Raw genomic sequence first — 144,179 nt, 5'->3', positions numbered from 1 at the left:
TTGCTTGTGTGCCTTGGGACATTGTCCTGCTGAATAACAGGATTCCTGTAGATATTAGAATTCATCGCCCCATCAATAATGGCAAGACACCCAGTTCTTGAAGTAACAAAGCAGCCCCAGACTATCACGCTACCACCACCATGTTTGGTCTGGTATGAAGTTTTTATTGTGGAATGCTGTGTTAGCTTTATGCCAGATGTAGTGGGAGCCATGTCTTGCATAAAGTTCCACTTTTGACTCAGTCCACACAATTTTATCCCCAAAATCTTGGGGGTCACTCGTTGATGAGTCCTTGTAGGAATTTTGGTAGGCTGGCCACTCCTTGGAAGGTTCACTACTGCTCCAAGTTTTTTCCATTTCTACATAATGGCTCTCACTGTGGTTCACTGGAGTCCCAGAGCCTTAGAAATGGTTTTATAATCTTTTCCAGACTGATAGATGTCAATGACTTTGTTTCTCATATTAATTTCTTTAGATTATGGCATCATGTGCTGCTTTTTCAGACCGTTTAGCCTACTTCACTTTGCAAGACATGTTCTATTTAATTAATGATTGGATTCAACAGGACTGGCAATAAACATGCCTGGGCGTGTCTAGGGAGACTTTACCCAGGGCTGGCCCAAGACATAGTGCCGCCTGGGGCAAAGTTTGAAATGGCGCAGCCCCCCCCCCCCCGCCGACGCTGCTTCACTGCTGAGCGCCGAAAATGACGTCATATTCCGGCACTCAGCATTACAAGCCGGCACCAAGAGCGAGCTAGAGGGCTAGCAGAGGAGAGAGGGGGGCGCCAAGCGGGTACTGAAAACTTGATAAACGAAAACCACTCGGCGCCCCTCTCTCTCTTCCTTGGGGCAGCAAAGTGCCACCTCTTCAAAAGTGCCGCCTGGGGCAATTGCCCCACTCTGCTCCATGGCAGGGCCAGCCCTGACTGAACCCAATTATAAATTAAATTAATTGGTTGATTTAGTAACTAAGGGGCAATACTTTTTTTTTTAACCCTTTGATGACAATTGCCGGTCCGGGCACGTCACGGAAATTCAAGTCGATAACGACAAATGACGTGCCAGGACCGGCACGTCATTAACCCCTTAAGGACCGGGGTCATTTTTCGTTTTGTACCCTGTGGGACCGAGGCTGTTTTAATACTTTTGTGGTGCTTGTGTTCAGCTGTAATTTTCTCCTCACCCATTTAGTGTACCCACATAAGTTATATATTGTTTTTTTCAGGACAAGATGGGCTTTCTTCAGATACCATTATTTTGATCGTATCATCTTATTTACTATAAAAAATAAATAAAAAAAACATGGTGAAAAATTGAAAAAAAACACATTTTATGACTTTTATTTGAAAAATCTTTTACTCACCTAAAAAAGCAAGTAAAAAAACTAGCTAAATAGATTCTACTACTTGTCCTGAGTTTAGAAATACCCAATGTTTTTATGTTTTTTTGCTGTTTTTTGTAAGTTATAGGGCAATAAGTACAAGCAGCGTTTTATGATTTCCAAATCTTTTTTAACAAATCTGGTCAGTCTGCCTCCATTTCCTCTTTGGAACTAGACACCCCAGGGTATTCCAAATGCTGTTATTTTAACCCTTTCCATGCACCAATTATACAACTACACTTTGTAATAGTAATTTTTTTTTTTTTTTTTTCACACAAATTGTACTTTAGTTATAGATATACAGGTCCTGGTATATGCCACTGTCAAACAACACCCCAATGTGTGTTCCGGAACATCTCCTGAGTGCAGTGATACCCGACATGAATGGATTTGTCGTGTTGTTTGAGATTTAAAATGCCACATTTGGGAAGTGCGCTTTTTTTGTCCATTTTGGAAAGTCTGTACCTATGCCTTATCTTTGAGCTCAGCCACTCCAATTTACCCCATCAGCCATTTTTTTTATATTAGACACCCCTTGGGTATTTGAAGTGCTTTTATTTTAACTCTTTGTTGAGATTTTTGAGAAATTTTAGCACTTGCTCAAAATAATAAACTTTATTTTTTTATTTTATTTTTTTAATACTTTTTTTTTGTTTTTTTTTTTACACATTTTGCTGGTACTGGATGGTTCATCTAGTGACATCACTGCATAATTATTTTTAAATGTTAGCACTTTTAATTTTTTCCATATTTTTTTTTTCCATATTTTTTTTTTTTTTTATATTTTACTAATCACATTGTGATTAGAAAGCTGGGCTCCATTGACTTGCATGGTTGAATGCAGTACCTGTATTCAACCTGCAAGTGGAGCCAGAGTTCTCTAGACCATCTAGCGAACTTTAAAAACTTGTTTGTTTCTTTTACAGGGCGGCCGCCATCTTCCTGATGGCGAAGAACACCGGCAGCTGCAGCTGTGACCGCTCTCCGGAGCGGTCACAGCCCACCCAGAGGTAAGTGTTTGGTGTCGCTGGATGCCTCCTGATCGAGGCATTCCAGCGACACCATTTAAGTTTAGGAGGCGATCGTTGATCGCCTCCTAAACGCTTTTAAAACGGGCGTCCGCCTGGGGAGGGGCCAGACATGGCCCCCGATGCCGATCTCGGCCTTGCTGAATGCCTCGACATCGAGGCATTACAGTAAAAGCCGTTTAAGCGAAGAAAGTGATCGTTGATCACTTTCTAAGCTTATTTTACTTTTTGACGGTTCAGGACCGTCAAAGGTCATTTAGTGACCTTCATGTCATGACGGTCCTGAACCGGTAAAGGTCGCGAAGGGGTTAAACGGGTGCAGAAAGCGATCTATTTACGCTTTCTGCACCGAAACGGCGTTGCTGTAATGCCTCGACCTCGAGGCATTCAGCAACACCATTATCGGCAGAAAGGGGCCATCTCTGGCCCCTCCTCGGGGCGTCAACATCCGCCATACTTTGTATGGCGGCGGACGCCCGTTTTAAAAGCGTTTAACTTAAATGGTGTCGCTGGAATGCCTCGATCAGGAGGCATCCAGCGACACCAAACACTTACCTGGGGATGGACTGTGACCGCTCCGGAGAGCGGTCACAGCCGCAGCTGCCGGTGATCTTCGCCATCAGCAAGATGGCAGCGGCCCGGGAAAAAAAATAATAAAGATCAAAAGGTTCGCTAGACGGTCTCCTGACCCTCTAGAGAACTCTGGCTCCACTTGCAGGTTGAATATAGGTACTGCATTCAACAATGCAAGTCAATGGAGCTCAGCTTTCTAATCACAGTGTGATTAGAAAAAATAAATTAAAAATAAAATAAAATTAATAATAATTAGAAAAAAAATAGTAAAAAAACAGTAAAATGTAAAAATAATTTCCCACTGATGTCACTATCAGGGGAACCTTCAAGTTGAAAAAAAATGTTAAAAAAATAAAAAAAAGGCAAAAAAATATATATATATATAAAAAATATATTTTTGTGAGCAAGTCCTAAAATTAGCATATTAGCTTAAATTCTCGCATGGAAAGAGTTAAAATACTGGCATATTAAATGCCCATTGGGTGTCTACTTTAAAAAAATTTATGATTTGATGGGGTAAATTGAATTGGCCGGGTTCAACAAGGTCCCAATTAACACGGGGGAAAGGATGGCCACACATCTAATTTCCAATTAGAAAAATGCACACGTACCAAATGTGGCCTTTTAGTTCCCCCAAAAAATGACAAACCCATGCATGTGGGGTATCACTGTACTCAGGAGATGTTGCTGAACACATATTGGGGTGTCGTGTGACAGTGGCATATACCAGGAGCTGTAAATTCATAAATTCATAAAGTAGGTGTGTGTGGGAAAAATACACACACAAAAATACTACTGCAAACTTTGAAAAAATGCTGGTGGTAAAATGTGTGCATGCAAAGAGTTAAAATACCAGCATTTAAAATACCCTGGGGTGTCTAGTTTTCAAAAATATATGGTTTTGTTGGGCACACTGAAATGGCCCTGCTCAAAGATAAATAGGGCATGGGCAGTGGATCCCCAAATGCCAAAGTTCAACATTGAAAAATGTGCATGCCCCAAATGTGGCCCTTTTGCCCCCAAACAGCCAGGCAAAATCATTCATGTGAGGTATCGCTGTACTCAGGAGATGTTTGCTAAACACATATTGGGGTGTTTTATGATAGTGACATATACCAGAACCTGTTTATTCATACCTAAAGTAAAATGTGTGTGAAAAAACAAATGCAAAAAAATTACTACCATAAAGTTTGACAAAGGCTGATGGTAGAATAAGTGCTTGGAAAGGGTTAAAATACCAGCATTTGGAATACCCTGGGCTGTCTAGTTTTCAAAAATATATGATTTGATGGGGTAAATTGCATTGGCCGGCTTCAAAGATACCCGAAATGGCACATGGAGGGAAGAATTACCAGATTTGGAAAAAATGGCTTTGAAATAGCAAAACGCTACCTGTACTTATTGCTCCATAACGTGCAGAAAAAAGCAAAAAAACATAAAAACATTGGGTATTTCTAAACTCAGGACAAATAGTAGAATCTATTTAGCAGGATTTTGTATTACCTTTTATAGATGAGTAAAAGATTTTTCAACTAAAAGTTAGAAACAGTCATTTTTTTCTAAATTTTTCACCATATTTTATACTTTTTTTAATAGTAAATAATATGATACAATCAAAACAATGTCACCTAAAGAAAGCCCTTCTTGTCCTGAAAAAAACAATATCTAATGTGTGTGGGTTCAGTAAACGGGAAAGAAGAAAATTACAGCTAAACATGAGCAGCGCAGAAATGTTACAACGGCCATTGTCACGAAGGGTACAAAAAGTTAAATCAGCCTTTGTCACGAAGGGGTTAAATAGGGCCAGGTAGGGTTGCATATATTTTTTCCTTCTACACATGAAAAACTACATTTTATATATACCCTGGTTATCTTTGACTAGTATTAAAATTATTTCTATAACTTGAAACATTTAAGTGTGACAAATATACAAAGAAGACAAGACAAGAAATTGATAAATGTCACCGCATTGTAATTTATATTTAAACATACCCATACTTTTTGATCGAATATAGAACATACAACAGCTATGCACTAAAGAAGAACCATGCCATTTCAAAGCATTAACTGGCAATTATGAGTAAAATCATAATATAACTGAATCAAACAGTGAAAGACATCGATGACATGCAATTAAGGTTTTGTCTTTAGGTTATTCAGATTTAATTGTTTTCAGTTCGGCCATCCACCTAAAGAATAATCTGGGTATCTATGCAAATCTTCTTTATCTCCTTTGATTCCCAGTGAAAATTAAAGTGAAATCATACTCTTGGCCTGATTTGGAAGCACCCAAAGCAACTTGGGCCCTAGGTACGTGCCTAGGTTTCCTTGTGCAAGATATGGCTCTGATAGGCAGTACACAAGCAATACTGTGTTATAGATAATTGGTTTGTCTAATAAATTGTCAAGAGATTATTTCACACACAGCAGGTGAAACATTCCTAATTTTCTTGAATTGTTATAGGACCTGTAAGAAACACAGTATGCATTGAATTACCGGTAGGTGCCCTGGTCATTCAATCATGGTCTACTTTGGTATTTTATACATCATGTCATACCCCTTGATAGTTGGTGGAGCTGATGTTCAATGCTTTAATGTCAAAGTCTTAATATAGCTTGGGGAAGAAAAAGAACCCCTATGCAAAAAGATGATAATAAACCATAGTGTTTCAGCAACATGCAGACAAAGCTTATGCTTGTATGCCGCAAGACACCTGGCATATGTAGATATCCAACACACAGACTTGGTCATCACCATCACCCTAGCCCAATGTATGACGATACCTGTAGTTAATGCTGGCAATAATTAGTAATTTGACCATTCATATAATGTTAACCTTCCTATACATTTGATGTACTTTCCGGTGTATTTTTGATGTAGATGTGAAGACAGTGTTTCCTTGGGTTAACAGTAGGAGCAGTGAAGTGCCAGGTGGTGGTTAGGATTGGTTGGTTCTCAACTTCAGACAATGTTGTGTTTTTTTTTATACTGGTAATGTGACCACACATTTTTAATATACCAGAGACCCCCTGTCAACAACCCTCAGCAATATCACAACAGACCTTAAACATCTGCTGACATTACATTACATGTCCTGGTTTCCAGCAAGAAGATGATGTATTGAAAGGCAGACAATAACAAGCAAAAGCTATCTAGAAAGGAGATGTTATAAACATGTTCAAGCATCTATTTGTTACAGCAGGACAGTGATGATCTCACTACATATTAACCTTAAAATTCAATCCCAAAGCATTCTACATTTGTTTCCTATGCATTTTCCTCTGCTAGGGACATGAAAACGGAGCTTATCAGACTGTATGGACCATTGCTCTTCATCACAGTAGCCCTAAAACCCTACAAGGCGACAATACTATAATAATAATTATTATTATTATTACTATCTTTTATTTTTCATGCACCAACAACTTACACAGATCTGTACAATTTTAACTATAATATACAAATCTATATTTAAAGCACTTGCTAAAAAAAAAACTGGTCAACGAGGCTATTGAATGGTGTTTATTCCACTCTATTATCATAACACTGTGTAGTTGATATGAGTGGTTACTTAGTATTCAGAAATGTCACCTCTTGGCAACGAAGTTGTGAGAAAGGCAATCTTTGGATTGCATTCACAGGAAGTTTTCTATTTATGAAAATGCAAAAGCCAGGGTCTGGTAATAAATCTTTAGCATCTGTGGGTGCCAAAAATGCAGTTTTATTATAATAGAGGGCACGGAATAAAACCACAGCATCACAGAAAAATTATTTCTCAGTTACAATTTTGTGAAATATAAAGATTGCGAGACAATACAAAGCTATGAACCGGCTTAAAATCACTCAAGGGAGCCGGAGGTCTGTTAAAGACCTCCGATACCGCTCCCTCGCGATCCATGCGGCAACTGCTGTTGTGCGCCGGGGTTTGTTGTCAGACCCCGGCGCACAACACTGAAGCCGCGCCCACCGCCGTCCGTGCCCTCTGACCCGGAAGAAGACAGAAGAAGAGGAGCGAAGAAGACAGAAGAAGAGGAAGAAAATGAGCTTACTGCTGTAAGAAGAAAAGAGGAAAGGTAGGAAATCATTCAGTGAGAGTGACAGTGAGAGTGGATTGGTATGTGTGGAATCTGTGGATTGTTATGTGTGGATTGGTATGTGTGGAATCTGTGGATTGTTATGTGTGGATTGGTATGCGTGGAATCTGTGGATTGGTATGTGTGGATTGGTAAGTGTGGAATCTGAGGATTTGTATGTGTGGAATCTGTGGATTGGTATGTGTGGAATCTGTGGATTGGTATGGGTGGATTGGTATGTGTGGAATCTGTGGATTGCTAAGTGTGGATTGATAAATGTGGATTGGTAAATGTGTGAGAGTGATGGGTGTTATGCTGTACCATTTCCAGTGTCTTTTTCATTATATAATTATGCTCTAAAGTACATCATAACTCCCATCACTCTATACTGTTCCATACAGTGGCAGAGCTGGGAGACAGAGGCCTTGCACCCCCACCGCAGGACTCCTGAAAGGTAAGTGAACTTCAAAGGGGGGAGAGGGTAGATAGGGAGAAGGGAGTGAGACGGGGGGATAGGGGGTAGATAGGGAGAAGGGGTAGATAGGGCAGAAGGGGGTGAGAATGGGTAGATAGGGAGAAAGGAGGGTAGCAAGAATATTGAAATAAAGAGTCAGAATGAGAGAGTGAAAATGAATGGATTAATGTGTGGATGAATTGTTTGAATGAGTGAGAGAATTAATGAATTTGTGAGAATGCATCAATGAATATGTGTAAATAATTTGTGTGAAAGAATAAATGATTGTGTGAATGAATTGTGTGAATGAAAGTGAATTAGTGAGTGACTGTTAAAGTGTTTGTGTTAATCATAGGTGTATAGTTGATTTGTCAAAAAGGCAAAGATGGTATAAGCAGGGTGTTTATGGGACAAAAATGGCACAGGTAGCGTGTTTATGGGACAAAGATGGCGTACACTCGGCTGTTTGGGAACAATGCTGACTCATGCTGGGCTGTTTGGGGGCAGAGATGGCACGTCCTATGTGTGTAATTTGGGTGCTGGTCAGGTTCTATGTGGGCAATGTGGACGCTGTTTTTTTTGGAGGGTTATTAAAGAAAGCACTATTATATGTTCAGTAAATGTTATTTAAACGTATTTATTTTACTTATAAGTTATTAATTTATTTTTTCAGATTTCTTGTTGTTTACAGTTAACATACAGTTTACGAATTGGTGCAATAAATATTCTTAACATAATTTTGTAGATGTCTTTACATTTGGTGGGGGGGGGGTGCACCCACACAAATTATATATTTGGATAGAGCTTTTTTTTTTTTTTTTTTAACCATTTTTAGGTGTATATTTCAACATTCAGTATGAATAATACATTAGAATAATGATTTGTTTGGGGGAAAAACAAAAACAAATTGTTTATAATATTTTACAATGAAAATAGTCCCTAAACCAAAATACCAAAACTAGATTAATGAAAGTGTCATGAATTTGAAAAAAAAAAGGCATGTTTTTAATATATTTTTTTTGGAAGCTACAGGACGCAAAATAGAAAATCCCCATGCCCTTTTCCAAACCCCCTTAATGACAAAGCCTGTACATGTACGGGCCCAAAATGCATTGTTTTCAATGGGTTTAGGGACCGCCCATTGTCCTTAAGGGGTTAATTTTATTTTGGAAGGCCTATGTCCTTTTTGTGACTGTTTAGCAGCCAACCAGCTCACAATACCTCAACAAAAGTATATATTTTTGGAGAGGAGAAAAGCCAGGTTATTTCACTAGGATTATTTGGACACTTATCATGCAACCATTTGGTCACCTATACCTGTCAAAAGGAGCTGGACATTGTGCCACCCAGTGTTTCAGTTCTCACAGCGCGAATATTGAGATCTCTAAACTGATGTGATGGTTGTGTGTATAGAGGTGGTAGAGAGGTCACTATGTTTAAAGCAAGTAGACAAACTGGGTCAAACCAATAATAATAAATAAATAATAAACTATGGTAAACGTCAAGAAGTCAAGCATTAAGCCTAACAACTAAGCTCAGGTTACTGTCTCTGTATAGCGTCATCATTTCAAAACGCCTGTATTGTGGTTTGTGGAGACACATTACCGTATTTGCTCGATTATAAGACGAGGTTTTTTTCAGAGCAAATGCTCTGAAAAATACCCCTCGTCTTCTAATCGGGGTCGTCTTCTAATCAGATCTCAAATAGAGGTCTGATTATGAGACTAAGATCCAGATCCCCCGCACCGCTGCAGGGGACCTGGATCCTCCTGTCTCCCCCCCACACACACTTACCGGTGCTTCCTGCTGTATTGCCGGGGCAGCGGGTTCACGTCTACGCGATCCGCGTAGACAACGTCCGCTGCAACCGGAAGGAGGTGTGGCTAGCAGCGGGGGTTGTCTGTGTCCGTCGCGGATACCTTCCCCGATTGACAGAGATCAGAGTTCCCCACACCGGGTGTGTGTGTGTGTGGGGAGACAGGATATGCCACTCTGCCCCATAATATGCCTTTTAACCCCCTAAATGCCAGAGTGGCATATAGGGGTATAAGGCATTTCTGGAGGCAGAGTGCTCTATACAATGCCTTTTAACTCCCTTAATGCCACTCTGCCTCCTGGAATGCCTTATACCTCCCTATATGCCACTCTGCCCCATAATATGCATTTTAACCCCCTAAATGCCAGAATGGGATATAGGGGTATAAGGCATTTCTGGAGGCAGAGTGGCACATAGGGGGTCAAAAGGCATACCATGGGGCACAGTGGCATATAGAGGGTTAAAAGGCATATCATGGGCCACAGTGCCATATTGGTGTGGCAAGCCTGGGGGCAGATGTGCGTAACTGGGGGACAGGTTGGAAAATACAAGGAAATAAAAACAAAAAAAATATTTTTCTCAATCATAGCTTTTATTTAAAAAAAATAGTTTAAATGAATTAACATTTACTGGTAAAACTTTTTTCCTTTAGGGTCATCTTATATTCAGGCTTTTTCTTTTTTTCCTAAGTTAATATTCAGATTTTGGGGGGTCGTTTTATAATCAGGGTCGTCTTATAATCGAGCAAATACGGTACTTCTATTTGCAAGATGCATCCTGCATAATGACCCAATGTGTCTACTGTGTCTATTTCACTATTTAAAGAACTGCATCTGTCACCATCCTGATGTATGGAGAATGACAGTGATACCAGCTGAGGCAGGTTTAAGTTATGGGTGATGGGGGCACTGGCGGCAACAACAGCAGGTATACTTTGAAGTTGCAGTTAGTGTCAGAGGGGATACCGGTAGGGCAGGTTTAAGGTGGTTGATGGGTTGATGGGTTGGAGGGTTGGTGGTGATACTGATGGGTACCAGTTCGATGATGGTGGGAGGTTGCTGTGGCGAAAGAGAAACATAAAGGACATTTTTATTTGGCATGCAAATTTAATAGTGGGCATATACGCTAGTATACATACAATTTTCAGTAACAATTCAATGCATATTGCAATGCTGATTAAGCTATGCTGCAGGCCCACAAACAATCCACCTGTGTAGCAATCCTGTGTTGCTGTAGTAGGCACCTTTGCACCTTTACTAAAAAAACATTTTTTTCATGTTGTTATGACTATAGATTGTCCTGTGAACAACTTCATGTGAAGTTTGTGAATACCTGATATGTTCTTTTAAAACTCATAGAGCATTATAAGACCTTTGAAAATGATGTTTGCTAAGTGGCATTGGCTGCATGACCTTGGTAAGCATGATGTGATTTTAATTAATTTTATTTAAAAGTAATGTAATTGTAAGAAAAATGTAGAGAAAATCCAGACGCTATCTGTTTTTTATGCTGAAACATATCAAATAAGAGCTTCTGTTAAAAAAACGTTTTCCTTTGTTCTGACATTACTCTTTCATATGACAATTTTGGATAGAATCTTATTGGATGCCCTCAACTGCCATTGCTAGAATAAATAACAATCTGTATTAATAAAAAAAAAAAACATTAAACAGAGAAATGTTTTCTTCTCTGCAGGTTATTACTAAAGCTTCATCTTTATTTAAACTTACTGAAACCCAGGTCCCAAGGGCCATAATCATTCAATCATAATCACTCAAGCAACTCTGCCCATATTATTGCCTGTTTTACTACCCTATCCTGTTGTGCGTGTAGAGAGAGGGGATGTACCACATTATGCTTTGTGCAAGGAGCACATATTGCATGCTGTTGTGTGCAGGGAGGGAAGTAGGAAGAAAGAAAGTGGTGTAAGAGAAAAAAAGGGCAAGATAGGGATGAAAGGCTTGGCTCAATGAGCAGGAAAGTTGTAGTAAGTGTCGGTATGGATGTTCACAGAACTGGCTTGGCTCTGGCTCATACTTCTGTCTTTACACTGAGCTAAAACTAACTACATTGTAATCGTGAGGAGGCTGTTACATATTAATACCATGCATAAAGACCGTTTATCCATTTCTATTTTTTTTCTGTACAGTTTATTAGTTATTTTATAACCACAAGTTATTGAATATGGATGGAGACAGCAACTGATTTAACACATGTAACAAATAGGGTTACTCTCACACAGAAAACAAGCCATCAGCGTCTTTTTCAGAATCACAGTAATGGGAAGCAGCAGTACGGAGCAACAGAGGAGAAGAACAAAACAAGATCAGAGGCCACTGCTGGAGGCGGCACATTTTACATTACTATACACATGGATAAAGAGCCTTCCGTACACAGTACGCTGACAAATTTGTTCATGTCACATTTGGAGGACTGAGTAATATTATATACTAATTAACTGTATTTGCTCAATTATAAGACAATCCTGATTATAAGACAATCCTGTAAATGTTGGATCTTAACCCCTTAAGGACAATGGGTGGTCCCTAAACCCATTGAAAACAATGCATTTTGAGCCCGTACTTGTAAGGGGTTTGTCATTAAGGGGTTAATAAAAGAAAAAGGAATAGGTGTGAATATAAGACGACCCTATTGGAAAATAATCAAAACCACTGTTTTTGCTTTTGTTGCTCTCACCCTCTCATTCACATTCTCTCAGGCTCTCTGTCAATGTCTCCCTACCTTCTCCACCAACCGCTTCTGTCTCCTTTTCCTTAGCTTTGCTTTTTCTCTTGCCTCTTTTTGTTTTGCTGCCTTCTTTCTTCTGTCTCTATTCTTTGTTCAGTTCTCCCTGGTACCAGCTCTTTTATCCTGATACTTCTGCAAAAGGGCAGAGCCTCCCCACACAGAACAGGTAAGTGGATGTCTTGGTGGTCTGCACCTTTTGTGGAAGTACTCCAAGAAGCCAGAATGTTGCAGAAAAAGAGAAGTGCTGAAACGCTTTTCTTCCTCCGCAAAGAGGGACAGAAGTGGATGAAGACAGAAGAACAAGAAGAGGCAAGAAAAGAAGCAAGCTATGGAAAAGGAGACAGGGACATAGAAGCGATCGGAGGAGAAGGTAAAGAGACATTGAGTGAGAGTAAATGAGAGCATGAGAGATTATGAGAGAGTGTGAGAGAGCATGAGAGAGAGAGTGAGTGAGGTGGTTGAGTGACAAGCCCCTAGGCCTGGTGGTAGGCTATGTGGTGGATCTGAGGTCTGACTAAAAGACCTTGTCTTATAATCCAGCTGGAACTATGTTGTCTATAGTCATTTAAGTATTGGTAAAATGGAAAGATGATACTCAAACTCCAGTTGTGGTGTGATGTTTTCTGTAGGGTAACCAGTTATCCACTTTAACCTGAAAGGTTTATAGGAAATACATATTTCAGGGCTATAGTAATGCAAAAAAACTGAATGTTGCAGAATCTTGTAATACCTTTTTTATTGGACTAACAGTATTTAAAATAATAGACGAGCTTTCGGGAGTCCTCCCTTTATCAAGTCAAAAGCATTTCTGACCAAGCAAGTGAAAAACACAGTTTAAAACTGACCAGTACATGTTCTGATACAGGGTTAAAACAACACTGTAGAGAATTTGCAGACAAAAAACTAAGAGGGTCGTAAATAGTAAATAGTGGCATATACTGCACAGATAAGGCTAGGGGGGGAGCAGGGGTAAGTTTTGATAGTTGTGATCAGTTCTCCTGTGTTAGGCATACCTGGGCTTGTACAAAAAAAGCTTCACTGAAGTTGTAGATATCTTTTCAACCAAAGAATATAAAATAAAGGGTTTGCAAATTAAACGCCAAAACCTGTTTCAGTTTGTGAGCAAAAACATTTTCTGATTCACACAAAATCCATTCTCAGGTGCCTGCATGATTAATGTGTTCTGGAGGAGGGTGCTAAAGCCAACATCAATTTTAGCAGCATCACACTCCGCCTGAATTAATGTATGCATTGTGATTTGTCATAGGTTTAGATTCCATGCAGTCAAAAAAGTGGGAATTCCCTTCCACTTATCTACAACTCTTAGACGGATTTCTACACAAGCTAGCTCAGACTTTCTTTTGTTTGATTTGTAGGTTTTGGCACAAGTTCACACCATAACAGTTTAGTGTATATCTAACTTGTGTCATGGAACACAATGCTCTGCTATTAAAATACCATTATAATTAAACACACTGAACAAAGTAGAATAGAGTTTCCATATATGCAAAACTTGCAACATTATTATTTTTTTAGTGTTTTTTCAAGTAATAGACCGAAGGAAACTATGGAGAACTGTGCAAATGAGCTGGTTGGGGAGTTCAGTGATATCCCTTTTGAACAGACCCATTGATCAGTGGCTCCTGATCAACCAAAAGGGTGACTGGCATCCTGTCTTGCGCCAAAGGTGCTGCCATTGCCCTTGGTTTGGTCGGCCTAGGCCAGAATACACCACTGACAAGGAGTCATCCATTTAATAGAAAAAAACTCTTACTGGGATACTCTTGCAATGCCAGCTTTGATATTCTCACCATTCTCATGTATTCAACATGCTGCACATACTCAAATGAATTAGATCATTATTAGACTGCCTGCTGTGAAAATGTGAGTGTATCTTATTTAGAGGCTATCAGCCTCTCCTCACCGGCCATATCAACTTTTCAGCCCTCTAGTTCCATACGATGGCTCTCAAATAGGGTTGGACAAATTATATTACATGTTATTCAAAGATTACCAGCAGATTCCTTAGCACTATTACAATAGAGTAAAGTGAATATTAATAATAAAATTAAAATTGTCAGTATATAAAATTGAAATTAATACTTGTGATCTTTACGGTCTATTACACTGACCTTATGGTCCAGTTATTCAAAATGCATGGACTAGAGTGGGAGTGATATGTAGGGGCGAGGCTTGACTAAGACAGTCTTAAGTAGGAGGGAAAGTGGACAGAGAGTGGACATTGCCTAACATCGATCTTTGTTCCCTAAGAAAGTGACACAGAGAAGCAGTGCTTCACCACGAGACTTCAGGTCAAACCCAGAGAATTACCATGTATTATCGTGGGAAAGGAGGCTTGTGTCTCAATTAGGCATCTCAATTATTTTATATCATGTAAGAAATGTATAATAGTGATACAAATAATTCACTCATTTAAACACCTCATAAGCTTAAACAAGCATGCAGCTGGAGCCTGGGGCTTCATGGAAATAGCATCTACTTCATTTTTGTTTTATACCTATTAATACAATAAGGTGACAAAAACTAAACTAGATAAACAAAGCCAAATATAAAAGAAGAATAAAAGTAATACTATATAGTGGGGTGATTGTGACTATATTGATATACTCGCCTTCCACTGAAGGTCATTGTACTGTTGAAATTGATTGAATTTCAATCCGACGTGCAAATCACATGGCATAATTTTCCTCTATTAGGCTATAAATATAATGAACCAAAAAGCACAGTCATTGCTAGATAAAACTGAGATGCTTCTGAGATGCCTCACCTTCAAAATTGTATATTGAAAAACACAGATTAGATCATTGCCATGAAATAAAGCACGAATAGCATATCTATAGCACTAAAAAATCCAATAAACGGTCAGTAAACGGCAGAAATATGTTCATAAATGAAATTATGTAGATAAAATACGATAAGCTTTATGTAAATGCCTTAGTAAAACTAATACCTAGAAGGTCACAAAGTCACTTAACATACTTTGTAAAGCCCCATCCCCATTGGCCATTCTAAATGTTGGGAGATATGATATTAGAAGGGAGTCCATCTTGGCTCCAGTGCGATAAAAATGTTTAAAAATATATATAAAAATCTCTTTTTTAAAGAGAAAGCTTGATTTGGAAAACCAATATTGGGTTTTACTCTGATAATTTTTGTCTTTGTCTCTCCTGTACACGTCACCAATGCCAAGAAAACTGTTCTATGCAAAATTCTATGAAATAATCCCTTTCAGGCTAAAAAATACTTTTGAGAACATAATTTGTTGGCCTATGATGTAAACACTCATCTCATCTTAGATTGTGGATAGCTTTTTAAATGTTTTCATTCCTTCACTGTTTTAGCCTCTTCCTTCACTGGGAGATTGTTCCACTTAGCTACCACCCTCTATATGTCAATGATCTGAGACTGACGTATACCTCAGCTGTATATGTGTTGTAAAGGTCACTGGTTATCCATAGTTGCAATGGGGAGTACTGTCTCTCCTCTATTTCATCTTAACAACAAAAGTTGAGAGGAGAAACACACAACTGTCAGAATGTAGACATCAGCCACTGCTAGAACACTGTAATTATAAAACCTATCCCCAAACTCCAATTCCAAAGAGGGATAAATGTGTTGAGTCATTGTGTGCATTATAACTAAGGTGACCCAGAATAAAAAATGTATCAAACTGTACAGGTGCGAACAATAGCATATATCACACTTACACGTGTGGCGTACAATCATTGTTCCATTATGGTAATGTTAAAAACTGCAAAAGTAATGCTACATAAAATCATTAATAGTTTTTTAGAAGCGAGGAGGTGGATTGAGCGGATGTCATCCTTGTATTGCTAGGTAGAAACGACATTGACATTTTACATAGACTGGGCAAACCTCACATTTCATTGGCGAGCTATATTAAAATAATTGCTATCCATGCAGGTCGGTGTAGGGAAAACTGGAAAGCCGCACAAAAAGGGAATGGCAGAATTGGTATAAACTAAATGTCACTGCGCCAAGTAGAGACTCAATGGCAGACATAGAGGGGTCTATTATTATTATTTATTGTTTTATATAGCGCCATCATATTCAGCAGTGCTGTACAATGGGTATATTCACTAAAGACAGAGTTTGCAGAGTCGAACAGTTTCACTCTCTGATATCATTGTTTATAATTAAAGGGAAGCTCTAAAGAAGGTCTGACTTGGGCCTACATATTGCATAGGTAATATAGGGCATAGGTGATTTAGCTATGCATTATACAGAGCCAGCTCAGCCCTTTGCACAGGAGAAGCTCACTGGGGCTTGCCCTTTGTAAGGCATAGTGATATCTCCAGCAAAGTCCTCTTTATGGAATAGACTCCACGGAATTGCAAAGTAATATGATGATACCAGTGACAGCAGCCCCCATTTAAAACATCAGTTCATTTCTGTACCTCTCTGTATGTTAACTGTACAATCAGGTTTTAGTCCCGGCCTTTTCAACTTATATTGTTTAAAGCACCTTTCCAGACTTGTCACCCCATGAATAGCATTTTTTTTTAATTTAGTAAAAGAAAAATGATTCAATATTTTTGTTGGTTAAGTTAGTTTTTATGACTGTCCTAGGAAGGCCCTTTAAATCCCAGTCCTGCTCCCCTCACCTGCAAGCTGTTGGTATCTAAGGTGCCAGCTGAGTTTGGCTCCTGAGCCTAGATGTCAGGAGGAGATAAGTACTATGGCAACATTTCCACATAGTGGAGTGAAATTCATGATTGCTTTGACTTTGACCCATTGTATGGCGCTGTGGGGAATGATGGTGCTATAAAAATCAATAAATAATAATAATAATATATAAAGATTACAATCAAAGAGACCAAGAGACTGTCCATCAAAAGGACTTGGGAGGATTGCATCTCCCTAGCATTTAATGACACATACTGGACAACAGAATGTAGTGAGCGGAAGACAGATAAAACCCAATGACTTCTACTTTTTGGATACAGTTGCCAAACTCTGTAATTACAAAACATGTTGGTGTGAAGCCCAGACATCAAAGAGCTTGTTCAGCAGTGTTGGTGGATCCAATAATTTGGCATCTAATATGTAAGGTATAAAAAAAAGAAGATTGTAAAAATGTCCCATAAAATAAAACATAATAATAAAGAATGGGAAGTATTTAGTAGTGAGAAAAACCGCTGGCATCCCTAACACATTCCTTGAGTTTTTCTCTTGGTAAGAGATAAAAAGAAGTTACTCTTCTTCTAGATCCGGCTATTGAACTACATGCTAATGAGTCTAAATACTGTTCTATCGGCTAACAGTTTACAGCTAGATATAAAACAGTGGCTGCCAGTTCTCAGTTGAATTGGCAGCAATACATGGCACAATCTTCCGGCCTTTTATATTGTCTTTTCTTGTCCAAAGGAAAAAAAAATCCCTGAAAAAATAAAAATGATGGATGTGTGATTATTTCTCACGTTTACATTGCAGTGGGTCATCGAACAAGTGCAAATAAATACCCAGAAACTTTGGTAAAGGGAATTATTGTATATTCTCAAATTATATACACTTGATAAGATAGATTCCTTATATAGTCCTGTTATAGTCTATCACTGGGATGTCAAAAGAATTTGACAACAGAAAAGAGTGTAGAATTTAGATTTCAAGGTCAGACCTGTGACCTTCCCAGCACAATGACTAATCTTGAATAATGTACCCAGGGATGTAAAATCACAACCACTGTTGTTTGGCATCAGCAAGGCTATGTATAACAAAAGCCTGGCTCCCTGATATCAGCAGTAACCAGCATCTCTAGCTCCTCATTGATAGAAACAATATAACAGCAAACAAATCAATGGATTTGAAAGGCCAAATGGCGGTTGAGGCGCTCCTTTACTATGATCTCAGTGTTGACACTGCACAAGGGATCTCAATGTGATGAAAACCCTGTAAGGTGTTAAGGGCAACTTCTGCGCTCCCTATGTGATCAATGACACCTCTGTCACTGATCACAGATACCAGGAAAGCAGGGCAACAAAGCTGAGCTTCCCGATTACTGTTTTATTGACAGGCAGAGTAAAAAGAGGTAGAAACAAAGTTTCTCACTATGCAAAAAAAAAATAAAAAAATATCATCAAATAATAATAAAAAAACACATTCCAAAGTAAAAACTTCAAGTATTGTATTTGCCTTGTATAGCCAAATACATAAAAAAGTAGAGAAAGGCTTGAATATCTGCTTTCTAATTGTGTTTGATTTACTTAATTATTATAGGTCAAACTGAAAGTTTGTTTTCTTTTTCTTAATTTTATTACCATGTTTTCTATCTATCATCATTATAGTTTCAAAAGAAAATCATATTTATCCAGAAAAAAAACCAGTATATCATTTAAGTTGGTAAACTAAATAAGAGAAAGGAAAAATATGGTTGGAAATAAAAAACGAAAGCAAACTTTGTTCAGTTCTTACGTGTAAAACTATGTAAACCAGCCTTTATCCTTGAGCAGTTAAATGGCAGAGCCATAACTTGGGATCTTGGCCCCTGGGGCACTATTAGATACTGCACCCCGCACTGGTGTCACATTTGCTTCGAGGAGCTGAAGGAAGAACGAGGAAGCACAGGGACATTGCGGACAGGCTGGACAAGCAGCTGCCCCCTTGACCCAAGAGAAGTTACAGCGACATACAGATAAGAGACAGTAGCCAAGAAAAGATCTTCGGTTTCCATTGCATGCCTACTTACAATAATATGGCCATTCATTGCGTGTACATATAAAATGCCATCTCATGCAAGGTTAGGCAATGCAGAGTAACAGTTTCTCCCGCTGAGCTATCATAAAACCCTAGGGCTGCTCTTAGCAGCTAGCAGTCATGTGTGACTAACTGAGGCCAAGGAAACCTCTTCTCCTTCCTGAATGCTGATGCACCTGATTTATCACACATATCCCTGTACAACTAAATCAAAATGAACGTGCCGTGGCCTTGATACTTGATACCGTCACTGGAAGAATATTCTGTGTTTCCTTATTATTAAACGGCATTCGTTTATAATAACATCAAAATATATTAACAATATAACGGCCTATTGCATGCATCAAGTAACGCGCACTGGGCTAAGAATCCATTTTTAGATATCTCTAGCTTCTGAGCATTAATCTATTGCACTTACATTTTCCCGACTACGATGCAAAGTTTGAAATATTTACGATAATCTCCGGGGAAAATGTTTCAGCCCCATACTTATGTATGCAAACGGCTTTAAAATAGGTTTGATGAATTATTCAAATATTCTGTTTTTCTAATAGGTATATGTGGGGCCTACTCCATGAACGCAGGAAACGGTCTCCTGGATAATGCCATCTTCTATGGTCAAGTAAATTGATTCTCGTAAGGCTTCTTGGCGAGTCATACAAAGAATGTATGTTATTTTAGGGAAGAAGTAGGGTATGGAGCGATTCCTATGAAAGGAAAAGTAGCAGGCTTAAAGTGAAAGCACATTTTATAACTTTAGGGAAAAAAACATATTTAAATAATACTACTTTGTTAACATTGTGTATAACTGTATCGGGCTTTGTGGTATGTTATTAAAAGAATAAGAATGCTTTGATATGAGCATAAATGATGGGTTGAAATCTAATCGCTGATGGGTTTTCATTGCAGTTTAGCAAGGACTTGGAAAATCTCATTAGTCAATGCGACGCGGATCTCTTTTGATGGGGCTAATTGATCGAATGGTCTAAAAAAACTCACGGCTTGATTGTCTAGACAGATTAATGTAGGATTTCACAACAGAATAGACCTAAAACGGATTGGGTAGCTATGGCCCTTCGAATGTATTTAACCGCAGTTCACAGAATACTGATGGGAATTGTAGTCCGGAAACAGCTTGTCTCCGATTCCTGTAATAAAGCTGATGTTTAAAGTGAATGAAATAAAATGGGTAAATGTGGACATATGAATGTAAACTTGTATATTATTGTCTGTATACATGATTAATGTTGAGAAAATGGAGCTCAAGTAATCTTCATCGTTGTAGAAAAATAATTTTCAATGTATTTCATTTATCTTATCACAATACCTACTCAATTATAACTATCACTGTAAGTTTGGTTAATGTTTGTAAAGTATAGGAACACCTGCTTCTCCACATCTCATTCCAAAGCCATGGGCATTAACCCTTTGAGTGCTGGTGGTAGTCACACATTTTCCCCCATTGCTATATTTACACTAGAAATTTGTATTTAGTTTACCTAGGGAAACATTTTTTTTTCCGGATAAGCTAGAAAACAAGCTATTCATAGACACCTACCTTAGACCAAACGCTGTATTACATAACAGAATACAGTGGTAAGAACACCAAAAAAAACCAAAACATTTTTTCCCTGTATTTTTCCTCAAGACTTCAAACCAAATAGTAAAAGTGACAGACAGAAAATAATTTTATAAAAGCTCCCACCCCCCTTAGTAAATGTATCCAATAGGCATAGTTGTACATATATGTAGATTGCACATGCATGCAGCCTGCGTACTGTTGGTGACAATACACAACATTATGCAAATTAGGCACACACTAGAAGGGGTTAAATTTGCTAGTTTTGCTAAACAAACAAAATCTTAATAGAAAATACCCATGTTCACGAGCACAGCACCCTTTTTTGCGCCTTTGGTGTACCAGCTTTTATGGGCTACAACTCCCATCACTCTCATCAGTATCATGAGTGCTTTACAGCAAGGGCATTTGTAAGGTCAGCAGGGATCACGGTATTTTTCCAACATACAAACCAACTGATCTCATAATAGATCAGCTGATAGCATGCTGGCCCTTTTAGATTTTGTTTGTTGCACTTGTTGCATGCCCATGGACTGGACTCATTCCCATGGCAGTGATGAGATTTTTTTTACTTAGCGAGAAGCAGCTTTTTATTGCCAGCTTGAGCCCACTTTGTCAGTTACATATCTGCTATTTACGCTACTTGCTTCAGAACTCAATAGTCCTTGTGTGCTTGATTTTATATACCTGTCAATGAGCCATGGAGTGTGTAAAAAGAAGGAATAATTATATATATATATATATATATATATATATACATATATATATATGTATATATATATGCCTTGTTATCATGGGAATTTTTAGGTTTTGGACCTTCTCTGTATTCCCCACCTAGCTTTCACATGAACGGTCTGCCAGATATGCAGGAGGCTGGAGTCATGCTGGATCGTGTTGTGTGCAAGAGGAAGGGAGGGCTACCAGTTCATGCTGTATGGATGGAGGAGAGGGGCTACTGGATGGTATTGTGGTAGAAGGGAATGAGGAGCTTCTGCATAATGGTGTGAGTGGAGGGTGAATAAAAAAAATAAAGAAAGAATAGAGTAAAAGAATGAATAAAGAGCGCAAGAAAGAGAGAGGAAAAAAGAACACGCCATTTAACTGGCATATCAGCTAATAGTAATAATATTAAAAGTTATAAAGTCAGGGGTATCCAATAGGAACCTACCCACCTGTTAATAGAATGATCGAGTTCTCTTAACCTGACATATGCACCATCTTTTCTGTGAGGACTAAGAGTTGTAGTTCTATATAGCCATGTTGAGCTGTTTTTTTTCTGTGACAGAGAAATAAACCTAGGACACGTAGTCCTATTTTTAAAGGTAAAACTCATTAAAACGGCTATAACAGAAAAATAATGCTTACACCATGACATTTACTTAATATAAATAAGATTTTCCAAATTTTTAAGGAATGAGTGATAAACGTCAAATCGTCTGTGCCGGGCTAAAGGAGGCGTTTGAGCAGCTTCTTAAGCATGATTTAATGATATTTGTAAAATAATGAAATCTTGAAGTGTAAGTGTTGTTCTCTTGTATGTCACTGAGCAACACATTGTCAATGAGCTGGCGTAATCGGTGTATTTACATACAGGACTGGCCGAGCCCTCTGTATCAAGATATTCTCTCTTCTCACTCACTGCAGTATTTGCATGTGACTAATTCAGTGGCTTTCTGGCTTGACAGTAAGGTTCCTGAAAGGGTTGGTACATTGCATTCCCAAAAATGTGTATTTGTTCAATCACCCACTACACCAATGTAGATTACTTCAATGTGCTAATATCCCTAATGCATAATGAGCATTACTTCGTTTGATATGATTAATATATGCCAGTGTGGGAAGATTGGTATGACGGCACTGCTAGTGACCCAATTGCATTATGCCCTATGAGATCATACTAGCAAATTGATAAAAGGGCGTGTCTGTGAAGATGATATGAATGAAGGGTGAAAAAAACATGGGCGTGTCCTTGAAAAGGAGGGAAGAGCAGAGTGGCAGAAAGCAGCTGTACAGTCTGCAGTGACCAGCACCTGAATCTCAATAGATAACCTGTGGCACAGCAGCTGCTTTGGACTACAACTCCCACCATCCAGACACAAGCATCTTACACAATGCTTAACACAGTGTCATTGTCACCACCAGCTGACAATATCATTTCTATGCATCACCCACCTGACGGATCCTTGGAGGGTTGGAAGGGGACACCCCATCCCCTGAAGTGGGGGCTGATGTGGGAGAGGCCATGTTCGTGAAGCCGGGGCTCCTGTCCCCTCCCTCCTTTCAGTCTGTCGCTTGTCCTGTCGGCTCTTCTTCACACACAAGCTCCTCCCGCGTATGATATATGAAGCATGTGCCTCCAAGTGTCTGTGCAGCCTGTCCCCCCCTTCCACCGTATGTGTACCTGCCAGAGGTCTGTAGGACTTAGGTACCACAGACTGACAGCAGGAGACTGGGGTGGAGGGACCCGACTGCAATGTGAGGCAGCGTCAGAAGCAATGACCTTCTCTAGTCCCAGTAGAAGTCAGCGACAGCAGTGTGTGTGTGTGACAGCCTGAGACTGCAATGAAGGCAGCGCTGTGTGTGTGTGACAGCCTGAGACTGCAATGAAGGCAGCGCTGTGTGTGTGTGACAGCCTGAGACTGCAATGAAGGCAGCGCTGTGTGTGTGTGTGACAGCCTGAGACTGCAGTGAAGGCAGCACTTTGTGTGTGTGACAGCCTGAGACTGCAGTGAAGGCAGCACTTTGTGTGTGTGACAGCCTGAGACTGCTGTGAGGGCAGCACTGTGTGTGACAGCCTGAGACTGCAGTGAGGGCAGCACTCAGCGCCTGGCAGTCTGCAATGCATGAGAGACACACAGGGTGGGGTAGAGTGCCGCTGCTGCTCCAGCTAGGGCTGCCTTGGATTATTATAGAAGCACTCAGAGGAAAGAGACATGCTCACACTGATTGAGGTGGAGGCTGGGCTGTGATCATGGAGAGTACCCAACTTCCCTATGGCATGCAACAAGCACCGCTGCTGCCCCTGACAAATGTCTATTTATATAGCTAGTGATGACACACGTATACAAACACAAGGAACGCAGCACATGCTCTTGGTGTGTTCAGTAGAAGGTGTGTGTTTTATGTAATTTTTTCCCCTAGTTTGGTCCAAGTTTTTAGGGCAAGAGAAGACGTTTACCTACAACAATTAGGGGAAAGAGAAATACTGTTATAAAAATAATTCTTGGTTTAATGGAGAAATAGGTTTTACATGGCGAGAGAATTCTCACAGTAATTGAGGCTCACACTCCAATGTAGAATGTCGCCAGCCAACAAGAATATTCTGTTTATTTTTTATTTTGTGTTTACGATCTATCAAACAAGCTGAAAGTGTAGTAGTTGATTTGAAAGTTATGTTGCAAACTTTATAAAGTGGACTTATCACCATAGTAACCAACAGAACAGTTCAGACATCAGGACCGTTCGTTCTGTTGATGAAGTGATAAGATAATTTTGCACCAGAATCTATTTTTATAGCCCATGGAGCTTTGCCAATGTATTTTATTCTATAAATTAAAGGAGGATTCCAGACAGAATATTCATTTAATGCATAAGATAGCAAGGTGGGCTTTTCAAATGTTTGTTTGGTCCTCCTTCCTGGGGACATCTTTAACCCAGGGCAATAGGGGAAGTAGCCACAGGCCCAGTCATTTCTGGGGGGCTCATAGCATGTGGTTTGATTTGGCGCTGCCCTAGGCCAGACCCAGGGTAAGGGCCCCCAGATTTCCTCTCCGGGGCCACCTTCTTCAGGCGCACCATGTCTTAAAAGGTCTATTTGTTACATGGAAATAAAGGATTTTATCTGATATCAACAATTCACAAACATCAGAACGGGAAAGGCATGACTTTTATTTTATATACTCTCAGGATTTTAAAGGATAAAAGATATTGAAAGTAAATTTTTCCTCTATCGGTTCGATTAAAAGAAAAACCAACACTAAATTATATTGTAAAAAAAAATAAAACTCTGCATTTTGTGCATTTGAGCTCAGCTGAGCAGGTGCTGGCTGTGGCTTAGGGCAGGCATCGTGACATCACCACAGTGACATCACAAAGGCTAAGCTGGTGACTCTGCAGAGCAGAAGGCCAGACCAGCACTTGGATTTGATCCATTGGAGGAGAAACATGTCTTCGCTGAAGATCCTTTTGCTTTGTTTGCTGGTGGTGACTGAAGTTTGCGCTATGCGCCGCCCTCTCGATCGGCGTAAAGGCCGCACAGAGGAATCAGAAGAGATGGCAAGGTCATCAAACGCCGGGAAGCAGTCCTCTCCCAAGATTGATGTCAAGAACCTGGCCAAATGGGTGACGGTCAGCGCGGCCATACTTATCGTGTGTCTCTGCCTCTGCGCCTGCTTCTTAAGGAACATGTTCTACAAATACAGAGACAAGATCCCTTTTAAGGAAATGATGGACGCCTACGGCAAGGCTGGGGACGAGGAAGATGGAGCTGGCCATGAAGATCCAGACTGACTGTGCTGAGCTTAACAATTTGAAGATCTGACAGGTTAATGTAACCGGCGGTGATGTCTGTTCAATAAATATGTTGCATGTAAAACTCTTCTTTTCTTGTCTTGTTCCTATTTATTTTAAGTTAAGTTTTACTTTATCAGGCTCTGGGAAGTTCTCTCACTTCTCCTCCTCTACTCCTTACAAAGGCTACCTGGACCAATGAACAGCGGTATGTAGCTTAACGATAAATGAGAGATTGTTCCCATTGAGGTGAAAATGAAAAAAGATGAAAAATGTTATATGTAAGAAAAAAGAGAAGAGGAGAAGGTTACCGATATTTGGGGTAGCTGCTCGCTATTTAGTTGGTAAGACCCTTTGATGCTACAGTGCAGACCTACGGGGGAAGCAATCAGTAGCAGGGAAAAGGTAAAAAGCAACTGAATACATACAGGTAACACGCCATCGAGGCAGGAGAGCCCTACCTCCAAACCTCAGTGACCCCGAGCCTTCAAAGAACCCCCATGGAGGAAACGCACGTCCTGGAAGTAGGGTTGCCACCTGGCCGGAATTTCACCGGCACAGTCGGTATCGGTATTTTTTGCAGGGGCAGACCGGTGATTGGCAGGAGGGGGAGAGCCCGGAGCCAGGGCCGTGCCTCAGCGCTCCATCCCAGGTCTTAAAAGGGGTGGGACGAAGAGCTTAGACAGGGTCATTGGGCGGCGCGGTCCGTGCACACCGGCCCCCTTTAATTTCATGAACGCCGGCTACCACCCGCTATCCCCACCAGACACCAGGGAATCAGAAGCAGTGGTAAGGCGGGGGGGGGGGTATAAGGCTTTTCTGTAGGCAGAGTGCCCCATGATATGCCTTTTAACCCCCTTTTATGACACACTGCCTCCAGGAATGCCTTTTAACCCCCTATATGCCACTCTGCCTCTAGAAATGCCTTTTAATCCCCTATTTGCCACTCTGGCTCAGAAAGCTCAATCTGAATAATAAACCGGCCAAAACTTTGGCAGCCAGAGAAGGTAGTGAGATAAAGCTATGATATAATTAATGCTGTGATCATAAGAGACACAGAGAAAAGTACGAAACAAGAATTCCCTGCTTCACAACCCCCAGGTTTTTTAAAAAACACAATATGCACCGGCAATACATATTGCACAATATACGGCGGCTATATTTCGCACAATATACGGCGGCTATATATATATATCGCACAACACACACCGGCAATATATATCGCATAACACACACCGGCAATATATATCGCATAACAACGGCAAGCTTCCTTCTCCGGTTTTTATGCTGTATAAAATGAAAGGGACCGTCTATTAATAGATCAACGCGTATTAAAGTACCCTATAACCCCTTCCAAAAAACAAAAATAAAATGAAAAATAAGTCATAAAGACTTGTACTATCTGTACCCTATTGTAACTGCGTTGGACCCGACGTGCTGCTGGACACCTGCGTTGTTTTGTTTTTTTATAATATAATACTCAGAAAGTACTTTAATATGCATTCTACTTTGGTTAGGCTGACATTAAACTGCTCCTTTAATGTTCAATTCTCTAATTCTTTTTTAAACAAAATTTCCAAATGTTTTACGGATTTTGTTAATTAACAATTATTTTTAATTACAGCAGATCTGTCACTTTTTCCAACTTCTATATTTTACAGTTCTGCTGTGTGTGAAGATGTGGTTTCTCCTACAGCGATAATATTGTTACATGAAGAGCATGCATCACACTTTAATACCCGTGTAAATCTTCATGGAAGCTTGGGAGCAAGTGCAGCAAGAAGAGAATCTGTTCTAGCTCTGGAGCCAGCCTATGCTAATTGATGTTTACTGGCACAAGGCTAAAAATGCTCTGAATACAGATTTTCCTATCTAAAAATAAACTATGCAGCATGTCAAAGAAAGAGAGATCATCAGGATATTTAAAATTCATATATTTTGAAGTGCAATATAAGGTGCATCTCAGCAGTACAAAAACATCAAGTTAATCTGACCATTGTAATACAAATGTTATATATATATATATATATATATATATATATATATATAATGTTAGGTAAAATGACCATGTTAATGTTCTTCAGTAGAAATAAATAAAGCAGAGCTGTAACAGCAACTGAAATGGTCATGTTTATCACAAAAAACTGAAATGTGGTGCCACTAGAACTGGATTACCAGTTAGGCACCCCCTTTCTTAGTCACTGCCCATGTCTGGCAATCCCTATTACAACTTCAGGTTTTTTTCAGAAACTCAGTTGAAACCGACTGAAATAGGGATTTACATTTTGCTTTGAGTTCTGGAGCAAACATATAAACAATGTAAAAAGAGCTTGGCCATTTGCTTACATTGTTTCTACGCACACAACACAAAAATGTGGTTATAGATAGAACAAACAGGGCCTTTGTCTACAATGTTGCTGCTTACCGCTCTCTCTCTCATACTTGTTGTCTTTCCAAGTGTGAAGAGGAGTGCTGAGATATGATGTCATATCCCAGGAAGAACGGATGCCCCACTTGCCCCTGTCTAAGGTCAAAAAAAAAAAAAAGAGGGCCCCAGAAAGGTTTTCAGGATTCTAGAAAATACATTAGTTATATACAGATTTGATGATTATTATTAATATTAATTAGAGGAATCATACAAAAAACAATATAATGAGCAGACCGATTTAAAAAGCAGACAATATTGATTTTTACTGTTAAATATAAAAATTCTTAAGGAGAAAATGTCTAAAAATTCTGCACATTCCATTTAAAAAAATATATTGTTATGTAGATAAAGAATTGATTTCTTTAGTCCCTTATGGATGCTGAGATTTTTAGAATGTAAAGTTGCATTACAAAAGGTGGCCCATACTCATCAGAGCAGCCTGACAAATGAAAGCACCTTTGCTGCCCTTTCCTGGCTTTCTCTATTACTGTACTGTAGTTGAAAATTGCCTTCTAAAGTCACAATAGCCATGGGAAGAGTAGTCTGTCCACACATGTTCCATATTTTGTACTTCTGTTTTGTCACATGACATCTGTAACTTCATTATATACATATACAGCATTACTCCAGAATAGACCACTGCAGTTGATGGGGAAATTCCATTGGTAACAAGTTTTACTGGTTTCTTCTCGTTAGGTCATGATATCCTCCACTCACATATATATAATCGAGATCCTGTAACAAAGAAATCAATAGAGGTTTAATGTACGTATTGGTAAATTTCTAAACATTTTTTGATCCTTGCATTAATTAAGATAACTTATTTTGTCCACACTATTGAAACTGGTCTGGCAAAATACAATTTTGGCTAAAGAATAACAAGCCAACACATAAAAGGACACTGATGACCCAATGATGCTATGTAATAGTTAACATTGCACTTTACCTACAAACAAGAACCTTATGGAATTCACTTAATCTTACTAGTTTATTTGTAATCAACAGAAAACACTATAAAATATCTTCCCAAATTCTTGACTATGTTCACCAGCACAATGCATTTGCCATATCACTGGTATGTCTGGGCACAAAATGAACATACAACTTTGTAGCCAATGATGCTTCCCACTTATATAGATAGAGTAAGGAGGAGGTAAGTTTAGTTTAAATTTGAAGATCATAAAATATAAAAAAAAAACAATTAAAATGTTTAAAAATAGTTTAAATATGATACTCAGAGTATGATAGGCGATAGAGCAGCAGCAGCAGCAGTAGTAGGGCACTGGGCAGGCACTGGCAGAGAGACACATCCAGCCACATGGTATGGGACTGAATTTTTTCAAAAAATTACACAATTTTTATGAATTGATCCCTCAGAGTAAAAAACTAAAGTGATGGGACTGATTTTCCACCATAAAAATAGACAATACGCATGAATTGATCCCTCATGAAGAAGGCTATAGGGCGACAGCAGCAGGGCAGAATAATAATATGTCCTCATTTATTATGTACTTTACAAAATGCAAGGCTTTGCTAGTATTGCTGAAACACAGCTCAGGAGCCCTGTCATAATCAATTATTAACTTAATTTTTTTATTTAAAATGCCTTCTGCTACAGCCCAGTGGGACAATAAAATGAAGTTGTATTGCTTCTACAACCCACCCAAGCCAATTTTCTGTACAAGGAGTATGACGAGCCTCTGTCTAACACTATGACTAGCTCACACTTCTAACTTTCATCTGTTTCTGGATACTAGAGCTCAAAATTGTGTCAGCACACCTATATGTCTATGCGTGTCTCTTACCCTTGGTAAATGCTTATTGGGCAGAGTAAAAAAAACAACTAAAGAAAATACCCCACAGGCTGTTGAAAACATCAATCACAGCCATAATCATCAATAAAACGTCCCTCTACTTCATGATACAATTCTTTCAGCTACTTCTATCTATCAACCGTTTATTCTTTACACTCCTACAAACAATCCCTTCCCATTTTCCCTAATGAAATTGCACCAAAACAATTGGATTACAAGATATACACCTCTCCTGATGGGTTCTATAAAAAAAAATTAAAGTTAAAAATAAGTTAAAAGTGTTTGTCCACAATGCTTTCTAATCCTGTGAATGTAATACTCGGTAATAGATCTTTTATATTATATATACTATATTTTTAATGTCTGTCATTAAGTAGTCATATATTTTTTCATTAGATGCATTACCTGTGAGGAACTGGTTACTTTCATATGTGTAACACAACACTACATTTTGTTTTAAATTCTATTTGTAGTACAATACTTACTGTGTAAGGGTTTTCTTCATTGTTAATTTCATTCTGTGAGGAAAACACAATCATGTCACTAACAGGACAATAAGCAGTTACCTATTCTTTGCTTGTCTTTCCTTACTAGTACTATTTTAAATTTTGTATACATATTACACTATTGGTGTTGTTTTTGTTTTCTCTCCACGTATATGCGCTCCTTGGTCGTCATATCTTACTAGTACCCATACCTGGGAACTTTCCTGGGCAGGCTGCCTTATAGGAAGAATCGATGTGGCTATTCTGAGGGGCATAACTAGAAATGTGCAGGGCATAAGTGGGCACCTAGAGATCACTAACTGGAGCCTTACTGAAGTATCATTTCACCTGGAGACTCTGGGTGAAACCTACTATGGTCCAAACTTTGGTAGAACCACACACATTATCACTCTTGTTAACTGCAATCAGCAAAGATATTTTTGGTGTCCCATAATGGCATTTTGTTGTTTCCATTTATAATTAAAATCACGTCAGCCATTTTCACATATTTTCTCCTCATTAGACATCGTCAATGCACTGTTTCTATCGCCCTTAAAATGTTTCATTATGTTCCCTTCCACTGTCTACTTCCCCCGAAGCGTAAACACTTTTTATTTAAATATATTTCTGCTCATATAGTGCTGTGAAAAAGTATTTACCCTTCACAATTTCTTGCATATTTGTCACACTTAAAGTTTTAGATGATCAAACTTATTTTATTAGACAAAGATAACCTGAGCAAACACAAAATGCAGGTTTTAAATGATGATTTCATGTATAGAAGGGAAAAAAACTATCCAATGCTAGCTGGCGGTTTTGTGAAAAAGTAATTCCCACATTCGTTACTAAATTAACCAATTAACCAAATTTAATTGCTAATTGGGTTCTATTCACTAGACACGTCCAAGCATGATTACTGCCAGCCTTGTTGAATCTAAACATCAGTTAATCTGAAGAAATTCAAGATGAGAAACTAGGTAATTGACATCTTTCAGTCTGGAAAGTGTTACAAAGCCAGTTCTAAGGCTTTGGGACTCCGGCGAACCACAGTAATCTTGATCTAGAAATGGAAAAAAAAGTCTACCTTCCCAGGAGTGGCGGGCGTACAAAAATTCTTCCATGCTCATTGACAACTTGTCAAGGAGGTCAAAAGAGAACCTAGACTAACACGTAAAGAACTGCAGGCATCACTTGTCTCAGTTAAGGTCAGTGCTTACAATTCCACAGTAATAGTTGCAAGGCAAAAAACAACACAAAGGCTCATCTCACATTTGCCAAAAAAAAATAATTGCCAAGATGTTTGGGATAATATTCTGTGGACTGATGAGTCAAAAGTAGAATTTTTCAGAAGACATGAGTGCCGTTACATTTGGCATAAAGCTTGAATTCCACAATAAGAACATCATAAGAACAGTCAGACACGGTGGTGTTAGTGCGATGGTCTGGGGCTACTCTGCTCCTTCATGACCTGGGCGACTTGCTATAATTAGTGGAACCATTCTCTACCAAAATATCCTGAAGGTGAATGTCGAGCCATCAATTCTGCCAAGAAAGGTGGACCAAAATTCCTCCACAGTAATGTAAAAAACTCAATGCCAGTTATTGGAAGGGATCTATTGCAATTGTTGCCAAGGATGGCACAACCAGTTATTAGGCTTAGGGAACAATTACTTTTTCACATGGGTGATAAAGGTTTTGATTAACTCTTTGCCTTCATTAAATGAAATGGTCATTTCAAAGCTACATTTGGTGCTTACTTATGTTGTCATTGTCTTATATTAAAATTAGTTAGATTAATTTGTCATTTGAATGTGACAAAGAAGCAAAAAACAATTTCACATTTTTTTCACTACACTGTAGTTATGGTTTATAATTAGAGGAGGGTACTTACTGCATAAGCATCATTTCCAAGGTTATTCTATGAAAAAACAAACAAAATGAAAGTTTATATTAAATACTATAAACTAATATTAGACATCTGAGGACAAAGTCGAAAGTTGTGAGGATACAATGATACTGGTCAACCTTTCAGTATTTGTGGCTTTCACATTTAGGATTCCACAGAATATTACATTATCACATATGGGTGGGAAAACAGCAAAGGGCAACAACCTTTCAACGCCTGAACATTTTTGTTCATGTTTTCAAATAATTAAGTTTCTATATGTTAAATAATGTAATAATTATGGAAAACAATTTTGCACAGCTACTATGTAACATAGAATGAACTATATGTTGACTATATATTATTTACTATATATATATATGCAAAATGATTGGAAAATGTTGATAAAACAGAGATTTATTGAATTTCTGCAAAGGGTTTGAACATTCAACAGCACTAGAAATGATGTTTCTTCTGACACATTTAGTTACCAAAGGGTTAAATTCAGCAGAGTAAGTGGAATAGTATCTATAAAGAAAACGTAGGTAGGTAATGATAGGGGATTACTCAAGAAGTAAGGGAAGGTGGACCAACAGGCAACTCCTCTTACCTAGATATTTCCCATGAAGTAATGGAGGGTATCTTTGGAAGGTCTTAAGGTTCTTTTACAATGGTGGCATTAACAATATATGTCTGATGCAATATAGGGTGTTCCTAGTGTTCTATTGCCATTGTATAATAATGTATCAAAAATTAACATATCATTATGTTTTTCGCTTTAAATAACTATGGTGTTTATCATCTCCAGAGTCTGGTTACACAGACTACTGGCCAACTCAAAGATCCTATCGATAATATTATTCTCGTTTAGTGATGGAAAGTACTACTTGAACCTCAGGTTCTGTGTTTTCAGCCGATTTAAGATAATATTTTTATTGATGACCTTGATGATTTATCTACATTGATGAGTAAGTTTACAGCAGTTTTACAGAACCTCAGATTATTTAAACTGACCACATGATTATTAAGGAAGTTGCGCGGTGGAAGAGAAGGTAATCGTTGTGCGGGCTGATCATGTTTCCAAGCAGTGTCATCTGATGAAACAAAAAAAACAATGTTTTTAATCTTGCAAAATACAAGACAATTATAAAGACAATTACACGAAGCGGCCATTTTATATGATGTAGGTTTTTGTTTTCGAGCATGCTTCAAATCAGAACAAGCCTAACTTTTCAAGCTTAGGTGATGTTTTTAATTTGTGAAACAAATAGTATTGTGCATATTAAAAGTATTGTAGACAACAGGCAGAAGTCAGTCCCCCCCACCCCCCCAATAAAAAGTTTCAATGTTTTTCAGTATTTTTATCTATGGTCCCCCCTCTTACGTTACTGGCTAGCTCACTAGATCACATTTTAGATTTGATTTCATCCCTTTTCTGTTCATGCTAGTAGCTGCATGTGTAAAGAAATATGAACTTGTACCTTGTTCCTAAGATGAAGTAAGAGAGCAAAAGACGCAGGAACTAACTTTAATTTCAGTGTCTGTTTTTTTGCAGTTTGAGTATATAAATATGTTAAAAGAACATTAATTATGCTTACTATTCATTGTTGGTTTTGCAGTTTTGGGGTTTTCCTTTTCATAAATTGGTTCCGTAGAGGATCCACAACATCTTTTCATCCAAATGACCACACCGGTGATGACCAATCCAAATGCAGCTATTACTCCCACCGCAATGCCAGCCACAACACCCTTATTCATTTCTATGAGAAGAAACAAACGTAAGCCTTTGGAGGTTATGTATAAAGACAAATTCCGGTGCTATGCGGTAAAAGTGTTTGTTTCCGCTGATTCCTTTTGAACACTGCTGTGGGGACATATGTATAAAAAAGCACTTCTGGTACAATGTGGTAGAAGTGGTGCAATCACCATGACAACCCATGCTAATTGTTTCCCCTTTACCACCTTATACCAAAATTACTCTTTATACATGACCCCTACAATGTTAGTCCATGGTGCCTTTCTCATAATGTAGGGCGTGCATAATGGGGCCTTCGGTTTTAGTGGCTCTGGTGCTTCTCTACAGCATTCTCTTTCTTGCTAACACAGGACATGTCATGGCACCTACCTCTTCTATGAGAAATGCCTGACTTTGTCTTTGCTTTAATATATTTCCTATAAATATTCATGTCAGCCTTATAGCATTGCAGCTATTAGCTATCTCACCTTTAGGCTGACTAGGTATTGTCAATCCTGGTGGATAACTATGACTATTATTAGGTGCTGGAGCTGGTGTCATACTAGGCATTGCAAGCATTGTTGTAGAACGTGAATAAGTAATTATAATAACAGCACCTGGTGGGCTGGTTGATGAAATATTTCCATTTCCAGAGGCAGCTGAAAAAGAAGAGACAATGCAATGTAAAACCATCAAAAAGCTTATACACAGCCAAATATAATACACGAAGATAGCTATAAGTTACATGTCAAACCAAACACAAATTTTGCAATTACAAACAAAAACATATATATAGATCTTATAGAATAAAAAGCATATATGAGATTTAATTATCAATCATCCACAATGAGACAATTGCTGCAGCATATAGAATTTGCCTAAACCGGTGAAGTAATTATAGCGATTGCAGGGGTTGCACTGAACCTCCATCATCCATTTGCCTTATGGTCTAGAAGGTGATTACTGATCTCCTGTCTCTTGTTCACTAGTACACTCATAATCGGATTCAAAAAAGAGATCCCCGGGAATACCTGCCCCAGGGCACACCATCTAAGTCATGCAGGAGGTTTTATCAGGTGGTGTCAGGAGGCCTCAAAACCTTTGAGGCATTAGTTATGCCTCTGACCTAGGCATGGAAATACGTTACACGAGTAAACATAAATAACTCTAACTAAAGCGTGATGCAGTAATGATTTAGATACATCCTATCTTTCTGAAACTAATGGATCATGAGGCTTTGAAATACATATTATGTACAAGATGGAAAATGTTTGATAGGATGAGGTGTATTATAACAACCATCAGCCACTATAAAAGGATATAAAATGTCCTAAAAAAAGAGACATAGAAATATGTGAACAGTGCTCTAACTAGTTTGAGTAAGAATCAAGGGGTTCCATATCAGTGTCACAAAACACATGCGCAAATATTCAGCAATGTACTAAAGAATATAAAAAAATTATATACCTCCAGTTAATGCATTGTGCATGCTATGCACACATATTCTCAGTACACACATTATGTATCCTAGGCATTACTGCTTCTTCTGCAGAATGGAAGGAGCATACATCTAACAGGAATAATACTGAAAGATGTGTCACTCCCCCTCTGGCTTATAACCAAGGTCCAGGGTCATTGTCATAGACATTGTCGATGACCATATAACTTTTTCACTTGCCCACAAGACAAAGTTAAACCCACTTCTGAATGTTTAAAAGGTGGCACAGGCAGGCTGTTTAGGGGGCACAGGTGGCACAAGCAGGCTGTTTAGGGACAGAGGTGGCTCAGACCAGCTGTTTTAGGGGGCAGGGTTGGCACAGACAAGCTGCCTGGGGCAAAGATGGCACAGAAATGTTTGGGGGATAGTTGGCACAGACAAGCTGGCACCGTGGGACATGTTGCTTGTGAAGTTGAGGTGCCCTGGGGCAATTTTCTGTGGTTTCTAGTTACACCCCTAGTGTAGTGTGTGAGTACATAAGCTCAACGCAATTTCCAGAGCTGCTTTTTATTCCCGGGCTGCCCCTGCTCATACTCCTAACTCCCATCAGTCTGTGGCTGTTAGAATGATGTCACTTATATTTCTATGCTTGTCCCTTCTCCTTGTAAATGCTGACTGGCCAGAGTTAAAAAAAGAAGGAAAAAACCCCACAGGCTGTTGGACACATCAATCATAGCCATAATCATTAATAAGACCATCCCATCAATTTACTTTGTTTTGACGGGAAGAATTGTATGAATGCATGAAATTGGCAAACGCTGTTAAAAATAAAGTTTGTACTAATCTGAATACCCAAGTCTAATGCCAGCCATTGTGAAAATGGTTTATAAATAGACATGAAGAACCTGCTGGGTAACCTGATTAGTGGAACAGAAAGAATTTAGTGATGCCAACTAAATTGCCAACATGTTTAGTTTTGGTATGTAAAATTATGAAGCACAGAAATATTGGTATGACACATTTGTTGGCAGAAGAACATTGGGAAATAGTGCAGTAACAAACATCCCAAAGCGAATCAAAGAAATCAAAAGCTAGCTTTAAGTAGAATGTAATTAACGTGTAAAAGATCAGCCATAACATTATGACCACCTGCCTAATATTGTACAGGCTGCCAAAACAGCCCTGACCCATTGAGGCATAGATTCCACTAGACCTGTGAAGGTGTGCTGTGGTATCTGGGACCAAGAAGCTAGCAGCAGATCCTTTAAGTCCTGTAAGTTGTGAGGTGCGACCTCCATGGATGCTTCCTGGTGCCATGTGTTCTCCAGGTAAGCGATGCACACACAGTGGCTATGCACATGATATAAAAGATTCATCAAACCAGGCCATCTTGTTCCATTAGCTCAGTGGTCCAGTTCTTATGCTCATGTGCCCATTGTAGGTGCTTTTGGCAGTAGACAGGAGTCAGCATGGGCACCCTGACTGGTCTGTGGCTACGCAGCCCCATACGCAACAAACTGCGATGCACTGTGTGTTCAGACACCTTTCTATGAGAACCAGCATTAACTTGTTCAGCAATTTGAGCTACAGTAGCTCGTCTGTTGGATTTGACCACACAGACCAGCCTCCCCACACATGCATCAATGAGCCTTGGCCACCCATGACTGTGTTGCTGGTTCACCACTTTTCCTTCCTTGGACCTCTTTTGATAGGTAGTGACCACGGCAGACTGGGAACATCCCAGAAGAGCTGCAGTTTTGGAGAGGCTCTGACCCAGTCATCTAGCCATCACAATTTGGCCCTTGGCAAAGTCGCTCAGATCCTTAAGCTTGCCCATTTTCCTGCTTCTAACACATCAACTTTAAGGATGAAATGTTCACTTGCTGCGTAATATATCCTACCCACCATCAGGTGCCATGATAACAAGATTATAGGTGTTATTTACTTCACCTGTCAGTGGTCATAATGTTATGGCTGATTGGTGTATATGGTATTATTTATTTATTTAGTTACTTATAGTCCTATACTGCTTTTTAAATATATCATTGTAAGCACTGTAAGACTTGGGTGACACACCCAAGTCTGGTAGCCCAAAAATGACCTGTTGTGTGCAATAATTTTAGCTAGGGCAATTATGAACATTGTCTTCTATTTAACTATACAGCCAGGAGCAGTGTGTTCTCCCGGTTTAGGTACTCTTTCCAAATCATTTACATTGTTTATGACCTTGTGCGGTAGGGGTTGTAATATACTTCCTTCTAGGAGTAGGGGCAGAGGTCAGAACCTGGACCATCTTTAATCTCATACTCTACTCCACAAAATAGTCCTGGCTGCATTATTCTATAGCTCGGCTCATGCTGCCCTTTTACCATCCTTCCCAACTGTTTGCAGTCTATTCACTAAAGGGAGAATTGCCAGGAGTGTTATGTTTCAGCTCCTTGACTTCACTATACTTCGTGAAGATCCAAATTACCAGCAAGTATCTGCTGCAGGAGGATCATGGCTGACCATGTATAATGTATAATTAAAATATGCAGGGTCATTTAAGCTTTTTGTGTTGACTCTTTATAATGAATAATAAAAGATACCAAATCTCCTGCAAGGTGACAATTCTTCTTCTAGTGGATAAAGCCATGTGAAGCAGTGGAGCTGTGCACTCTCCCAGTTTAGGTACTGTTTCCAAATCATCCACATTGTTTATGATCTTGTGCAGTAGGGGTTGTAACTTGTCTGCACTGGTAGAGAGTAACACCACTGGACACAAGACCACAGCTATCTGTGGCAGGGTTCTGCTGGATGTAGCTAGATATCTTTGCAACCACTATACTTAGGCAACTTAAGTAAAGGTGGCACAAGCAAGAGCATGTACATAGATGAGGGAACAGGGTAATGCTATGCAATGATAAGGGTTTATCATTCTCTTCTTATTGCCCAAGACAGTGAGCGGTTCAGTGGACACAAATACAAAAAAAGAAACACCAATAAATCTAGCAACTGGCACATACAAAGTATTCACATGAAGTAGAATAATTTAAAGCACCATATGATTGGTACTAGTACATGCTCACAGCATGCTGAAGCATACAGAAAATAATAATCTTTCCTAATAGTGATGATGTAAATCTCCTGTCCGCTTTAGCTACTTCTATAAATAAATAAAACAATTAAGAGAGATGTGTTGCCCTACAATCCGTAGCAAAGCCACCAGCACCACACTTCTTTGCTCCAACAGGTGCTCTACAAGCACAATGCTGGCATTTCTAAGGGTCTGCTGAATATTTAGACAGCTCATACACATTATGTCTATATGTCAGTGCAGCAGCGTGACGTATGTTTGGAAAAGAAGGAAATATCAGGTTAAAACAAGTTTAAATGTGAAGTCATTTAAACACCAAGCTTACTGTTACGAGTTTTGACCTGAGTCCGTATATGAAATAGAGACAGTGCTGTTACTTGAAGTGAGGGGCATGATGCTGCCTCATATGGTGGTGCAGGTAGAACAAAGAATTGGAGAATATCTAATTTTGCAATCATGGAATTGGCTTCTTATAATGTCAGTTGAACATTGGTGGCGAGTCCAGCCAAAATATAGGGTGCATTTAAAGGCAGTTAAGGATGTCACAAGTAAAATTCAGCTAGCCATACTTAAGCTATTGTGACTCTAGTTCACCAAAATTTTCCCACTTGCCACCCATATTCAGGGGCACTAATCAATGAGCCCATTGTTTTATCCAAGTTCACTTGCTACCTGCCTAATGAATATCAGATAATTGTTTGTCTGGTTATAGAGAAAACGTACATTATGTGCTTAAGCTAAACTGATCTGTCTGATCAGCCAAGTATATAAATATATAATCACTTTTGTTTCCTCCGGGTGTATTTGTATTAGTTAATGTGGGTGGCCAGTAGGTAAATCTAGTACACGTCGGTGAAGAGGACTTTGGATAAGTTGGGTTAAATACTGTATTTGCTCGATTATAAGACGACCCTGATTATAAGACGACCCCCCAAATCTGAATATTAATTTAGGAAAAAAAGAAAAAGCCTGAATATAAGACGACCCTATAGGAAAAAAGTTTTACCAGTAAATGTTAGTTCATCTAAACAATTTTTTTTTAATAAAAGCTATGATTGAGAAAAATATTTTGGTTTTATTTCCTTCTATTTTCCAACCTGCCCCCCAGTTATGCACATCTGCCCCAGAAATGCCTTATACCCCCTATATGCCACTGTGCCCCATGATATGCCTTTTAACCCTATATGGCACTGTGCCCCATGATATGCCTTTTGACCCCCTATGTGCCACTCTGCCTCCAGAAATGCCTTACACCCCTATATGCCACTCTGGCATTTAGAGGGTTAAAAGACATATTATGGGGAAGAGTGGCATATAGGGAGGTTTAAGGCATTCAGGAGGCAGAGTGGCGTATAGAGGGTTAAAAAGGCATTGCTGGAGGCAGACTGGCATTAAGGGGGTTAAATGGCATTTCACAGAGCACTCTGCCTCCAGAAATGCCTTATGCCCCCCATTTAACACTCCCCCGGCCACCCCCAAACTTACCGGTGCTTTTGGCTTCCCTGTCATGTAGCCGGGGTAGCGTGTAGATCCCACGCACTTTCGCTGCAGCCGGAAGGAGGCGTGGCTAGCAGCGGGGGTTGTCTGCGTCCATCGCGCAGACCTTCCCCAACTGTCAGAGATCAGAGTTCCCCGCACCGGTGCGGGGAACTCTGATCTCTGACAGCCGGGGAAGGTCTGCGCGATGGACGCAGACAACCCCCGCTGCTAGCCACACCTCCTTCCTGCTGCAGCGGAAGTTGTCTACGCGAATCGCGTAGACATCTACACGCTGCCCCAGCTACACACCGGGGACTCAGAAGTACCGGTAAGTGGGGCGGGGGGGGGAAGCAGGAGGATCCAGGTCCCCTGCAGCTGCGGGGGATCTGGATCTTAGTCGTCTCATAGTCAGACCTATTTGAGGTCTGATTATAAGACGACCCCGATTATAAGACGAGGGGTATTTTTCAGAGCATTTGCGCTGAAAAAAACCTCGTCTTATAATCGAGCAAATACGGTACTCCTTAACAGCCAGGTTTTTTTGTTCTTTACCTGCATTACCACCTAAACCCACATTAACCCCTTCGTTCCCCTATAGACGTACTGGGACGTCCCAAAAACGCCCACAAAGAAACCCCTATGGACGTCCCGGTACGTCCAGCCCTTCGTGCCTGGACTCCCCACTGACAGCAGAAGCCGGCTTTGCCGGCTTTCTGCTGTCCGATCGCCTGTAACAGCTTCCGGCATGAAAGCCGGTAAGCTGTTACATTGTAAACTGCCTGATCGCGCGATCGCGCAGTTGCAAACGCGCGATCGGGCATTCCCTTCCGGGTTGCGTCACTGCGGAATCTATATAAATTAGGTATTTCTGAAATCAGGACACCTGAATTGATAAACTTGGAGGGGATTTTCCATCACTTTACCTAATTTTGTGAGGATTCAGAGGGAAAATGTAAAAAAAAATTAGTTTATTTTTCTAATCTTCACTAGTTTTTACTAAATTTCTCATTCTAAATTTTCAGCTAATCATCCAACTATGGTATCAAACGAAAGCTCAATCTCTCCTTGAAAAAACAATATATAGTTTACATGGGTACACTATTCACAGGAAAGGAGAATAATCGCTAAACCGACATACCCCAAAAATGGCAAAATTGCTCTGGGCTTTGAGGTACCAAAAACCCCTGGTATTGAAGGGGTTAAAAGAACAGTTATTCCTTTTGGTGCATGATTGTTTAGAACAGGGGTCTGCAACATCTCCGTCACCACAATTTATGGTGCTTGTCACTCAGCCAGCGCCCTCCAGAGGTAGGCTGAACTGCCTGCTTCTGGAGGAGCAGGGCCAATCGGGGAGATCATTTATCTCATCCTAACTGGCCCAAAATGAAGAGATTTAAGGTCTGTAGGAACAGACCTCTGCTTCAATGATCCTTTGCACTGTGCATGTCATATCCTGGCACACAGCACTGTGAGGAGGCATTGAAGTAAATGTCTCCAGGGACAGACCATACTCTCCCACCATAGGGCCACCACAAATGAAAGCAGGTAGGGAGAAAAAGAGAAGTGAAGAGAGTGAGAGAGAAAACAAAAAGAAGAGTGGGGGAGCAAGAAAAAAGGAAGAGAGTGGGGGGAGAGAGAGAGAGAGAGAGAGAAGGAAGAAATGAAACAGAGAAAATGAAGAGAAAGAAAGAAAGAACGAAAGGGAAGAAAGACATAGAAAGGAAAAATTGTATGTTAAGGTAAGAGTATGTGCAAGGGTAAGTGAGCATGTGTCTATAAGGACAAGTGTGAATATGTGCGTATATTGTTATAAATTAAAAAAACAAATAGTGCCCTTCAATGAGTCCAATAACTTTATAAATGTCTGTGCTTTTCCTTGGTTTGTATCATGATAAAGCTAAGAACCCTATGCCTCCTAATGCCCTACAGAATGCACCCATAAGAAGTATTTCCCTGGGCAGCCAAGCACCACTCCATTCAGTAATTTCCCAAAATATCTAGCAATGTGCCAATGGCATGGGCAAGACCCAACTCGGTTCAAGTGGTGGGTAACCTCTAATTATCCCTTAAGACCTGCTGTGGTTTAATCTATGTCTTCACCATTAGATATATCAATGCAGAGAAAATCGAAATAGGATACTTTTCCAAACAAACATGGACAATGATAAAGTGTGCTACTCACGTTGTACATTGAGCTCAATATTCCAAGTCCGAACACCTCTTGCATCTGTAAGTTCAAGAGTGTAGATTCCACTGTAATTTGCCATGAGGTTTGATATTTGTAGTGTTCCACTTTCCAATAATGTCTCTCTTCCAGTGTACATTGGACCATACACAGCTGGATAGGAGGAATTTGGACTATATGATGCAATATTTATCCGTGGATTTGTTCCATCCCCTCTATACCAGTTAACATTGTAGATGTTATCATTGTAATTAACAAGTAATGAAACTGTTTCTCCAACAGTCGGCACTGATGGTTGTAACGTGATGACAGAATATTGGGACCAGCAAACCTCAACATGTAAGAGGATGAGACCTTGGAAAGGAAATCACAAAATGTATTAAAACCCATGTATGTATTTTATAAATCACATAACTAATTTTATTGATTACAATGGATATCATTAGAGACGTAACTAGTGCCCCAGTGTGAAAATTGCTTGGGGCCCCCAACCTCTGTCTCCCCATCTTGCTGCATCTTCTGTACTCTGCCTTGGGGTAGGAGGAAGTCATGCAGACGCGCACAGTTAAAACTGACTGCTTAACAGAATTGTCTTGTTTTAACATAAGGCCATTGGCACAGTGTACACGTTTGCATGTTATTCTTCTTGCTTGCAAACAGCTATAATTTTTATTGTGTGCTCAAACATATTTTCTGCAGTGTGCTGGATGGTCTGCTTCCACCTTGCAGCGTGTGGGTTCTTTGAAAATTCCACCCTCAGAGGGTTAGAATCTCCTTATGGCAGACTAAGCATGTCTATTCTACAATATAACCCAAAAGCAATAGACTAATAACAGCTCAAACGTGATTACCCAACATAAAAAATAAGAGGGGAATACTTCCCAATAATGTATAGCTGCAACCCAAGAAGGACACTTTCTAACGTCTTAATCACAATCCAACTCTGCAAAGGGGCGAATTGTCCATTGTTTGTTTTTTTTTTGCCTTCTTTGGCAAATGCGTTGACAAAAAGAGAGGACCTGTTTGGCAGCTGCACTTTGGACCTTTTCACTTTTTAATATTATTTATTTATTTATATCATTATTTATTTGTTTTATTTTCCGCACAGGCTATATACACCAGAAGCACTATGGCCAGAGGGTTTTCAGTGCTTTATGTTTTTGCATTTATTTTTGTTTGCTACTATGCTTTTTTTTTCTTACTGTGTCCAATATAACCTGTAAGTGTTTTGGACTGTACTTCTTTTGATTGCTTTGAGCTTACTGTGCTATTGTTGTACCTCTTTTTAGACATTGTGGAAGTAAAGATTGATCTTATGAGATACGCGTGTCTATACCAGCCTGTTTGTGAGTGCAATAGATCTACTATATTTTAATTATTTTCTACTAGACATTCTACACTAGACATTCTATTAGATGTTTTTTTTTCTCCCATTGTATGAGTGCCCATTTGCAGAGTTAATATTCTACAATATAAGAACGAATAAAATAGAAAGGGTAAAAGCGCTAGAAAGATAAAACAATTAGGTGGTAAAATAAGTCTTTAAATCTTGGTTTAAATAGTCTTTTGTAGGTTTTGTAGATATATAGCCTCAGACCACTTGCCAAGGATCCCTCTTCTTGGCTGGATAGTAGAACAGTAGTCACAGGGGGGTAGTGGTTGCGCTTCACACCCTGGGGAAGCCTGCTGTTAGGTGAAACGCGTTGTGTGCTATTTTATATTTTTATATAGGTTTTATTACCAGCTTGAATAAATATTTTTTTTTAAATAAGTAATTCTTGCTCCTGGACTTGTTTTTACTCTTTTATATATTTTATCCGGAAAAACCATCCACTACCACTATATACTTGGTGGGGATCATACCACCTAAGCGCAAAGGAGTGAGCAACTCCAACATTGCTCACCAAGAAGTGAGTATAACTGACACCATATCCTACTTTTAATTGTACCTTTTATATGGAAAGCACTATGCCTTTTCTTCATAATTTCGCATTGTGAGTACCATAATTTGGCTTTTTATTTCATCTGCTTGATAAGACATACTGCAGCATTGTGCTTTTCTTTCTTTTTTATAACTATTATCCGTGTGAAGCGCAGCCACTACTCCCCTGTGACTACTATTCTACAATATAAGCCTGGTTGAGCTGGGCCATCCTAACTGTTGTGTTGCTGTAAGTCCAAATTGTTAGGGATGCACTTCTTATTATGTCTTGTCTGGTTGTGCCAAATCTGCTCCTTTAAACAGCCTGCCATAATTAGGGGCAGCGATGGCACAGGCAGGCTGTTTTAGGGGGAACTGCGGCACAGGAAGCCTGTTTTAGGGGAAGGTGCGGCACGGGAAGGCTGGTTCAGGAGCAGCGGTGGCACAGACAGGCTGCTTCAGGGGCAGAGGTGGCACAGCCAGGCTGCTTCAGGGGCAGAGGTGGCACAGCCAGGCTGCTTCAGGGGCAGAGGTGGCACAGCCAGGCTGCTTCAAGGGTAGCAGTGGCACAGCTAGCCTGCTTCAGGAACAGCAGTGGGACAGGTAGGCTGCTTCAGGGGCAGCGGTGGCACTGGCAGACTGTTTTAAGGGCAGCAGTGGCACAGGCAGGCTATTTTAGGGGCAGCAGTGGCACAGGCAGGCTATTTTAGGGGCAGCTATGGCACAGCCAGGCTGCTTCAAGGGTAGCAGTGGCACAGCTAGCCTGCTTCAGGAGCAGCAGTGGGACAGGTAGGCTGCTTCAGGGGCAGCGGTGGCACTGGCAGACTGTTTTAAGGGCATCAGTGGCACAGGCAGGCTATTTTAGTGGCAGCTATGGCACAGCCAGGCTGCTTCAAGGGTAGCAGTGGCACAGCTAGCCTGCTTCAGGAGCAGCAGTGGCACAGGTAGGCTGCTTCAGGGGCAGCGGTGGCACTGGCAGACTGTTTTAAGGGCAGCAGTGGCACTGGCAGGCTGTTTTAAGGGCAGCTATGGCACAGGCAGGCTGTTTTAGGGGCAGCGGTGGCAAAGGCAGGCTGATTTAGGGGCAGTGGTGGCACAGACAGGCTGTTTTAGTTGCAGAGGTGGCACAGACAGGATGTTTTAGGTGTAGCGGTGGCATGGGGAAGTGTTTTAGGGGCAGAGGCCTACCACATCAAAGTTTTGTGATCCGCCCCAGGTGCCAAGTACTCTAGGTATGCCCCTGATTATTAATAGTACTATTTATCGTTTTATATAGCGCCATCAAATTCTGTAGCGCTGTACAATGAGTAGACAGGACATAACAAGTGGTATAAAGTAACAACTTGACGTACAGAACAACAAGTTTACAATCTAGAGGGAATATTGTATGATGTGTAATTTATTCTGACGTTTCCTTAAAGGTCATTATTTCATACTGGTACAAAAACTGTGTGGTATAATTTTATTCTCAGGGCAGCCTGCCTCGAAGTCTCCCAAAATCTTCTGTACTTCCTATGTTGCAGTTGCTTTTGAAGATTGCAGAGTGTATTTTTATACAATATTCTGAAAATCAGGTAGTCATGTACATTGACAGCTTTACGTGTTTACCACATGGGGTAGATTAAATGGTACATACAGGAAAAACACACATACATGTCTATTAAAAATAGATAATTCCTTTCGCAGTATTAAGGTAAATATACACGCATTAAAATATGTGGGCTTTTCACATCTTACATGAGGTGTCCCAAAGATTAAGGATGACTTTAACAGTTGTTTAAAGTAAGGGTGTCTCATTCATAAGACAATATACATAGTAACATAGTAACTTAGTTCATAAGGTTGAAAAAAGACCAAAGTCCATCAAGTTCAACCTATATACATATTGTGTCCCTACTGTGTTGATCCAGAGGAAGGCAAAACAAACCCTTATAAAGCAGATGCCAATTGCCCCATACCAGGGGGAAAATTCCTTCCCGACTCCAAATATGGCAATCAGAATAAATCCCTGGATCAACGTTCTGTCCCTATTAATCTAATATCCATAACTTGTAATAATATCCATAACTTGTAATGGCAGCTTACTCTAGAAAACCCCTAGTCTTTGTTCTTTCCTTTCTATATTGATCTGACCTTCCCTCTTCTGTTCACTGCTAACCCTCATCACACTTTTTCTTACCTGCAAAGACGTATCGCCTTTTCTGCCAGTCCATATTTGTATCAAATCACTCAGGATATCTTCTCGAAGCTGTACTCTACAAAACGTCTTTTACAGTGGCAAAGATCACCTCCTTGAGATTAAGCAATCTGGGTGACTGCGAGAACTGCAGAAAGAGGAAGAGGTGCACTGGCTATAATTTTTTTTTTATCATTATTCATTACCTGGAATGTTTCCACAGTTCTAATTAACAGCGAAACAATCCAACCAATAATTAAGTATTAGGAAATCTTCAGTGGCCCATCCCAATGATATTTTTAACAAAGCTAGTAAGTACTAATACAAAGATTAGAAAAACCCGAATTCCAAGAGGTGGTTACAAGAAATGATTCACATGATATGAAATTGAAATGAAGCAAATGTTATGATTGCATGCTATATATGTGACTCATGTCACATATATATATATATATATATATATATATATATATATATATATATATATATATATATATAAATAAAGAGGACTAATGTAGAGACAGTGAGCACCATGCAGAATCATAGCGCAGCGAATGTTGTTTCCAGTTGAGAATCACAGCACATCTAAGTACAACAAAGCTCGGCAACAATTAAGATCAAAGTCATAAAAAATTAGGCCCAATTAAGTTAAACTAGGTATAAAACATGTAGTGATGCCCTTTCCTTAATCAACAGCTTAATGAAATGTTTAAATAAAATGGGAGAACCAACAAGTGCACTTAAAATTCATAGTGGAAATTCATAGTGGAAAATCTAATCTATATACAGTATAGTTCTAGCGTAAGTGATATTCATTTCAGAAATCTGACCAACAACTCCCCATTTCTAAGTGTGCCCCCAACCGTTTTAGGTTGGTAGGGGGCTGGTGGCATCTCTCTCTTTTTTCATTTAGTTGAACCCACAAATAAAGGGATTAATGAGGAATTTAATTTTACTCCCTTTTGATAATTCTGTATATATACAATCATTTGAGATCTTGTATCATCGGTAAATTGATAAATTCATATCTCTATTCAATTATTAAGAGGATAAAATATTACCTATTTTCTGAATTTGAATGAATGTATATGACTAGATTGTGAGCTCGCAAAAGCAGGGTCCTCTTCTCCCTTTGTACCAGTTTGTCAGTGTTTGCATTTTTAAGTCAACAAAGCAACTTAATTAGCATCACATATGATTCATGATACCATCTTGAGGACATGTATAAAAGGAAATCAAAAGTGATCATTTACATATATACCGTATTGGCTCGGATATAGGCCGCACTTTTTCCCCCCACTTTAAGTCTTTAAAGTGGGGGTGCGGCCTATATTCGGGGTCTAGCGCCCGACGCCCGGGCAGTCCCGGGCACCGGGCAGGCAGCGGGGTTAGGATACAGATCCCCCGCAGCGGTGCAGGGGACCTGCATCCTACTCCCCGATACGCTCAGACAGCCTCCCCTGCCAGCACTTCCCACGGGGGGGGGGGGTGCCGGCACGGGAGGTTGTCTAAGCGCATCGTGCGGCACCGGAAGTTGTATACGCGTATTGCGTAGATGTCCCCCGCCGGCCTCGCAAGACACCCGGGAGTCAGCTCCGGTAAGTCGGGGGGCAGAGGAGGACAGTGGCAGCATATCTCGGGGAGGGAGGAGGACAGTGGCAGCATATCTCGGGGGGGGGGACAGTGGCAGCATATCTCGGGGGGGGGACGGACAGTGGTAGCATATCTTGGGGAGGGAGGACAGTGACAGCATATCTCGGGGGGGGGGCAGAGTGGCAGCATGTTTTTTTGGTGCTTTTTTAAAGAAAAAAACTTTTAGGGTGCGGCCTATATACGGGGGCGGCCTATATCCGAGCCAATACGGTATATATATATCAGTAAACATATTTCAAAATCAGTGAATAAACCTTATTTATATTATACACAATTTAAAAAGAACTGATCTGGGGCTATTAAATCCAGCTCCTTTACACCCGATGACGCCTTTCCTGGGCGAAACGCGTATCAAGTTTATTTATTTATCGTGGTTTATCTTTTTTTCTCACCGTCAGTGTAACAATATTGAATAATGAGTATTTCCCCATAGACGATTGACAGATTCCTGGCCATTCCTAGACAAGTATATTTTCAGAATTGCAGTCCATTAAAATCAGTTTTAAGTGGTTTGGGACAGCTGGAAAAAGGCAGTATAGCGATCAGCAGGAATCAGTGGTTTAGTGGAGTAAAAATTAAAACATTGTCTTTTCCCTCAATTAGTGTACCTACGCAATTAATATATTGTTTTTAGGGCGATTATGTCTTTTGTTTGAAACCATATTTATACCCATAACGCAATACTTATTAGGAATAAAATATTATTCCTTTAAAGTAGAAAAAAAGGCGTTGTGGGCTGGAAGAAAGGAGGATGTGAGAGTAGAGAAGCAAAGTTGCTTAGCGAGAGAGAGGGAAGGTTGTTGGTGCGAAGCATGAACTTGTAGTCTGTAAAGAATAAACATAAAGAGGCTGCATTATTTGCAAAGGAAAGGGTTAATATGGAAGGTAAGAGCGGTTCCAGTGAGGCTGACCGTTGGACAAGGGTATTATTTGGTAGTGGCCCACAAATATGATGTGAGAGCTGCAAAGTTGTTTTGTTAAGGGTTAGTACTGGAGAATTAGTTAGAAAGTGGTGGTCTTTCAGAGGGAAAGGAGAGATAGAGAAATTTGAGGGGGAGCATGACATGAAGAAAACAAGATCATGGGAGCGTCCCCCAGTGTGTGTAGGAGAATTAGCGCACTGAGAAAAGGCAGAAGAGGATGTCTATGCCGCAGAATTGTGGCACAACATTGACAGAAACGAAAGTCTCACTCATTAGTAACCGGTCAACTGCTAATAACCCTTTAACCCCTTAAGTACCAGGGCTATTTAAGCTAAAGGACCAACAATTTTTGTTTTTTCTTCCTTCAATTATTTACCTTTTTCTCATTTATTAAACTCATGCAGATTATGTCTATTTTTTGTGGGACAATAGGTTTTAAAAAAAATAAAAAAAAATCATATTCACAAAAATAAGATTATTTTTTAATTAATAATTAAAAAATAAAATCTATAGTAAAAAATGCATATTAAAAAAGACATATAAATAATACACAGCTAGTATAAATTTAAAAAATATTCCAATATAATTTTCATTTATTTTAAGTTTTCTATTCTTGACCCCTACCTAACCTTAAACCCAACTAATTCCCCACTAACTAATCCCTACCACACTTATGTGTATGTGAGCATGAATGTCTATGTATAAGTGTGAGTGACCATGAATGTCTATGTATAAGTGCATGTGAGCATGAACGTGTATGTACAAATGTGTATGTGAAAGTGTTTGTGTGTACAAGCATGAATGTGTGAGTGTTCGCATAGATGTGTGTGAGCATAGATGTGTATGTGTGTTTGCATGTGAGCATGTATGTGTAAGTGGTGTAAGATGGAATGTGTGTAAGCATGAGTGTGTAAGTGTTGGTGTGACAGCATGGATGTGTATGTGTTGTGTTTTTGTGTGAGCATGAATGTATATATAAGTGATGTGAGAGGGAGTGTTGTAGAGGTCAAACAAGGGACAGACAAGCTGTTTGGGGGCAAACATGGCACAAGTAGAGTACTTGGGGGTTAGGATGGCAATGATAATCTGCTTGGGGCAAAGGTGGCACTAACATGCTGTTTGGAGGCAAAGGTAGCACTGGGACCCTGTGGTTTATAGTTACGCCCCTGACCTAACAGGCCACTGAATGAAAAAGGCAATTCCTAAATGTAAAGTGTACATTTTCCTTGCTTCCTAATTTCCCCTGTCTCTCTTTTATCTCTGCCATTTTTTTATACCACTTGGATTTCTTTAAAAAATGAATACGTAAACATACATATATCATTTTACAATCTTTCCCTTTTAACATACAGCGATAAGCAATACATAATGAAGCCGTCTGCTCTTTAAAATAGGGTGATCACATTGCCTATATTTTCCAGGGCGATGTGTCATGTGTGGGAAATGAAACTACGTACCAAGTTCCTTCTTTGACTTCACACACCCCTTACTTTGTTTGGGGAAGCACCCCGTTATAGTTACAGTGGCCATGCATATGGCATCTTGTTCTACAATTGTGACCATAATTGCAAACCTAATATTGTGAACCTATTTTTAATGAAAACCAACCACTTGAAAGAGGAAACTTTCTAGTGTGACTCACAGACATTGCAAAATATGGTTGTGAAATTTGCCACATTGCAGCTTTTCCAAATTTTTCCTTAGAGATTAGGCATTACACTACATGGTTTTCATGGTAAAGCAGAACAATTTTTTTTATATAAACTCTACTGACCCAGACACTACCTGAGGTTTATGGAAGTTTTGGGCAGAACACATCTCTGGGTAAGGTTATTATTGATTTCACAGCAATATAAACTAGAGCCCCTACTATATATATAAAAAATCCTTGACATCAACTCTCAAAACAGTTTCACAAGTTGACCACAGATCACTAAGTTACCCAACGTAACATTTCCATTACCCAAGTTTACAAGGTAAGTGGGGAAGGGGAAAAGACAACACTTAAATCTTTGATTCTTTTCCATAATATTGGCTGTGATATTGTGTGGTTTAAATTTATACTAGAACATAATGGTAGTGTCTAGTTGGCGATTGTGCTCAGCTATGTTTTGTGTTACCAACAACATTATGGACACTGTTGATTATCTTCATTTATGGAAAATTTCAGTCTTCAGGAACCACCGAAGCAGGTAGTGAGGGTGGGACAAAAATGTCTAGTCTTATCAGGAAAGCACTTTCTCTTGGGTAATACATTCATTAGAATAAATTGTTAGCCAGTCATCTATTTCACCGATGTCTCATACCATAGACTATGATGAGGTTACTTCGCCAACATCTGCGCTAAAAAATGTCACCAACAGCTTTAACTGCCACCGTATCTCTACACGCTTCATATCCTGGAACAATATACCAAAACAAAAAATAAAGATGTATTAATGGTATCTGAAATAAGGAAGGAAACATTGCAAAATGATTTCCTCAACAAATTTGTCACAACGTATGACGATCTAATATTTTACATGACACAAATGTATTATTCATCATACATTATTTAGAAAAAACGTGGAATGCAAAGAATATTTGCCTAACATTCATTTTGCCCATATAATTGCGATTACTTGCAGGCATCAAGAGATGCACATTTAATAGAAGGCTTTTAACCCTCCATTGTGCTGGTATCTCCTTGGTATCTGGGGGCCTGGCCCATAAGGGAAGGTCTAGCTTTGGGGGTCCTGGCGAGCGAACCTCTGGAGAAAAGGGGTGTTATGTGTATGCAACCTCTATTTGGTACATATCACACGTGTGTAATCATACAGGATCTCAGATGATCAATGAGTTTTGACCTTTATTGTCACCCTTTCCTCCTAAACGTATATGTTTATGGACCCTTTACCATAGAAGGATACCAGACTTTCTATTGTTGTAATTAATCTATTTTACCGCATATATGCTATTTTCTATTGTGCATACTTGTGTATATTTCTCCCTATTTCATTCATGTGCTGACTGGCGCTATGTCAAATAAATGTTATACTTCAGTGAGATTGGAGATTTATCTCATACACTTTCCTCCTTCAATGAAAAGAGTTTAAAAAAATTGCAGCTAATTTCCAGTATTAAAACGCCCAGTTAAAGACACGGAGGCTCCCATTATGCTTAACTCTTTAACATATACATCTAGGCATCCAATAAGGACTCATCACGGATACTCCTCCTCCTATATAACTGCTTAGGACCATCAAACTTCCTCTTTTTATTGCTGCTCCCTCAGAGATAAGTATACCATTTTTTCTACTCATCTATTTGTACTACCATTTAGCTGGAGAGGCGGTTGTGCCTTCTTCCATGTGTTTCTCCCTTCGTTTCTTCTACCCGCCGCGTTGTTTTTACTGTGTGCTGTCGGTTCGTTCGCTCGTTTGTTTACTTACCGAGTCTCCGGTAATTTATCTTGCCGCTTCTCGCGCATGCGCGCTTCACGCGCGGCGGCCATTTTAGATCTTTCTATCTGCTCGTGCGTTTCCAGTTTTGTTCCGTCTCCTCACGGCTGCACAGTGCTCGTTCCTGTTCGTCGCGGCGATCATTTGGTGCGTTCCTCTCCCCTTTCCTCCGTCATAGTTCGCCGGACACTATACTTCTTGTCCGTCCGGTTTGATTTATTTCTGGCGCCAAGCCGTTCGGTAGCCACCTTTTTGGTGTGCCTGTGCTGGTTCACATTTGTTCAAGTTCGTCTGTTTTTCTCTCATTTTAGTTTTCCTTGTCATATACGATGTTCTCTGACAGAGATTAATCTCCCAGCCCCTTCTGGCCAGCCTCCTCTAAGTAAAGGGGTGTGGAGGTAGATGACCCACATGGTGATATTATGAACTCTGAGGAGTTCCATTCGTTGCTGGATGCCACCATGACTAAGTCTGTTACCCAGGCTCTGCATTCTGCTATGGGGATGATGTCCTCTAACATCGCCCAGTCTATTTCTGCTGCCATTAGGGCTTCTCAATTGTCTGCCTTGGCACCTGTTAATGAATTGCCTCTACAGGGACCCTCTGGGGTCTCCCGTAAGGCTTTATCTAAATCTGTGCATGGCAACCGTTTGACCTCCAAAACTCACATGACGGACAAGGTACGTCCTGTCTCAGAGGACGTGGTTACACCACGGAAAAGAGCCCAGAGTTAGGCAAAATCGGGGCGCAAATGGAAAAAGGCTAAGACCTTATCTGACTCTTCCGACTCTTCCGACCCTTCTGGACCCCCATGATGAACCACTATTTAATCCTGACGAGTTGTCTAATCCCAGGTCGGCCGAATGGTCTCCCATGCCTCATGTGGCTCAATATGTGGCCTCCCGGGTCCGCAAACCACTAAATAAGGCGGCCACAAATAATTTGAGGGCAGAATGCCCTAGGCCTTCTTTACCTGATGATGTGTGTTCCACCCCAGAGGTGGATCCCAAGATTGCTCAATTCCTGGGTAAAACAGGTTGGAAATCTAAGAAGGGCCTTGAGTTCTCTCTTAGGAACTGCCAAGATAAGATCTTAGACATTTTGGGTCCGGCCACAAAACTTTTTGAAACCGTAGAATCTGCTATTTCCGACAACTCCCAGGTGGACCTTATGACATTGCGAGGTTGGGTACAACGTATTATTTGTTTGGTCGGCAATGCCAATACGGCGCTGGCCTCTGAAAGGCGCAAGGCTATCTTATAAAAAATTGAGCCCAAATTAGTCAATATGGCGGTGTCTGAGCCTGGCCCGCAGGCAAAAGGTTTTCTATTCAGCAACTCGTTCGTCAAAGATTTGGGCAATTACGTACATACGTTTACCGTTCTGGACAAGGCTCAGTCCAATATGCGGAAAGTTTTCCGGGGAAAGGTTTTTGGAGGGGCCGGTAGACACAGGGGCCGTCTGCCAGGCCGCTATTCTAGGGGTCCAGTCATCGGATCTCGAGGCCCCGGTTTGTCCAGATCTCAATTCCAAGATCGTAAGCCTGTGCCAACACCGTTCTTCCCACAACGTTCCCGTCCATGGCAGAACAGGGGAGCTAGAGGATCCTACCAGGGCAGGCGACCTTATGGTAAGTACGCATCTAACACATTTTCTTCCAGATTGTCAGGTGGGAGGACGTCTGCTGTTTCATTATGATGCTTGGAGGTCGCTGACCTCGGACCATTGGGTCCTGCAAACTGTATCGGGTTACAGGATAGATTTTGTGTCCACCCCGGTTCAGTATCAACTTCCCGGAAAGATACATTTTGCCGAAGCAGACGTGGCCTCTCGTCCGCTCCGTGGTGCTTCACGAAGCTCCTGAAACCAGTGGTGGGCAAGTTGCGAGAGAAAGGAGTGCATCTCATCATCTATTTAGACGATTTGCTCATTATGTCTCAAGACATAAACTCTCTCAAACTTCACCTGTCATGGACTACGTCTCTTTTGCAGAACCTAGGATTCCTGATCAATTGGAAGAAATTGGATCTCGTTCCTTCACAGTCGATGGAATTCTTGGGATTTGTGATCGATTCCATTCACGGGTCTATGCATCTTCCAACTTCAAAGGTGAAGATGATAAAGAAAGAAATCAGGAGGGTGCTGAATCGTCCAGTGATCACCGTTCGGCATCTGGCACGAGTGATAGGGATGTTGTCAGCCTCCATTCAGGCCATTTTTTCCGGACCCCTACACTATTGGGCATTGAAGCGTTTGAAGAATCGGTCTCTGCGTCAAGGCCTCTCGTACGATCAGGAGATCACGGTCGATTGCGAGGCTGCGGAGGAGCTCTCCTGGTGGCTTCAGCATATAAACGCCTGGAATGGGAGAGCGATTTTCGGAACTGCCCTGGATCTAGTCATAGAGTCCGATGCCTGCCTCACAGGTTGGGGTGCACGATGCGGAAGCTCCTCCATAGGAGGCAAGTGGTCGCAGGCGGAGAACAAGCTCCACATAAATTGTCTGGAGCTGTTGGCAAGCTCTTTCGCCGTCAAAATTTTTTACGAAATTCGTCCAATTGCTCCGTACTTCTACGACTGGACAACGTATCGGCGGTGCGATAAATAAATCATCTGGGTGGCACGAGATCTCAGGATCTGTCGCACCTGGCGACGGAGTTTTGGCAGTTCTGCCTGGCTCACATATCCCGGGTTTGGCCAATTCTGTCGCCGATTGGAATTTGAGATATCTCAAGGATCCAGGCGACTGGCGTCTTCTTCACACCGTGTTCGTCATGATTTCGGATGTTTGGGGACCGTTGGAAGTGGATCTGTTCGCCTCTCGCCTCAACACCCAACTTCCCACTTTTTTCAGTTGGCGTCCAGATCCAGAAGCCTTGGCGTCCGACGCTTTTCTCCAGGATTGGTCATTTCAGAGGAGTTATGCTTTTCCTCCGTTTTGCCTAGTGGCTCACACGTTGCTCCATCTTTGCCGGTACGACACCCTTTTGGTCCTCATTGCTCCGCTGTGGAACACACAACCGTGGTTCCCTACACTTCTGGAGATGCTAGTGGACTTTCCGTGGCTCCTTCCGTCCAGCTTGGATCTGGTGGTGGACCTGGAGGGATCGCCTCACCCGCTTCTTCTTCAGGACCAATTGCTTCTATTGGCTTGGAGAGTTTCGGGGGACCCTGGTTTATCCCGGGAGTTTCGAAATCAACTTTACATCTCTTGGCAGGGGCTTGGGCTCCGGGAACAAGACGGGCTTATGATCATGCCTGGAACGCATGGAAACGTTGGTGCTTGGAATGATGTGTGGATCCCGTTTCGGCTACTGTGACGGTCGTGTTACAGTTTCTGACGGAATTATATGATAGTGGTTTGGTGTATCGCACCATCAATGTGTATCGTTCAGCCATTTCTGCTGGTCATGCCGGTATTGGCGGCGTACCGGTTGGTAAGCAGATAATTATATGTCGTTTATTGAAGGGCATTAGATTGACTCGACCTCCCAGGCCTCGTTATTCTGGCTTGTGGGATGTAAATATGGTTCTTCGTTTCTTATTGCAATGGCCTGATAATGCTTCTTTGTCTCTGAAAGAGTTATCGGCTAAGTTAGTCATGTTATGTTGTTTGATCTCGTGTAAACGGGTTTCTGATGTTCGAGCCCTGGATATTTCTGCTCGGTCTTTTACGCCTGAGGGTGTTCGATTCGACATTTCCAGACGTACCAAGACGTCTATTACCTCTGTGTTCTATCCTGCGTTTCCTCTTCAACCGCAACTTTGTTCTGTGGCGTGTCTTCAGGTGTACGAGGATAGGACATCTTCTTTCAGGAGTCCATCCCATCCTGAACTATTTTTATCTCTCCGTCAACCCCACTTACCTGTTACTACTGCCACCTTGGCACGCTGGGTCAGATGGTTGATGGCCTCTGCTGGCGTTGATATTTCCATTTTCGGCCCTCATTCGACAAGGGGTGCTATGGCTTCCAAAGCCACATCTCAGGGTTGTAGGTTGGAGGATCTCCTAAAAGCTGCAGATTGGTTGAGGGAATCGACATTCAGGGAATTTTATTTTAAGCCTGTTACGCATTTTTCTTCTGCAGTGGCTGCGAAGCTTTGAACTAGCATAATGCTCGCCTCCGTGTCTTTATAAATTGCCAGATTTTACTAAATTATGATGTAAAGTCATGATTTATAAAGACATGGAGGCGAGCATTATTCCCACCCGAAATTTCCTTCTTTCTTTCTCTATTTCTCCTTCAATAAAGGTATGGTGTTTTCCCGCCCATGTGTTCCTTTGTCGTTTTTATTGATTTCGTATTATTCGTACATTGCGCGCATATGTATATTATTGCGTTCTATTTTTACTGTGTATATACATTATTTATGTGGTCATGGTGTAATCATTGGTCTATCGGCCATTCGAATCTGCCGTACTCCTTTATCTTTTTTCTTTCAGCTTGAAGTGTCGTCTTGGAGGTCTATCGTTTGGATGCTGTCTATTCCGTTTGGTTTTCAATTGCCATCTGTTGTCCTTCTGGGCTGTTTTTCTTGGTGGTGATCTCTTCGGTTCCAGTTCAAATAAAAGAGGAAGTTTGATGGTCCTAAGCAGTTATATAGGAGGAGGAGTATCTGTGATGAGTCCTTATTGGATGCCTAGATGTATATGTTGATTGGTCTTTTTTCTTGTTGTTTTTTGTTCTTAAAATATTCTTTGCTGCTGAGGGAATAAAGAAAAGAGTTAAGCATAATGCTCGCCTCCGTGTCTTTATAAATCATGACTAATAATTTAGTAAAATCTGGCAATTTTGTGTGTTATAAATTTAAATTCTTAAAACTACAGCTTACTAGATATCTAACAATAATATCTAACAACTGCAGAAAATGGCATTAAAATATATAATTTTCAATATATTATGCGACATTGCCTCTTTAATCACGGCTTAAACCAATAGGCTGAATTATGGTTTGTGCCAAGTGTATTGTATTTATGATTTCTATACAAAAGAGGTAGCGGGTGGTCTTCAGACAGACCCAAGGAGAAAGGCACCCAGTGCTGGCCTTATGGTTTACACAGTCTTCCTTTATCCTTAAGTGCTCAGTTGCCACTATGGCTTTGCCATAAAGGGCATATATGATTGAGGAGGTTTTGAATGAGAGCAGGAGGTAGTTGTGGTTGGTATACAGCATTACATAGAAGCACACGTCAGGATAACTCAGGGGCAAGAGATTATTGTGGTATGTGGTAGTGTGCGCCTCGACAGGTTACTCTCACAGCAGGACAGGACCCAGAAGGATCACAATAAAGTCAATTTGATTTCACTCTGGAGCTGAATACATACAGCCTCTTAACAGCAGAGACTCGCAGCTTGCCAATAAACAGCAAATTCAAGACTTCATATACACAGAAGGCTGTAAAACTCACTTTCATAAGTGTCCTATTGGGAAGCCATCAGGTAGCATCCAGTGCCAACCCGAAGACTTCTCACACTCACCTCCCCCTCAGCGTCAAACATCCAGGGCTTTTGAAACCCAATTGATGTCTCCATGATCCACCTGTGCAGCTCATGTCTGTGCAATGTAGGCAGAATTTTAAGGGTCTGACTCCCCTTTTTTGGAGGCTTTAACCCCTTGGTGCCTTGGTTTATACACTCCATTATGTGGTGATACACAGTTCATTTGTCAGTGGAGAGTCCCATAGGTCAGCAGAGGGACATAGAAGGTTAGGGTGCAGCTAAGCTGGCTCCTTTAATATACCCTGACATATGTAGTATGGGGATATCTACTGTGTCATGATGACATGGAAACCGAATAGGAGAATTGATGTTCTGATTGGCTCAGACAAACGGAAAGAACCAATCAGGATTAAGCTTTCACAACTTTGACTGGTCCTTGAAATCTACCATTGAGGATGGTGAGAGCCAACTGCTGCCATGTTTGCATGTGTCTCAGTGGTTTATGTAGGTATTGATATACATCAATCTGTCAGCCAAAAGAGTTTAATCAATTTGCATAATACATTATCCTCCTGCTAAGGGCATTATTCATTTGTATAAATAATTTTTTTCAGGACAAGTATGGCTTTTTGGAACCTTTTTTATATTATTTTCTTTTTATAATCTAGACTCCACAGGGGGAGTACAGAGTGATGATGGGTACTTGTTGTTTTTGTTCTGTTTTCATATTGTATAGATAATACCATTTATTGTGTTTGTATGGCTTCATTTCAAAATGCAAATAAAAAGACAGATGTACAAAGACTGCTGATAATAAAGTGGTCAATCCATTAAAAATGATTTTCCACTCACCATCAGTGTACTCTCTCTCTTGTTTTTAGCATTTTCACTTTGTCTTTCCTTTTTAATTTTAAATAATAGCAAGCATAGACCTAACACTCCCACCACAGCACCACCACAGACTACAGCAAATGGTAAAGATGAAAAGAAAGGAGTGAGAGAGTGAATAGATATAATAAAAAAAAACCCGACAGAAATGGGGAGGAGAGATAGAAAGAAAGAGAAGAGGAAGTGAGAGAGACAGAGAAAAGGAAGAGCGAGAGAAAAATGGGACAGAGGGAGTGTGTGTTGTGAAAGTGTTTGTGTGAAGGAAAGTTTGTATGTTACGGCTAGTGTGTCTGTGTAAGGGCAAGTAAATATGTTTCTCTAAGGAAAAGTGTATACAAAGTTGTTTGTGTGTAAGGGCAGGTGAGAATACCTATGTGCGCACAAATGTACATGTTTCTGAAATCAAGACACGCACGTAAGGGTTTCTCTACAAAGTGTTCAAAAATGCTGTTACTGTTCTATTTTAGAATACTCAGTGTCCCAAGCGTCTAAATATTAATTTTGAGAATGTTTTTATTTTAGAATGCCCAGTATACCTGTTTTTTTTACTGTTCTGTTTTAGAATGCTGAATGTCCACGTGTTCCAGAATACTGATAGTGATCTATTTTAGAATGCTTGGTGCCCAAGTGTTCCAACATTCTGATAGTGTTCTATTTTAGAATGCTTGGTGGAGAGATATATCAGAATTCTAATACAGTTCCTTTTTAGAATGCTTGCTATCCAGTTTATCAGATAATTCTTTTTTTATTTTATTTTAGAATGCTTCATGCCCCAAGTGTCAGAAAATTATAATACTGCTATATTAACAGTTGTCAATGTAATACTCCCCTCTGAACAAGCCCAGTGAGGTGAAACACATTAAGTGTATTTTATTATTAATGTGCTTATTACCAAAAAAAATTAAGTCTATTGACCCTTTTATATTAATATATTTTAAGATTTTATTGTCATTGAATACAATTTAGACCTGTGATTACCCTACTATTACTTTTAAGGCGCTCACACCAGTTCCAATTATACATTGTTTTTTTGCTTTTCTTTGAGTGTATGGGAACACACGGTCTGTTGTTTGCTTAGTTGACAGAGGTGTATAATGTGGCAGTTTATCAATAAATTGGTAATTCTAGTGTAAAAATAGGGGAGTTTGAGTCCCTTTTGATTGTTGCAGGTATCGGATCTATGGATCTGAGCGACTGTGGTGTCACTGAGTTGCTGTGACAAGCAAAGATGTCCCGCCAGACTCTTAGGGCCTACCCTTGTCACATCTTCCTATGGGGAAGATGTGACGAGTGTAGACAAAAGCCTCGATGGATCACAGACATTTTTGGATGGCCAGGTTACCGGTGACTTCTCCGTGCAGCTGGTGGCAATAGGTGATTCTATAGCCACCTGGAACGCAGCAATGTCTTTGGATGGATCCTTGGAGCTCAGTAGGATCTTTAATAAAAGTGGGCGCCTCTTGGAAGTCCACAAAATCATAATTTAGAATGTTTGGTGTCAGTGTCCCAGAATTCTGAAAATAATATATTTTGCAAAGCGTGGTGGTAGATGTACCAAAATGCTCAACATCCCGTGTGTCTGAAAATGTGTTTATTGCTCTATTTTAGAATCCTCAGTGTCCCAAGCATCAGATACTATACTGTTCTATTTTAGGATGCTCAATGTTCAAGTGTTCCAGAAACTGGTAGTGTTTTTTTCTTTAAATAAATGCTTATGTTTCAGAATTCTATTAGTCTTCTATTTTAGAATGATCAGTGTCCCGAGTTTGTGTTCTGTTTTAGAATTCTTGGTGCACAAGTATTCCAGAATTCTAATACTATTGATTTTGGAATAGGTGTATTTTTGAATGCCTAGTGCCCCAGATGACACAATTATTTTAATGTTCTATTTTATGAATGCTCAGCATCACAAGTGTCTGAAAATTATTTTCCTGTTGGATTTTAGAATGCTCAGTGTCCAAATATCTCAGACTTATGATAGCGTTCGATATTAGAACGCTGAGTGGGTTGGTGTCTCAGAATTCTGATCGTTTTGTATTTAAAAATGTTCAGTGTCCAAGAATTCTTAAAATACTTACAAAATTCTCAATGTTCTAATTTACAATGCTCAGTATCGTCTATCTTTGTCCGCATCTCTGCGGACATAACCAGATAGAAACTTCCGCCAAAATAGTGGTGCTTGCAGTGGCGTTCTCCAATCAGGACGTTTTCATGTTCGCCCGGATACGAATGCACAAGTCTAATTCCTACTACATCATAAAAAGCAAAAATATCACGTAATTTGGTTTTGTATGCAGTGAGGATTATTCTCAACAATGATTTATCTACAATCATATATCTAAGGGCTTTCTCTGAAGTCTTGTTTGTTTTGATGGACCTAAAGTCCCTAAGCAAATGGACTTCTTCATCAGCAGGATGTAATCAGATAGATTTTCTTAAAAGGTATTAAAGTGTGTTACAAAATGCAATTTGTTTCTGAATTTGCTTTTCCGTTATAGTGCATAATGGCAAATCTTCCTTACAGTTAGCTGGAAAAGCGGATGTGATTAATAATGCAGGGTGTTTGTGTTTTAGTCTTATACACAACAGCAAGTAGAAGGTACTTGTTCTCTTCTATTCTGAGCCTAGACATTGGCCCAGCTCACCGTAATCTGAGGACAGAGGATGTCGGTTGTACCATGTAATGACATTAAAACATTTATTTATTAAAGGGACTGCAATGTGCCATTTTTTTCTGAGATCAAGGAAGCAAATTGTGTTTTCTTCGCTCTCTCCGTTTCTTTGAGATCAGACTAGCATTTCAGTGAGAAATGCTGCATTCTGATTTAACCAGAGGCAGCCATGTATCAAGTAGGTAAGGCAGACTAGAGCAGGGGAGCAGGCCAGAGGTTAACGGCCCCTCTGTGTGCTGCTGCTAAATGAGACAGTTGCAAGTGAGCCTATCAGTGCCTGCAATTGCAACACGTGACAATTGTGTCTTGCTAGCAACAATTAAGAATGAGGCAGATTCTACTAGATTTATATATATAAAAAAAATCTGGCCAGTCACAGTACATGACTGTTAATTCAGGACCAAAATTAAATTTTAAGTATCAAACAAGCTATAATATATACTGAACAACATTTTTTCTGACCAATCCTTTACAGTGCATAGTTTCTTCGCATAATCCTAGGCTATGTTCCTCTAAATGGGGCTACATAGAACTGCCGTAAAGCATTACAGACTAGTGGCCCAGGTTCTTCACAGCTTGCATCTCAAAGGATAAATGCCTCTTTCCACCAGACCAGCTACCAACTGTTACATCATCATGAAAAGACCAATTTATACCCCAGGGGGTGCCACAAGCCGGTCCAAAATTGTTCACAATGGGTAAGTCTGCACTGATCCAAGCCGATCCAGCCCTTTGTGAACAATGTTAGACTGACCTAGTGCAGCTAAGGGGGGTGAGCGAGGAAAGGCGAGTAAGGTGGGGAGGTGGGAAGGAGAGAAAGTAATTAACGTATGCAAGTAATTGTGAGCATGAATGCGTAAGCGTGTGATGGAGAGAGAGAGGTAGTGAGATGAAGAAGAGATGGGGAGGAAGGGGAGAGAGATAATGAAGGATGAGGAGAAAGAAGAGAGATTAGAAGAAAGTGGAGACAACGTGGAGGCGGGATAGTGAAAAGGGGGTAGGGAAAAAGAAAATGAAATTGGAGAGATAATGAGAAAGTGGAGATCAAAGAAAAGGAGAGAAAAAAATAGAAAAGGGGGAGGTATGGAGAAGAGAGAAAGAGGAGGGAGATATACAAAAAAGTAAGAGATAGGAAAAAAGGCGAGGTAAAGAGAGAGAGAAGCTATAAAGAGAAAAGGGAGAAAATAGGGAGATAAAGAGAAAGGGGGGATAGGGAGGGTATGAGAGATAAAGGGGAAAGGTGTGAAGATAAAGAATGGAGAAATAGACAAAGTAGGAGAGATAAGAGAAGGGGGATAAAAAGCCGAGATAAAAAGAAATGAGAGAATGAAAAAGGGGAGAGAATGGGCGAGAGAGAAAATGGGCGAGAGAGAGAGAGAGAGAAAGAAAATGGGCGAGAGAGAAAGAAATTATGAGAAAGTACAAAGAAATAGTATGTTTGTGTTTTGAAAGTGTTGAGTAGACGTGTGTATTTTGACAGTCTACCATTTAGGCCCAAAACAGTAATGGACATAGAAAGAATAAAGGGTGCTCCGGAGCCTGATGGAGAGAAGCCCTGACTGAGAAGAGACCACTGTGGATGCAATCTGGGTCCTCATGTACATATTCTAGAGTTAAAATAAGAAGCAGACAGACTTGGTTGTATATTTCACAGTTTGCTGGAAATAAAATCAGAATTCTGTTTATTTATAAATGTTTTGCAAATATTGGTGTGTGTGTGTGTGTGTGTATATATATATATATATATATATATATATATATATACATACATACACACACACATACATATACACTGTATATGCGCTTTGTGCGCAGCAACCATTCTGAAAGCAGACTCCACCGCTATCATTTCCGCTAGATATAACTCTGGATATTTTGGAGACCTAACAACGCCCCTGCTCTAAACTGAATCTGAGTTTGGATACGGCTCCGATCATACGTTTCTATGAAGGTATGGAAAAAGCTTTTGTACAGCTCCACCTAGTGACTTGCTTCAGTAGAGAAACCAGGGATTTAAAGACACACCTTTTACACAACCTTCGATATATCGCCCTTGTACACTACACTGCGGTTGTACAATGTGTTTATATATATATATATATAAGTTATATAAAATTGTTGATGTTGCTAGAATTCAAAAGAACATCAGAAATCTTGGGATGAGAGCATATGTTTTCATGGTGCTTATCCCTCTGAAAGACTTTTTAACCAGTTTTTTACTTCCCACTGAACTGCAAGCCATTGATCAGCAACATAGGGACAACCTCAATGTACCTCAAACGACATGCAAGTTGTCCTTATGATAACTAGCTCTGGAATATCACGTTATAGCGCTACAAGAGGATGCTACATCTGATTTCAGACCTAAGGAGGTAAGCTTGCAACTTATGTGCACATCTATAAACAAATACCCCCATAAACGTAATAAAAAACAAGACGAAGACAGCAACGTAGTTTGAAGATACTGCGCTGGTACATGTCAAAAAGAACATATGGAAGTACATCCACTGGACTGGAGGTTTGAAAGTCTGTAGAACATGCCAACTGCCTGATATCACTAAGCATATAAAAGTTCAACGCAATAAGCTTTCTCTGCATGTGCTGCCTGCATTAGGAACAGCGAGAGGAAGGAGTAGAGGGACTTTAAAAATAAAGATACGCACACAGCAAATATAAAAAGAATAAACTCATTTATTTCCAAATGTATCCTTAAAGGGAAGCTCCGTCAAAAAAAACCACAAAAAGTGTTTTAAAACAAATGCGAAATGTTGACATTTGAAAATTGTTTATTTTTTTTTCAATGGACAAAATAATTAAAATCATTTCTTGCAAACAATAAAATCATTGCCTTAAGTATTTTTTTCCTTGAAAAAGGAAAAAAAAAAAAAGCACATATGGACATGAACGTAGAAAGTTTCTGGGATTTCAGATGCCGTCACTGAATCGGATGTGTTTGCTGGCCTCCTGTGTCTTTGCAAGTCTAATTTTTTCAGCTTTGATGACCAACTGCAAAAACAAGGGCAAGCATGAGAAGCGAGAGGTGTCAACATGCGCACACACACCATGGCAGACAGATTGTCTGGCCACAAAAATATACAGTTAGCAGAATTACGAATACACTAGGATAATGGCTAATATGCAAAGCAGGTATCACAAAACACAGCTATTTGACTGGAAATCACCGGCAGCTTGACTTTATTTGATCCTTAATAAAAGTAGTAAGATAAATTTAGCTCAGTGAGACTGCTCAATCTCTGGATTGTATTTGGATGCCATCTATAACATTTACCAGCCAGCATGTACACAACCTTGTTATTTCTACCAGGATGCTTGTTACCAGGTTTTCAAATTTGCTAATATAGAAATACAACAGACATATTCAAATATATATACTACCTTTTCTGTTCCACGTTTCTTTTCTCTGGGCCGATTTAGTTTTGCTTGCCTGTCCACCAAGATTTTCTGCCAGTAACGCTGCTCACTGTCCCCTGTGGGTGAAAACAGAGGAAGAGAGATATGATAAATACTATTATATGTTACTTATATAGTGTGTGTGATATATATATATACACATATATATATATACACACACACACTACTGTTTAAAGGTTTGGGGTCACTATTTCGTGGGAAAAAAGAAAAAAAAAAAAAAAAAAAAAAGGACATTTCTGGCTGTAAAATAATTGCAAAAGGGTTTCCCAACCATCAATTAGCCTTTTAAACTTAAACATGGATCAGCGAACATAACGTGCCATTTGAACACAGCAGTGATAAAGAGTTATGTTCACCTCTGAAGATTTTCCATTAAAAATCAGCCGTTTCCAGCTACAATAGTCATTTACAACATTAACCCCAACTGCGCTGGATTTCGGATCCATTTCATGTTTAAATATATATATATATATAATATATAGCGCAACACAAACAGGTTTCCAGCCCAGTAGAGTCAGCCTTACTAGCTAGCCCACTCCGCCCTGACATTCCTTCACATGTTAATTGCTGTGCCTAGCACTGGTTAGGTAACAGAATGAAGAGTATCAATGGCCACATGCTATTAGAGGCTGTAAGGATGCTTTTCATTGTCATTCCAATTTCCTATGCAGATCTGCGGGTAGCTAAAAACAAAAGGAACAGCAGAATTAGGTGAGGCTCACCTATTAAATGCACAAATGGCATTCCAAAGCAGCGCTGCCAAACAGGGTTACTGCATAGCCTAAAGCTCTTAAGATTTACATACTGGAGAGCTGAAATTAACCTTTTCAGTTCCAGTTTGTGTGTGGAGGGGGTGGTAGCTCTTCTTGGAATGAACTGGATTTCACCTTAACGTGATATCACACCACGGCAAACATTAGTGAAGTGATGTAGGCTTGGGTTTATTGAAAGCCCCATACAATGTTTATTATAAATAAGTTCAGAACTTTGCCTAAACCAAACTTTTTTTCCCCCTGTCAAGATGACCAACAGGAGTCATTTCAAGCTGAATGAGTGTGTCCTTACCAGAAAGGAGCTGAAGTTTCCAGGTGTACTTGCTCTGTATTTCTGGCCGGGCTTTCAGCATGGTCTGGGCATCCTCCGGGGTTTTAAAGCGAACATGGCATTCTGTGTCTCCTTCCAGCATGTCCACGTATGCCACTTCACATATGCCGGACAAGGCATCCTGAAAACATGATTTTATATATATATATATATATATATATATATATATATGCACACGGATTTAAGTACACAAATACGAACTCCCTTCCTCTCAACCACTCAATCGATTGTAAGCTGGCAAGAGCAGTACCTGTACATATATGTTGTAACGTGTGAATGACCGTATGTGAATAAAACGTAATGTCAATTAATACACAGCTATACATTTACTTACATAAAAATACAATTTAATGTGTGCTTCTACAGGTATCTGGGCACTTTAACTGCTTTTTTTCCACTGTAGAAAGCCATCAACAGAAACCCATGTAATGTTTTAAGGAGATGGATCCCAGTGCTATTTGGGGGATTTTTTATATTTTCATTATCTCAGTTGATGTGTCGGCTTCCATACTGCCATTTACTTTCCTGGCTCAAAATTAGGAGCGGGAAGAGAATCCGCAGCTATCATAGTTTACAGCCTGACTTTAGTTTTAAGTGAACCGTGATATTTGCCCTCTATCTATTGTATTGGTTTGGTCTGCCATCAAACAAACGAACACGACCTGAATCACACACAAGGTGTTTTATCTGTGAGATGGGCTTCAAATGTTATCAATAAAGCAATGTGTTAATTGAAGGGTAACAGCTAACCAGTGCGACGCGGCAGCGAAATGTGTATTAGTGAATGACAATGCTTGCAGGCGTGACAGAATAACTGAAAAAAACTGAAAAATTATATAATAAAATAAATCAGGTAAAGATAATGTGATTGAATCGCAAAAAATGCTGTCCCCTGTAAACGGGTGATTCATTAAGAATCAGAAATAGAATATATACAAACCAAAAATCGCAATGAGCTACTAAAATATTTCAAAAACCAAATGTGACATACAAGTTTTCATAAGAAATGCTAGAGAACCTCATTGTATGAATGATGGAGACAAAAAAACCTCCCCAGACATTGCCCACAGTCTCTAATATGTGTGTTTAAACTAAAATGCATTATAAATCTCCTACACAGATGTCCAACTGAGCGAGTGGCACAGAGCGATGCTTCTGTGGACAAAGTAAAAAGGGAGAACATCCACCTAGACAAACCATATCACTACAATAGTAAACCTCGCATTTACATTCTGCCCCAGCGAAGGATTCCGAACACATGCGGAAAAGATACCTTAATACACTTGCGACCCTCCAGAGGATCTGGACTAGTGATTTTCACAATAACGCCACTAACAAACTGGGGGCCCAGTGCCTCATTCTTCGCAGTATCCACTGAAAAAAAAAAAAAATTACATTAAATACCCTCAGACATTAGAACACGTGCTCCCCCAGGCCACTAGCTGGTCATATTTGTACTTAATACAATATGAGAACTTGGGCAATTTAAAATGTCACCAATATATTTGCGAGCCAAGTGGCAGCACTAGGCCCTCTGTATTCAGCAAGGATAAAATAAAATTTTATTACCTTTGCCATTTTCCATGTCCGGGTTCTGCACCGTAGACTCTGTGTCCATGTCCGCTATAGAAAAGTCATTTATTGTTCTTATAGACTTCTTAAGAGAGGCCATGCTGGCTCTCTGCAGGGCCAAGTATTCAGACTTGAGTTGCAGCCATTTCTCTCTGGGGAGAGGGGCACAGCAGGTTTTAGTAAGAAGATAACCAGAGAGTAAAAGAATATACGGACGAATGATTATTAAACGAAGAGACAAAGAATTAATAAAAATGAATGAACGAGTGAGTGATTCATGCGTACCGGCATCTAAAGCAATGTGACAAACCAAAGTACCAGCCAAAAGACAATCATGTGCATTTGGTTCAGGCAGTGGCTACTGGACACCCCTTACGGTTTATCGCTGGTTATATAATCATTCGTTAGGAGGTCCCAATCACATAAAGCATTACATTTTTCATTTATAGAGCACCAGGGGATTCCGTATAGCTATCGCAATAAGGGACAGTGAAATTGTACCTTAAAATTGAGAGGATGGAAGGCTTGTAAAAATTTTAAAATGGTGCCGCTGGAATCCACAAGGAATGAGGAAGACGCTCGAGGGGAACTGTATCCATTTTGCATACAGGTGGTGCATAACCACGACCAAACCACTTAATGAACATAATATATATAAAAAACAAACGACATAGGGAACTATATAAAAGGGATGGATGTGGTCATGTAGCACTTCAGCGTAGGAAAAAAATCAGTAAGCACACACATTTTGTATATGATCTAGTTGACCTAAAATGTATTGTTTCATATCATTACTACAGAAACATTATAACAGGGAATTGTGCCAAACAATCAGCACACAATCGGCAGCCAGGATCGGATCGCATCATACCCGTCCACCGTTACGGCACTCCGTTTATTGGCTGTAGAGATGAATGATCTCCAGCTCATTCATTACTAAACAACTTTTATTTTCAATGTAATGAATGTTAGTCGTTAGCATAGCTAAACAAAGAGAGATTTCCTGTATCCCGAATAACAAAACTGGGACTGAGCAACAATGATCGTAATAATAATAATAATAATAATAATAATAATATTATACATTTTTTTTTTTTATAGAAAACTCCCATTATGTTATTACTAAGCAATGGTTTTTACGGATATCCTTAAAACCTCTGCGGCCAGGGAGAGAACTGGAGTTCTACGTTATCTATACATTTACATGGCTATTAGAAACCTGCCTGACTGTTTGGAACAGTTAGCAAACTGTTAATAAACTAACGTTTGGAATGAACCATAATGGATTTAATCAGGTCCCACAAAAAAAACGATACAAAAGCACACTAAAAAACCTCCAGAAACGATACATTCACTGTTCTAGACAACTGTCCTGATAAAGTTAACGCATTGGGGAATACATCCAGTGTGACAACGATTAATCTGTGAAACAAGAAAAAATCTGGTTTATATGCAAGTGGGTAAAGCAAATCAAGTTTGCTGTGAAAAAGAACGCATTTGGTAAATTTGCAACCCAACCGCATTAACACTGTGTTGTTAATTACCTTCGCGGCACCAAAACTGTAGCAAAGAAAATAAAGAACACAATAAATGTGTCAAAAAAAAAATAGCCAATGCAAATTGCACTTTAACAATTAACCGCTCGACTTCCGGGGCTTGTCTGTAACACAGCAGCCACCCTATAGATAGCCTCCAAATAAGCCTTTATTACCAATTAAAAATTCAAATAGTGATTCCTTATTGAACATGTTCCGTTTTGGATTATCTACTTTCTATTAAATCTAATTCACTCAAAGGCCGTTAACAAACAAAAAAAAAAAAACCCACAAAAAAAAAAAAAAAAAAGGAATATGGCTGCTGCGTTCACTTATGACCACTAGAAAATTACATTTATATATACACAGAATAAACATTCACACACAAAAAAATAATAATGTTCCTAAATTACATAGGCACACATCACCGATATATATATATATGCGGTGGCAACAAAGGATCATGATTAGAGGAGCCCATCATTTATAAAGTACCTTACTGCTCTCTTAAACTGTAGTCTAATGGGTGCAAGATGACAATGGTATGGCCCACAAACAGCATGGCACTCCAGACCAAAGCATGGATGCGTATCTGTACCGAGCAGATATGCCAGAGCTTGTATAAGTAATAAATGAATATTGTGTGGCAATAGCGTGCCAATTAAAAGAGTGCTTAATAAACACCAACAAAACGGACACGGACCAGGGAATTCGCGACAGCTGCAGAAGTACCGGTTAACAAGTTAAAATGGCTTTCCCAAATGACAAAGCCATAATGTCACATTCTGATCACGTTAAATCTGAAGTGTTGGTTTTAATGATGATTTTAATACAAGTGTATTGTCCATTTTAAACTACGTCTTTGTGAATATTCCATCTTTACCCTAGAATATCTCTAGACTACACCTTAATAATATGTCAAACAACTTGAGCGAAACAAAAAGGTGCCAAAATAATTTACATACACCTAAGTATGCGTACGTTTAAGTGCATGCCCCGGCCGCCCCTCCACTAAAAAACAAAAGATTTGAGTGGCTCAAAAGCTCCTGATGTGTACATTTGCCCCAAAGAAAGCCTAATGAATCATAGGGGTCATTAACCCTTTCAACTACTGAAACAAAGTCAGTACACTGGAACGAAGGACACTAAAAATTGCCTTTGGGCAACAATGGGTTAATGGTTAGAATTTCCTCTAGTTGAGCTTAGTAAATAAGACTTTTAAGGTTTTAAGGACCCACCCAGTTTTTTTTTTTTTTTACATTGCACAAATGGACATTACAATGACAAAGAGTGGTTCGCAGGGACTAGATGCATCCCAAAGATAATGGGGGGGGGGGGGAGTGTTATAAAAATGAGGGCAGGGAGGCAGAGCCTGTTAATCCAGGTCAAGAATCCACTCGGGACAGAGGTGCAGGTAAGCAGACATTATTTTAACATCTTAACACTGGACATAGTTAATGGCGATACTGTCAGAGACTGCATTGCGTTTGGGTATGTATCTAGTAATGGGATTTACTTTAGTTGAAGTTGATAAAATGACGTAACCTTTGGGGGCCTCAGAGGTCTTCACCTGAAGAAAAGTCCTATGAGGTCCCAAAAGCATATGTAACTATTATTTATATCACTTTAGATTCTTTTCTCTGTTGGCCCAATACCAACTTCAACTATAGACTCCATGTTCTCTTGGGTCAATATCACTATATCAACTTTTCTTATTTGTCAGCTCCCTGGTAGTATTGTGCATTTTAAAAGACCAACCCCAGTGAGCTTCTTCTGTATGAAGAGCTTGGTTGGCCCCAAGATATCCATCATGAAATCAGGGAGAGGAAGGTATCTAACTGGGATTAAGACTTTGTATTCTAACACACATTAGGGTTCCATGTCCGCTGGATGGGATTATCATAAATATACATTTAACCATGAAGCTCTGCATCAAGTCCATGGTGTTTCCAGACCCAATTAAGAATTCATAAACACTTCTATAAATGTGTGCTAGACGATCTACACTTATTGTATCACTGTATGGGGGTGTCACAGAACTTGAGTTTATTTATGCATCTTATAACTGTAGATCATCTCTCATAGATCTATAGAACATCCACTATTACTTACAGACTAGAAGATAAAGAAACATTTCAAAGCCCTATAGTAGTTACCACTAGATCTCATTGGATTTACGGTTTCAATTGGGTGGTTAACAAACCTGTTCTTCCGATGTGCTTTAAATGAAACCAATAACACCTCATTCCTACAGGCATTTGAGGAGAACACTGTAGGCTATCTTTCTCAAATCTAACAAACTACTTTTCTTTTCAGGTCTCTACGAGGCTAGGAAACCCTGAGAACCACAGAACGGTGCCTCCTTCTACCTAAACATTGAAGTACATTTCTATGTTTGGTGCAGTAAGTGCTTCAATGTTTTGGTGAAAGTGGGTCCTGCACGCAAATCGACTTCACCCTACGGAGCTTGTCTATGACCACCTCACAGGATGAGAAACTCGCTGAAAGCTTCTCGGACGTCTTATCCTCAGGGAGGTTGCCGTTTACATAGTCCTGAATACTGCCAGTTTTTCGTAGTTTAACGTTTACTTATGTGTTACAGGCCAGGACTGCCGATTAATATAAAAATATGTTTTATGCTCACCCTTGGCAAGTCTAACAACAACAACTGCAGTCAGCAGAAGGACCTCCAAAACTTTAACATCGGCGCGCTTTCTGGCTCTTTATTAAATGGTAAGTGCTCCAATGTTTTAGTCTTGGTATATCCTAAATTGCACCCTCCAGGACAAGCTTAAAGTGGATGAGAAATGGACACATGTTTGCTGAGAACACGAAGCACGTGCTATGCTTTGGGGAGTAAGTGCTTCTTGTTTTAGCAGCTATGGTTTGTTTTGGCGCATCCTCTGGAAGATGAATGTGTAGACGCCGGGCTGCGTGTGGCTACCATTGCCAATGTGCATACTCTGTCCTACAATTACTAGAATTGCACTCTAGCAATGGTGACTGCCTGCAGTGTAACAACGAACAAAATACCTTTTTCAATGGATTTCAGATAGACTACTACTCCAACCATGATACGTGTCCTTCCATATGCCAAACATATAGTGTGTGTGTAACCAAGCTCTTTCTGCTGTTCTGTGTTGAAACCCAAATATATTCCCCATTGAAACTTGCACTTCAACTTCTTAAACATGTCATCAAATAACATTAAGTTCTTCTAGGCATGCCAATTCCCTATACCTAAACATATGGTATCATTTATAAATCACATTAGGAAAAGATTGGGAGCTAAGCTTACAGAAATCCTTGGCTGCTACTCCAAATTCAATCATTCGTACCCCACATTGTATTTTGAAGGACCTGATAAAGCCCACAAGCCTGTTACACATTACACTTGCATTTAAAGTGCATGTATTTCTTCCCGAACCACCCTACTAATCCTACCACCAACTTACATTGCAAAATATGCTTCTGTCTCTAGGCTGCTGCACATGGTGATTGCCTTTGTTACTTTTACTGGCTCATTTTAAAATGAGCATATTCACAATCGAAGAGTATCAATGGCTAATAAGCTGCAAAAATGATGCCCTTTTCTCCTGTACCAGTATGTCTTAAGTATGTTCTCTGTATATTGTTACTATTAGTATTAACTTTGTTATCAGAATCTGCTGGAGCGCTATGAATAAAATTTAGTAACATTAAAATACTGTACAACGCCAACTGATGACTTACCCTTTTTATTATGCTATAGATACATAACATTTTCATGTATTTGTTATGTTTTTCCTCAACTGTTCTTTCCCTTTTTCTCATTTAGTGAGGCCACAACACATACATTTTATAATAAATACAGATATATACACACACACACATATATTTTTTACCAGTGACAAGGTGTATATCATTGGTCGTGAAGGGGTTAAAGTATTTTTCCCTATTATCGGGCAAACATTTTGTATATGTGGGGTATGGACAAAAAAATAAAAAATGCACCCCATACGGCACTAACTATAAGGGCATTCAAGCAAGATGTGTGCGCTAAGAAACAACCCAGCCAAGTGGTCATCAGCTATAGAAGCCACAACTAAGAAGGTAACCCCATGCAACACAAAGCCCTTCAACCAGAATAAACCTCCAAAACCAGCAACATATATCCACCCCAAGGATTATTAGCACATACTTTGAAAGGACTCGCAAGGGAACAACTTCCTCTCCAACTCTGTGCCTCTCCTTATGCTTCTTCTTCCTCTTTCTCTTCACCTTGGAACCAGAGGCATCCTTCTTATCACCAGTATCTTTTTCTTCTTCTGTTGAAAGCTCTGATTCGGAAGAGATAGGAAGAGGGAACATACCATCAATTAAAAATTGCTTTATCAAGCAAAACAATAAGACTTTGTTTTAACACAAATCGTAAATAAATATCACAACAGCAGGACTGTGTGCAAAGATTCAATCTAAGATGGCATATTCCTTACCCATAGAAGGTGATGGCAGAAAAGGACTCTATTGGCCCATTTAGTCCGGCCTTTTTAAATATTTTCTGTACATGTCAATTCCTTGGAAATAGCTTTATCCACATCACAAGCTTCCTCAAGTTATTTTACTCTCCAATGGAAAGCCTATTCCAGGTCTCTGCTACACTTTCTGTAAAGCTTGCCCTTTCCATCTAGCTTACCGTCTCTCTGTCTTTTGACATCAGCTTTTTTTAATGCTCCCTTTCTTATCAATTATCTGTATTGCATGAGATCACTAAAAGATCAAGGGCTGTCAGACCCATCTGGAGTAAAAGCTGCATTAGTTACGACCATTATTAGGAACAACTGCCTACCGTATTCGCCTCGCCGTATAGCCATATACTGTGCTTAATTAACATTAAGTCAATTAGGGCTGCAACTAACGATTATTTTAATAATCGATTAGTTGGCCAATTATTTTTTCGATCGGACAAAAAAATGCAATTTTTTTTAATTTAAAATAATGTAATAAAAAAACTTACAATTTACACTTTCATCTCTTTATTGCAATGGTCTCTCTCTATTCACCTTATTTTATAATAAAAACTACAAGAACCCAAACACAGTGTTTCTCAAACTAGGTTTTAATACAAAGTTATTAGTAAATATTAATTCATATGATAACTATTTTTCATATTTAATAAAAACTGAGAAAAAAGCCTTGTTTATATTTTCTTTTACTTACCAAACTGCCCCCAGTTATGCACATCTGACCCCCAGCTTGCCACTCTGCCCCATATATGCCTTATACCTCTTATATGCCAGATTCCACTGTGCCCCTGATATGCCTTATACTCCTTTTATGCCAGTGATATCCAACTGAGCCCCCTGATATACCTTTTACCCCCAGATATGTCTTATAACTTCCAATATGCCACTCGCCCCCATTTATGCCTTATACCTCCCTATATGCCACTCCGCTCCCCATAAATGCCCTGCACCACCCTGAAATTTTCCCTGATTCACCACTCTGCCTCCCCCAGATATGCCACTCTGAAATTCATTATACCCCCCATACACCACTCTACCTCCCCTATACACCCCTCTAATTGCCCCAGATATGCCATTCTGCCTCCCTGAAATTCATTATACCCCCCATACACCACTCTACCTCCCCTATACACCACTCTAATTGCCCCAGATATGCCATTCTGCCTCCCTGAAATTCATTATACCCCCCATACACCACTCTGCCTCCTCCCACCTCCCATACACCGGTCTGCCTCTCTCCCGAATCCCTGGTATTTTGTGAACCTCCGTTGCTGACAGTGTAAGTGAAGGGCAGTAATGGAGGCTGTCTGTGCGATGCAGACCCCCACCAGCTGACAGAGGATGATCCTGTGCAGGAGACCTCGATTCTCTGTCAGCCGGTGGGGGTCTGCATGATGTGCACAGACAGCCTCCATTACTACCCTTCACTTACGCTGAGGCTTCTATGAAGCTGCAGTGAAAGTGCCTGTCAGCAACGGAGGCTCACAAAATACCAGGGAGTCGGGAGAGAGGCAGACCGGTGTATGGGAGGGGGGAGGAGGCAGAGTGGTGTATGGGGGGTATAATGAATTTCAGGGAGGCAGAATGGCATATCTGGGGCAATTAGAGTGGTGTATAGGGGAGGTAGAGTGGTGTATGGGGGGTATAATGAATTTCAGGGAGGCAGAATGGCATATCTGGGGCGAGAGAGGCAGAGTGATGTATGGGAGAGGGGAGGAGTCGGAGGGGTGTATGGGAGAGGGGAGGAGTCGGAGGGGTGTATGGGAGAGGTGAGGAGTCGGAGGGGTGTATGGGAGGGGGGAGAGAGACGGAAATGAGAGACCAGCCGACAGCGAGGGGAATCCAGGTCCCCTGCAGCGTTGCGGGGGATCTGGATTCTAGTGTTATAATCCGATCTCTGTTTGAGGTCGGATTATATTAGGATAAAATCGATAAAAATCGATTCGACTAATCGATAATGAAAATCGTTGATTTTCATTATCGATTAACTGTTTCAGCCCTAAAGTCAATACTTTTAGATTAATCATACATAAATATGAATGCCTCAATTATCTGAGGCAAAGTCACCTGGCTGTTCATGAAATTCATCTACATAACATTTTAACCATTTAGTATTAATAATTATTAGAACATTTGTAATTGATATTGTGCTTCCTGTGTGACACAAAACATTATAGCGAGAGAAGCATCACCTTTGTATTATAAACTATTTGCATCTGATCTCATACCCTTTGAATCTAAATGATCCTTAGCGTCGACCTTCCGCTGTTTAGAAGCAGAGTCACCAGCATCGTTCGAGCGGCTGCGTTTCCTCTTGCCCAGCCTACCTTCTTCCGACTGGTCTGAGCTCTCTGCGCGGTCACCTTTTCTCCTTTCTTTCTTAGAAGAGTGTTTATAGGTGTCTGAAGACTCTGTCATGGAGCTCTCAGATTGACTCCTGTGCCTTTTTGGCTTAGCCCTTTCCTCATGTGATAGGTCCGTTGTCTTATCTTCTATTTCTTCGTCTGCTTTTTCAGAGCTTTCCTTTCTGCTCTTGGATTTTTTCTTCTTCTTCTTTTTCTTCTCCTCTTAATACAAAAAACAGTACAGTACAGAGTCAATGTATGGAATGTTTTTTGTTTTTACAATCAGTGGCAGGCTGTGTGTGGTTATTCTATGTTGAACTTGTTATTAACAATGATTTTTTTTATATATATCAAACCACAATCGATTATCTAGAAGAGATGTGTATCAGCAGATAAAATGTGTGTGTATAAAGCACAAAACAAACAGCAACCATACCAACATCGCTGTGTTCAGACATGCTCAGTTCTGGAACAGACTTGTTTTTTATTGTTTTGGGGAACATTCCAGGTTTTCTTGGTGCCTCTTCAGGAGGATTATTTAAAACCTAATGATAATAAAAAAAAAATAAAAAAAATACACCTAGCGAAAAACGATAGAGAAAATGTATATAACCATGTTTATTCCCTATATTACAAAAGCTTTCGATATACATTTGGAAACAGCACTGCCACTTTTGTTATTATTTGTAATTAAAATTTGCTTTTTTTTGGCCCAGAGATATCTGCCTTAAAAAAATGAGAATCTATGAAGCATGCGGGAGATGCCTAAAGGCCAGTCCGTTGCTGGTGCTAAATACTGGTCGCAAGCATGCAATTCTCAACAGAACACATCAGAGGTTGCTTCTATTAAAAGAACAGAAAGTGGGGTTGATGCAATATTATATGCATAAGCAATGCAACAGTTAACAAGTCATTACCTCGATTGCTTTAGCAGCTTGTTCTTGGGTTTCAAACTCAATAAACGCAAATCCTTTGGGGTCTCCGGAAGACTTGTAACGTGGAATACTAATGTAGACGACATTACCACATTTACCAAACACTCGCTCAATCCAGCTGTGGTTCACATTCTTAGGCAGAAGTTCCTAAATTAAGCATAAAAATGTAATTGATGCTTCATTCCGTGCTTATCCACCAATATAACAGTCTATAATTTTAAACACTAAAATGGGACGCTCTTGCAAAGATTGAACTGAATTATCAGTTTTTAATTAGTGTATGTCCATAATATAATTATATATATTAAAATTATAATAATTTATTATATAGTGACCTATACCAAGGTGTGAAGTTTAGTAAGCTCCACGACGTGAGATTAAAGGGACTCCAGCCATCGTATGCAATTTAATGATACTGAGAGATCTGTTTAAATTTCCATGGTGCCCACCTCGTAAAAGCACGATTCTGCAGAATCCCCCATAAGCACTTGCGCTGTCATTGCACATGATATATCGACCAGCAGTTGATGACAAGAATCATCAGACCTATCAAGGAGGAGGACAGCTTCAGTTCCTGCAGCCGCAGCTTTTACCTCAGGTAAGTGCTATGATTTTTTTTTTAAATAAATAATGCATAATAAAGAGCTCAAAGCACTTTAATATGCATTCGTTATTGTAGATGCCAAGGACATTAAACTCTGCCTTTAACTGAAGGTTTAATGAAGGCCTTCTGCCAAGGACATTAAACTGTCCTTTTAAATGAAGGTCTTCTCGGCCGAGATACCCACAAGCCCCACACTTAGGTTGAGTAACTTTCTTTATGAATCACTTGGGTCAAAGTAGGTAAAAAGCCCCACGGTGAGATTTCCTTATGATAGGAAAGGAGTTGACTCTCAGAACTTGGTCGATTTGAGGTTTGATCTCAGAAGTTGGTCGATTCGAGTCCTGCTAACTAATAAAAATATTATGGTACTCAAATGATTTCCCCCTTTTATCCCTACCGGTTCTGCCATCTTTGCATACTACTCCATCAACAATGCATCTGTATAAATTATATAGACTACAAACAACATAAAAATATTGCATAAGCATCATGTAGTTTCATCAACAGAAAGAAGTTTGCATCGACTTATGAAGAAGCTCTGGTAAGGCCTTACCGCGTACACCGTACGGCAATCCACATCCTGTGGTTTCTCTCCCAGGGGAAGGCGTCTTCTTATTTTAGTGCTGTCCAAGTTAAGCTTAAAATTAAAAAAAAAGAACATGTTTATAAAGCACACACAATTCACCTTTTTATGCCTTATTGCCCTCACCCCACCAGCAGTAAAATGTCGGCCAAAGAAACCAACCTCTACCACGGAGGAGTTCTTGACAGCTCTAGCAATTAGCTTGGTATCGGTGGTTAACTTCTTCATTTTGTTGAAAGACGCCAACATACAGAGGTCAATGTCTAAAACCAAGATCATAGTAAAATGAAGTCATATCATGCAGAAGTCCATAACACATGCTACTTTTATAGTAAAGTACCACTCCTCATCAGCCACCAGCGCCTACTTGAGAGGGTGATATATAAGTGGAACAGCCTCCCAGCAGAAGTGGTAGAGGTGAATACAGTAAGGGAATTTAAACATGCATGGGATAGGCCTATGGTTATGCTGAATCTAAGATGTGATCAATGACTGATTAAAGTGTAGGTCCTTACAGGAGAGAGAGAAAAAAACAGATTAGATGGTTAGCCATGTTAAGCAGCTCTGCTCAACCCAACAACATCTTACTAAAGTGAAAGAATATGCCTTGCTTAAAAGGGAAGATGATATCAAGACAAATTAAAATTTACATAAAATCAAAAGATAACAGTGACTATAATAATCTTTACTTAATTCAGAAAAAAAATAAATTCTAACCCAGACTTAAGGTTGATTTTTTTTTTTTTTTTTTTTTTTTTTTTTTTTTTTTACACACTGAAAATGAAACCATATTTTTTGGATTCTAATATGCGCTCAAATACTAAAAATGTCAAAGGAGTATACTGGAATAAAAAAAACTGGTAACACCTTTAGTCTTTCTGTATTAAATTCTCTGATCAAATGCATGTGTTATAGGGCAAGCTCATTAACGGCAGTTAACCCTCAGTAGCCTGGTTTATAATTTTTTTGCCTTTTTTCAGCAACGTACAAGTAAAGGACCTACCTTATCCACTTAACTGAGTACATTGTACTTAGGTTTTATACGGATTGTGCTATAAGTGAAAAACACTGCAATACCATGGATAATTGTCTGAAATCCCATAAATTAGGTAGGTACTGGATGGTGGTCCAATTATATATATATATATATATATATAAATAAAACATGTTAAAGTAATTTATTAAGTATGGCATGACTTTGTTTTAAACATTACATTACAAAAAGAAGCGATGGAGCAGACGCTGGGTGTGTGTTGGAGGACATGCACAAAGTGAGCCCCTCTTCATGCTCTGCCCCAGGGACACGCATTTAGCATTGTACGTCAGGGACACATTCAGGAGCATTCTCAACATGAGATCAGAGTGTCCGGGTCAATTAGAAATCCAATGACCAGACAGAAAAGAGAGAAAGAGAACCCCTCCTGAGATGTGAGATGTAAATATCAACCACGTATCTGCTTTCCTATATCAGGATCTTCCTTTTAGTTCTTAATTGGATGTCAGAGACCCCCTGCTGTGAATTCACCGACCAATACAAGGTTGGGGTTTTGGCAGCAGCAAAATCAAGAAACATTTTTATTTTTGTTATATATCATTTAAGATGTTATAACTGCTGTTACAGGCTTCTCCAGAACATTTTAGATCTCAAGGCTGTTTGTATTTGTAAGATTACTTTGTAATCAGTTGCCCTAGGAACAATATGGTGCGTGTCATTACATATGGTGCGTGTCTTCTTAATGGAGTGCTGATACATTGTTCCCGTATAATTTTACTTACAACCATCTCTGGTCTTCTCAATCTGTTCCCGCAAAAAACGATCTTTGTGAAGGTTGACATCACCGAACCAGAAATCCACTTGCCTGACGATGTCGGCAAGCAGCTGCTTTACCCTGGTGCGCTTCTTCTTTTCCTGATCCTTCTTTTCAGCGCTGTCTGCCTCCTTCACTTTACTCCTCTGGGTGTCAGCCTCCATCTCTGTCATTTCTGAGTATACAGATAAGTACATTGCATTTGGGATGACTGCTTCAGGGTAGAACACCTTACAATTGTAGTCCAAGCCATGCTTTCAGCAAAATACCATTATTTATCATGTGACTAAATGCTGTAAATAATGTAAGTAATAAAAGTTGCAGGCCTGTGCTGAAGCGACGTTATTACATTTAGCAGAACTGTCTGGCACTAAAGACAAATTACATTTTGCTGGAAGGGAAGATTGTTTTACCTCTTATAAACCTTACAATACAGACGAAATAAAGGAGTGAATGGGGTGTCAGGAGAGAAAGGGAAAAGGCATGGGAAGGGCTGATGTTACAAGAGAAACCTGAAATGGGGTTCAGTGGAGAAATGCAGCGCACAACCCCAAGTCCTCCACAACTTTTCATCCATAACATCTATTCTATTCTATTTTCCTTCTTACATGCTCACAGTCTTGGCACAACCATTCAGTAATTCATTCTCTTGTGGCAACGCTGGATCCATTAGTCTGCATTTCCTTGGATACAGTTGAGGAGGAAGGTTTTCATTCACACACACACACACGTTACCATTTGTTTATTTTGTCAAGTCAATTAAGGCATCTACTGTTCTCACATCAGAGGTCATTTTTAAACCATCGATAACACGTAGAATTCTTTAAGCTTTCAGAATTCAATATGTTATAATGTAAAATTATGCATTCCATTGTTTGCACATAAATAAGAAAACAAGATCTGAATGAACTTTGTTAGCACAATAAAAGATCTAATTTATTGGAAACTGTAACCGCCTTAGAAACGACTTGTTAGGGGGCATCCAGGGTTTGACTTTTAAGTGTAGCAATGACCCAAAAAAATGCAGAAGTAGTTAGAGTTAACTCCAAGAATACCGTATTTGCTCGATTATAAGAGGACCCTGATTATAAGACGACCCCCCAAAATCAAAATATTAATTTAGGAAAAAAACAAAAAGCCTGAATATAAGACTACCCTATAGGAAAAAAGTTTTACTAGCAAATATTAATGCATTTCTGGAGGTATATATATATATGCTAACAGCAATCACACTCCTATCAAGCCAAGGCAGCCAGTACATGCTGGAACCTGGGGATGATAGTAGTGTGATTACAGCCTCTCTATGCCATGCTATCACCACCACCCCCCTTACACATCCATGCTATCATACACACACACACTCATTCACAAACATTTAAATACTCATTCATTCCATTAATCACACATACTCAGAAACCCACCCCCTTACCTGAACTGCAGATCTCCCACTCGCAGACTTCTGCAGGGGCCCGGCTGTGCGAGCAACTTCTCTGGCCCCGCCCACAGAGGAAGGAGGGGGGAGGTAGAGTTATGTGAGGACTGTGCTAGCTTCCTGTTCTCCTGCTGCTAGTAGTATAGACGCTGCTCGCGACTAGGGCTGAAACAACGAATCGATAAAATCGATAATCGATAACGGAAATCGTTGTCGACGATTTCCGTTATCGATTAATCGAGTGATCGATTCGTTGTTGGAGCACTCGGCTCCTTTTACTTACCTCCGCGAGCGTTCCCCGCTTCCGCTGCACTCTCCGCCTTCTTTTAGTTGCGTGTGGCTCCGTTCGCACAGAGCGGTTCGCTCTGTGCGAGTGGCTCCGTTCGCACAGAGCGGTTCGCTCTGTGCGAGTGGCTCCGTTCGCACAGAGCGGTTCGCTCTGTGCGAGTGGCTCCGTTCGCACAGAGCGGTTCGCTCTGTGCGAGTGGCTCCGTTCGCACAGAGCGGTTCGCTCTGTGCGAGTGGCTCCGTTCGCACAGAGCGGTTCGCTCTGTGCGAGTGGCTCCATTCGCACAGAGCGGTTCGCTCTGTGCGAGTGGCTCCATTCGCACAGAGCGGTTCACTCTGTGCGAGTGGCTCCATTCGCACAGAGCGATTCGCGGGGGTGGGGGTGGGGTTTCAGGGGATGCAGGGCAGAGTGGGGGTGGGGGGGCAGGCCAGGGTAGGAGACTGAGTGCAGGGCAGAGTGGGGGTGGGGATGCAGGGCAGGGTGTGAGTGTGGGGGCAGGGCAGGAGACTGGGTGCAGGGCAGAGTTGGAGACTGGGTGCAGGGCAGAGTTGGAGACTGGGTGCAGGGCAGAGTTGGAGACTGGGTGCAGGGCAGAGTGGGTGCAGGGTGTGAGTGTGGGTGCAGGGCAGAGTGGGTGCAGGGTGTGAGTGTGGGTGCAGGGCAGAGTGGGTGCAGGGTGTGAGTGTGGGGGCAGGGCAGAATGTGGGGGCAGGGCTGGGTGCAGGGCAGAGTTGGAGACTGGGTGCAGGGGCACAGTGCAAAGTGCTGGGTGCAAAGTGCCAGGGCTGGGTGCAAAGTGCCAGGGCTGGGTGCAAAGTGCCAGGGCTGGGTGCAAAGTGCCAGGGCTGGGGCTGGGTGCAAAGTGCCAGGGTCAAAGTGCTGGGTGCAAAGTGCCGGGTGCAAAGTGCCGGGTGCAAAGTGCCAGGGCTGGGTGCAAAGTGCCGGGTGCAAAGTGCTGGGTGCAAAGTGCCAGGGCTGGGGCAAAGTGCTGGGTGCAACGTGCCGGGTGCAAAGTGCCGGGTGCAAAGTGCCGGGTGCAAAGTGCTGGGTGCAAAGTGCCAGGGGTGGGGCAAAGTGCTGGGTGCAAAGTGCTGGGTGCAAAGTGCTGGGTGCAAAGTGCCAGGGCTGGGGCAAAGTTTCTTGAACAGTAATAGTCCACCTCTTTTCAGAATGTTTGGGGTTATTTTGTTTCATAAATATTGTGTTTGGGTTTTTGTACTTTGAACATATTGTTTTTTTATTACATCATAACAAAATAAGAATGTTAATGTAAATTTTAAGTTGTTTTTTAACATCCAGTTCATTACATTTTAAATAAACAAAAAATTTGCATATTGTTTTTTTTTATCCGATTAATCGAAAAAATAATCGGCCAAGTAATCGATTATTAAAATAATCGTTAGTTGCAGCCCTACTCGCGACCAAAGCCCAGTAAGCAGCCTGGCCCCAGCAGAATGAGGTCTGATTAGAAGACGACCTCGATTATAAGACGAGGGGTATTTTTCAGAGCATTTCCTCTGGAAAAAACCTTGTCTTATAATCGAGCAAATACGGTAATATTGTTTTAACTGCATTTAGCATTTAAACATAGGGTTGGGAGAAGAGCTGCGGCTTCAATTCCCTCACTTGACTATAGACCATGAAGGGCCACCAGTGATCTTCTGTGCAGGAAGAGCTTGGCTCACCCTGTATAATGCAGAGTTAAATCAATCAATAACGTCTTCAAAATCTACTTTCATTACATTTTATTTATAGAGCGATATTTACAATGTGGAAGAGTGATAAAGCCCTGCTCTTGTGAAACTCTGGGCTTTATTCATTAAGGGAGGCGCTTACAGAAGAGGTGAAAATCTTTACGCTCTCACTTCACTAAAGAATCTTGCTAGTGTTGGCCCTTCATAATGAACAGTGAAGTGAGTGGGGACCACAACTCTCCTGTCAGCTCTACATTTAGCAAATAAGGCCCAGACTGTCATAAGAGAGCCTTTCTCCTTCTCCCAGTACACGTAAAATCCATTTTCAATAATAAAAGGTGTGTGTACATGTATCAACTGTCAGACAGCTGTGAACCCTAAAATCATACATTAGAAAATTGTAATAAAATAATTAACACTATGTATTATTTATTGATTCATATAGTTCCATCATATTCTGTAGCACTGTACAATGGGTAAACAGGACATAACACCGCAATTTACACTTACAGAAAAAAGAAGGGAAGCAGAGGAACATGCCCAAAACATATTTACCTTTTACACGGCCCGATACTGCAAACCGCTTTCCAGAAAAAGACGTTTCTTGCAGCTCTTCTGTCCCTGCTGCTCAGAAAGCATCCATGAATCAACAGATGTCCAAAAAGAGCTTGCCTTCGACACACGTGCTGAAAAACACCAAACATTCCTGCTATCGCTGCATTGGGTCCACGGACATGAATCACTTTACACAGCTGCTTTTAATGGCACTATACATCTTAAAGAATAAGCAACGTTATTGGGAAAACAAACGTGAAATTATATATATATATATACATATATATACACACATGCCTCATATATGGGGGAAAGGTTATTTCATGTGACTGGCCGCACATTAATTATGCATTATGCAGGGTCCATCTAACACAATAAATCCCTGAATCAGAATTAGCACATTTTTGGAAAGTGCCGTTCTTTTTGCGCCACTTCCACCCTGCAAAATAATGGTTTACGAACGTGGAAGCGCTCTGTAGGGTGAGCGTTTGTGACAGCCTGCGCGCCAGACACCTACACAACCGAGTCAACCAAAGACATAACCCCACCGCGTGGCATCACCAGTCCATTCTACAGGGCTTTTGGGTTCTACTCTGTGTATAACACCTAGTGCCCCGCATGCCCTTACTTGGATGAGAAGGTTTATTCACTAAAGGGAGAGTTTGCAGGAGAGTTGTGCTTCATCTCCTTGGCTTCACTATACATTATGGAGGTTCAACCCCAGTGAGCTTCTGCTGCAGGAAGAGCTTGGCTGACCCTGTATTATGCATAGTTAAATCAGTGAGCTGTCCCCCTCAGCCTTTGAATTATGCATTACACAGGGCCCACTTTTGATGAAGAAACAATGACCCGTCTTGAATAGTTAAGCGAGGGGGTTGAAACCACAGCTCTGCTGCACATCCACCTGACAACTGAATAAACCCCAAGGAGTAGCAGAAACACAACTAGTGCCGGGTGTGCACACTACATACAACTTAACATACATGTACAGCTCTCCCTGTCACCACACTGCCAGCCCCTAGCAACACCCTGGGGTACACTGAGTGCAGCTGTATATACCACTTTCCCGTAACGTTGTATCTGTAATAACAGAACCGCATTACCAGCTCTCTGCTCCTCCACAGCCTCGCATGCAACACTCAGAAAGCGAGCACTTCACAAGTGGGCGGGGCTTGGACGTCACCGGCCGCCGCTGGCTGTAAGGACTCAAAATACTCGGTTGCCCTTGACGTGCCTGTCTCACTATGGCAACGGTACCCGCATTTACTAATGCAATTTCCCTGACGTATTTGCTGTATAACTAAGGACAGGCCAAGCAAAACATAATAAGACTAAAACCAAAGTTAAAACTAGAATAAAGAGTCACATATGTGTGTTTTAATGTCGGCTATTGGACGGCGCTGTCTCATGACGTCAGTGAGCGCGCGAACTGTTCGAAAGCGTACGAGTAGTGAGTATGAATGTAAACATTCTAGCTGACAGCATATTGACAGCAATATTGGAAAAAAAAACCTTCAAATTTAAAACTCCAGTGCTTTAAAATCTTTACAGTGAATAGTTAATTACTAACCTTACTGCATTCTGGTGAGCAATAGAATGCCTGGGTCTTGTAGCCTATGATCATGTGATCAGTAATACACTATGAAATGCGTGTTTGTGTAAGTGTTTGTTTATATCTGTTGTTTGGCAGTTCCAATGGGTTACTCTTTATTTGTGATATCCCTGCTGTTTAACGGTGACATTTATTTCTGATTGCGTTAATGACCAAGTTTCTTCTTTTGTAAGATAATGGAAAGTGCCTTACATCATTAAATTAGTTTAGATCCCGAAAGAACACCACTAAAACACAGTCTTAAAGAACATAGGTTATTGCACCAACGACAACAAAAGAGCATATACTGAGCTTTGGGTTAATGCAACAACGTGAAGGCATCAGAGTACTCAACCCCCACGATCTACAGTACTCAACACAACTGCTGGATACAACCGTGTTCCTGCAGAGCTTTAAATGAATAACTGTGCAACAGGCCTTTTTTATTACTCTCAGAACAGGCCTGTGACGGCGCATCCTTATCCCAATGGACGGTGGTCCCAAATCAAGCAAGCGCTATATAAATGCTATGCCCGTCACGCCTGGCCATGTGCCAGGAAAGCAATGACACAATAAGAATGAACAGAACAGCAAAGAGAAAGAACAGCGACATGAGCACTAAGAAGCCAAGAAAAGCAACTCCCATCATATAATAACCAAAGCACCACAATATACTTTTTTCAAAGGATCTTTTTATTTTTGAGGGAAAGATGTTAACAGATACACACACACTAATACTTAAGGAAATCTAGCTTGCGAGCAGGGCTCTCTCCGCCTAATGTATTGGTTTGGACTTAGTCTGTCAATTCTAGGCTTGTCATACCCTTTGAATGTATATAGTGTAAGAAGCGCCGCGTGATAATAATGTGGTTGCAGAATTCTCTTTTCCGTGCCATTACTATAATGTGAGCTTAAATAAAGTCCTCTTGTGTGAAGATACCAATCACTTCTTTGTGGAGAGATTTATTTGAAGGCTAATTTTTGAAAATTGTGTTAAAGCAAGAATTACAAAATAAAGCCAGCTATTTTAAAATATCAAATAATTATCAGAAATGGAACCTTTTCCCACTTATGTTTCTTCTCCATACTGTTAACAATGCTAAAACCTGTATTTGCTGAAGGTCATTTTGGTCTCACTGGGGGCTGAGATTGGTACACCACAGGTTACGGATATTTTACAGGTAAATAATGGTGGGTTTAATTAGTAAGACTGAAAGTAAAAGGATCCCTGATCAAGTTCTTTAAGTTCAACAAAGTCTTATTAAAGATCTACTTATATTTCTTCCCAATACAATTGCAATAGTCTAGAAGGGACGATTGCAACTTTCATTCGGTTAACTTTAAATATTTGTCATTTTGTTGTAGAGCATTGCTGTTTTTTGGGGTTGATGTTTCCATTGATGAAGCCATGGCTAGTCGGGTGTTTACAGTAAGTATTGACTAAAATACCAAGTATTTACATTCCAGTAAACAGCATGCCTCACTTTGTAAAAATCAACGTTCTTTCATCTAAGGTTTTGTACACTCATCAAAAGACAAAGAAGTCCAAAGTTTGGCAAGATGGAATTTTGAAGACTTCATCCGAAGGAAGCAATGTAAGTTATCAGTAATGTTTTAAAGCAACCAGGGGGCTTTCTACTGATTATATAGACCCTCGTTAGAATTTATCTATGTATGAACATTCAAAAAAATATTAAAACCATTTATATCACCTTTCATAACCAGACAGACCGGCTCTTGAGTTATACTGTTATACTGTTATTAATATACTGTTCTAATGTATTTAGCCCTGTTCTGTTCCTATGGCACATAAAACCATTCTCCAATAACTTTAGTATTCTAAGCTTTCATTAAATACATGATGGAGCTCTATTGCCATCTTGTGGTAGTGGTAATATATTTTTTACAGCATTATTACAATAGGGAAAATGAACAATGACGGTATAATTGACAGTATCTTTAACACGTATTAAGACACGCAGGTGTGAGCTTTCCAGCATTTACATATTTCGACTCTTTAGACTGTGCTCTGTCAATCATAGGAAATGATGAAATAGCAATGGGATAAAACGTCAGTGACGTATTTATCAACAGGCATTTTAATAACAATTTCCAGTAAGAACGGGTAAGGTAGGTGATTAAAAAAAATAAAAAAATTCAGCCATCATTTGCTATAGAAGATCTCCGTCAATTGCTTCTACATTCGTGGCAGTTGTATTTTTTTTAATTTAGGTTAAAACTTTCTGAAAACTGTAAGTAAACAGTGTAATGTCCAGATTGACATTAGAAAACAAACCATTACACGGGATGTGAGAGCCTTGTCTGTAAAATTATGCGCTGTATGTTATCTTATAAAATAATTGTAATCTGTAATAATGTAAAAAAGTTTACTTTATACTTGCCTAAAACTGTATTTATCAGCGTGTGCTCATGAGTATTCATATGTGTTATATTATGAGACCTTATTGTACTTAGACATGTTAGATTAGTGTTATTGTAGAAGAATATGAAGATACACAGAGCCACTAAGTATACTTTTATATTATATATATATATATATATATATATATATATATATATATATTATATTTGTCTGTCGAAGTCACAGTGAGCCCTAGTTGGTAACTACCAGTGGGTTTCTCTCAGACTTCATGGTTGATGGCTTCTGAGTAAACTGGACTTTTTGTATTTTGATCCATATGGTTTCTAAAAGATTTCAGTTGTTAAGTGTTGATTTTCCACTTACAAATTATGTTTCATTTGCAAAACTTGTTGTAATTATGAAGAGTTTGTGTTTAATACAGGCTACACTTTTCTCTGATAAAGGACAGCGCTTGGATAGCGTGTTTCTTAAAGTTGGAGCGGTAAGTCTTTTTCATACTATCAGGCTATTATTATTTGTATTTTATATATATATTTATAAAAATATATATTATATTATTTTACAGAATAGATATTTTGTTTCTTTCCGGCTCTGCGGCATGCGATGAATAAGGCTAAGCTCTGGAGTGTTATGAAAGTAAGGATAGTAACGTCATTATCTCCTTCTTTAGATTAAATATTTTGATTTTGCAGATAAATCCTGGAGATGATTTGGAAAGCGATCGTTATTTAATCACAGTGGAAGCAGAAGATATCGGCTCTGAAGTGCCTCAGGGCTCACCTGAAGTCAGACTAGCTCCCCAGACAAACAGAAATATGCCAAAACCTGTTGGTCTGCGTCCACCTGTGGGCCTGAAACGGAAATTTACTGTAAGTTTATTAATAAATCAAACAGGCACCCCAGTTTTCTAGCTCCCAAAAGACTGCTTCAACAATGTCTGTTCTTCTCATCAAATAAAATGTGTTATTGTCTCGATAGCTGATGTTTTGATTTTTTTTTTAATAATTTCAAAGATATTAGGTGTAAACAAAGAAAAATAATTCAATCTATAAATATTTTAAGATATGTTTCTAACCATATATGTGTATAAAGCACAAATACTACTAACAAAGTTATAGGGGCCATTCTTTCAGATAACAGCAGGGGTAAGCATGTGGGGAGGGGGAGGCACAGGTTATAGGAAGTTTTGATAATGTGCTAAGAATGTGGATTTGAGCTTCTTAGCACATTATCAAAACTTCCTATAACCTGTGCTTTTTTTTTCTTCTACACGCTCACCCCTGCTGCCTCCCCCCCCTTATCTGTGCAGTATATGCCACTATTTTCTATTTACGACCCTCTTAAGTTTTTTGTCTTCAAATTCTCTACCTTGTTGTTTTAACCCTGTATCAGAACATGTACTGGTCAGTTTTAAACTGTGTTTTTCATTTGCTTGGTCAGAAATGCTTTTGACTTGATAAAGGGAGGACTCCCGAAAGCTCGTCTATTATTTTAAATACTGTTAGTCCAATAACAAGATTCTGCAACATTCTGGGTTTTTTTGCATTTATATATATATATATATATATATATATATATATATATATATATATAATGTTGTTTTAATGAAACCACATTGTTTTCTCTCATTTTTAGGGTTTCCAAGGGCCACGGGAAATCCTGAAGAAACCTTCTCTTGAGTTGGAGGATGTTTGCAAACATTCCTCTCCAGTCCTGGGAAAAGATTACCCTGCTTTGCCTTCACAACTGTATGCTACATCTCCCCTCTTTTCTGCTCCCTGCAAACAATCTGAGGAAGGCAGTATGACGGCACATTATAGTTCTCATGGTTATAAGACCAGTTCTGTGAAATGTGAAAAACAAGATGTGGCAGAGTCTCTTGCTTTGTCCAGTGACTTCTCAGAACTCCAAAAGACAGAACGAGACAACATCGCTGGCGCAAACAAAGGTGGGCTAAGCATAACACAAAATATACGAAGTACTGCACAAATTTTGTCGTTATTGAAGTCCCATCCTTCTCATATTAAGAATGCGGAGCCATCTTGTAACCCTGATCACCAGCTATCTCCAAAGTCCAGTGCTAAGGTACTTAATTCTAGTTATAGCAGTATACCATGTGGGCTCACTGGAGAGAGCCATAAGCAACAGCAACATACACCTGAACTGTCAGCTATAAAAAATATCCCAATGAAGAGTCGCTGGGATGTCTATCTGGAAAAGCCACAAAATTCTTGCACTGGAAAAACGTATTTAACAACTCTATCGGACAGCCCAGAGGAGCATCAACGCTTGGGTCTTATGGGTTTACGAAGCAATTATGCGACACAAAGGGATACTAGTAAAGCTGAAGACATTTGGGATACAAAATCTGCATGTCCTTCAGTAAAAACTGATTCTTCATTTAGCGTGTTGAAATCTGATAGACAGGAGCAAGGATTACAGAGTAACACTTCTCTGCCTGCACCAGCGGAGTGCTTAATGCAAAATTTACCAATCTCAATATCAAGTAAATCTGAGAACGGATCGGAAAACATGAAACGCTCCAATAATTTTCAAGCTCTGAAGTTTTTGTCTTTTGATGATCCTTCTAACTCTAGACTCTGTACCCAAAAATGCTTTAGTGGAGAAATAACCGGAAAAACAGATGTTTCCGGCCTTGCATCTCCAAGTGATGGTCAACAGTTGGCTTTGCAAACTGAAATAGAAGATGAAACGCCCTCAGAGGTCACTTTTAACTTGGTGGATAGTTTTGATTTTGGATATTCAGATGAAGAAAATACTTCTCCAAAACTCTCACACTTGCCGGCAAGATGTGGGGATCGTGATGATGTTGAAACAGAAAGAGGCGTTCCTGGTAAAATGTCAGCCCTGTCTGACAATGAAAATGTCAAGATAAGTGGTTTTAATTATGATAATCCAACTTTATATAAGCAAGACCATAAAAAACAAGAAAACAAATTTGGAGAAGTTAAGGCTTCAGTTTCCGATGATGATCTTGGTGACAGAAATGTTAGGAAGATTGATTTTCAGCAAGATGACTTATCTTTTAGTTCTGCAGATATGAGCGTATCACAGCTTTTTGATGAAACACACAAACCAACTGCCTTTTCCAGTAACTCTAATGTGATAGAACTAAATAAAATAATGAAGGAATCTGAAGACAACATCCAAGTGCTAGAGAACAGAACAGAGGTAGAAGGCCGTGCCAAAACATCTCAGGCTGGCTTGAGTTCAGCTGCTGTTTTACATCAAGAGTCACTGATAAATAGCAAAGGGGATCTATTGGAGCACATTACGGGAAGGCCTTCAAATAAAGAAACAAATTGGGAGAATACAGACTTACCCGACCTACCTCGCTCCAAAAATGGCATTTCTCTCCTAAAAACTCTAACAACGCCCAGCACTGCACTAGAGAGTCTGAGTCTTTTAAAAAGAAAATTACCGCCCGCGTTCCAAGAGAAAGAATGTGCAAGACGGACAAGTCCACGGAGTACGCAAGGGGAAGGTCAGTCAGTTTGTCCATTTTAAAATTGTAATAAAACCAATATACATTTGTATAACAGACAGAATGATTACTAAATATTAATAAGCGATTATGACGATTTTCTGATAAAATGTAAAACGTCCTGAATAGTAAATATGCATATATTATCATGTTTCAACATGAGCAGGGTTTAACCTTCGGTGATTGATTTTCAAGTTTCCAAGTTGAATCGTAGCAAACAAAGAAAAAATGCAATAGAGTTCTACATATCAAAGTCAATTATATGGAACATATTAACCCAAACACTGACATTATATGTGTACGCTCCACTACTCCAGAGATGCAGATGTTGGTGGAAACCTGGGGGTACCCGCTCTCGTAATACATAGACACTGTATAAAAATACAGTACTGTGCAAAAGTTTTGGGCATTCTTGCTGTAAAGTAAGAATGCTTTCAAACATAGACACGTTAATAGTTTATCATTTAACAAAAGGCTAAGTGAGTGAACGTAAGAACAAATCTAAATCAAATCAATATTTGGTGACGCTAGTCTTTGCCTCCAAACTGCATCAATTCTTCTAGGTACACTTGTACAAAGCCAGGGATTTTCTAGGCATATAGTTAGATGGATGAGGCGCTAATGATCATCAATTTAATATGTAGGTTGAAACACAAACATTCATTGAATTAGAAACAGCTGTGTATGAGGAATGAACCTGGGTGAGGAACAGCCAAACTCACTCAATGTCATACACATCTACCACGGAGGGTAAAACATCCTCCTCATCGAGAGATTTAAACAATGCTCCTCGCGCAAATCACATCCTCCTTTGGGAGAATCTCTTTGCACAATGTATAGAAGGGCTTTACTGATATCCTCCTTTAGTAGTTCTTTTTCCTCTTTAGGTTTTTGAAAATGCAATTCATGTTCATTACAATGTCTGTACTTTATTAGAACATCGTTTCTGTTCCTAACGTACGTGAAATAAAATATAATTTCATGCAAATATGACATCATGCTTGTGTGAACTCATTTACATTCTGTATTGAGTAAACAATTTATGTTGGGCTTTTGAAGTTCCTCACAGACCAGGCTCTGTAGAGCTTTCCTTGGGTTTCTCAGACATGGGCCAAGAGGTATCATCCTTCAATGAGGACATCAGCTTCCCACAAACTCATAATCCATCTTCACTCAGTACTCCGACAACCTCTCTACCGATGGTAACCTTTTGTTTTTTTATACCACAAAGAATTCTGTAATAGGCTTATAGTAAATAGGTTTTGATGATTTCTTCAATGAGATGTCCCACAGGAACACACCATAAACTTCTCTGTTTACGTGGTAAGGGTTTGTCACATCAAATTCTACTTGCTCTTACTCAAATGCCATAAAAACATGTCTTCCAAACCATTGATCCCCTGCAACAAATTTAGAAACCCTGCACACAATTTATTAATGTAACATTCACAGTGGTTATTTATATTATTGTCCTTTTCATCTCTCGCTCCCAAACCCAATCACCTTTATCTCAAACACCCATTGTCACCCAAAGCAAAAAAAAGCTCTAACTTACTAATGTGATACATATACTGGCGTCATGGGCCTTCAACATGAATCCTTTGCTGAAGCAGCTGCTTATATATACTTAGTTCATAAAGCTTACACATAAAGTATTAGATGTTTAGTTGTAGTGCTCCAAGCCATGTGCTGCAAGCTGGTATTTTCCGCTGTACCCAGGCATGAGACTAGTAGAACCTTCAACATTCGGCTAATGGTTGCACCTTTTGAATGCTTAAATATGTCCAGCCTGGCACTAATATGCCTCTGCTTGGCTAATTATTATTATTATTTATTGTTTATTGACAACAGGTGAGGAGGGCCCTGCTCAAACGAGCTTACATCCACACATCGCACTTTATACCAAAGAGTTTTCTTCTGGGGTGGGTAAATATTTCTTTTTTCAACTACGCTGGATAGCCTCAATTTCATTATTTATTCTTCTATTTACAGCTGCCATTATCCTTTCAAGAACCGTCGTCTGATTCAAATAGACCGTCCATGTCCTGCGAGGTGAATATGACATGAAATACACTAGTAAGCTCCGCAGGTGCTATTACCTCATCCTTGAAAGGATTTACTATCCCTATGCTGCTGTCATGAAATAATCACCTCATCTCATAAATTATCATTAACACTTTACTGCCTGTATACAAGTACATATAGCTACATATTGCAGCACCTGAAGGTCTTCCATTTACTAGTCCTGACTGAGCGATCATCAGAGTCGTGACTGAACAATTGGGTTCTGAAGGAAGCCCACAGCAGTCAGTCCAAAAGTAAAGCACATTTGCTGTAGATAATGTGATGTCATAGTAAAACACGGTACTTAGCCATCACTGTTCTCAAACGGTACCTAAGGGGTTAGCTATGTATTCTGTTACATCATTCAGATTTCTTCAGTTATCTCACCCATTAAGTAATGCATTATGCGAGGCCCGTTCACACTGGGGAAACATGCCAGTGATAAATAGTGAAGTGGCCAAGTTGGAACCCCATCCTAACTTGAGTTAGTAGACCTCAAATAGCTGAATCGTTACCAGTATAGATCTGTCAATTTACAAAAGAACTGTGATGGACAAATTCACATTTATTTGGATAATAAAAAAAAAAAGATGAATATAGTAATGCATGTGTGACAACACCAAGAACATTAAAAGCGAATTTTGTCAACTCATAATGCGTTGTTTACATTGTAATTTACGAATATCGCAATAAGTTCAGATGTTCAGAATGTCTTCTCACATTTGCTTTAGAGCATCCCATATGTCTGTTAACAGTGTGAATTTTCGGTATTAGGAAGTCATGCTATATGTACACTTTATATCTGCTTTACCAGTTTGGTATTTTGTAGAGGATGTGTACATTAATTAAAAGAGCAATAAGATGGCTATATATTGTGTTAAACTTAGCTTACCAGTCTCACGTGCTTTGAAGTCCTCCCGTCCTTTAATATACATTTGTCAGGCGGGAGCAGAGGATCGGGATTAAATTGAACCTGCCACAGACACCAACAGAGTGCGATATATTACCAGGTAGGCTGGTTTTCATGATACAAAAAAAACTCAAACATTATAGAAGAATACCTTTAAAACATTGTAACACCGTGTAGGCAGCTTTTTGCTCTGTTATATTAATATATATTTTAAGTGAGACTCATTTATTTTACGGTTGTATGTTACATGTGTATCTGTGTTTTGCTTGGTGGGGGGGAGACTACCGAGCTGTAACATGTAATTTTAATAGATCATCCACCCAGTTGAGTTTCAAGGCCACAGAGTAAAAGGATCAGCTTCTAGTGCAGCGATATTTAGGTCACCCAACTCTGTAGTACAATGTTGCGAGTTTCAAGCCAGGAGCCCGTATGGAAACCATCTTTTTGAATTGGCTAAAGGTTTTCGCTCACCAATGCTGCCCACCGGTGTTACGATCAATGACGCAACGCAGGTAAACTAGAGATGTCCTGATTCTGAAATTGATGTGACTTGTCAGTGCCAGTGGCTTTGTTTTATTGTGAATGGCGTGGGTATAAAATCCTTTGTGTGGGAGAGACTGTATGAGTGGATTTTTATTATTTTGCTGTTTTGCAACCTGATCACCAGCCTGTTAGACTTGGTCTAAATAATCCTACGTTTTATGAAGCAAAATTAGGGATGAAAAAGTTTGGGGTTTTTTTAACTGGTAAGGGAGAGTTTAAAATTAATTAGGAAAACTGTGATTCCTTTTTTTCTAGCAGTCTTCTGTTTCTACAAAAGATGGAGATATTCAAACAGAATCACCTCAAGATGAGGATAAGCGTGAGTTATACAAGTACAATTTCCACTTTCAGTATTTTGTCTGTCAAACATGCTTTAGATTTCCCCTTTGATCCAATGAAGTTCATAATATTCAGTTATTCATTGTTGTTTACTAATATATATATATATATATATATATATATATATATGTAACTTTAATTTAGCATATCCAGACATGATCTTCTTAATTTCCCTAATTCCCTAAACGGAGAGTTGTCAGGAGATTTTTGTTTTTTTCTCTCTTACTCCACTATTCATTATGAAGGGTCGACACTAGCATGTTTACCTAACAAAAAAAAGTCTGAGTTGGCCCTTTATAATGCATAGTTCTGATTTAACTATGTTTTACAGGGCTGACAGAGCCAAGAAGCGAAAACACAACTCTCCATTTAGTGAATAGACCCCATAATTTTTTTTGTTACCAAGCAGTGATTCACGTATCTATGTTTCTACTTTGTTTACTTCAACAATATCGTGATAACCTTTACATGCATTTGTCCCCAGCTACCAGATGGTGATTACATTCTACATGGACCCAAAGTATTTGTAGATTGCACCTATTTTCAAAATGGGTAAACTTTAATTATTATTCTGTCTCTCATTTTTGCCTTTTTTCCCGCTTCATCCCCTGCAGAATATTGTGTTCCTCGGTGGATTGTGGGCAGTCAGGATTTGGACTGTGACTGGACTCTTTCTCAATGGCCTTCCAGAGAACTGAACAAGGTTTTTAAGTAACAATCAAGTGTCTTCTGGTTTTCTTACTGGAACTGTATAAATATTTTTAAACCTAAAAAAAGTGAACATTTGCTGTTTTACGAATTTTCGAGTGGAACTGGCCTTGTTATATGAAGAACGTCTAATGTCTTGTGTCTAATGTACTGTAGTTTTCAAAACCAAGGTTGGGTGATTATTCATAAATAAATAATCTACAGATACACTCTTATACTCTTTTTTTTTTTTTCATTTTTGGGGGCAGTGTCTCTTTAAATATATATAAGCATAAGTATTATTCCCCTTGTTTTAATATATTATAAACACATGAATCCTGTAACTTGAAATTCTGTTCAATTTATCATATGCATCCTTGTGTTCTCTATTGTTTAACTACCTGTACTCATGGAACTTTACATTTTAGTGGTATAGAAAAGCGAATGAATGATACTAGCGTAGGTGCATTGAATAATATGTGTTTCACTGACCGATTTTAGGTGTTATCACCAGTACAGAGGGAGTCTCCAGGACAAGTCTTCTTGAGGCCAAGACAAGAAAACCATGTGGAAAAAGGTATTGACCTGCTAAGTGAGCGTACATTTTCAGTCCCCTGAAAGTATACACAGTATAATATTGGGAACAATATTGCTCCACAAATTAATTTATATCTCATCCTAATTCTTTATGATCACCTCTAGAGTGTGTCCAGGAAAGACGTGTTAAAGTTTAATTGTGTGGTATTAGTTGGTGCAGACTTTAATTGTTATGGCTTCGTTGAAGAACAGATCCAAGTTATGGCCAATATATATGCAGAAATAAAAGTAATTTCAAAGCATTAACAAACTTTTTCTGCACTTGTGTAACTTACTGTGGTATAATCTAGGTAATTAAAACGAGATGGGATAGGAACTATGACAAAAACTGGAAACGTAAATAGAATTATACAAATAGAATGCCTCCTAGTCATTCCTTTCATGCACAAACAAATTTGATAAAATTTTTGACAAAATAAATGAGAGGGTGCAATTTATTTTTTAACACAATCAAGAGTTATCCTTATAGTCGATCCCCGTGACCAAATGTTCCTTGGTTTTTTTTTTGATAGCTATATTTGAGATATTGAACAGACCTGCAGGGGGCAGCATTTTGCTGTCTTAGCAGAAATCAACAATATTTTGTCATGAAATCTGTTGACAAAAGAAAGTATTGATAAGATAGTAATTACAGTACATACAGCTCTTAGCCACGTTAAAGCACAATTTGCAGTTGCCTAGAAAGGCGAGATGACACAACACAACTGTATGAGTTTTGTTTAAAATTTGTATGTTCTTTTACATTTTTTCCACATTTTATGATGTAGGTGAACATGAATTTGCTGGAAGGAAAACCTTTAAGCTTGAAGCCGGGATTCAAAGCAGAGAGCCTGTCATGGCTGGCTCGGATATGCCTCAAAGTTTAAATCAATTAGACCATGCGCACGCTTTTTTAGGAAATCACACTAGTTTTTCCTCTGCATGTCCATTGGTGACAGGTGACAAAACCAATGACATTAAGGTAGCACGCTCTGTAAAAGACAACAACTCCCTCACACAACCAGAAAACTGCTGCATGCCTTCAAACGCCAGACCAAGCAAGTGGGCAAAGTATCAAAGTTTACCTCACGATACCTCAGAGAATAACACCATGGATTGGAAAGACGATGACTTCTGTGCACAAAGTGTATTTGAAAAGCAGCCACAGACATTTCAGGGCAGGCAGATAAATAATGTGGAAAATGAACATTCTGCTCACTTAAATTTAAGTAACACGCTTGGCTTTCCCAGCAGTGATGGTACTGGAGCAAGGCGGGAAATGTTGACCAAAAACTTAACTAAAGCTAACTGTATCGCACCTCATTTGGGGAAAAAGAGTTTGTGCTTTAGTCAAGCAGAAGATGGACAGGTATGTAAACATCTACGTGAAAAGCTGACTTTGTACTCAAGAATGTGCTTCAGCAAAAGATGGCAAATTACAAAATTTAGTAATACTGTCTTGAGCTCTGGCATTGTTGCTGACTAATAAGAACTGAGAGGCCCTTTACACCTTCATATTATCAGAACATTTTACCAATATTTTTTCTGCGTATCATACACAGGTGTATAAAGGTGAGATGGAAATTGATCATTTTGATTCTGGGCAAAGGGGTAAAAGTAGTTCAGTCACCATGGCAACGAATGGAATGTCTCTGCTGATAGCTCCACTTTTCCATCTTACACCAGAACTGCCCATCATACTTACTCCTTGTGTTTTTGAAGGCAAGCTAGGAGCTGTATGTCTGCTGTGTGTGCATCCATTTGGATCCATTGTTGATATCTATATGCTTTTGTGGATTTTTTTTGTTTTTCAGATTGTATTGTCCAGCGATCTATGTTTCCCCAGCAAGGAATCTGTGCTCTCTGTAAGCCTTCCTAAAAGAAAAATAAGAATACCAGCTGCTTTTCAATCCACAGTCCACTATAAGCAAGTCTTCACCGCGTCCCTTACAGGTATAACATTAATTATATACTGTATTTGCTCGATTATAAGACGACCCCCAAATCTGAATATTAATTTAGGAAAAAAAAATAAAAAGCCTGAATATAAGACGACCCTATAGGAAAAAAGTTTTACCAGTAAATGTTAATTCATCTAAACTATTTTTTTTTTTCATAAAAGCTATGATTGAGAAAAATATTTTGGTTTTATTTCCTTCTATTTTCCAACCTGCCCCCAGTTATGCACATCTGCCCCAGAAATGCCTTATACCCCCTACATGCCACTGTGCCCCATGATATGCCTTTTAACCCTCTAAATGCCACTGTGCCCCATGATATGCCTTTTAACCCTATATGCCACTGTGCCCCATGATATGCCTTTTGACCCCCTATGTGCCACTCTGCCTCCAGAAATGCCTTATACCCCTATATGCCACTCTGGCATTTAGAGGGTTAAAAGGCATATTATGGGGAAGAGTGGCATATAGGGAGGTTTAAGGCATTCAGGAGGCAGAGTGGTGCATAGAGGGTTGAAAATGCATTTCTGGAGGCAGAGTGGCATTAAGGGGGTTAAAAGGCATTTCACAGAGCACTCTGCCTCCATAAATGCCTTATGCCCCCATTTAACACTCCCCCGACCCCCCCTCCCCAAACTTACCGGTGCTTTTGGCTTCCCTGTCATGTAGCCGGGGCAGCGTGTAGATCCCAAGCACTTACGCTGCAGCAGGAAGGAGGTGTGGCTAGCAGCGGGGGTTGTCTGCGTCCATCGCGCAGACCTTCCCCGACTGTCAGAGATCAGACAGCCGGGGAAGGTCTGCGCAATGGACGCAGACAACCCCCGCTGCTAGCCACACCTCCTTCCTGCTGCAGCGGAAGTTGTCTACGCGAATCGTGTAGAATCCAACACGCTGCCCCAGCTACACACCGGGGACTCAGAAGCACCGGTAAGTGGGGCGGGGGGGGGGGACAGGAGGATCCAGGTCCCCTGCAGCTGCGGGGGATCTGGATCTTAGTCGTCCTATTTGAGGTCTGATTATAAGACGACCCCGATTATAAGACGAGGGGTATTTTTCAGAGCATTTGCTCTGAAAAAACCTTGTCTTATAATCGACCAAATACGGTATTAAAAATGTGGGACTGAAAATGAAGCTTCCCTCCATGTCAAATAATGTATTGTGAGGGTACTATAACACCAGGTATGTTTGATTATTGCTAGGGTATCTTTGAATGATTTTGCCTGCGTCATTGCTATACCTAGAGTATATATATTCAGGTCTCCTCCCAATTAACTATATAAAAATATACCAATAAAAAAATAATATATATAACAGTGGGTTGCCAGTTTCTAATCGGTTCACACCAACTGCACACCAACAGGCATATTAGTCTAGTGTTTTAACAAGACCAACAAAAGTCTATTCTTTTGTAATTTTACAGAACATTTAAATATCGTGATGTTTGAGCTGTCACAGCGACTGCACTGGGCTCTCTCCAAAGTTGACATATCCTTCTACACTTCCCAGAGAGGAGAGGACACACAGAAGAAAGACAGTAATGCCCCTCTTTGTCTACACCACCAACCAGCTAAGCTTGTGATGGTGAAGAAAGAGGGTCCTAACAAGGTGATTTCATTCTTTATTGTGTTATAATATACAGGATACTGGGTTACTGAGCCTTGCGGAAAAGTGCACTTGTGAGTCTTAATTCTGTAACCAGTGTTAAGTCTTTACAAGGTTCATCTTTGAGGTTGCAAGGTGTCTCACACTTTAATGTCCAAATGATAACCCCTGTTGCAGGAACAACATATTCACATGGATATATAATGTTTTTAAGTTGATTAAATGGGAGAAGTACTTCTGGGCCAAATAATAAAATATATAATGAAATAATGAAATAAAATTAAACACTGAGTTTGAAATATATGCTCCAAGTTTACATGTGAAGGAAGGACAGTATAAAATGGTCAGTCTCATTGAGAACATGAGCAGTTCAGCCCTTCCCACCAGCAAGTAGCATGTCATCGTTCAACGTTAATCCTTTAATAATATTCTTCTTAAACTGCATTTAATGGTCTTGTCAATCAATAAAAATAAAGAATAAGTGAAGTAGAAACAGATGAATTGTATAATGTTCTCTAACTTCTTACACATCGAGTCTGTTATCTCCTGTCTATAGACACTTGTTCTCCATTAAAAAAAAATAAAACATTTTATCAAAATTATTCATACAATAGGCAGTGTTTTTAGAAAATGTACATATTCTATCGATGTAATAGCAGAAACGTGTTTGGGACCAAAGTATTCATCAAGTGAAATGTAGACTTGTGTAGGTTCCTAGCTGATCAGAAGTGATCAGCTATAAGGGATTGCATACTTTTTTGGACTGTCCTCTCTGAGAAGATTTTTTTCTTTTATATGCCAATAATTTCTTAAACAAAAATGTATTTTGGTGGTTTTTTTTTATTCTGTAGGGTCGTTTCTTTTATGCTTGTGAAGCTCCCAAAGCTGACCAGTGTAAGTTCTTCAAATGGATGGATGAAGTAAAATGTAATACTCCAGTGCAGGGGAAGCCTGATCAGAAGGCTGTCATGGGAGATATGAAGAGTTTGTCTGCGTATATAAGATGCCAGAACATAGCTCTTTATGAGGAAAGTCAGCTGATGATTAGGTATGTTCCTCAGTTACCACATACGTGAGCATTTACTCATAGTTATCTTCTGTTGAAATGTCACAGGCGAAATTCAAAATGATTCAAGCCATAAGTGTTCAGAGCAAGAATGTTACCATCAAGTGTGATCAGTGGCTGGCAGATTTTTACCTAACCTGGCGTGACATAACTAAGTTTGTTGGATCGCTAGGCTTTCTTCTACGGACTCTGGATTTTAGTAGACGTACGTAGCCAGAAAGTTGTCTACATGTCTAGTTTTCACAGTATTGGCGATCTTTAGGTCCATAGACGTTCTGTCTTCAGCTTTAATTTAGATGCAGCGGAGATACCAGAGATGTATATTGATGATTAAGTTTGCCTTGTATTAAGATATTAATATATATATATATATATATATATATATGAGCCATTATAATCTAGTGGTGCATGCCTACCATGATCAAGTCTTATTCTGTGACTGTAATGCATTTGGAAATGTATGTTTACACTCCTTAGAAACCAATGGATAGACTTATTGTTATTATATTGTTAAATATTTTATTACATGTGTTTTTTTTATAGGAAAGTGTCTGGGTTCCATCAAAGACATTTTAGCAAGTTTAAAAAAATTGCTAATGCTGGTTCAAGATTTGGTGATGAGTCAAAAACCAAACTTTACCTTAAACTGAACAGGAAGGATAGTTCTTCAGCATATAGTAAAGGTAATCTGTTCGATATGTTTCCCTTGCCTGAAGATATTACAAGAGACATGATCTGTGAACATGCACCCTCATTTACTATACGGTGTATAGGCTCTGATAAATTAAGAAGCAACAATACAAGCAGCTTTATTGCACAAAAAAATACTTCTGTGGTGGCCTTTGGTTAAATACAGAAGGTCCTCCTGTGCATTTTAACATAGGATTTACAAGTGACCTTGTAAAACATCTTATACAGGTGCTTTATTATTGTGGTCCCCCATGGTACAGTTCTGTGACCTCCAAGATCGTGGGTGCAAGAATTTAGTTGTTTTAGACAACGTGACCAACCACAAAGTTAGTGTAAGTGAGCTTTAAATATACACTGTATAAAATGTAGTTTTCAATTCATAGTCCCTGTGCTGCATTCCAGTTTTCACACTTTGCACCAGCGCCATGTTTTTATACATAACATCTGCTGAATATTGATCTGTAAATAGCTAAACTTACTGAAAAGAAAACAAAAAAACAAAACCTCAAACTGGACTTTACTTCATTCTTGGTATAACAATACAAACGCATATGTCCCAAGACTACTCAAGTTTTAATATATTTGGGCAGAAAGCTTTGAGTTTTGAGACTAATTGTTTGGGTGGTAAATAGCAAAATAACATCCCAGCACATGCGCAGGAGCTTAAACTCTGAGTAAATGGCCATAAAGACTTTGTGCAGAGCTGTCCTGGCAAGTTGCATGTGAGCAGTGGCGGATCTACCGGGGTCGCAGGGGTCGCGACTGCGACCGGGCCCCGGCGGCAGTGGGGCCCAAGCCAAGGGGCCGCCCGAAATCTTTTTTAAGTTTTTTTTTTTTTTTTTTTTTAAATAAGGCAGGGGCGTCCAACATGCGGCCCTCGAGGTGCGGCCCGCGTAAGATCGGCAGCCAGGGCAACCGATCTTACACGAGCCGCACCTCAAGCCCTGCTACTTACTTGTGGGAGGGTCTTCTGGACAGCACAGAGGAAGCGGAGTTCACGTGACATCCTACTTCCTCTGTGCTTTAGCAGAGAAGGCAGAGGGAGGCCGCGCCCCCTGCTGAAGTCTGTGAGCGGCATCGAGGGAGCTGCAGTGCAGGTAAGGGGGTGGGGAGGGTGTTTGAATGAGTGTGTGTGATTGAGGGAATGAATCTGTGAATTAATGATTATATGAATAAATGAGTGTGTGTGTGTGTGTGATAGCATGGATGTGTAAGTGCTGGAACCTAGGCATGATGGGACTGTGATTGCTGTTAGCAATCACACTCCTATCATGCCAAGTCAGCCAGTACATGCTGAAACCTGGCCAGCTGCCCCCCTTGTGTAGTGATGCTGCCAGCAGTATGGGGTCTGCACTTACAGCCACCCTGTACCAGCATGTACTGGCTGACTTGGCATGATAGGAGTGTGATTGCTAACAGCAATCACAGTCCCATAATGCCTAGGTTCCAGCATTTACTGGATGGATGTGTAAGTGCTGGGACCTAGGCATGATGGGACTGTGATTGCTGTTAGCAATCACACTCCTATCATGCCAAGTCAGCCAGTACATGCTGAAACCTGGCTAGCTGCCCCCCTTGTGTATTGATGCTGCCAGCAGTATGGGGTCTGCACATCACTTACAGCCATCCTGTACCAGCGTGTATTGGCTGACTTGGCATGATAGGAGTGTGATTGCTAATAGCAATCAGAGTCCCATCATGCCTAGGTTCCAGCATTTACTGGATGGATGTGTAAGTGCTGGAACCTAGGCATGATGGGACTGTGACTACTGTTAGCAATCACACTCCTATCATGCCAAGTCAGCCAGTACATGCTGAAACCTAGCTAGCTGCCCCCCTTGTGTAGTGATGCTGCCAGCAGTATGGGGTCTGCACATCACTTACAGCCACCCTGTACCAGCATGTACTGGCTGACTTGGCATGATAGGAGTGTGATTGCTAACAGCAATCACAGCGAGCACAGTCCCATCATGCCTAGGTACCAGCATTTACTGGTTGCCTGGGTATGATAGGAGTGTGATTGCTGTTAGCAATCACACTCCTATCATGCCAAGTCATATTGCTAATTTTGTCCAATTGTGTGTTACCTACTTTTATTAAACATGTGAGTTTTTATTATTATTTTTAAAGGTGGGGGTCATTTTCGGTTTTGGCTAAGTGAACCCTGAATGTTTTGGTCCAGAATTTTCATTTTAGTTCATCCCTAGAATAAATCTAGGGAATCCTGAATTTGTAGTCGCAAAACTTTCAAGGCCCAGAAATCAGTGAGAGGAAGAGTAAAGGTTTTGTGTCATTTTACTTTATTTTAATCTGCATATTTTATTAAAGGCCATATTTTTTGTCACAGTGAAAAATGAGTGCGGCCCGCGCACGTATACAATTCTGATGAAGTGGCCCACTGCAGAAAAAACTTGGATACCCCTGGATTATGCCCTTTGTACATGCGCCCCTTTTTTTTTTGATTTTTTTACAGATATGATTCAATATGTAAATTGAATTTGTTGAATTAGTTGAAAAAAAATTGTTGGGAAAAAATCATGTTTTTGGGGGGGGGGGGGGGTGGGGGGGCCCTTAACAGATTCTCGCACCCGGGCCCTGAGGCGTCTAGTTACGCCCCTGCATGTGAGCTTGGCATGGAATTGGGGATGTCTGGCGCAAGCTGTACCTTGCGGGTATCCAGCAATCGGGATATTAGAGGCTGGAACATATTTTTTACGTAACGTTCCCATGACGTCACATGGCAAAAATATAATTTAATACAAATTTACCAGAAAGAAACGTAAAATGTTACATTTACTGGAACTTTATTTGTGCTTTGCTGGTACGTCTGCTTTGCTAATATTTTTTGTTCAAATATGTCATGAAACAAACATCAAATGCAAATATTTTTGTATATTAGAAATGTTTTAACTTATGTATTAATGTATAACATGTGCTTTCTGTCTTGTATCTTTTGTCTCTAGATGACCTCTGGATTATTTCCAAAACCCTTTATTTTGAACCACTCGACACTTTTATCGCTTGCAGTGCCTTTTTCGGCCCCTCAGCTAACAATGACATAGAGATTGTTCCTCTTAAAGGGTATCACCCTTCAAACTGGCCAACGAATAGTAAGTCTTTATACTGAACACATTGCAAATGTCCAGGAAGCAAAAATAGTTGTTTTTTTCACCCGATCCTACATTAATAACCATATTACCCCTGTCAGATATTTTCAGTAGTTCCTGTCTCACTAAAAACATTGCAAATGTGTCTTTATTGCCTGCAGTGGTTGTCCATGCGTTGTTGGCGTGTAATGCAAGCACTGAGTTGACATCTTTGAGAAACCTACAGGAGCATGTTAACCCCACCACGCTACCACTGATGCCGCATCTTCTGACAATGTAAGTGGCTTCAAATCATGGAGAAGTTCGCTAACTCCAACACTTTATCACAAGAGGATACTATGCCATCCAGTTCACTCAGAATGACAGATACATTTATGTAAATAGTACTCTATTACTTTATTAATGGCCATAATCCAACCTTATAACATACTGTGTTTCTCACTTCCCCATATAAAGCTTTAACAAACTGTGCGCTGCTAATACCATGTTAAAGGTATATGTCATTCAGTCCCGACAGGGAACATATTTTGTAAACATTTCTTTATAGTGTTTGTGATGATACGATTTTCTGATGCCACGTTTAATCAATATGTTTAAAGGGCAAGGTGTGTATCGGATAATTATTCATATACAACAAAGATCCGTGTTTTGGATCCCAGGAGTGTCCACATATTCCAGTTTTGGATATGTTAACATCTGTTTTTATATAATACACAGTGGGGTAGTATATAAAGGTTGGAGGTAAGAAGAAGTCTCACTGATATCACTATGATTCAGTGAGATACAACTGGAGCTCTCCAGCCACCTTCCTCTTTAGTCAATGCCCTCCAACACTTCTTTTGAAATTGTGCTGAAACAGGCTTGTCTAAGCAGTAATGGATAGCGGCTGTCAGATGGGTATATGAGGAAACTAGCATTGTATGATCCCTTCTGAGTAATTACTCTAATGATACAATGCTGACACTACTTACGGTTGAAGCTCTATAATGACCTTTACTTCTAGCTTCTTCCTCCAACCACATTTTATTCTTACATGTACTGTCACGATTACTATTTTTGAACAATTAAACTGGAAGTCTATAAATGTATGCAGCTGTCTCCCAGAGGTATAAATGCCCTATGGTAATTCTACTATACTACGAGACCCATCACCGTTTGAATATAAAGTTTACATCCCCTTCAGGGTGTTTTATTTTTGCTGTAATTTGCTTTTCTTATTATTATTTTGCTGCAGGAACTCTAAGCTGGAAAAAACAGCAAATGTTGGCAAGGGGAGGTTCAATCCTCCGACTCTTATTGGAAAGGCTACTCACAAAAACAGTCTGCCAAATTACGACTTTGTAATTAATTCAGCAACAAGTACGATTAAGCAGTTTGGACTCAACAAAGACCAAGCCGCTGCCTTGATGCAAATTGCAAAGATGATCGCTGGAGCTGATGGACCCCAGGACGAACCACCAATCACAATTATACATGGTAAAGGAAATTCATTGTGAGTCTTCATTGAGATATTATTTGTCATTCTCCTTGCATTTGTCTTTTTAAGGAGGCGTGTATTGTTATTGCCGCATTGATAATAAATTGGTACCTTGCTTGTGTGTAACAAATTAGGTCTGTATGAATGAGTTCTGTATTTGTCATTTCCACTCAGGAGTTTTTGGCGCTGGGAAGAGTTACTTGCTGGCAGTAGTGGTACTGTTCTTAGCTCAGATGTTTGAAAACTGTGATCTTGAAGAAGACTCAGCCTCATCTCCTTGGAAAATTCTCATATCTTCGTCAACCAATATCGCTGTTGATAGAGTCCTTCTGGGGTATGTTCAAACATAGGGCTCTATTTATTAATTAACCTGGCAAAAATTTCAGCTCCCTGATATCACAGATTTGTACAGGAAATCTCACTGGAGTTGGTCCTTTATAATACTAATATGTGATACATAGTATATTTGACCCAGGTATTGTACTATTAGTATTAAAGCAGTAGGAAAATATTTTAATATTTTTGTTTGGGTATTAACTCCTTTAAGACAAAAGACGTACCAGGTATGCCATCAGAGACTGTCCCCTGATGACCAATGATGTACCTGGTACTTCTAAAAAAAAAAATAATTTTAAAAATGGCCCCACGTTGCCACAATTGCGAAGGCACTGCTGCTGCTATCTGTCTGGGCAGGCCATAGGCAGCTTCAAGGACAAATTACTATGATTCTTCCGCCCCCTGCTGCCCGCCAGCATTAACCCTTTCTTGTCTATGACGTGATCTTAAAGAGGAGGGTACAATGTCTCAACTAAAGCATCTAGGTCTGCTATCAAGGCCTTTGTTGGAATATCTTAATGTCTAGTCGCCTTCCTATTCTTCATCAAGATGATGGCTTTCTTGATCTCATCGCTGGTTGGCTTGTCACAGTTGGTTGTGAGGTCTTCGTTGGCTGGGTCGATGTCTGGTGTATTTGGTGGTGCTGGGCTGTTCAGAAGTTCCTCAGAGTGCACCCCCCCTCTATTCATCTGTTATTCTACTCCTGTGATCTTTCCTTGCTTTTCTTTGATGAGAAATTCTGGTTAGCTAAGCTTTCTAGAGAGTTGTTTGGTCGTGTTGTACAGCTGTTTCATGTTGCTGTTGTAAGCTTTCTGGTCTGCTGCCAGTCCTTCCACATAGTCTCTCTCTTGTCCTTCCTGATTTTCCTCTTCACTAGTGTGTGGGCTTCAGCATGCTCATCTTTGGCCTTGGCCGCTCTAGTCCTGTTGTTGTTAACTGCTGCCATTTTCTTCTTTTCTGTCTTCTATCTTGGTCACTGCTTTGAACCATTTTTTCCCGGCGTATAGTGGCAGTACCGTTGGGTTTGCTCTTTTCCCGGGACAAACAGTGTAAAAAGATCGAAGGGTTAAGCTCCACCCCCCCCCCCCTTACCCTATAACCGCACGTACCGGCGTTACGAGTCAGTTCTTTTTTGTCCCGCAGGGACGAGCACTGGCGCTTCGGCTCCGCTTGAATCATCGGTAAGATTGAGAGGAATAGCTGTGGTTCCATATCTGGATGACTGGCTGATAAAAGCTTCATCGGCTCCACAACTCTTAATAGATCTTCAAGTGACGATCGCTCTGTCAAAGACCATGGTTGGCTTCTGAATGTAGCCAAATCAAACTTAAATCCAACAACAGAGATCAAGTTTCTGGGGTTTCGGGTAGACTCGAGCTCTACGTCTTTTTCTTCCAAAAGACAAAGCCAAACGCATCCGGCTAAGGGTCACCGATCTCCAAGCATACCCCTTCTGCCCTATCAGAAGGGTAATGAGCGTTTTGGGACTTATGACTTCCACCATGCCGGCAGTAGCCTGGGCACAGGCAAGAATGAGGCCTCTCCAATGGCACGTTCTGTCCCACTGGTCCAGAAACGATGAGGACCTAGACAAAGATATTCTGATATCTCAGGAAGTGCTTTGACAATTAGAATGGTGGAAAATCAAACAAAATTTGATAAGCGGGCTGTCATTCCAACCCAAGCAGTGGCTGATAGTTACCACAGATGCATCCCAGACTGGTTGGGGAGCTCATTTCCAATCTCACACAGCACAAGGGAAGTGGTCAACGCAGGAGGCGCGTCAATCCTCGAACTTCAGGGAACTAAATGCCGTCTTCAAGGCCCTAGTATTCTTCAAGCCATGGATATTGGGCAACCCGGTAAAGGTTCAATCAGACAACGTCACAACAGTGGCCTATGCTCTCAAGCAGAATGGTCCCTTTATCCAACTATTTTTCAGAAGTTGGTGGCAATAGTAGGCTTGCCAGAAGTGGATCTCATGGCAACAAGACTGAACCGGAAAGTCCCTCTTTTTGCCTCTCTGTACAGAATGGATTACCCTCTTTTTCTGGATGGATTGGAAATCAAGTGGCAATTCAACCTGGCCTACATCTTTCCTCCGGTGTCGATGATTCCTCGAGTCTTGCTCAAAGTCAAGATGGACAAGGCAAGAGTGCTGGCAGTTCTCCCGTTTTGGCCAAACCGGAGTTGGTTTTCAGACATTTGCCAACTTTCGATAAGGTATTGGGAACTTCCGTTGTCCTCGGATGTTTTGGAGACGAAAGGGATTCCGCTCCACATCCTCCAAATGTACAGACTGACGGCTCGGCTGCTGCAAGGCTGATCCTGAAAAATCAAGGTATAGACCCTATAATGACTAATCTCCTCTTGAGTTCAGTGGAACTATCTACATCAACTATTTATCTAAGAACCTAGAGGAAATTTCTGGAATGGTGTCAGTCTCAAGACCTGCAGACTTCTCCTCCATCCATTCCGGTCATTTTGCGCTTCTTACATGGGGGATTTGCAGCAGGCCTCAAGGTGTCAACACTTAAAGGTCAAGTGTCTGCTCTCAGTCATTTCATGCTACTCGATCTGGCGTCAGATCGCTTAATTCAGAGATTTTTTAAGGCCATCACGATTAAGAGACCTCCGGTAAGATCGTTCTTTCCACCATGGGATCTTACCGTGGTACTCAAAGCTCTGTGTTTGTCTCTGTTTGAGCCTCTCCAGGAGGTTTCGCTAAAATTCCTCTCACTAAAGACAGCATTTTTAGTAGCTATCACATCAGCACAGCGAATTGGGGAACTCCAGGCTCTCTCAGCCTGAAAAGATTTTCTCATCTTTCATCAAGACAAGGTGGTGATGTATCCCAGACCGTCATTCCTGCCTAAAGTGTTATCTCAGGTTAATATTAACCAACCTATAGTCCTTCCAACCTTTTATCCAGATCCTGTGACAGCAGAAGAAAGTAACTGGCACTCTCTGGATGTTAAGAGAGCTCTTACCATATATTTAGAACGACCATCTGTTCCTTCAGTTCCATGGAAGCTCTTCAGGGCAAGCGGTGTCAAAATCTACGCTGTCCAGATGGCTCACAGATACCATCCGTCTGGCATATGACTCCTGTGGGGCCACGATTCCTCCTCAGATTACGGCAGATTACTCCACGAGAGCCGCCTCGGTTTCCTGGGCCTCCAAGTCTTCGGTCTCAACGGAGGAGATTTGTAAAGCAGCAACATGGTCCTCATGGAACACTTTCATCAAACATTACAGACTGGACATTTCCTCTGCTGCGGCAGCTGAGTTTGGACGTCAGGTCCTTCACGCTGTTAAGGTCTAACTCCCTCCCTTTTTTGGGGGGATCTTGATATATCCCAACGGTACTGCCACTATACGCCGGGAAAAACAGTAATTTTACTCACCGTAAATTCTCTTTTCCCAAGTATAGTGGCAGTACAGGTTTCCCTCCCAAATTTCGTTAATAAAGATAAAGATAATTGTTTTCCATCCTTTGGTCCTCTTGTTATTTAACCCCTTGATGACAATTGCCGGTCCGGGAACGTCACGGAAAAACAAGTCGTTTACGACAAATGACCTGCCAGGACCGTCATTTGTTAAAACGGGTGAAAAAGAGAGAATTCTTACCTGGGAATTCCTTTTCCTTGTCCATTTCCAAGGTGGCACATGAGAAGAGAAGGCTCCGCCTACCAGGTAGGGCAGGAAACACTATAAAAAAAGAAGACCTCCCCCTTCCTCCCCAGTGTGGTTAAAAAGAAAGACTCAGACAAATAATAGCCAAACGAGTAAATTTAATGGGTGGGAGAAAAAGTGTGCCACCTTGGAAATGGACAAGGAAAAGGAATTCCCAGGTAAGAATTCTCTCTTTCCTTGCCATTCCAGGTGGTACATGAGAAGAATTAGCAAGATAGGGAGGGAAGGATTCCAGTCTGCAGGACACGACGACCAAATTGAGACTCGTATGAGAGATGAAGATTCAGCCTGTAGTGCCTTACGAACGTATGAATCGACCTCCAGGTCGCTGCCTTGCAAATGAGAGACGGAGTCACCCCGGAGAGTTCAGCCCAGGAAGTCGAGACGGATCTGGTCGAGTGTGCCTTCAGGCTGGAGGGACGTACTCTTCCCGCGGAGATGTAACATAAAGTGATTGCGTCCTTAAGCCAGCGGCTCACGGAAGCCCTGGATACGGATCTGCCCTTGCGGGTCCCCGCAAAGAACAGAAAGAGAGAATTGGATTTCTTCCAGGCAGACGTACGTGAGAGATAAGACAGGATACACCTCCGCAGGTCTAGCGAGTGGAGTTCCAGCTCTTTGGGATTCTTGGGATCCGGACAGAAAGTAGGCAGGACGATCTCCTGATCCGAATGGAAAGGAGAGACTACTTTAGGGAGAAACTCTGGTGGCAAACGAAGGATAATGCAGTCCGGCAGGATCCTGAGAAAAAGTTCCACTCTGGAGAGAGCCTGGAGCTCGCTCACTCTCCTAGCGGAGGTGAGGGCTACTAGGAGGACAACCTTGTAGGTGAGCAGCTTTAGAGAGGTATCCTCTAGAGGCTCAAAAGGAGACGTGGTGAGTTGGTGCAACACGAGGTTAAGGTCCCAAGGTGGAACCGACGGACGGAGCCTAGGGCGAAGTCTACACATCCCCTTAGAAAATCTGGAGATCCAGGGATGGGAAGCCAGATTGGAGTCCAAGAAGTTGCTCAGTGCCGAAATCTGGACCTTGATAGTAGCAGGTTGTAATCCTTTATCAAAGCCGTCTTGAAAAAAACGCAGCACCTCACGGATGGATGGAGAGGATACTTCGTGCACATTGCACCAGGTGATGAACGTTTCCCAAACCTTCTGGTACTTAGCAGCCGTAGTATTTTTGCGGCTGGAGAGAATAGTGTTCACCACTGATGAAGCCAATCCTTTAGAGGTCAGGATCTCCCTTTCAGAAGCCATGCTGAGAGGTTGAACCGGGAGGGATCTGGGTGGAGAACAGGACCTTGAACGAGAATATCCTTCACCTGAGGAAGAAGCATGGGCTTGTCTATGGACAAGTTGGTAAGGTCCGAGAACCAGATTCTTCGAGGCCAGAAAGGAACAACCAGGATGACTTTTTGAGGGTTTTCCCGAATTTTCCGGAGCACTCTGGAGAAAAGGGGAAGCGGAGGAAAAACGTATGCGAGATCGAAATCCCAGGTCTGCGAGAGTGCTTCCAGGGCTCGGGGACTGCCGACTGGTGAAAGAGAGAAAAAATCCTTTACCTGTGTGTTCAGATGCGTGGCCATCAGGTCTATCTGAGGAGTACCCCATTTGCTCGTGATGAAGGCGAAGACCCTTTTGTTTAAGGACCATTCTCCCGGAGGTACCGAGTTCCTGCTGAGGTAATCCGCCTCCTGATTCAGTGAACCCTTGATATGAACCGCGGAGAGAGTGCAGTGGCTGAACTCCGCCCATCGGCAGATCTGAGCAGTCAGGGTCTGCAGGCGTCTGCTTCTGGTGCCACCTTGCTTGGAAAGGTAGGCCACCACGGTAACGTTGTCCGAAAGGATCCTGATGGACTTGTGCCGCAGGATTGGAGACCAGAACCTTAGAGCCCTCCAGACCGCTAGCAGTTCTAGAAGATTGAAGTGCAGGCCTGATTCTTGAGGAGACCAGGTTCCCTGGGTAATATAGCTTCCCATGACAGCACCCCAGCCTGTCAAACTGGCGTCGGTGGAGATTACCACCCAATCTCTTGTATGCCAAGAGAGTCCCTGTGAAAGATTCTTGGCTGACAGCCACCAACGGAGTGACTTCCGAACGAAGGGAGAAAGCCGGACCTTCTTGTGTAGGGACGTCCTGGAGCGATCCCCTAGAGCCTTTTCGTGAATTAAGTTGTTGAGTGTGGAGAAGAATCCCGCTCTTTTCCAAGGATCTGCGGGAGGCATGGACAGCAGGAATTTCTGGGCAGGTAGGTGAGTAAACTCCGGTGCATAGCCTTGATTGATGATGCGAAGGACCCAGGGGTCTGAGGTGATCTCTTCCCAGGCATGAATGAAACCTGTTAACCTGCCCCCTACCTGAAGCCTGCTGGCGTCAGAACCTTACTGCTTTACCGTCCCTGCCTCTGCCTCTTCCTCTCTGGAATCTACCTCTTGCATAGGGTTTACCCCGAAAGGACTGGTAGTTTTGATTGGAGGTTGAGGGCCTGTAGGACTCACTGTCTCTTGGAGCTCTGTAATAATTAGACCTGAAACGAGGTGGTCCTTTCCTCTGAGGTAACCAGTGCTTGTCGCCCGTGGTGGATTCTAGAATCGTGTCGAGGTCGATGCCGAAGAGGTGGTTCCCCTGGAACGGAATGCTGCACAACTTGTGTTTTGACCACAACTTAAGCCAGAGAGCTCGTCTAGAAACCGCTGAAAGCGCCGTAGCTTTAGCAGATGCACGGACAGATTCAATGGAGGCATCGGAGATGAATTCAAATGCTAAGCAGGTGTCGGACAGGTTTCTTGCGACCTGCTCAGTCCCTGGAATAGCTGCAAGGTCTTCCACCGCCTGTTGGAGCCAGATTTTAATGGCTCTAGAAGTTGACGCCATCGCAATAGCTGGACGAAAGTTCGCCGCTGCTGCTTCAAAAGCCCTTTTGGCGGCATTCTCAGCCCGCCGGTCCATGGGGTCTTTGAAATGGGACGCGTCCTCCAACGGAATGGCTGTTTTTTTCGTAGCCTTGGCTACTGCGGTGTCCACTTTCGGGACTTCCCAGGCATCAGAATTCTTACTATCGAAAGGAAACAGTTTTTTGATTCTGGAAGACGTGAAGAATCTCCGGTCAGGATATCTCCACTGCTCCGTGATCATGGCAGAAAGTGAATCGTGAACTGGAAAAGTCTGCGGTTTCCTAGAGTGACCCTGAAAAGGATCTGGTTTTGAGACTGGTAAGTCATCCTGTAGATTCAAAGTAGATCTGACTGCAGAGATGAGCTTCCCTGTTTCTTCGACTGGGAAGAAAAAGGTTTCCTCTTTAATTTCCCCGTCCTCATCCGAAGACTGGGGGTCATTCAACTGGTAGTCGTATTCAGAAAAAGGAGCCGGATAATCTTCCAGGGTATCTGGAAGAACATTTGGTGGACCCTGCTGGTAAGGTTGATGCTGAGGCACCGGCGCCTGAGTGGAGCTTGCCATGGCTCGAAAACAGTCAAAGGTAGACTGAAGTTCCCCCTTCAACCAGGAGGTAAATTCTGTTGTGGAAACTTCTTTAGGCCGACAGCAGGAGCTGCACATTTTGGCCGTAGGGTCGTGTAGGGTCTTTTTACAGGATGAGCCGGCTTTGTGTTTCGTTTTTCCCACAGACTTCCTATGTGGGGAGGCCTCAGGAGGGATGTCTGGATTTTTGTCTGACATGACTGAGGAGAAAAAACACAAAGATGTAACCACAGACAGAAATGGAATAGGCAATGGAAATCTCCCTCCAAACCAAGAGGGAAACACCTACTTGAAAAAGCAATATACAATCCTCAGGCACAGGCAGGCACAATAGAGAAGTAGAAAATCCAATAATACAGCACAGGAACGAAGAGCAAGGAAAGATCTTACCCATTCTGGCGTTTTTATAGAGGCATTTAGGCGCCCAGGCCCGGAAACATCATATCCGGAAATTCCCCGTCAATTGACCTCTCGTGACCCCGGACGCAGTGCCGGAAGTGATGCGGAGAGGAGATTATGAGAACGGCTGCCGTGAAACCGGCACAGCAGGCTATGGAATCCTGCTCACAGCGGCTGTTATCCGGAGCACTCTCCTGCCATGCCTCACGCTGAGGATTCCCCGGGACGGAGAGAACCGGAGCCCGGGGACGCACATCCCAGTGAGCCCCCTGGGTTGTGGGCAGCGCTTAACGAGGGCTGAGCCTCGTGTTGCCGCGATGACCGCGGAGTTACAGCCTCCGAGGCTGCCGCATAACCCTGGATCCACCGGGACCACTACCGGGTATCGGAGAGAGGACGCCCCCCCGGGGCTCCGAGAAAACAAAAAAAGAGAGAGAAGGTAAGCTTCAGCCTAACCGCTACCTGAGTAGGGCAGGAAACAACACTGGGGAGGAAGGGGGAGGTCTTCTTTTTTTATAGTGTTTCCTGCCCTACCTGGTAGGCGGAGCCTTCTCTTCTCATGTGCCACCTGGAATGGCAAGGAAAAATCGGTCCGTGATCGATTTTTTTCACCCAAACGGCGTTGCTGTAATGCCTCGACCTCGAGGCATTCAACAACGCCACGATCGGCACCAGGCCCCTCCCCAGAGCGTCAACATCCGCCATACAATGTATGGCGGCGGACTCCCATTTTAAAAGCGTTTAGGAGGCGATCAACGATCACCTCATAAACTTAAATGGTGTCGCTGAAATGCTTCGATCAGGAGGCATCCAGCGACACCAAACACTTACCCCAGGATGGACTGTGACTGCTCCGGAGAGCGGTCTGAGCCGCAGCTGCACGCAGTCTTCACCATCCGCAAGATGGCGGCGGCCCGGGAAAAAAAACAATAAAGATGCAAAAGTTCGCTAGACGGTCTCCAGACCCTCTAGAGAACTCTGGCTCCATTTGCAGGTTGAAATTCAACCATGCAAGTCAATGGAGCCCAGCTTTCTAATCACAGTGTGATTAGTAAAAATAAATTAAAAAATAAAATAAAATTAATAATTAGAAAAAAATAGTAATAAAAACAGTAAAATGTAAAAATAATTTCCCTCAGATGTCACTATCAGGAGAACCTTCAAGTTGAAAAAAAATGTTAATTTTTTTTAAAAAAGGCAAAAAAAATATATATATATATAAAAAATATATTTTTGTGAGCAAGTCCTAAAATTAGCACATTAGCTTAAAACAATTCTCGCATGGAAAGAGTTAAAATACTCTTTTATATATATATATATATATTTCAAAAGTAAGCCCTAGTCCTGAAAAATGCAATATATAATTTGTGTGGGTGCACTAAATGAGTTAGTGGGAAATCACAGTTGAATAAAGACAAAACAAAAACTACTATTAATGGCCGTGTTTTAGATTGAACAGTATATTAAAACAATGTGTGGCATCTTTAAAACAAACCGCTGCGTTGTATTTAATTGCTCTCTTAATTGGAGAGGTTGGCTGTGGTTGAGCATTTTTGGACAAACAAAGGATGCCGCCATTTACATTAAAAAGATTGGAGTTTTGGAAACACCTTAGTTAAGTGGATCAGATGTTCTTGGATAAGCTCATTACTCTTTCTGTTTGTAAACCAGCATAAGATCTTAAATTGAAACCAAAACAAGCATTAACCCTCGAGTGCTGGAGGGAATGGGAGGCAAGGCAGTGTTTTGCCAGCTCTGCATGTTAATTAACAAGGAGAAGTAGCATCCTTTGGAAGTATGGGCACCCTAAGTGTGATCGTGGAGACCATTTCTAAATGTATGTGCTATGTTTCTGGTGTAACATTGGTTTATAGCCCAGCTAAATAAGTGCTTGTCACCGATAACCCATTTTCCGTGTGCGATACGCACTTGGACCCTGCAGGCTTCATTCTCAATGTTATCTACATCTGCTGTCTTCTTTCTAGGCTTACAAACCTCCTCAACTCCTTTAAAACAACCGTAAATACTGACTAATTTGGGTAAATTGCATTCATTAATAATGATATCCCTTTATAATAAGCTACTTAGTTTTAGGAGATGTCCTCGGGCAGGAGTGTCTCTTTCCTTAAAACGTAAACATTACTGGGAGCTGGAAATCAGAAAGCTGTACCCTGCTGTGGACACTAAAAGAACTGCAATTATTATATAAATTATGAGCCTTACTTAGGCAGTTAATCCCATCTTTCTCATTAGGGAGTGAAGACGTTTCCCTAGGGCACCAGAGCAGGCAGCTTGCTGTGCACTAAAAGTTGTAAAAGTATTTTCAATTGAATGCTTTCATTCTATGTTTACATGGATTCCTGGCGTTCAAACCTCACATTCTCCCTTATATAGAAAAATTAAGTAATTATTATTGCTGTTAAGCAGAATGTGTATGCCAAAACGTCCGTGCTTGTGACTTATTGCATATCAAGACATATTAAGAAGGTATTAGAAGGTGGTATTAAATGTTCATCTTAACCTATTCTTATAGTGACTATGTTGCTCTTTCTTTTATCACGGATTCTCTTTTGGAAGAACAATGGTGGATGGGCTATCATAATTTGTATAGTGTAGTGATTGACTTCACTATTCATTATGAAGGGCCAACACTAGCCAGTTTCTCCAGCTAGTAGGGCTGTATAATGCAAGATTCAGTGGGGGACGAGACCTTTAAGAATTATCACGGATTTAACTATTTATTATACAGGATCAGCAAACATCTTCCTGCATCAGAAGGTCACTGGGTTGGCCCTTTATAACTTATAGGGACATCAAAGAGTTGAAATCTCAACTCTCCTGCTAACTCCCTTTATTGAATAGATACTAGTCTGGAAATGAGCGAGCGCGGCCCTTAGAAAATATAAATAAAGTCCAGGTGGTGCGCAACAAATAATGGGTTACTCCATACCACAATTTGCAATGCTCAGAAACAAGAGAGGTGGCTTTTGACAAAGCACTATGTGCGAAACATGTTAAGTGTTTGCCTGGTTGCAGGATGAATTCGTGAGGTGCACTTGGGACCTTCCGTTTGATAAAGCCCTGCTTGCTACGAGTATTATTTACACATATTATTTTTCTATTGTTTACTATTTTAAATGGGATTACGGATCCAACAATAAAAAAAATAATAATAATAATTAAAAAAAAATTATATATATATATATATATTATCACTATTTACAATGAAGCCTGGTTCCTGAGTGCCGACAATCTGTCTCTTGTTTCCGTACTTTATTGAATAACCCATGCGTGTTCCTTCATTGTGCATTCTTCTGCCTATTTACTATACAATTTAAATCCTGAAGGCATCTGACATGCTTGTACTAAGTGAGCATGCAAAACAGGTAAATGTTTCTCCATTGAGAATGTGACTCGGTTGCATTTATTTAATTTTTCCGCTATACTACATTTTTGGAGGATGAATGGGATTGCGAGACATTAGTCACTTAAATGGGATCTGTAACTTTTAGCATAGTTTAAAAAATATAACCTCGTGGGGGGGCTGAGATCAGCAGCCTATGGCAGGACCAGCGTTATCTAATCAGTGTCTTGTCCTGGAGTTCTCCCATTTCTCCATCCCATACAATTGCAAAGGCCGCCTTCACCAATTCAGAACAATCAATTTAACAACATGGAAAGCAGGACGCTAGAATATTACGTGCTACACAGAGCGTTGTGTCCAAACCCCCTTGCCTCTGACTTGTCGTATTTTGTATATAACAGGTTACTTGACTTGAAATTTGACCGGTTCATTAGAGTTGGGAGTATTCGAAAAATTGCAAAGCCAGTTCTGCCTCACAGGTAACAAATTATGATGTTATTATCTTCACACAAAAAAAACCCAAATATTAATCAGACGTTGAATGCTGTTATTAAATATTTTTGCACACGTGCACGTTACTTGGGAAAACAGTGTATTTAGCACCTCAAGATGTAGATGATACACACACAGAATTCATAAATGTTGCATATCTAATTTTTTAAGCAGCAGTTACTTGTTTCTACCCCCCTGGTAATTTCACATATGTAGGGTGTGGAGGTGCTACACAGGACACTTATCTACTCCATGGATGCTGATTATTGAAAACGTGCTTCCAGCTTCATAAATAAGCATGCGAGCAGGGCTCTCTCCACCTAATGTATCCGTTTGTCTTAGTCTGTCAATTCTCGTCTTGTCATACCCCTTGAATATATGTATTGTATTAAGCGCTGCATACATTTTTGGTGCTATATAAATAAACGATAATAATAAATGCCCCCAGGGTGTTTTACATTGCCATAATCCTACCACTTTATGATATGATCCCGTTGTTTGATTTTAAAGTTTACATTCTGGGTCTGAAAATGAAAGTGAGCAACTCAAAGAGCTTCTGGGACTTCTTAAAGAGGACTTAACTCCAGCAGAGAGGATGTATGTGAAGAAAAGCATTGAGCAGCACAAGCTAGGCACCAACAAAACATTGCTTGGACAGGTATGTGTACATGTTTATCTTCTGTTTTTGTAGAGACTCTTAGAGGGTTGTTTTTTTTTTTTTAAACTTACATGACCACTGGGGGACTAGTCAGTGTCTGTTGTTATGACATAACTCCGTTGTGAGGTCATACATTGTCGTGTGTCATTTAAATACACTTAAAACATAGCAAACGTGCAAAATGCCATATTGGAAATAAGCAAGATCACTCTATTAGGTTCTATTGGGACTGTTCCAGATTTGGCATATGGTCTACTTTGGTCGACATCTGTCAGAAGTCTTGCTTGGTTATTGATCGGCAGTTTTTAGAGCATCACATCCTCTTTTATTTATATTTTGTATAATTATTTAATCTTTGAATTTCTACATCTCGACTACTGTCAAAGCTGGGGGAAATTTGTTTAGTGTCTATAACACTTTTTTTGTTGTTGTAAAGCTTGGCTTGTTTATGTAATGAATTTACCACCCGCAGTAGCTGCTTCACCTGTGTATTGTACCTTCCATCGACACCAGGTCAGTAAATGGTGCACGATGGCTCATTGGGCCTTTAAGTTGTAGTTTTAAAGGCTCATTCAATAAAATGTTGTTTCGTCTCTAATCGCTCTTCTTTCCTTTTGTGTTCTACTTAAGGTGCGTGTAGTTGGTGCTACTTGTGCCTCTTGCCCTTTCACATGTTTGAGCCATCTTAAGTTTCCAATTGTCATCCTTGATGAATGTAGCCAGATGACAGAGCCAGCCTCAATGCTCCCTGTGGCCAGGTAATTTATTAGATAAAAAGGTCTAAAAATCTATAGACCTCCATGACACGTGGTCTAAGCCTGGTCTATAAGTACACCTTGGGACACATCTAGGATGCAGAAGGACAAGCAAAAGTTTGGAACCGGATGCTGCCAGAAGGTTGATACCGGTGGTACTTTTTTTGAAAGAGAGTTTACAGTGGAACATATTTTGAGAAAAAGGGCACGTTATTTAATGGCAGAATGTCCACAATTAGAGCACAGAATAAATAGTTCTTTCCAGGAACCAATGGCAGACAAATAACACTGGCTGATTTCCGATAAGTTATTTGAGTAGTGTACAAATGCCGATGGCGGGAGGCGTTCATGTGTGCATTCATATCAAATTATCTAAATTGGAGTGTTAGAGTGTGTTCTGTTACACATTTTATATCTATCACAGTAACAACCCAAGTAATTTAACCCTAGCAGCATATATTGTATGAGTAATAACTTTTTTATCATCATCATCATCATCATCAATGTCTTCATATCTTACTCAAATGATCTCATGCAGATTTCAATGTGAAAAACTGATTCTAGTAGGGGATCCAAAGCAGCTGTCACCCACCGTCCAGGGCTCTGAGGCCACACATGAGCATGGGCTGGAACAAACACTCTTTGATCGACTGTGCTTGATGGTATGTTCAATATTCACTGGGTCAGGACCTAATCACTTGAACCTTTGGTTAAAAAAATGTATTCATAATAATAAAAAATAATTAGTAAGCTATATATTTTGTTAGAATGTTCACGTAATGTCTTTTATTTTCAGGGCCACAAGGCTGTTCTGTTAAGGACACAATATCGCTGCCATCCTGCTATAAGCGCTATAGCCAATGAAATGTTTTATGAAGGTCTGCTACTTAATGGTGTGTCAGAAGAACACAGGGCACCCCTTTTGGACTGGTTACCCACATTGTGCTTTTTCAATGCCAATGGCACTGAGCAGGTTGGTTGACATAAAAATGATCCCTCAAACACTTATTGTATAGTATTGAATTGCTAGGTATGTTTATGAACTGTTGCTGGAATCACAAACTTGGGTGTTATATGGTAATACACTGATCAGCCATAACATTATGACCACTGACAGGTGAAGAGAATAACACTGATAATATTGTTATCATGGCACCTGTCAGTGAATGGGATCAGAGGTCAGAGGATCTCCAAAACGACAGCTCTTGTGGGGTGTACCTGTGGTCCGTACCTATGAAAAGTGATTCAAGGAAGGAAAAGCGGTGAACCGGCGACAGGGTCATGGGCAGCCAAGGCTCATTGATGCACATGGGGGTGAAGGCTGGCCCATGTGGTCAAATTCAACAGAAAATCTACTGTAGCTCAAACTGCTGAATAGGCTAATGCTGGTTCTGATATAAAGGTGTCAGAACACACAGTGCATCGCAGTTTGTTGTATATGGGGCTGTGTGGCTGCAGACCAGTCAGGGTGCCTATACCTAACCCCTGTCCACTGCTGAAAGCACCTACAATGGGCACATGAGCAAAAGAACTGGACCACAGAGCAATGGAAGAAGGTGGCCTGGTCAGATGAATCACGTTTTCCTTTACATCATGTGGATGGCTGGGGGTGTGTGCGTCCTTTACCTGGAAAACACATGGCACCAGGATGTACCATGGGAAGAAGGCAAGCCAGCAGGGGCAGTGTGATGCTTCTAGGAAACGTTGTGTCCTGCCATTCATGTGGATGTCACGTACCACCTACTTCAGCGTTGTTGAAGAGCATTTACATGGACATGGTATTCCCTGTTGGCACTGGCCTCTGTCAGCATGATAATACGCCCTACCACAAACCAAAAATGGTTCAGGAATGGTTTGAGGAACACAACGACAAGTTCACGGTGTTGTCTTGGCCTCCAAATTCCCCAGATCTCAATCCAATCGAGCATCTGTGGGATGTGCTGGACAAACAAGTCCAATTCATGGAGGCCCCACTTCACAGCTTACAGGACTTAAAGGATCTGCTGCTAATGTCTTGGTGCAGATACCACAGCTCACCTTCAGAGGTCTGGTGGAGTCCATGTCTCGATGGATCAGGGCCGTTTTAGCAGCAAAAAGGCGCCCTACATAATGTTATGGCTGATCGGTGTATGTTGCATACATTTACAGATGCATTCAGTACATTGTCTCCACAAAGGATGCAAACAAGTGGCTATTTGATTTCTCCCACCAGCCATGACCCTTCCGGAATTTCTTTTTCTATTTTTCTTTTTTCCTTATTCCCTTTTACTTTGGTGTGTGGGGCCACCCCATGGACACTTTCAGGCACTTTTGAACTTTAGGAATTATGTACATTTCTGTGATTATCTGATGTAGGGACTTTTTTTGTTTGAATGACTTTAAGCTTTTTTACAATAATGATTTATTGTCCCTTTAATCCAATTCCTATGATTGTAATATTGAATCAAGTCCTTATAAAATAATCATGTTAAAGTGTGGTCATATATAAGTACCAATAAAAAAAAACGTGCATTTGTATATACTTGGAGCGAGTAACTCTTCGATATATTTGAAATGACTCTAAGCTTGCCAATTTTAAAACACATACCTACAGACACCTTTTGTCCTTGTTTTGAGGACAATCATTTGTTACCTTTTAACCGCACAGATTTGTGTTCAGGTTCTTCAACACAATGATCTACCGTTTCTTCCAATCGCTTTTGTTTAGGTGGAAGGCAGCAATAGTTTTCACAATGTGGAAGAAGCCAACTTTACAGTGAAGCTTATCCAGTGTCTGATTGCTAGTGGAATCAATGGCTGTATGATTGGTGTCATAACTCTGTACAAAGCACAGATGTACAAGGTATGTTTTTTGGTCCAGACCGCAAACGTGGAGGTAGCAAAGAGGAAAGGGATTTCTCTGAAGTGAAACAGCCGTTGTTATTCCTTTTGTTGTTGGTTGCCGTAACGCTTTTTTGAGACATAAGTCTGTGAGCTGGTGGATGCCCTTTAAGGGGACAGCCTTACTAAAGAAGAATGTAATGAGTTTAATACGCATTCTTCAGAAACAATTTCTACCTGATGTAGAAACTTCAGCCCTGCTGCTGCCTTCCTTCTCCGTGGTCTGGTGATTCTGAGCAGGTGCTTGAAGTAGCCAATCAGTGTGAGGAAAGCTCTTCCTTTGAATTCAGAATGATCGCTTTCCTTGCATGTGCACTGTCTATCTGCAATGTTTGCTGAGCCGGAGCTGGAGCTGACTTTGCAATAAGGGCACCTCACAGATATCATAAGAATTACAGTGCAAATGACCAGGTGCCCTGTTTCAAATGTTTTCTATGAAACTCGACAATGGAACACAATTTTTATTTTTTTTTCAGACTAGGGGGATCCTGGATTTGGTCTTGGTTGCTTATTGATAATAGTCTTTCAAAATATATTCCATTTGTATAGCATAATACGGCCACTATTTTGAATTATAACCATACTCAAACTTAATTTTCAGATAAGATATACTTCTCTCTGTTCACATCCAGATATGTACTTTGCTCGGTAGTGCTACGCTCTGCGACCCTATGGAGACTAAAGCTGTCCAAGTGTCAACGGTGGATGCCTTCCAAGGAGCTGAGAAGGAAATCATCATCTTATCATGCGTTCGGACAAAACAGGTTGGATTCATAGATTCGGAAAAGAGAATGAATGTGGCGATAACAAGGGGCAAAAGGCATCTGCTGATCATCGGCAGTCTAGCATGCCTGAGGCGGAATAAGCTGTGGGAGCATGTGATCCATCACTGTGGAAGTAAGTCGGATACCTACACTGACCTGAGAGACCGGTCTGTGCAGAAGGCTCCCAGTCCCATCAATATTGGGGTTTTTTAATGCTATATAACACTTTGTTGAATATGACCATTTTATTCTTAGCATTTATGCATGTGGGGAAAACATTTTTCATTAATACTTTTAAGTAGAAGAATAGTTCAAAATATTTCTGGTTGTTGTGATGTGCTCTGGTCCAAGCTTCTGATGCGCTTTTATAGACTGGTTTGGACTGTAGAGCCGACCTGCTGGTATTTTGAGACAGGCCTAATTAAATCCCTTCAACGGTTTAACAAATTGCTCTTATGCTTCTTTCCAAACAGCAGCTTATGGTAACAACATCTTATTTATGGCCAGGGGTCTCCAGTAACCCAGTTGCTATATATATATATATATATATATATATATATATGCAGTGCTAGCTACAGGGTGTTTAACGTCCATAAGTAACTTTTCATAGTTTTTTTCTGCACCCAAAATGCGCCTTTTTATGCCATGTGTAGAATAAAGCCCCACAATTCATTCTTTCATGTTTCTGTTACAAAATCTCTAGTGACTTGATTGAATTTGTGATCTTTTTTTTTTTTTTCTACCACAGGGCAAACAAATGGTTTGAAACATGTTAGTCAGTGGGAAGAAAAGTTAAATGCTATCCTTAACTGTTACCAAGAGAAGAAATTAGAGGTAGATTCCAATGTACAAAAGAAAGAGAAGAAGAAATCCAAAACAAAGGAGGGGAAGGTAAATCAGAGACTCGATCCTGCTTAATTGCGCAATATAGGTGTGACTTTAATGCATTGGAAAAAGTCTACTTCTAAAAGTAGTTTCAAAAGTAAAAAAAAAAAAAAAAAAAAAGAATTTTAAAAGTATCCAAACACATCATATTTATATTAAAAAAAATATGGTGTATGTGAGGACTTATGATTTTCTGAATGCTGCCCTTTTCATTTTATTATTAGGTAACAGACCAAAAAATGCTTCATCTTTTTGTTTCTTTTCCTTGCAGAGCTGAAAAAAACAGACCTGGGAAGAAACGTTTGTGGGGTTTTTTTTACCACGAATTGTGAGTGCGATCTGTATCGTGAGGGTAACTAACTCTGTTTTACTCACTGTGATGGTGATGTTTGATGAGGTATTGTTGGTTGATTATAACCGGAAAGACACCTAAATGCTTGGATATTTTAAAATACCAATCAATGAAATGGGTGTTTCATCGCACAAAAAATATTACATTTTGGTGGATTCTTTGGTACTTTTCTCATGAGTGTCATTGGCCATTCTCCAACCATAGTACCTTGTCAACCTTCACATATGCAGTGACTGCCGAAAAATTTAACCCCTTGTATCATAAATCTAATGCTGATTCTTCTGAAAGATCTGTTTGTAAGTTATTTTATGTGTAAATGTTTGTTACCCCTTGTTTATTGAGCTAGAATCACAAGCTGATGAAATAAATTATTCTAATTGTCCTCTAGGTGGCGCTAGTGTTTTTCCTCACGCATATCTTTTGCTTTACTTGAAGACCTCTCTATATCACTTCTACACCAGGGCTCCTCGGCAGGTGTATTGTGAAGCTCTTACACGTTCTGCAGCTTGATTAACAGAAAGAAAGCTATAAAACCTCTAAACCTCCCCTCAGAAACTGCGTATTACGTCACATGTATACTATACACACTTTAAACTTGCACATCTACATTCGCATAAACACCACATAACACTATAACATGTGTGACTCCTATTCTCAAATTAATTGGTTTTGATGGGAAAACCATTTTTAGATATTATTTTGATTAAAATAACGTATTTCCAGTTGTGCTTGTTTGGAAAAAGTTATCTGTACTCAAATACAAATTGACCCCAAAATATATTTGCAAATATATCTTATGAAACGAGATCAAAATTGTGGTCATTATTGAGGATCAAATTTCATATCATCAGTTTTTAATTCTAAATGCTTCCAGTGTAGCTTATACTAAGGTTGGAGTGGTCTGTGTGTGTGTGTGTATATATATAAATATATATAAAGAATAATTATGGGTCTTTTTAGATTTTTTAGATATACAGATATAAGTATATAATTAGCACTTTTTTATTTTAGGGTATTTTAGGACAAGTTTTCCTGGACATAGTTAACTGAAGCTCTAAGTATTTTCCAAGATCCAACAAGCTTAGGAACGTGAACAAAAAAAAGAAAACAAATTGAGAGAAACTAAATTGCCTAATTTAAAATACTGCTGACACCTCGGAATGGTTCCCTAAAATCTTAATCAACAATCCATTAGGTCTCAACAGGAGTAAAACTAAATCCTCGTTTAAGTGTATTTATACAATGTCCATTCTCCCTTTCAAATGCTAAATCTATTTTAGCATATGCCCTTCTTTCTTTTGCTTGTTTTCTAAAGCCTAGCTGCCTCTACTACCCTTGTAAATATGAAAGATGCTAATCATATGACATATCACGTCTCTGTCGGATCCCAGAATAAAGCCTTAAGATTTGGGATCATTGCATCCAGACAACAGCTTCATCAGCTGGAAAGTTGTTGTTTTTTCTCCTTCCCTTCAACTCTCAATCCCCTCTTTGTCTGGAGGAAAATGTAGGCAGTACAAGGCATCCCGGCCATATGGTTCACTTTGGATTTTTGTTAGCTAGATTGAGAATGGTCTTTGCGATTGGTGAGAGAGAGTACAGCATTTCCTTGTGTGTTGTCATCACAAACACATGTCTCTTCTCGCAATTGTTTTCAGTTTCCCAAGCACAAAAAGAAATTGCATTTTTGGAAGTTATCCTCCTGAAAAGGAATATTGGCACCTAAACACAAAAGTGAGCCATGCAACTATTACTCATCCTGTCACTATATATATAACAAGTTATGTTTGGCTTTTTAAATTAAGGTGCAAGCAATTTTTTGCTTGTTCTGATAATATTAATCTGTAAAGCAGACAAATATATTCTGAAAGATATGCTAATGTGTATGTACATACATACATACATACATATATATATATATATATATATATATATATATATATATATATATACATACATACACCATTCATAACTTTGGGGTCTTTTAGCTGTTTTCATGGAAAACGAGGACAATTCTAGCTGTAACGTAATTGCAGAAGGGTTTTCTAATCATCAATGAGCCTTTTATACTTAAACTTGGATTAGCGAACACAACATGCCATTGGAACACAGGAGTGATGGCTCTGTACCCTATGAAGATATTCTATTAAAATCAGCCATTTCCAGCTACAATAGTCATTTACAACATTAACGTGTCCTATATTTCTGGTCATTTTTATGTTTGTTTTTTTCATTCACAAAATGTGTTGTTCCTTCAAAAAACAAATGAATGGTAGTTTATATTATTTGTGTGTGTGTGTGTGTGTATATATATATATATATATATCGCAGAAAATGAATATATCAAACATATTAAAATTACAGCCCCCGAGGAGTCATTTAACCAAAAGTACTTTGTATTCAGAACTGCGCAGGCTGTGATTCAGCTGTCCATTAATAATACACAGTTCAGACGCCCTGTACTCTGCAAGACTAATCATCTTGTTTTTCATTTATATGATAAAACCCACATGGATCTTCACTACCATCAATAATAAAACTTTACATACCAACAAAATCTTTATCGTTTGCCTGATTTCCCTCAAGAGTCTCGAGGCTGTTACACAGCACCTCGCAGATATGTAACGAGAGATTCAGATATTATGTGTTACATTGTTACGTCTAAGTAGCCTAACTTGCATCGCTTGCCTATAAAACCCGTTCCCCTGTCCCTCTCTATTCCTTACTCAAAAACCCAAAAGGGCTTTCAGCCAAATCATTAAATTCAGCCGAGGTGGTCAAGCTAGCACGGCTTTTCAATGAGGCCGTGAAAAGAAAAGCATCCTTGAAGTTAGGAGATGCACAAGGAAAACTTCTTGAATGACATCAAAAGAAAGCGTTTCCATAGCTGTTGAAGCACGAGAGCAGTGTAAGAGCACAAAGAGGGATTGGAGCACCACGACTGGCCCACTGCTCTATCTCAGCACAATTGGGTCACTGAAATGGGGAATTAATTACCATTGGTGAGTGGGCAGTCCATTCACCACTGGCTGAGTTTTATTAAACGCCAATATAAATAACAAAACAACTCTTGTGGCTGCACTATTCCTACACGCCAAAGGAAGGATTATGCCGAGGATTAACATCTTAAAGTCTATGAGACTTTCTGACTCAGGGCTCCGAGCTCGTAATCGTATTTGTCTGCTGTATCAGCGATTAGTGCTCTCATTCTCGCACTTTTGCCTGGATGGTCAGTGTCCCTTTTTGCAGGCAAGAGCTTGGAGCACAATAGGCTGTTCATTTCTATGCATCTTTATAATATAAGGATGAAAAAAAGCAATGCAATCTGACAGCCCTGCTTAATCTCAGCGACTGCACTTCTAGGCTTATTCCCGATTGTTATGGAAGAAGAGGGTACGTGGGAGGCAAAAAGATCTGAGAGACACTTGATATCTTACTGCAGAGTTAATTTATTTCTTAGTCTTTGTCTCGGAACTCTGAAAATGACAGGGCATCATCATATTTTTTTCATTTGTGTTTCATACTTGGGGAAAAAAACTAGCACAGTTTTATACTTTGTGCAAATTATAAAAAAATCACACAATCTGTACACTTGACCAACAGGCTAATGCAGCGTATTGTGAAAACGCATGTCACCCTGTGCTGCTTTTCATGTGTGACCTTCCCTAACGGCATGCTAGCAGGATCACGCAAGTGTCCATTTTCCTAAAAACACCAAAATGGAATGGAATTAAGGTTAAAGGCCTTCAAGTTTATTCTGTAAAAACATGGATTAGTTTCTTTATTAAATCAAAATGAGGTCCTTGTACCTAAAGAGGAATGCTTTGTGGTTTTCTAAGATACCCCATAGTCCTTTTCTAAAAGGAAACATTGCTCTGCATATAAGGATGTTATGAGTGGAGTAATACATATAGAAAGTTCTAGATTTATATATATATATCCCCCCCCCCCCTTGGTTTTAGCGCATTACTCCAGACCAGGCTCGGACTGGCCACCTGGCACACTGAGCAAATCCCTGATGGGCCATTGGCCAATATTGCCACATGTTCACCTGATGGACTGCTCCAGCCACACGCTACATGGCCACCTAGCCATCACCAGTGTGCATGTCATATTTCACTGAAAAAGGCAGGTGGTAGTTTTTGGAAGAATTCACCGTAGGCGTTTGTCTGCCTCCAGCCTGCAATTTGTTTTACCTCTTGGGATATTTCCAGTTCTCTATTATGTTTTGAGAGGGAGGGTGTCTGTGGTATGATGTTCTTAATTCTAGGTTGCAGTGGTTTTAGTGCCAGATTACAAATAATATCCACCTAGGACATACTGTAGATGAAACCATGGAGCCATAGTGTCAACAAAACACATTTCTGAAAGAGGAACTCTTGCTGTTTTTTCGACCTGCATCATGGCATGTGTTTGTATTCTCAGTAGTAGTAAAGTGTTCACTGTTGATTAAAAAAAAACCATAAAACCTGAATTGTTAATTCAGTGGTCTGTCTCGTACATTTGGTTTTAAGTGTTCTGCCCAGTGGAATAAAAGTTTTACATCCTTGACTATGCTAGAAACACAGTTTACGATCATATCTGATGTAGATACAAAATGCATGGTTTGATACACAACAAAGTTATCTCCATGAAAAATGGTCTCCTTTTTTTCTTTTAAAAGAAACTCACCAAGAGCTTTTTGCTGTTTCTTTTAATAGGAAGTTTGAGTGCTCTGTGCAGGGCTCAAGTACAGCATAAATCAGGTCCTTCTCTTTGTGTTTTTTTTACAAGTAGCCAACGTGCCCTTATATTTCTTTCCAGCTGACCTACAGAAGAAAAGAATCACTTGTTGCTATACAGTCATGCAACTTGTGGGGTCTGCCTCTTTTCAGAACTTCCAATAACTATAAACACACCTAACCTAAACTTGTGGGGTTATCTTCAGACCCTGCAAAGTTCAGAAAAACAATGGGCTTTCTCTAACACTTCATAGTTTCCTTTCTTGCAGAAATGCTGGTGGGATGAACTAAGACTATTGTTTTGCTGATTTCTGGATCGATGCTAGTCTTTTTTTGTTTGCCTTCGTAGATGTAAAGTAGGATTTGAACAGTTTGACCCTTTCGGACAGTTCATGGAGTTGCATAGACCCTACTTTCTCTGTGCTTTGCTTGCACTGCATTGTGGGCCTCCAACAATTGACCTCGTAAAGCAGTCTAATTGGGGAATATGTGCAAAGAGTAATTCTGGTGCAATTGCCATAGCCACCAATGGAATGTTACTGCTCCTTGGGACACTTTGCATAAGAATTCCTTCTTATTCATAGCCCTCTACATTCCTCTATTTTAGATATTAGGAAAACCTTATGATTAGGGACTTGGCTGTTTGGTCAATCAACTTTGATCTTATGTAGCAGAGAGAAGCTGTGTCCTTTGCGTCATTTGATGTTTAATATTGTGAGGTTTGAACCTCCCTGCTGTTGTGAGCACCTGTCGAATAAGTGACATATGATACATGCTTAATGATCTCTTTCATAGTGTTGTGTTTGGATTTATAAAATGTAATTTATGACTAAATTTTATCCAAAGCATTAAGGACATTGATCACCAGACAGCAACTAACACTCTTGGCACACCTACCACTAATATATATGATTTTTTGTTGTTGTTTTTCTTTCCTTCTTGTTGTCTTATAGTACGTTGTCAGCAGGGGTTTTGGAGAAGTGAGCCCTTTAGGCATTTTCTTTTCCTTGTCATCTACTGCAGGTTATCAGCAGGAGTTTTGGAAGAGTGAGCCCTTTAGGCATTCTCTCCCCTTGTCATCTTCAGCAAGGGCTTTGAAGGACTGGAGCTTATTCCTCTGAAGCCACTGCTACAAAGATACACTTTATTACGGGAGGGAGTCTATGCAGACGCACCCTGTATTCATTCGTTTCTGTGGGTGACAGGGCGTTTTAAATGTACACAGTTTCTTGTTTCTGCATCTCATTGATGATCAGTAGTGGGTTGATGGAAAGGGCTTATAAGATGTGACAAATAAAGCACCACATCATGCGGTCAGAATGCATTCCCTGCCGTGCAATTAGCTGGAGCACAGGTACAAACACCCCGACTCTGCAGTTTGTAAATAACAAATTATTGGCAAAAGCCACACAAGTACCACAAGCCCCAATGATACTGGAGCCAAAGTCACAATGTTAAAAGTGCTAAGATTCTGTGCTCCGTTCTTCTCAGCCTTCATTAAAGTTTGCCTTACTACTTTGTCTGTTATATTTCTGGTTTCTAGACTGTGGCTTGTCGCTTCTGCACTTTTCTGCTGTCTTAAATTTCCACTTTGCAATAGAGCATCCAAAAGAATCAGTGTCAGGGAAGCAATCCCATTGGAATCAAAGGGAGTGCTTCTTTCACATGCGCAGTGTTCCCCGAGCCAGTGCTGGAGCTGACAGGCGTTAAGTAAATCATATACAGTAGGAGATGTGTTCGGTGAACGGCAAATAGCTGAGGAGTGGGGAATCCATCCATACGTCTCAGCTATCATGTTCGATACAGTATATATGATAGCTGGATTTGTATTCAATACATCACAGGTGTACCACTCTTGTGATAATATTTGCACTCCGAGCGAAAGGGAACAATAGCAAAATGACAGTACATTTTTATTCATACTACGTGTTGGTATATATGGCCTTATGTATATATAAAGAAACCCCTGCTTGGTTTTCAAATCAACATTATTCGTGGTGGTGCACTAAATGAAAAACTGAGAATTTAAAGTGTAAAATGGTCCTGGTCTTAAAGGGGTTAAAGGAAAAGGAATGCCATGCAATGAAAAATATATCATTATTAAGTAAACACCATATAAAGTAATAACTTCTACAACTTACTGAGAAACACATTATCTGAGTTGTGAATGCACTTGCTTTCCTGAAATCTGTTCTGGTGGAAATTAGTGTTAAGTAGTGTCAGTGTCTTCTTGTGGTAAAACATAAGTGTTTCAGCTTCAGAAGTTATCCTACAGCCCATATATAATAATAGTAATTAATAATAATAGTATCCTATGAACAAAGACAATACTGATTAAAGTCCTCAGCAAAAATCACAATGTAAAATGAAATCAATTTTGTTGTTTAACCAGTATTTTATATTTAAGACAGTTTGTGAAAGATTTATACAACCCTGCTTTACTACAATCGAACAGTGCAACGTTTGGTAACGCGTCAACTGAAGTAAGTGTGCTCTGACCTACATATCTGGCTCAGTAGCGGTTGTTGGCTTGGGGTTCATACAGCAGCCACTCTTTCTCCAAGAGACACTCGCTCTAGCGGCAGCTGCTGTCCACTGCTGTCCTCAGCTTCGGCTAAACTCACCGGCCTCTTTACTAGCAGAGACAAAAAGCCCTCAAAAAGTGCAATATTGGTTCTTAGCAGTCAAAAAATAATGACTTGATGGTTGGCTTTGTCTGAGTCTGTCAGTTCTAGTTTAGTCATACGCTTTGAACGTATGCACTGTGAGAAGCGCTGCGTAAAATATTGGCGCTTTATTCATAAAATATAATAATAAATATATTCTGGTTTTATTATACCTTTTAAATGTATGCACTGCGTAAATTGTTCGCGTTATATAAATAATAATAATAAATATATTCCAGTTTTGACAAACTCTGGAGTTATGCACTGTGAGAAATGCTGCATAAATTGTTGGCGCTATATAAATAAAAGATAATATTAATACAAAAAAAATGAAAAATCAGAAGACAAAGCCATTTTCAGTTACTTTTTCCTCACAAGTTTTTTTTTTGTAGACTGCTCGAAATGTCATATTTATGCCCAAAGACAATTTGCAAGGTTACTTGATAACTTAAGAAATCAAATGACCACCCTGAGAAATTGGGGGAGTCCAATAAGATAAATAATATTTAAAAAAAAAGCCTGTGAGGGATCTGGATTTCTAGGTCCCTTGGAACAAGGAGATATGTTTGCACATTTACAGAGCTGTGGAATATGATGGCGATATAAAAAAAACAATAAATAAGAATAAAACTTTTTTTTAACTTGTTTTTAAGAAACTACTATATTTGATACCAGGAGTTACTTTAATTGTATTCTGGTAAATGGACTCCTTATGTACGTATGTAAACATATATCAATAAAGGTTTGTTCTGACATGTGACTGAAAGCATATATAATATATTTTTATATTGATACAATGTTATATATATCATACAGTCAAGAAATATTGCGTATGTTAGTGACAGTGTGACATGTGTGCTATTTTATGACAACTGGAGATCCCCTCGCCCATGTATAGTTTTAGACAGGATGCCTGTGGGGCAGTCAGAGGCTAAGTGGCCGCTTGGCTAATACACAGCAGCTCGGCTAGTCCTCCACCTGCCTCCTCCCTCTCTTCCCGCCTCATCAGCAGCTCAAAGGGCAGCAGACCCAGGAGCGCGTGGCTAGGCGGCCCCCCGGCCCGAACCCTGGGATTGGCTGCCACCCCTCTCCCCCTAACAGCCATTAATAAAATTAGCGGCACGCTTCGGCCGACCGGCTTCGACCAATCACCGTGCAGGAAACCCGGAGGACCAGAAGAGATACCAACAGCCTAAAATAGGAGGTGGAGCGGCAGCAATGACAACAGACCTCAGGACCGGGGGGAGTCGTGGGGGGCTACTGAGGGGAGTAAAAAAAAATGATGATAATGAAAAGAATAAAGCAGGGAGGGGGTGCGGTGCCCCGGGGTAGGTTTGATTGTTTTGCTAGGGGTATATAAGGGGTTTTAGGAGGGTCGTGTGCCAGACGCACAGCCACTGGACTACAAGCGGCTTCACTTGAGCTGAAGAGCGAGACGCGTGCCAGAGCACACACACACATCCATAGAACAGGGTGCAAGAGGCTGTCCAACACACCCAGCGATACCCGGCCAGGAGAATATCCGACACCCTCCCGAGAGTCAGCTGTCAAATCACCAAGTAAGTACCCGGCACCACTATATATATAACTTTATTAGATGATGCGCTGGTAACTTCTCTCTGTAAGTGGAGGATAGTAACTGTTCTGTTTGTGGAACGCTGACTGTACTGAGGATCCTTGGTCCGTATAGGCTTTATTGCAGTCTGCGCCAACAGCGTAAAGCAGCTGATCGGTGACAGTGTAGTAACCTGCGCCCTTGTGTTTTGTTTACGCAGGATGATGCTGTTGAAGAGTGAGTACAGAGAGGAGGAGGAGGAGGAGCTGACTTCCGCCTCTCCTTGCTCGCTGTCCTCTTCCGACCTGTCCTCTCCGTCCGGCAGCAGCTCAGACGACGAGCACGTCCCCGCAGCCTCCTTCCTCCTGCGCACAGATGACAGGGATGTGGACTCTGCTGATACCAAGAAGCCGAAACGTAGCAGAGCCAGGGCTAGCGCTAAAAGCGGGGAGGTGGTGATCAAAATCAAAAAGACCCGGCGCCTAAAAGCCAACAACCGGGAGAGGAATCGCATGCACAATCTGAACTCCGCGCTGGACTCCCTCAGGGCTGTGTTACCCACCTTCCCGGATGATGCCAAGCTTACCAAGATAGAGACCCTGCGCTTTGCCCACAACTACATCTGGGCTCTGTCCGAGACCCTGCGCCTGGCCGACCACCTGCAAGGCTGCTCCGCCTCCCCTTTGGTCCAAGACTCCCTGTCACCACCCAGTCCCTCTGCCTCCTCCTGGAGCTACACCTCCTCCCCCCCATCCTCATCGTGCGACTCTCTGTCCCCTTCCAGCCCTGATAGCTCCGTCTCGGACACTATGGACTACTGGCAACCTACTGAGCATCTTCTGCACCAAGCACATCATCATCACCACCACCACCAGCAGCAGCAGCAGCAGCTCACCACCACAGGTGCCATGGCTTTCATGTGAACAAGAACATTGTAACAAAAACTCTCCTAGAGATGCTGCAGAAGACAATGTTGTTTCACTGAGGAAGAACAGAACCAAAACCTGTGTTGCAGGGACTTCTGATCTAAGAGTAGATTGAGTTGTTCTGTTGGGCTGCTTAGTGAAAATGTAACATGTGGGGGCATCCAGCATGTAGCAGTCCTCATCTGCTTGAGAGTGTGGGGGGGGGGGCTTCTTTATAAAAACCATACTATTGAGGGTCTCACAAGGAGATGATTTAGATACAGTGGTCAGGGTTGGGGAATCTTTGTCAGAGAGAATATAGTTATATTGGTAGTTCTCAGCTGAAGGCAGCAACATTCCAGAATATTGTACACCAGACAGTGTCAAATCATAGTGTTTTGTTAAGATGGGTCACACAGCACAGAACATACCAGTGCAGGAAATGTTCATATTAATAGCTGATTTGGGTCTAGACAACAACTATCTCTGGGAAACATCTGCTTTCTTCCCATTGATGGTTGAGGGCTGTGGGAATTTCAACTGTCAAACCAAACTTTTTCTCTGATATGCACTTTGTTCACTTTCCCAGATCCGTCACAATGCCTTTTGTGTTTCCATTCTCTTTTTCTCATTTCCATCTGTTCTGTATGATTATAAGAAAAGAGAAACCTTGTTTAGTAGAGCACCAGGTTAAAAGTCATTGTCTAATTTGTATGCTTGTGCCAACCGAATACAAGCATGGAAATCAAGGCAGGACTCTGTCAAAAGAAAGAAAAAGCGAAGAAAAGGGAAAATCAGAAGGGAGGATATCTTCATACATTATTTATGTAAGCTTTTGGACCATGAGGGAACTAGGTTATTCTTTCAGGATGTAGACAAATAAATCAAAATATACAATAGACATGGAGCATCTTGGCAAACAGACACAAGTGTTCTCTTTTTATTTATTATAAATAATGATTTCATGAAAAATATGTATTTTTTGTATATTTCAAAGAGTTTATTTTATGTATTTACAGCAAGAAAAAAAACAATCTTGTGCTAATTATTGAATAAAATATATAATTTTCCTAATACTTTTGCATCTCATGTCGTTACTTAACATATGTACAAGTCTTACATCTTTATTTAGACATCTTTATTAAACAGTGCATGCAAATATATGTCCTGGCTAATTCCTAACAGCAGTATTAATATGGGACTTTTACCTTTATTTAAATATTTTCTGGAAATGAAAAATTATAATCAAACTGTATTGATGACACTTTTATACACATTTCCATGCAATCGTCACCTTAATGACTAAATCCTGAGATACATTATTACAGTTAACATTAAAAGTATATAGAAATATATAAAATACCTAAACTTTATAAAAGTAGGGTACCTATTGTGTTCTGGAGGTATCTATTTTTTTCCATTTGGCTTTAAGTTATTCAAATATATAGAGAATCAGCATACATCACAGCTAGAAACAGCTAGAAACTTTCTTTTTTTCTAAGTAAGGAAAACAAATGGCATTTACCATAAATTTAACTCAATAGTTATTATTACACATTAATGCATTATATTGTAGTGTTTGATTTTTTTCCCCTTTGTGATACATAGCTGATGGAGCTGAAATGAATCTAGATAAATGCATGCCCAGACAATGCTAAATTCTACTGAATTATATTTATATACATTATTGGCGAAGTAAACTAAGAGCTTTTCACCTAATTCTTGCATTTTTCGTATGTATAAACATACTAGGATTTTTTGTGAAAATTCAGCACAAAATAATAATAGCTTAATAATGTAGCTTACATTATGAATTTGTGCGCAAATTTTACCCAGACTTTGTACTAAACGAATAAGTACTAAACTTACTTTTACAAGGGAAATGGATCTGTGTGCTGTACCGCTATACACCGGTTCTGCAATGAAATGTTACACAATGTTTGGTCACTGCAGCAATGTAAAGACTACCATATCCATATAATCAATCTGTTGTTCTTTTCAGCAAGTATAGCTCAGCATTCATTTAGGATATAATAGTATATAAATCCCATGCATTAAAACAACATATATTTTTATAGTCTTCTGCCCTGTAAGTTAAGTATTGATAATGATGAAGAATATAAAAGTAGGCATATCAAAGTAATTTAATTTATTAAATCTGAGTTATTTTAGTAATTGTAATATTACTCTACAATTCACCACCCTTGTGTTCTTACAATATCTTGTGTTAGCGAGCAATAAAGGCATTAATTAATGATATATTAATGATAGATGCATTCAAAGAGTATGCAAAAAGTGGAATTGATCAATAATATAATACACAATATTATATTGTACAGGATATTTATACAGACTAAGACAAACTAATACATTCAGTAAAAAAGACCCTGCTTACAATCGAGCAGGACCCTCTTTACTCAATGGTTTGTCTTAGACTGTCAGTTCTAGGTTTGTCATGCCCTTTGAATGTATGTAATATAAATAGTGCTGCCCAAATTGTTGTATGTGTATATATATATATATATATATATAATAAAATAATATATATATATATATAATAAAATAAAGAGGCAAAAATAAAACCAAGCAGATCATGCTAGACATAATATATTTAGGTATTGTGTAATCTAATAAATACATATATATATATATATATATATATATATATATATATATATATATATTAACATTTATATTAATATAATTGATATTTCAAATATGAACCCCATTTAGAAAGATATCACCAACTTCTCATCCACTATTTTTGTATAATTTAGCACTCATTCTGCGCACATGTAACATTTACAGACATGTGAATTAGAATATTTCCCAATTTCCCAGCCTAAATGCAAATCATTCATTTAAAACATAATTTGTCCCTGAAGTCTTGTAACAGAGGACATTTTATTTTTATGTTAATAGGGATGCTAATATATTAACCCATTGATTGTTGGGGGGATGTGATTCATTGTGTTGCCATGTGTTGTACTCCCCCACACCCCTCTGGCTCTTAAGAGGTTAAAAGAGCAAAATATCTAATTAGCCGGAGGCATTCCTGTATGGGAAAGCGCATGTGTTATATGCTACCTGCCTCCTACTGAGTTTTCTTTACACACTTGTCAGTGCTGAGGCTTCTGTATAGATTGTCTAAGGGCACTGCCCAGAATGACAGGCTCTAAACCCTTAACAGAACCGAGACAAATGGATGTTGTCTTAATCTGTGAAGAACCGCCACGCCCACAGCAATTAAAGCCTGTAAAATATAGTGATATCATACACATGACATCATTATCAGTAATTGGCTAATCATCATAAAGGCAAAGACATGTATTTTATTACTGCTAATGTCAACAGCTATCTATTCTATACACCCATAAGGATCAGTTCTGCACAATATTCCTTTATATAACAGCCCTGTTGCAATGTAGAGTCCTGGCTGATAACATAATGTGTTTAGATTGGGCACACCTGACAACAGATGAGTGTTGGCTGCGATTGGTATAGTTATTGTAATATTATTATTCATTGTTTAGTAATTGTGCGACTAATTAACTAGCAATGATAAGAAGCCACAGAGCTGAACCTACCGAATGTTTCATATAGTTTAGATGATATGAATGATGTGCAGTAAGTAGCAGTCAGGAAATCTACTCGATAAGTGAGTACTGTAGATTTCTTATACAGGCAGATTTTGCGTCACATCGTTTCCAGCACTTCTAAACCCAGAGATGCAGTAATTTTGTGGCCATTGACAAATTGCTACTCCTATTTTGGTAGGTTTTTTTCTGGGAAATTTTCATACATTGCTTCAGGTTTGATGTAATTGACAAAAGCAAACATAATAATAAGTCATTGCTTTTTTATTTGAAGACTTACTGCCTTTCTTTTGAAGAGTTATACACACAGCAGCATCATTTTTTTTCCGTAAAATAATCCTTGTCCTCTCTTCCCCATGGTCACCTTATTCGTCTTCTAACCCGGCTTTAACGGCTTTAATCATTCTGTTGTAAAATGCCTTTGTCGCAGGCTCTAGAGTCATCGTTGTTTCCGCTTCTTCCACTTATACAAACTGTGGTGCCTCCACTGCTGCTCAAATGTCATCTGTCCTACATCCAACTACTGAATTATTCACTTACCCATGTTATCCATGGAATCACACTTTGTTCTATGCTTTATTGTCATGCATTGATGGGCTGGAAAGTGTTTTAGGAGAACTCAGCTTTACAAAACTTTTGCCCGGCTACCAGAAGTTTATGTCTTTTTGCATGCTACTTGTAATTACATATATAACCACCAACGTGCATATAGCAGCCTTGACTTTAGGCCGTATTTCCACTCTTTCTGGATACTTTTAGTAGTCCTTTTAAGGGTTGTATATGCAATCTTTTTTGTAAACATGTGCTGCCCAAGACTGAATAGTGTACGTTGAGCATGCTGTTTGGTAAAAGCATACTCAGCTATCTTAACATTATTTTTACAATTTTCCATCATTATAACTTGTGCAAGCAGACAATTCAAACCCAACAGGTCCTTGGCATACATTTACTTGACCTGAACAGAGGTCTGGCTTCCCATCTTAATCAGATTATGGAGTAAGGATGTGTGTGAACCACATATTGGGTATTCTTTTTCTTCCCATAAATATATTTCTGTATTGGAAGTCCATTGAATTCGGCATGTTCTAGAATTCAGAGTCCTGCTGGCATAAAGTAATATATAAATTGTAATATCTTTAGCATTATTGTATGATTTCACAAATAAATACACATAGTAAGGAAGTCGGCCTGTGAATTTAATGAAATATACATCTTCAGGTTTTCAGACAATGCACGTTTAATGAAGTTCAAAAATATGTTTTTAACTGTATTTCATTATATGGCCATTTCATTCATAAAATAAATTGGATTCCTTTCTAAGGACATTAAAACTACGGGCTGTATAGAGAACAGTTTTGAAAGAAAATGATAAATGTGGACCAGTTGCATCTGAAACCAGTTTTGTTTGTATTCTACTTTGTTCCATAACATTAAATGATGCTAAAATAATCTGAAATAAATGTGTGAAATTATAACTGGGAAAGGCACCACTTCTACCCAAAATCCCTAATGCAACAATGACACAATCAAAATTGTGTATTAGTCAAATGGAAGATCTTATTCCTGATTTGACTCTCCGTTGCCAGTCTCCGCTGATTTGTAAGTAGAGAATGTTGAATGTAGCATTTGACAAGGAACTCACTTTACTGAGTCACGCGATCCCTTGTCTTGGAACACGAGTACTCTGTGTGTAGCCTACAAGCTATTGATCTGCTTCATGTGGTGTCTCCAGAGGAAACCTTCTTTTAATTTTCAGCAGCAAATCTCCAGGCATTTACCATGTTATCATTTAAACAACAATATAGCAATAACTTACTATGCTTCTAAACAAGGCCTAGGTTATTTGGGACCATCGCACCTGCCACTGGAGTATCCGAAACCTTTTCTTTGTTGCTTTATGTATGATAATTCAGTGTGAATAAAGGGAACATTAAGGTTCTTGTGACCATACTCTGCAAAATAAGAGACACACATTAATAGAGTGATGTCATTAGATCGCCAGACGATTTATTAAATATGCATAGTTTATAGTTTATATCCCATTGAATAGTAAAATGTACTATTACCTATCTTCCCCTTTAGCAACCCCACTCAAAAACATGGGGCATTAAAATGACAAAAAAACAATGAAAGATCCATGCTGAGTTTGCCCCATCCAACATCAGCCACATGGATAGAAAAAAAGTGTGCAATTTGAACTGGTATCACTTAATGTATAGCAATGGGTAAGTTTTCCATAGCGCTAGAACTACCCCTATGTCCCATGTGTGAAATGGTGGGGCGCTACTGGGGTGGAAGGCTGAAGGTAATGGGAGATAATTGTAAGCTCGTTTGAGCAGGGCCCTCCTCACCTGTTGTCTCTGTAAGTCAAATTGTTATGTTACATACTACTTGTTTTGTCCTGTCCACCCATTGTACAGCGCTATGGAATTTGATGGCGCTACATAAAACAATAAATAATAATAAAAAATAATGCTGAAAGGCTAAAAGAGATACCCCGGGAAAACGCAAAAGCTTGGGATATGCGTAAATCTATCCCAGATACTTAATTTCCAAAAAGCCTGCTATGATATGTTTTACCCTTCATAGGAAATAATTAAATTAGAAATCTGCTAATGTTTCTCTTTATATTAATATTGTGGATGTGGTCCTACAATAATTGATAGCGTCATTATTTTGCGTATGTGATAGAATATTGTTTTTTTCCTATTTTGTCTCATTAATATCCCTAACCAATTTTTAAGTTAATATTCCATAAAATGTATTATACTATGGCCTCACCAGTCTACATGCTTCATGGCCATATATAGGATAACATTCTAGTTTGTTCTAGAATCATATTAATTTTGGCTCTCCTAAGCAATGGGTTCCGAGCCAAAATTAGTACTGTGTTAAGACGTGTTAACAAATATATTCAAAAACCGTATGATCCTAAAACCTGCAGTTGGCTCATGTGCAGGTTTCTAATCCGGTTAGTATAAAAAAGAGAGGCAGAACTATAAAAATGGCAATGCAAATACATGGTGATGTATATGGCCAGTCTGGACCATGCATTGCCAATATATCTTATTTTTAATTGGATTTGCTATGTAAAACTTTAAAATGTTTTGTTTCCTTGACCATGAAAAATAATTGGATTGATGGGGTATAAAACTGGGAGCATATCATGGCCTAGGGAAAAAATAAAAACAAACACTAATCACAAAAGCTTTTTATATACGGTTGGGTAACAATAGCCAATGTACGAGCCTAAGTGGCCCTCCTTTGTTAGGCTATTCAAATAAAACTGGAACTTTTCTCTTTTATTCTTCTTCACTCTAGATTTGTTTTAAACCCACCAACACAAGCACCTGGAAAGCATTCTGAGGTGAAAAACCCACTTTCCTTGAGTGAATACATTAATTAAATAAAATCTGCAGACCATGAATCATCTAAATGTGGTGGGATATTCTGAGCGTGAAGCACAGCTAGCAAAACACTGCTTAATAAAATAAAACCTGTGAAAATAGAATTAGTGAAATTAGGTTAGACTAATAAATCGTGCCATGCCCCCTCTTTTTTTTTACCAGCCTTGGGCTAAAATTGCTAGCTTGCCTGATCTATTGTTTCCTACCTAAGCAGGGGGCTTATTGTGTGATAAATAATTCCTTTAAAAAAAAGTGAGTATTTGCATAATCACTGCTTTGAAGTGTCTAGCATTCTAAGACTCCGTTCCCCAGATCTGCAATGGGCAGAGGGCTAACAAAAAGACCCCACTCTTTCACTGACAGTATACACCAGCACATCATAAACGGCTTCTCCCTTCTCCTTTATTCCCATCCTCCTTAATGATTAAACTTTAGGAATGCCACAAGATAGAGTTTGTGTTTTTCCTGCAAGTCAGGCGTGATAGATTTGATTGTCCGCCTTCTTAACCTCTCTCAAGACTTTTACTTTGAGCCATCTCCTAGAATATTGAGTAATAGTTTAAATAGCAACTTCCACAATCATATCCTCCCACAGGCCAAGGCTGGTCATTTTGAATGTATTCTTCTGTGGGGAAGAATCCTGTAGCCGCACGATGTTCCAGACTGGGGGAGGGTAATTTCCATAACTCGGTACATTTTTTTTAAAAAAGAAAAACAAAATGATTTGTAAAAAAAAAATAACATTATCTTCTAGATTGTAAGCTTATAAGCGGGGCCCTCTTCAACGTCATTTCTAGTTTTATCATACCCCTTGAATATAATTATTATTATTACTTATAATATATTCCACTAAAGCATTTTTTGTGAATGCAAGAGCAGAATCTACAATGACCTTTTTACTCAAAATGAAGTAGTCAGTTATAGTGTGATAAAAAGTTTATGCTTCCTGCCACTGACCTTTTTGACTTGTGTAATTGTTTAATATGTGTGTGTAAAATGACCTGGAAGTGGCCATTTGCCTTTGGCATTTACCAGTAGGGTTGCCACCATTTGTGTCACCATTTCCTGGGCCGTGTTTAAGAGGTTGTTTCTGGAGGGGGGGTTAGGGGTGTGGTCATGGGAGTGGTTTTACAGATGAGAGCTAAAATGTTTGGTTTAGTAGAGAAAAAGAGTAGAGACAAAAAAGTACAATACATATAACTAGAAGGTTTTAGTAGGGAGTTAAAACATAAACCACTTTTCTGTGTAAACTTCTTGCACCGCTGCTTATATAAACAAGTGTGAGATTAATGACCTCTCAGCAATAGACCACATCATTGTTTTAATGCCCTCGTTACGAAAAGGAGAAACTCTGTTGAGGACTGGAGATGAATTACGAAAGAGAATAAAAGGAATCAAGACCCATATCCAGGGCCGGCCTTAGGGGTGTGCGACCTGTGCGACCGCACAGGGCGCCATGGTAGCAGGGGCGCCTGCCCGGGACTTAACTTAAAACTGTTACGTGGGATCAGGCACCACAGGTGATGGACCCACAATGCAGGAATGGCGAGTAAATCCGATAAACAAGCCGGGATCGAGGCAGGCAGCACAGGAGCGTAGTCAAAAAACAATAGCCAAGGTCGGAACGGGCAGCACAGGATCGTAGTCTAAGAACAATAGCCAAGGTCGGGACGGGCAGCGCAGGATCGTAGTCAAAGAACAATAGCCAAGGTCTGGTACACATAAATAGCAAACAAAAAGGCACAAGCGAAACAAACACCCCGAGAACAATGATTTGGACTCGTTGAACAGGCAAGGAAACACAGGACCAGGAAGTTTAAATAGGACCAATGGCGGGAGAGCAGGTACGATGACGTCATCGCGACCGGCGCAAGAGAAGCGTCGTCGCGATGGCAACAAAACAAAACAAACCCTCCTGCCAGGAGAGGAAAGGAGACAGCCACCGTGGACAGGCAGCGGCAATCGAACACTCGATCGCCGCCGACATGCCCGCGGCGGCTAACCACAATGTCCTCTCTGCCTGTGAGGCGCCACACAGGCAGAAGAGGTACTGGTCGGGTGCCGCGAGCATGTAGCGGCGGATCGTCTCTCCGATCGCCGCTGACATGTTGCGGCAGCCCGATCAGGACTGTCAGTGGCAGGGAGGCGTGCCTGTTCGACACACACGCCCCCTCGTGTGCGCGCCGCACGCACGGCAACACACGAGGAGGACGGGCGCGAAGAAACGCAGAGGGACCCCAGCCGGACAGGTAGGCATGACAAAAACATCGGTTTTTTTTTTAAACTTTATTTAACATCATTCAAGTTTAAAAAAAAAACGATGCTTTAATCTAGGTCCTGGGCAGGGGCGCCGAGCGGTTGCTCGTGAAGTTCTCAGCACCCGCTCAGCGCCCCTTACTCTCCGTGACTCCGTTGCGGTGCCGGCATCTCATGTTGAGCGCCGGACTACGCTTCTGTTGTTAGGGAAGTCTCTACAATTTTCATAAAATACAAGTAAGAGTGAAGCTGCCTTGCTTCCTTATTTGATTATTCTAACGGCTAAGCAACATATCCTCTTTGAGACCGTGGATCACATATCAATTGTGGTAGAATTAAAAAAAAAACAGCTTGATAATGTTAGAATATTTGTGAGTCTTCCAAATGTTGATAACATTGTGGCACCTTGTATAGAATAACCCCACATGTCTTTTCAGTACCAGTGTTTTCTTAAGAAGAGAATAAGAAACCAAAATCTAATATATTATAATTTGCATAAAATCATTTTTTGTTGGAATTCTAAAATAAAACTCATTGTGTAAATATCTCACCTTCTACATACCAGAGACTGAAACACATCTATAGCTGTATTAGTCTGAGAAAAAGATTGTCTTTAATCAAGTTGATATATTGGACAAGATATAGAGGTCTATAAAGGCTAGTGTGATTCTACACTGTGTCTTCTATCTTGGCCCAATCGAAGGTATCAACTAGTACTAAAGACACCTAGGCTGAATCGGCATATCCTTAGGGTCACACAGTCTAGAGCCTTTCATATTTTACTCTGATTTCATGATATCTAAGTCTACTAATCAGTACTTTTCTCACGGGTAAATTCTGGCCTGAGAACAGGTCATGTAATACATAAGTATTTTGTGGCCATCATCCCTGAGACGCCGTAATAGAATATTCACAATGGGCTTTTGAAAGGTTTGCGTTTGAAGAATCTGTCTCCTCTCACTTATACATTTCACAGGCATTCCCATCATTGAATAAACAGGTACTACAATAAGATAACCAAATAGGTATGCCAGTATATTATATATCATTGTTTACATGATTCTTGCAGCTAAGACAAATGGCCCCAATTATCGCTGCCGAGTTTGGCCCAAAACACAGTTGATTTTAGTAAGCAAACACTTCTATCCACTTCTGGCTTCCTGGTGTCAGTACAGAGCTCAATCAAGTGGAAAGTTGTGCATCTCAGCCTTTGGCACAGGGGAAAGGATGTGACTTGATGGAGCTGTTCTTAGTTACATTAGCTTAACATACCCCTTCTGTACATGCTAAAGTGTTAGCAATAAGTAACAAATGTTTGGTGATTTTGCTTGCATTCCCAAATCAACCAGCCATTGACATAGTGAAAGAAGATGGCCATTCTCTATTGACAGTAAACACAAACTGGAGAGAGCTCCCTGATGGATGTGTATCAATGCCAAGACAATTCATTCCTACTTCTTCTTGTGACAACAGGAAACAGATCCAAACACTTCAATAGACACTTTCTCAAACTTTCCTCTCCAGTGAGCCGATGTGAAATTGAAAGCGACAGGATAGAGTTTCTTTCTTTTAAAACAACTATCCT

General features: G+C 40.2%; 3 protein-coding genes across 3 annotated transcripts; 2 read left to right on the top strand and 1 right to left on the bottom strand.

Moving 5' to 3' along the window:
• Positions 1 to 63,462: 63,462 nt before the first annotated feature.
• On the bottom strand, positions 63,463 to 77,395 carry LOC149289347 (la-related protein 7-like). The gene is given in 11 exon segments (XM_089490736.1): positions 63,463 to 63,543; positions 63,934 to 64,025; positions 65,035 to 65,194; positions 66,347 to 66,447; positions 66,643 to 66,797; positions 72,361 to 72,499; positions 74,878 to 75,252; positions 75,467 to 75,575; positions 75,948 to 76,112; positions 77,123 to 77,206; positions 77,315 to 77,395. Coding segments are annotated over 11 exon segments (1,527 nt in total). The 5' UTR covers positions 77,381 to 77,395.
• Positions 77,396 to 85,996: 8,601 nt separating this feature from the next.
• LOC149289346 (5'-3' DNA helicase ZGRF1-like) lies at positions 85,997 to 123,413 on the top strand. Its single transcript, XM_089490735.1, has 25 exons — positions 85,997 to 86,116; positions 87,326 to 87,385; positions 87,597 to 87,773; positions 88,540 to 90,409; positions 91,469 to 91,611; positions 92,402 to 92,461; positions 94,182 to 94,245; positions 96,317 to 96,897; positions 97,343 to 97,481; positions 98,907 to 99,091; positions 99,940 to 100,136; positions 100,698 to 100,837; positions 103,808 to 103,954; positions 104,113 to 104,227; positions 105,186 to 105,427; positions 105,603 to 105,762; positions 117,104 to 117,181; positions 117,705 to 117,852; positions 118,483 to 118,610; positions 119,146 to 119,269; positions 119,404 to 119,580; positions 121,315 to 121,449; positions 122,120 to 122,384; positions 123,000 to 123,142; positions 123,408 to 123,413. Exons 1-25 carry the CDS (start codon positions 85,997 to 85,999, stop codon positions 123,411 to 123,413), a joined length of 5,604 nt encoding a protein of 1,867 aa, XP_089346861.1.
• Positions 123,414 to 132,651: 9,238 nt separating this feature from the next.
• LOC149289345 (neurogenin-2-like) lies at positions 132,652 to 133,353 on the top strand. The gene has a single exon (XM_089490733.1). It carries the CDS (start codon positions 132,652 to 132,654, stop codon positions 133,351 to 133,353), a length of 702 nt encoding a protein of 233 aa, XP_089346859.1.
• Positions 133,354 to 144,179: the final 10,826 nt, after the last annotated feature.

Source organism: Sceloporus occidentalis, unplaced genomic scaffold, assembly GCF_023333645.1.
Source record: "Sceloporus occidentalis isolate IW3139 unplaced genomic scaffold, rSceOcc1.0.p SCAF_46, whole genome shotgun sequence".
In the NCBI taxonomy this organism is placed as follows: Eukaryota; Metazoa; Chordata; class Lepidosauria; order Squamata; family Phrynosomatidae; genus Sceloporus; species Sceloporus occidentalis.
The sequence above is the reverse complement of the archived record's forward strand: the minus strand, read 5'-3'. Positions and strand labels throughout refer to the sequence as shown.

What these genes read in the sequence shown, in the direction of transcription:
- LOC149289346 (XM_089490735.1), top strand. Translation starts at nt 85,997, where the DNA reads ATGCCTCACTTTGTAAAAATCAACGTTCTTTCATCTAAGGTTTTGTAC. An exon ending in AGAAAGAGGGTCCTAACAAG is followed by an intron (nt 99,092 to 99,939) that starts GTGATTTCATTC and finishes TTTATTCTGTAG; the next exon opens with GGTCGTTTCTTTTATGCTTG. An exon ending in ATGCCAATGGCACTGAGCAG is followed by an intron (nt 119,581 to 121,314) that starts GTTGGTTGACAT and finishes GCTTTTGTTTAG; the next exon opens with GTGGAAGGCAGCAATAGTTT.
- LOC149289345 (XM_089490733.1), top strand. Translation starts at nt 132,652, where the DNA reads ATGATGCTGTTGAAGAGTGAGTACAGAGAGGAGGAGGAGGAGGAGCTG.